Source organism: Manis javanica, chromosome 17 (genome assembly GCF_040802235.1).
Source record: "Manis javanica isolate MJ-LG chromosome 17, MJ_LKY, whole genome shotgun sequence".
NCBI classification, from domain to species: Eukaryota; Metazoa; Chordata; class Mammalia; order Pholidota; family Manidae; genus Manis; species Manis javanica.
Window position 1 is genome coordinate 41,719,924 of NC_133172.1, and position 144,179 is coordinate 41,864,102.

At 37.1% G+C, this 144,179-nt stretch overlaps 1 pseudogene; it reads right to left on the minus strand.

The window, feature by feature from the left end:
- Positions 1 to 22,581: 22,581 nt before the first annotated feature.
- Positions 22,582 to 72,872, minus strand: LOC108393864 (AP-3 complex subunit beta-2 pseudogene; annotated as a pseudogene).
- Positions 72,873 to 144,179: the final 71,307 nt, after the last annotated feature.

Below are 144,179 nucleotides of genomic sequence, written 5' to 3' on the forward strand. Positions count from 1 at the left end.
TTTGTAAGATGATAGTTTATAATGCATATTCAACATATGCATTAATCAACTGTTTACAGTAGACTATTAGTAGTTATTAGTAGTTATAGTTAAGGCTTATAGTCAACAGTAGACTATTAATAGTTAAGTTCTGGGGAGTCAAAATCTATACGCAGATTTTCAACTGTATGAGGGTTGGTAGCCCTACCTCTCCTGTGTTGTTCAAGGCTCAATTTGTATTTATTTATTCATATCTATGTCAGTGGGGCCTTATACAATGTCTAGCATATATAAGATGCTTAGTAAATGTTTATGGATAAACAAATCAAATAATGCATAAATGAATATGACAAAGTAGTAATAAGTAAAGAAGTTATTTTATACATGTGTTTTATTTGATCCTATCATTTGAGGCTTTAGCTCATAAGTGAGGAAAGCGGTAGAACTAAGATGGGAAACTCAAGTGATGTGCTGTTGCTGTTCAGAGAATATATATAGTGTTGGATCTTTGTTGCAATCTTGAATTAATTCTGCCAAGAATAAAAGGAAAGAGCATCCCACGCAGGAGGAAAAGCACATTTGAAGACAAGAAGGTGGTAAGGCAGGAAATGGCATAGTGTGTTCAACAAATGACCAAATATTTTTTGCAGTGTGGCAAATTGTGCAAAGGAGATGGGTGTTCGAGAGTAAGGATAAGTTGGTCGGCAGAAACAACAGAAACTGAATTGTCACACACAACCAAAGGACCTTGTATGCTGTCTCAAACACTTCTTCCTCCTCTTCAAGCATCTCTTACCTTTGATGCTCCTTTAAGTCTTCTAAATATGTTTTCACAGAGTTGTCAATAGCCGAAGTTACCCTATTCACACATTTTAAGTTTTTAGTCATAGCCTAATGGGATTCTGACTCCAACTTCATTTGGACCATGCAGGTTATGTTAGCGTGTGAGGCTGCTAGGAATAATTTTTGAACGGGGTGGCTGATGGTTTTAGTTCTCATACACCTGTTTAAAAGGACTTAACCCCATCTAATTGTTTCCATTCAGGAATATGGGCAGTGCTATCAGACATTTTCTATTTTCAAAAGAGACAGGTTATCTATGCCTGAACATAAAATAGACAGTGTGTAAATGTTGGCCAATTGGATTGGCCTTCTGTCATTGCTGTAATCAATCACCACAAACTTAAAACAAATTTATTTTCTCATAGTTCTGTAGGTTGGAAACCTGTCATGGGTCTCACTGGACTAAACTCCAGCTGTTCATAGGGGTGTATTCCCTTCTGGGAGTTCTGGATGAGAATCTGTTTCCTTACGGTTTTGTACCTCCAGAGGTAGCCCCACTCCCTGGCTCACCTTGCTTTCTCAGTCTTCAGAGCCAGCAACATTGCATCTTTCTGAACCTTCTGTAATCCTCTCATCCTCTGACCCCTGAGCTTAAGGATGAATGTCTTGAGGGGTAGAGTGGGGGAATTAATCTATCTACCACCAAACTTAGGAGTTTGTATGTATGTTTTTATCACTGTACAAATTAATACCAAGGGCCAAGGGAAACAAGTCCCAAAAAAATCACTGTCGGAAATCGGGTGTGTTTATAAAGCCATCTGTTATTCACCTCTGGTATCTCAGTCTTTCCAGCTTTTTTAAGCCCAACCCCTTAATTAAATTTGAAGAATCCTTAGATGGAGAAATGTCTGTTATCCTCAACAAGTTGATGGGAGATTTTATTACTTTGTATCTTTGCAACCATGTAGTTTATTGCTGTGTTCAGTGAAGATTTACTCAGTACCTATTGTTTATGCTACTTTTATATTACAGTAATTAATGAATTAAGGGAAAAAATATGGAGATGACTTTTTGTTTGGGGTTTAATAATTCATCTAATTGCCCTATTTCTGTTTTCCCAACTAAGTTTCAAATTGTCTCCCATTAAGGAATGCTTTACTCTAATGTACTTCACTGCCCCATGACATTATTCTCTGTCCTCTTCTGTCTACTCTTTCACCTCTAGTGGAACCTTGAGAAATTTCCCTTAGAGATCATGGTGGACATTCTAGAGAGAAAATAATTCACTCGTGAAGTAAATGTTCTCCATTCACCTCTCCCCAAGATTTGTCTGAGACATGTGCCAATATGTCAAATTTATCATTTAACTCTAATTCACTGTTTGCATTTTCTTTTTTTGCACATATTGACAATATCAAGTGTTGGTGCCAAATAATATATGCTGTTTAAAATTTTGTTTAGAAACTTACATGGCTCTCTCTGGATTACTTTAACTAAATCTGTGGTATCACTGCACTAAAAACAAAAGTCTTTGCATTTTTCTTACTTTTAAATTTTCTGCAAATTTTTTCTCCATGTATGGGAATTGGAGAATAAGAAATGTTCAAAAGCATCAAACCGTTAAACATAATCTACTCTGCAGAACTGTATGTTCTCATTCTCTCAGCAAACTCTGTACTAAGTATGCAAGAAATCTCTATATTATTTTCAAATGTTGTGTTAGTTTAAAATTATTCAAAAATAAATACTCAATATGTCTGTCTTCCTGAGTTTACTGAGGTTATTGCGTATAGGTGCCTTGTGTTATTTACCTCTTTATCCTTAGCATATAACGTCATGCTTGGCATTATAGGTTCTCAATAAATGTTGCTCATGTGAACATTGCCAAAAAATGGGAGGAAATTTGGATTAATCTGACACTTCTTCCCAACTCAACATTATAAAGAATTTTGTTTTCCATTCCCATGGCACTTTTTTGACACCTTCATGGGAGAGCAGGAACAAAGAAATATTTTTCACTGGTGGACGTGGTGGTGCCTAGTTCTTGGAGAAAGCCCGAATTCAAATGCAGATTCTTGTTAGAATTATGGGCACATATTCTACATTCTAGGAAACAATGACAGAATATTTCATTCTGTAATACCAGTACATCTTTTTTTAAAAGAAAGTTGCAGGGACTGTCTGTATGCAACTCTCAGATGCTTTCTAATCCTTCAGAGTATCCCAACCACATTGTAGCTGCCCATGTGTCTCAGCTGATGTTTTGGCAATTCTGGGGAATGCATAGTTATCCCAGCTGCCATACATTTTTGCAGTGATAGAAATGGTGTATATCTTTGCTCTCCAAAATAGTAGCCACTAACCCCATGCAGCTATTGAGTGCTTGAAATGTGTCTGGGTGTAGTGAAGAACTAAAGTTTAAATCTTATTTCATTTTAATTAATTACGTTTAAATTTAAGTAGTCACATATGGCAGAGGTCTACCATATTAATCAGTGCAGTGGAAGTTTCTTGATTAAATATTAAGTATGTGATCATTGTCAGGGCAGTTTACAATAATAATCCATTCATTGTAACATCCTGTCTTTGAAAGTAACATCATGAAGATGTCAGTGACAAACCATCTTGTTTTGTTTTTGTTTTTGCAAGCCTTAATATAGTAAGAGTTTTGAAAGATGAATTAGAATAACTAAATTCTATTTCTGTGTATTCTTTACTTTGAGTTTATTTCTCACTTGTATACAAGAGATGGTACTCTGAATCCCTCACAGGCCTTTAGGTTGATAACATTTACATTTTAAAAATTATTAAGCACCTCCTAATTGCTAGATATGAGGCAAGTTGTTGGTTTACAAAGATAAATAAAATGTAGCCTCTGGCCTCAAGTGTACAGTCCAGCTTTAGACTGCCTGTGAAAACTGATTTAATATTTATAAGGTGCTATGGGAAGTAAGGTATTTTTTTCCCACTATTTAACGACTGTAATGATTCCTGTATGTAAAGGTCAGATTTCCAATAATACAAGATATTGGAGAGGCCATAAAATCAGAGAATAAAAGACCACGTTTAGAAAAGCTGAATATTCTAAGACCATAGATACCTCTTAGGAATTGGAACCAGACAGGTGACATGAAGGCAGGGACTCCCTTGTTGACTGAAAGCCGTGATAAAAATGAATATGGACCAGCGCTTTAGGTTTATGAGGTATGAACACAGTATCTAGGCCCACATTTAAGGTAAGAATCTAAACACTGGCATTGTGGAAAACAAGAAAAGGTGGAGAAATAAGGAGAAAAGAAATATGTCTGAAGAAAACAGTGTGGAGAAGTCAGACCAGGAACAAGGAAGAAAGTAATGAACAGCAGAAGCTAGGTAATGGGATCTTTGTTCTTTTCATAAAACAAACAGGATATAGACAGACAATGAAATGGCTCCACAGCATGAGGCCAATGCCCTCCTCATTTTACAAGCCACCAATTTCATCCTTGAGATGTCTTAAGAATTAAGGATGTGAACATCGGTGAGACTGTGGTTACCACAACCGTTTTAATACATCTGAATGCATCCTTTAACAACAACAAAAGATTGATCATTTCTAAAAGTATATGTGATAAAAAAAATGTTTTAATTTTTAAAGATAATAACTACGTTAATACTTACAACCTTATGAATTAATAATCATTATTATCTCTGCCATATATGAAGATACTGGGTGAATAAGAGGTTAAGTAACCTACCCAAAGTTAAGTGACTATTAAGTGAATTCAAATCTACTTCATTTTAGATGATATGTGTACAATTAAATACATTTTTTTCATACAAAGCAAAATTAATGACTAAACAGTTATTTCCAAACTTAAGGTTTTAAGTTTCATTTATTGGACTATTCAGTGAACTGGTACAATTATTATTATTATTATTTTAACATTAGGTGCTCAGTAATTAATGAAAAGTAAATGTCTTTCTCAGGGAACATACTTGGTTTAAGTACTGAGATATCAGATAGGCATAAAATATGATACCTGCTTTTTCTCTCTCCTTGGGCAAAGATACCTTTATTATTATTTGTGTTGTTATTATTTTTCCCTTTTTAATTGGAAAATACTTGTTATACAATATTATATTCGTTTCAGATGTACAACATAGTGATCTGACAATTATATAAATTACTAAACGCTCACCGTAGTAAATATAGTTACCATTTGCCATCATACAAGGATACTACAATATTATGTATATTCTTTATGCTGTACTTTTATCCCTGTGGTTAATTTATTTTATAATCAGAAGCTTGTACCATTTTCCCCTTCACCTGTTTTACCCATCTCCCAACCAGTCTTTTCCATTTGGTTATGAGTCTATTTCAGTTCTGTTCATTTGTTGTTTGTTTGTTTTTGTTTTTTAGATTCTACATATAAGCAAAATCATACGATATTTGTTTATCTCCACCTGGCTTATTTCATTTGGGATAGCAACCTAAGTGTTCATTGATAGATAAATGAATAAAGACATATATATCAAAATATTACTCAGCCATAAAAAAGAATGAGACCTTGCCATTTGTGACATGGATACCTGTTTTTGATGAGTTTTTAAAAACCTCTTCTCTATCACCTTTCACTGCTGCCTCAAATTAAATATATCCAATCAGTCCAACTGAAACCCTCTTTCCTCAAATTGAGATACTTTATCTATTATTAACTTGAAAGAGAATGCCAAGATCCTCAAACCTTCTGACTCAAAATGCCATATTACTTTGGGATCTCATATCTGTTTATTACCACCTATCTTACAACTGTTTCTATAGTACTAATCTCAGGGAATAGACACCTTGCCATTAATCTCCCACCATTGAAACTGACTGGTGATATAATAGGACCTTATAAACTGTCAGAGATGAGCAAAACATTTCAGTCAAGAGCCAGTTTGTTTTAAGTTTTGTATTGTGGTATCTGTCTAATCATGCAACTTTGCTTTTGCAGTGAATGTAACCATGGACAGTACATAAATGAAGAGCAGTGACTGTGTTACAGTAAAACTTTATTTGCAAAGGCTGGCTGCCTGCAGATTTGGCTTGAATGCAGTTGAGCATAGAGAGAGCTCACCTTCACATATAATAAAAGTAACTAACTTGGGATTCTATGTCTCTGATCTGATTTTTGGCTAGGCATCTGAGGTATCTGAAAGTGCCTTCATGTCATAACCTGGACATCAGTGAGGTGTAGACACCCATGTCTATTTAAAATCTATAACAAATAGATACATTTCAGGAGCAGAACATGGGATGATGGCATTTACTTCCTCTCTACTGCTCAGTTTATTTCTCTAACATCTCTGAAGGATTGTATAATTTTATTTAAGTACTTGGAGGATTTTTTCATATGATTCATTTTATTGGCCTTTTGGCACTAGTTAAAATTTCTTAGAAAAAGGCAGAGCTAAGAGGCCTTGAGAAATGAGGATTCAGGAGCCAAAAAAAAGAAAAAAAAAGAGCCATGGAAAGATGCTGTTACCTAGTGGCAGGTGATGACATGTTACTGTATTCCAGATCAATTAATTTCTCTGAATCCTCATTCAACTATTTATATTCTCAGGCTCTACAGAAAATAGAGGTATAGATATGCAACCTACTGGGTTAAATGGTACTTACTTTTATTTCTTATAATCTGACCTTTATCAAGATTGACAAGGGGGTGTTCACGTTGCTTCAACAAATCTCGTAATGCCAAATCTGTGTTCACTTTCTTGAGTCCTCGTGATATGCTAGGCTATAATCATCCACCCTCTGAGCCATCATCGTTCTGGTTAAAGATCTAATCCTCTCGTGACTAATCCTAGAGTTCAGGGATTCTCAAGAAATTTTCCATCTAATTTGAATGCAGAGAGAAATTGTTCTGGAACGAATAGACCCAAGAACTTAAGGCATATCACCATTCCTTTAGGGTTTTTTGCGGTAGGAACTAGAATTAGTCAGTCACTCCATTATTAAGGGGGGACACACATTTATCAAATGCACTGGACATAATATTAAACTCTAGGATGAAATGTTGAATAAAATAGACATTATTACACTCTCTTAGAACTTGAGGTGAATGGGGAAGAAAAGAATAATCTAACATTCGTACTTTGCTGGGGACATGTCTTAGCCATGCCTGCTGCCTTGTTTGTTTGCTTATTGATTGATTGATTGCAGTGGGTGATGCAGCATGTCAGAAAGACTTCCGTGAGAAAAGGTGTTTAATCTGAGATGGGAAGGAGTGGGGATCGCCAGGCAAGAGCAATTTACTCAAATGCAATAGCAAAGGTCATGTTTTTGGAGATGTGAGAGACAGAGATAGAAACATAGAGAGAGAGAGAGAGGTATTATCAAAAATAGGAGGTATAGTAAGACTGATGAGAAGGAGTCATATAGACTTTCTTAAAGGTGAAAAGATGAGGCTGCAGAGGTGGAGAGGTGGAATTCTTCCAGGGTCTTCTAGCCAGTTGTTATACAGGCTAAAAGAATGTCATGGAGGAGTTGTGAGTAGAAGAATGACATAAACAGCATGGCCTATTTGAATGATTACTCTAACTGGTGTTTAGATAAAGGAGTGGGAGAAAAAAGACAGCCAGAAAAACAACTTGATAGCTACTACAGTATTGCTGTTTACACTAAGCCTAATCTACAGTAAGTTTTATGGAAATAGTAAGAGAAAGTATGTATATGTTTATCTATTTCAGGGTTTTAGCCATGGGTTATTGCTGGCAAAGCTCGACACTGATGCCTTTTTACTCCCCTACCAGAGTGATTCTCATCCATACAAGCATTCTCCTTTCCCACTCTCTCCTGGGGCTTTGAGGGCAGTGCCTAAACTTGGGGGATGAGAGATTTTGATGTTACTCTCCCACCATCTCCCAATTAAGAATTACTATATGTAATAGGATCCGTGAAGGATGAAAATGCACTCACTAGTAAATGGTACAGAAGTATAACTTGATTACAGATGGATCACTCAGGGACCTAAAAAAAACCTCCTATCTGGGACCCACCCTCAGAGGTTCTGATTTAATTGCTTGGGTAATAAAGCCTGGAGAACAGACTTTTTTCAGATGTCCTCGTGTTTCTTATGTCCATCCGAAGTTCAAGAATTCCTGGAGTAAAGGGCAGGTAAAGAGCCACTGCTCAGACATCACATTCCCTTCTGTCCTGTTTCCTATTTTTCATACTGAATTCTCCCAATCAACAAAGTTATAATGACTTCCTATTCTAAACCAACTTTCAAACAATCGTTTTTTTAGCTGTTTTTCTCCATCCTTAAAACTTGAGCTCAGCCTGCAGTATTAACATTTTTGTATTCTGGTATAAACATACAACTTACCACTGTCAGCATTTTTAAACTGTGCAGTACAGTGGCATTTACTACATTCACAGTGTTGAGCATACATCACCAGTATCATTTTTAAAGGGCCTTTTGAAGCAGGGCAGAATTGTAGACCCACCCAACATCAGTGAACATATGCAGGCCATTACTCTCTCTGGCCTTTTCCAACTTGAACAAAATGAGCTAACATGTGCATGTCTCCTCTGCCAGTTCTTTAGGGATAAAGAATTGGGATTTAGGGATACCACCATGAATATGCTTGTTATAAATATGAAATTTATTTGTAGTTCATGAAGAAATGGACTTGGAAAAGTTCATTTTGTAACAAACAAATGGCCATGCCTCCCCTTATTTAAATTCCACCATCACAGGTTGATTTCTCCAGAAGCTGATGCTGAGAAAGAGATTGGTGTAGATGATGTGTACCAGGAATCAAAACCTGTAAAAGAAAGGAGAAAGGGGCAGGATTGAACAAAAGGAGAAATTGAAATGTGATTCAGACTTGGCAATGGCTTGGCCTACTCTTGGGGGAGCTCTGGAACAAATAGGAAGTACTGCCCATCATAGTTGACTTTTGCCAAAATGACTGATCATTTTCGAGATGCTCCTCCAAGAAGCCTTGCCTTGTCCTGTAAAAGACGTATTCCTTCTTCTTACTGAGGCACTTGATGGTGAGTGACTGAGTTCTTTCAGCTTTCTCCACAGAATCAATCACAGGCAAGCTCATGAGGCAGTTCTCCTCCATCACCCTGTATCTCTGTGAAAGATCATTAATGTGATTCTTTTGAGCCATCTCACAATTCAGCACAGGTTTACATCAACTCCAGACCACCACAATGGCATGCAAATGAAGACACAGTCACTCTCCCTTGTGAACAGAAGTGCTCAAGTATTATTTATTTAAAGAATTAAAACATGGGCTTTTATTCTTCATTATCTGTCGACCTACTTGAACATCTCTCTTATCCTACATAATGTTCCTCTAAGCTCTTCCAACCCTAGGTACCGTCCTCTTTTAGGAAGATAGCATGAGTTTTCTGTCTTTGTATCCATATCAGTGGTAGAAACTAGTTGAGTTTTATAATGCATGTTGAATGAAAATAGCAATAATAGTAAGAAGTATATATTTCTAGGCACTGTTTGCATACATTATCTTCTGAATTCCTTGTAACAATTACAGATTAGACAATTACAGAGAAAAAAAGTACTTTTACTATAAGATCCACAAGTTCTAAGTAGAAGAACTACAGTCAGAACACAAGACTATTGGCTCCAAACTTCACATTTCCTATCACTCTTAAATAGTGCCCACTGTGTATGGGGGTGGTTAAAAGGGAGACAAAGGAAGGGAAAGCAGAAAGGAGAGACAGAGATCAACAGAATAGAGAAGGTGCACTCATCTGAGTATTTATTTAGCACAATGAAATGTAGGGGAAAAAAACAACTGGATGAATCATTTGGGCAGGATTTGAAAGGATGCAGAATGCATGTTAATGCAAAAAGAAAGTGAAAGGTGCTTTGTAATGCCAGAACGGAGGGCAGCCAATTGGAGTTTGGATTGAAGGCAAAAAATAAAAAGTAGATATGCAAGGCAAAGATCTGAGAATAGGAATGGAATGGTTCTGGGGTTTGAAATAAGGCACTGTTGTTTGAATTTGATCTATTCCAGGAAGGCAGTGAGGGCACCTCACAAGGAAGGCAGCCCTATGGTTCAGTGTTTGATAAAGCAAATTCTGAAATTGCTTCTACTCATGTTATCATCCGCTGCTGAGGACTTTGCTCTTATCTCTTCTAAAACATAAAAGAAGGCTAATTCTTTCTAAAAGCAGTGCTCTATTTGTCCCTCTGCAAGCCACTCATGAGCTAATGTATTTAGAGAGCTTTTATCATGGAGCCAGCTCAATTTCTCCCTTCCTCATACTAAGTAAATTTCAGTGAATTAAATGACAAAAAGCCATCTGCTTTCTATAAATAAGCTCTTCTAATACCTGGCAAATCTTAAAAGTCAAGCTGACAATGAATCTCTGTATGATCGATGATCCAAATTGTGTAATTCATCTTCTGCTGAGGAATACTGGTCTTGTTAAGGTCTACAGGAAGAGGATGTGTCCATGGTTCTGACTTGGAGGTCAGCGTCTTATAGGAAATTCAGTTTTGCTCTGATGGTCATTCTACATGTTGTTCCAACTGTCATGGATTAGGCATCTTCTGCTACAGTATTGGGATAGCACACCCTTAAAGTCATCTCAAATGTCATCTTCCTTTTGACGGTTGCTGTAATTCACTGGCAGGCAATTGATTATTTTCATGGAAAAATAATAAACTCGTAGGTCATAATAATTAATATTATCATTTAATTATTAAGAATTTATATGGGCTAGCCACTTAAATGCATCATTTACATTTATTTCTCATGACAACTCTTGGAGATAAATAAAAATATAACCTCATTAACTATATGAGTAAAATGAGGCATTGAGAGTTTAATAGTTTCCCAAGATTATACAGCTGTGTAATGAAGCAACAAAGCTTGGGGTCAGAGCGACCTGAAATAAAAAGTATTGTCTTAACAATTATGCTATGAATATACAAGTACAGTACTTTCCTACTTGTATATATTGATGTGTATCTGTGCATACCAGTAAAATAGGAAGGTCTCGAGAGGACAGAATGCACATCATTAATTTTTGTGTTAGCACCCCTAAAGATGATGATGGCTCATAGTAGATATTCAGTGAAACTTTTCTGAGCCTTCTTCCCATTTTACAGGTGAAAGACTGCTAATAATAGGCTAATAAAAATAAGTTGTTAAGAGGATTCTAGGAATTATCACATTAGGATTTTTAATGTTGTTTCTGGCACATAGGAAGTTTGTTAGCTACAAGAAAGAGGTTGGGACTATGTCTCAGTAGAAGTATGTGATAGCTTTCTGATAAACTGATGACTGTTGAATAACTGGAAGGGTAGTTTAAGTGGGTTACTTCTCCTAAGAATATTTGCCTGGCAATGGAAGTGAGAATTCACGGGATCTTCTGTTTAGACTTCTGTATATAGACCATGCTGGTTAGTAGTCCAGTAAAAGAAAATTCCTAGAAAGCAGATTCCTAGAAAATTCGTGTTCTCTCTGATAATGTGCATTGTAGATGTCATGGTGTAAGATAACAGGAGTCAGGAGCTTTTCTGCCTCTGTTTTCAGAAATCAAGTGTGTCTGTTCTTCTCCCCTCCACAGGATTCAGTACATTTGTAACTGTGTCTGTCGCTATGACCTGTCTCTTCGACAAATATTTACTGACTCTACTTTCTAGGAACTATACTAGGCTCTAGACAGACTGTGGTAGGAGCAGGCATAGCCCAGCTCTCATGAAGACTACAATCAGCTGTTACCGCTCATGGACTTTTTTTTGTTTTGTACTTATTTATTTGTTTTTGCCTTTAGTAAGGATGTGATATAAAAACTATACATTCCAGGTGAAATTGGAATATAGTAACTTATGACAAGCTCAACATTTTCTGGGAAATGTCTTGATTTCCTAACTTCAACCATCAAATCATATTAATCACAATGATTTTCTAAAAACCTCAATGCCCCTGTATCCTTTTACACATAGAAACAGAAGAAGTTGTTAGTCTCCTCCATTGAGATTTGGAAAATGTGGTCTTTTTTGGATGGGACAGTTGCAAGGTCTGTAAGGTAAATGAAACCTGGTAAGTGGATTAGGTGTAGTTATCAGATCAATATCTGCTTCAAAATAACTTCTGATGAGAGATACTAGGGGAGTGTGTTTTGACATAAAACACCAGGCAAGGAGCCCAACACCTGTATGTGCCCAAGGAAGACTCGATGCACTCACTGAAAAATGTGCCACTGTCAAATTGTTTCTGGTTTTCACATATAATTCACTTCCATACTGCATGATAAACTGTCATATATTAAGAATGACAATTAAAAAAATGAAGACCTACACTGAGAGTAGGAATAGAAAAGACCAATGAAATAGAAGCTGTGGCTCAAACACACAGGAAAAAAACCTGGTAATTTTAATTACTTTTTTTTTTCAAAAACATGAATGTAGATCAACAGAATTCATTGAGTTGGCTCCTTTTCTCCTACCACACTAAGAATGTGTGTGTACATATACCCTTTGAATGAACTGGTCCAGAACTTTGATTAATACATACGGAATGGATGAAAAAAATGAAGTTATTTTCCCAGGAAAAGAAAGAAACCTTACTGAACTCGCACATTTTATTTTCCCTTAGAATGTTTAAGAGATCTTTAGGAACCTGGAACTCTGTGACATCATGGCAGGGAGTCGGAAACGAAAATTCAATTTGAGTTTAAAAAATACTCTCAGTGGAACAATGTTAACAAAGGGATAAAAGAGGACTCAGGAGATAGTATAATGAGAAATCGTAATAACCCTTCCAGCTATCATGGCTCGATGGGTGAACATAATCTGAGATTAGAAGACCCACCAAGGAGCTGCAGAGTTACAGGACTGCTTGATGAAATAATTTAATACCTACTGGCTCCAGTAAACAGCATGTAAAAAAAAAAAATGCTTGGTGATCTGGCAGTGCCAGAGCATGAGGGAATCTCTTGAGGCGGTCATGGGTCTCATATTTTCCAAAGATTTTCTACAAACCCCTCTTCATTCCTCTTCCTATTTGCTTCAGCTTTGTTCTTCCCCTACAGTATTAATCAGTCTTGGGGGTCATTGTCTGAAATCTCAGGAACAAGATGTGTTTGATAAATAATGCATGATAATACACAAAAATAAAAATAACCCGGATGCTATTAGGATCATTCACACCTTGAATTTTTTTTTTATTGAAGAACATTTTGTTTACTAGGCTCCCCACTTCACCAAGTCTCCACATCATTCACACCTTGAATTTGCATGCACTTCAGAGATGCCACATATCTTTACCTCTGTGGATCTGGTAAAAGGAGGTAGTAGTCATTGAAAGACAGGTGTTGAAAATAACAATAACAGTAATAGTAACTGCTAATTTATTATAATAGAAATGTTATAACCAGGATTATCTATTTAGTCTGTGCTAGACTCATTAGATATGTTCATTGGCACTCTTAATCTCAGGAGGGTTGTATAAGGGTGAGGAACTGAGGCTTAGGGACGACAGGCAACACACCCAAGGTTGTATTGTTATTTAGTGGTGGAACCAGTATTTGAATCCAGTCCTATTGTTTTGGGGCCAATTATCTTAAATATCCACTGTCGTACCTCAAAGACAGTGTAATGGGTAGTGTTTGTGTCTAATTCACACATCTGTCTAACTCTAATTCCTCCTCCCAGTACACCAATCCGAAATGCTGGGAGTCAGCCGGTAACAGGAGAAGACAGCCCCATTAGTCTTCCCCGAATGCCTCTAGCCTAGAGCAAGTCCTCTACCCACAGAGCGCAGGGCCCTCTAACATCGCCACTTCACTCACACAGGCCTCCTTCCAGGCAAACGGGGGGCAAGACACATTACCCCCAACTTAATTAGCCAGATCACCAGGACCCTGCGGGGCGAAGGCATGAGCTACCAGAACTAATCTTTGATTTATTTACCTTACAGCCCCAGGTAAGCCTGGATCAACTTCACACCTGTCTTTCCCATCATAGCAAAGCTACCGAGTACAAAGAGAATGTAATTCCATTTTCAATTGTGGGATGCCTCCTTGAAATACCAGCAAATGGGCCAATTAGCTCCAGTTATTTGGATGGTATTAGATCCCTGTCTGGTAACCATCAGAGTGAACCCAGTAATTCATTTCACATAGGCACTGCGGTGCCATCAGATAGTAATGCCTTTTAGTTACTGCCAACTTGGGGCATTTTTAAAATAGTGACCTCAAGATTTAAGCTGCAAAATCCCATTATCTATCCTCAAGCCAGCCAGAGCTGAATTTTTGAAATAACGTATTAAGTTTTCTGCTCTGATAAAAATTCAGAGGCCCTTTTCATATTAATCTCCCCACGGCAAATGAAATTTGCTGAGTGGTAGATTTAATTTGCTTCTATTTATGTGTTACTGTTACCATATTTTGGAAAAGAAATAATAATTGTTCTCAGTATCACTTTTTTCAGCATTACTAGAAAAACATCATAAAAATGTAAGTCCTTCCCTCATTCATTGTATTATTTATATGTCACATAGTAAATAGCTTACTCTTCACCCTTCCATCACACTGGCATTTTAATTAAAATATAATTACCATTCACAGGGTATTAATGCATAAGTTTCTGTAATTGTCTATGTCAGGTCATTAGGTATATTTTTAAAAAGAAGCTAAAGTAATCTAAAATATTGAGCAAAAATGTACATGCTACATATTTACCTAAGTCAGGTATATCCTAGCATATTTTATGATTTCCCCAAGGCAAATTCCCCATTTTAATTATGTAATGAAATTGAGATGGAGTATAAAAGAGAGAGAGAGAGAGACCCCTGTGGAATTTGTAATAATGAAATGTAAATGTTTTCATTGTGGTGTATTTGTAGAAAATCTATAGGATCTTGAATAAAAGAAAATTGATGGCTTATATTTTTATCAAATAAACAAGTAAAAATAAATGCTTTTCAATAATAGAAGAGAGACCAGTGTCTCTAGTTCACATCCTCTGCTACCCATATGCCTCCCACACACAATATTTTTTTCTTGATTTGGGGCTTACATTCTTCCTCTTTTTGGGTGGATGGTTTTGGAACTTGTGAAGATTTTATTTTCCTATTCTGTTCTATTTTTCTGATTGTAGTCTGTTAAGATGCTTACAGAGGGGAAGGAAATGTCTATGTCATTCTCAAATGGCATACTGTGCAGCCTCCAACATTAACAGCTTCTAATATTAGTAATTTCTAACAACAAAAGTTTATTTTTTCTCATTCTGCAGTTCATTGTGGATTGGCCTGGTCTCAGCTTCTTATCTTCCTACTCTGAAAATGAGACTAAGAAGCTGTCTTTCAAGTATTACAGGTTGCCTTAGTGGGGGCTAATGCATCACAATTAAATCCTTCAATCCAGCAGGGAAATATGTCGCTTCTTTCCATAATGCACTTGTCAAAACAATTCACATGGTCCTATCCATTCCTTAGAGGAGCACGGAGTACCAGTCATCTGTGGGCCCAAAAGCAGAGAGCTGGACATATTTGGTGAACATCACTGATGACCACCCCACATAGTATTTGCTACATATTACTATAACAATGCAGCAATTAGCAGGATTATGATTATATTACGTAAGATGGGAGTTCAGGAACTTTATTTATCCAGTGACTAAGATGGTCTTGAATGTCTCTTAGCTTGACTAAAATTTAGAAAGGTTTCTTCCTGACTGTATGTCCCTGACCTCCCTTTTCTTAGAGCATTTACTTTATCCATTATTTGTAATTTCTACCGTATATTCTTTCTTGGCCCCTGTGAGATGTAAATCTCCCAGTCTCTTGCCACTTTCACACCCCAGAATGTCTTTCTCAAGGCTCTGGGAGGCAACCTTTGCAATGTGATCATCAGGGAAGATAGTGGCCCCATTTCCCAGTCTGTGGGAGGGTAGGTGCCTAACTCGCATATGCACCGACTGGCAAACACATGGCCCAAGCACATTGATCGGCCTTTCCCCTAATGACCCTTATACTTTTCTACTAGCTCTCCCACAGATTTAAAGTCTGTTTGCTTTTTGTTTCAGGAGAGTTAAGTTTAGTCTGTCCCCTCTTTTGCAATAGTCTTGAATAAACTCTTCTTTGTCTGCTTTTCTCTATCCGGTACAATTCTTTTTTTGATTTCAGCAAACATTTTTTGAATGTCAATCATATGCAAGGCTCCATACTAACTTTGAGAATATGCAATAAGTAATAATATCTAATATTTAGAGAATACTTAAGCCTTGTCTAGCATACCCAGTGGTTATTTTGAAGTATTGCTCAGTTAATTGTCAGAACCATCCTTTGAGGCATTTACAGTTAAATCTTTTGGGGGGCAAATGTGGAAACTGAGGCACACAGGGGTTTTAGTTAAATAATGACCTGGAGTCATCCAGTTAGGAGGTGAAGTTAGACCAGAAGTCCTGTTTGAGTACCAGAAAAAGGGGATTACTCCTGCTCCCCGTTATAGGCTCATAGTTTATTGGGAAACAAACTCATGCACACTTACACACACACACACACAGAAAACACTTTATTTAATATAATATAATCTAATGTAATATAATATAATGTAATATAATATAATATAATATAATATAATATATAATATGTAATGTAATGTAATATAATATAATATAACATATAATATATAATATATTAATATAATATAATATAATATAATATAATATAATATAATATAATATAATATAATATAATATAATATAATATAATATAATATAATATAATATAATATAATATAATATAAATACAACTTTAAAGAAGATATGTATGTTCAAGATGCTGTGGAAAGACTCAATCCAATGGAATCTAAAGATGTGGAGAAGGAAAAGAAAGTCCAGGGAAAGATACTGAAGGGAAGGGACACTTAATATTGAATCTTAAACACAGCCTCTAATGCTCTTCCATAGTTTGAGCTGATGGAACAGCGTCTTTAAAGACAAGGAAACAAGAAAAGTCATAGTGTATCTGGAAAACAAGAAATAGTTTAATACAGCCAGAGGAAAGGGGTTGGAGAAGAAGCTGGAAGTTTTATCTGTTGCTTTTTTTGGTTACGATGCTCTCTATTCAGTGCCTTTTTTGTACCTGACACTTTCATATCACACATGCAATATTGTTTAAAGTGCCTTTGTGTATGTGCTAGAGTATGTGCAGGTTCTAAAGATAGCACAGAAACCAGACAGACATTGTTTTTGTATTCTTGAGCTAAAAATGAGAAAAAAAAAAGGAAGATGCCTAAATTTAAATAATAGAAATTTAGATAATTGCAGTGATAAGTGTAATGAAAAGTTTAGTAGTGCAAAGGAATAGAATGTAAGGATGGGAGATGTTTTGTCTTCTACAGGGGGTCATTGGAAAGTCTCTCCATTAATGGGGCTTGTGAACAGATATAAATGATATGAAGGATCAAAGCAGAAACAGCAGCATATGGGAAAGTGGTCTGGTAGAAATAAGCACTTTTTGGCCTCTGGGGAATATAGCACAAAGCACTGAGTGCCCAGAAATATACACAGGTTGGTAAAGTCAGAGAAGTCGGAAGAGGGCAGGTCCTATTAGAAATGTAGGTTAGCACAAATAAAATGGACTTTATTTTAATTAGAATATGAAATTATTGGATGTTTTTGAGTAGGTGCTGACATGACTAAATTTAATGAAATAATAATTACCCTGGTTGTTACTTGAAGCAGAAAGCTGTACCTAGTGTCCAGAGCTGAAATAGGGACATCATCTGGGAAGCTGTGTGAGTGGATCAGGTGGGAGATGCTGGTGACATTGTTGGGCACAGAGCCAGGGAAACGTGGCCAGATTTGGAACACCTTTTAAACATGAAACTAACAGGATTTATAGAGGGACTGGATATACTGTGAGATTAAAGGAGAGGAATTGAGATTAAATTATGGTCCAATTTATTTAGATGCTAATAATTTAGGGATGTGCAAATATGAAGTGATAAAAGTAAAAATTCTGCGTTTGGCTGTATTAATTTGGGGAGGGTAAATTAAGTTTAGGATGACTGTTAAGTACCTATGATGAGATTGCAGATGGAAAGTTGAACATTTAGTATAAAGCTCAAGGGAATCACCAGGATAGTAATGCTATTTAAGACCAGGAGATTAAATGAGGCAATTTAAGATGTTAATCTAGATGGAAAAGAAAATAAGGCTTATTTATTTCCTACTTTATTTCAAAGTGTTCTTCTAAATATTTTGAAGTAATGATTAAATGAGATAGTAAGTGTATACTTAGTCAATCACTATAAAGCTCTAGGTGATAAATACTACTATTGTCCATAATATTAAAAAGAGAAGAAATTACAACTCAGAGAAATTAAATATATTGGACAAGGTTGCAAAAACCATTAAAGGCTGGGATGCAAAACCAGGTCTGATGTTTCTCAAAACCTGATTTATACTGTGCTACCCAAAGAATCTTTGTATTTCAACATAAAACATATCCTTTATTTCCTCTTTATTATTAATATTTTCATAGGACACTCAAGTGAACTACTGCATGCTTTTGGCCCTAGTCTCTCCTTGTTAGGAGTTTCCTCCAAATCTGTAGAATTGGGATATTTATATTATTGAATTAAGTAAGAAAAATATCTCATCTGATGAGTGAAAATTGCCTCCCCAGTGAGAATCAATGTTGCTTAAATTATCCAGTCAAGAGTCAAATTCATATAAAAGAAACACAGAGCTATGTTGACTTCTTTTCATTTAAGGATGTGTTTCATCTTGAAGAGTATCTGGTTGTTCTGGGGAAATTATTTCTGACAGTTTTTTTTTGTTTGTTTGTTTTTACTAAAAAGTTGCCTGTTGGACCAGGTGGGAGAAGCTATCACTTCTGTTGTAAAACTGGTAGCTTGCTTTTTGCTTTAATTGATTGGAAGTCAATTAAAAATGCTTTTTAAAACAGTTATTTGAGCTGCATATATTTTTCTGTATATTACGGTTTGCATTTCATTGGAGGTGGGTCTCCTGTTCTCATCCGTTGAGTCTTCCTCCATAAGGCTTTTGGATTTTTGTCCTTGATTTATCATTCTTCATATTTCAGGGATCTTAACTCTTTGTCTCTTATTCATTTATATATTCTGTATGTTCTACATTCAAATATAACACTTGTTCCTAATTTGATTAATCAAATCTCACATTCTAGAATGCTTTTTCCCTTTATGGTTCTGGGTTTCACTTTTCTATGTAAACTTGCAATACTCTTTTAAACAAAACCTGTAATTCTGTATGCATCCAACTTAAGGAATTGGGAAAAATTTAATAAAATGTAGGAAAGGCTTTAAAAGTGGAAAACTAAAGTTAACTAATTAGGAAACAGACCCTACAGTTAACAGATAAAACCAAAAGCTAGTTCTTGAAAAAGATGACAGATCAATAAGTCCCTGGAAAGCCGAACAAAACATTTACCATTTGCTAACCAAGGCAGCAGAGATAGTCAAGCAAAAAAAAAAAAAAAAAGAAAAGTGGGAGAAAGGAAATTGTGAAAGACCCTTTGAATGCAGGTTCTTGGGAATCTGCTTTAACAAAGCACCTACAGAAGTTGAGAACCTGAAAACAATCTCTTAAAACTCTCACACCTGTGTAATTCCTGGGATGTCTCTCTGTATCCCCAAAGGATTGTGGACCCCAGTTTGAAGACCGTTGTTCTAGGTAATGTATCAAAATGTGACCCAGAAAATAAATAGTTAGATATAAGGGAAGGTTACAAGCACTCAGTAGCTTTCCTTTATGGGAATAAAGGCCAACTAGAAATAGAACTGATAAAAATCCCATTCACAAGACCACTAAGATCTTTGAAATACATACAAATGAATTGAGCAAGAATAATAAGCCTTGGGTAGGAAAAAAACAGTATGACAACGTAATGAAGGACGTAGTCAACGCCAGGAAATGCAGAGACCTTCCCTCTACCCAAAGACTCTTTTATGACCAGTAACAGCGTCAGTATTCTAAGAGCGAGGCTTATATGAATGTTAATCGATGATCTGTCTTACCAGATGGTGCACCACAGCTTCTGGGGGAATTCCACAGTAGATAGATCTGTTACCTGAATAGGCGCTTGGTCTCCTTGCAAGAAAGAATTCAAGAGCAAATGCAAAAAGGCAGGGGAGCATTAAGAGTTTATTTGGAGATTTAAAGTTTAACGAAAGAAAAAAGTGCATGGCTTGAGATGTGGGTGCTGGCAGAAAACAGTATATGTTAAGAAAACAATAGGGAGGCCTTTTTATTTAAAGGGAGATGAATATTGACTAGGTGGAATTAGGTTTCAAAGGGAACAGGTGGCATCTTCTCAGAGTTCAGGCTTGCCTCACACTCACATTGGGTTTGGGGAGTTGAGGTTATATTTGGTTCTCATCTGAACTGTCATGGCGCAGCAAGGTGTGACTTTTACTGTGTGAATGAGTGTGTAAGGTATTTTGGTGTGACGTTTGGGTCAACTTCTCCTCCATGTTGGAACCAGCTGGTTTTGGCCAGTCTGTTATCTGTATTCTTACTCTGCACACCCCATGAGAAAGGCTTACATGCAATGTGTAGAACGTAAAGCAAGCATCTAGCTGAATGTAAACACAAGCCAAAATTCTCTTCCGCCTCTCTGCCCTTGTCTGGCTATTTACCTACTCTAACAGATCCAAGCTCGTATCTTGGTGTTCTGGCTGTTATCTTCCTATATTTTTCAGATCCAAGAGCCATTTCTATACCTTTTGTGAGAGCTCTCTTATCAGTTTACAGAAATGAGCTCTTCTGTTATTCCTTTGGTTGCAATTTCCATGAAATGCCTATTGTAAGTCAAACATCTAGTACAATCTCTGCCTGGAATCAGCACTTGCTGAATGAATGAATGAATGTTTGCTTTTAATATGCAATTTCTGTCCTGGTTTAATAAGTTAGAAACCCCTGCTTTCCTGTTTCTTTTTCCTATTTTAAGATCTTGTAGAAAACTAACCTGACTGCTCTTAGTAGGCAACTCACCATATGGAATCTGATTTTCACTGAGCACATTTGTCTCAAACAATGGGAGGAAACCATAACTCTCCCTCTAGGGCTGTGTCTCTCCATGAAAAGGCAACCAAATTACCTTGCTGGCTTGTTAAAATGCATATTCCTAGAGAAAGTCTTTGAGGAGCACTCCAGGCAATTGTTAGCACTTTCAGATTGAAAACCTGCACCCTGTCCTAGGGGATTTCCTTTAAGGTACCAGATATACCCTCTCCCCTTTTGTACTGATTGAGAAAGTTGTGCCCTTAGCCACTTCTCTAAAGCACAGACTAGGAGTTGACAGTGTTACATCTCCAATTCAATTGCTGTTCTTACTAGGGGTGCAACCTACTATGAAGTTCTTAACCTTTCTAAGCTTATTTTATTCCTTTGAAATGAATTACCCCTTATTCTCTCAACACTTAAAGATAGTTATATTTGTGTGCTTTATAAAGACTGAGCAATGTATTGACATGTAGGGCATTCAATAAATGGTGGAAAGAATCATAGATTTTTGTTTATTATTAGTAGTAATAGCTTATATGGTGTTTAAGGGCCTGACCAATTACATAGGAATGTGTAATTTGCAGAGGTGCCAGAACAATCTACCTTTTTGCATAAATCTCTCCTTTAGAACACTAGACTGCCCCCCGTAGGCTTTAAGTTCTAAGTGTGACATACAACATTGCTAAGAGATAAATAGAATATAAGTGCAAATTATATATTAAAGTGGAAGAAGGAGCTTGGCTTTAATGGCATTTACAGAATTTCTTGGCTGCTTTTGAATGGGGCAAATGTGTTCATTAAGCCCTATGCTGTTTCTATAACAACCATGACTGTGTCCAGGTAGACTATAAAATAGTGGTTCTTAAAGTTTTTTCTCTTACACAGCTTGAGTAACTGGAAATAGACTCTGGGTCAAATAGTTGTAATTATATATTTTGGAATCCTAGGTGAAGTTGAGGCCTCTGTGCAAAATGGTAAAGTAGGCCCAGTGATCATGGACTTATGAAATTGTGAATAAACACCTTCCTTTCTCTTTCCTGCGCAGAGTGGTGAATCCTGCCATTCTTACTGTCTCCTGGGATAATCCCCATGGCTTACTGTGCACTGGATTCCAGAGGTGGTGGAAGACAGCATTCAACTTTGTTTTCGGTTTGCTTGTAACAAAGTGTTTTCTTTTTATTTGAAAGTGAATTTGTTTGGATAAGACTCTGCTCAAAGTTTTGTCTTTGGAACTTGGAATTAAAACTTTAACAAGAAAAAAAAAACATGTTTACCCAAAGTATTCTGAGACAGTTTAGCCAGAAAAGGTTTAAATTATTTTATGGAAGTAAAAATGGTAGCCAAAAGTTAGGCCAAATATCAGATCCAAGGAAAAGGGTTAAGTGTTAGATGAGAATAAGAATGGGAGGCATGTTATGTTAAGGCATTGTAAGTTAGTCCAAGTCTAAGATTAAATATATTGGGCAGAATCATACAGAAACTCATGACACATACTTAGAAACAAAAAATAACATCTAGCAACTTTTAAGCACCAGTTGTCTACTAGGCACTCTTTTAAGTATTTCACATATGATATCCCACTTAATATCAATAGTATCTATTTGACATATTTAGTAAACAGAGGCAGAGAGGCAAAGTCAGTTTTTTGTTGTCCCAAGTCTGTCTTTAGAGCAGTGCTATTAAATAGCATTATCTGTGATGATGGAAATGTTTATGATCTATTCTGTCCAATACAGTACCCACAAGTCCCATGTGGCTTTTAAACATGTGAATGTGGCTGCTGAAACTGAGGAAACAGTCACATGTGACTAGGGGTTTCTGTATTGGACAGCACAACTCTAGAGCCTGGGCACTGAAGCACAATGTCATACACCTGCTCTTGACAGATAGGTCTGTGGTTGACCAGGTATTTGTGATCTCCACATTTTTGATGAAACCTGAAAGTTAAAAAAGAAGTTAGCCATTAAAAGATGCCAGCAAGGGGCGGAGCCAGGATGGCGGCATGAGTAGAGCAGTGGAAATCTCCTCCCAAAAACACATAGAGCTTTGAAAATATAACAAAGAAAACTCTTCCTAAAATAGAGACCAGAGGACACAGGACAACATCCAGACCACATCCACACCTGCAAGAACCCAGCGCCTTGCGAAGGGGGTAAGATACAAGCGCCGGCCTGGCGGGACCCGAGCACCCCTCCCCCCGGCTCCTGGTGGGTGGAAAGAAACCGGAGCGTTTTTTTTTTTTTTGGCGAGTGTTTTTTGGAAGCCTTAAAGGGACAGGGTCCCTGTTGCTAGGGAGGCAGGGTGGCGGGACCAGTGAGCGGGTGCCTGGGACCGGCGCCTGAGGACAAAGATTATCGCGCATTTTTCCCTACGGGACCGGCGGGTGGGTGCCTGAAACCGGCGCCTGAGGATGGAGGAAATTGCGCGTTTTTCCCCTTTTTTCTTTCTCTTTTTGGCGAGTGCTTTTTGGAAGCCTTAAAGGGACAGGGACCTCATTGCTAGGGAGGCAGAGCAGCAGGACCGGTGAGCGGGTGCCTGGGACCGCCTGAGGATAAAGAGTATCGCGCATTTTTCCCTGCGGGAATGGTGGACAGGTGCCTGAGACCGGCGCCTGAGGATGGAGGAAATCGCGTGTTTTTCCCCCTTTTTTTTTTTTCTTTCTCTTTTTGGCAAGTGCTTTTTGGAAGCCTTAAAGGGACAGGGACTCCGGTGCTAGGGAGGCAGGGCAGTGGGACCGGTGAGCAGGTGCCTGGGACCGGTGCCTGAGGTCAAAGATTTTCCCGTGTTTTTCCCTGCGGGACCAGAGGGCGAGTGCCTGAGACCGGCGCCAGAGGACGGAGGAAATTGTGCGTTTTTCCCATTTTTTTTTCTCTTTTTGGCAAGTGATTTTTGGAAGCCTTAAAGGGACAGGGACCCAGGTGCTAGGGAGGCAGAACACCAGGACTGGTGAGCGGGTGCCTGGGACCGGTGCTGAGGAAAAAAAAAAAAAATCGTGTGTTTTTTCCTTTTATTTTATTTTTTTTTTCTGTTCCCTCTCTCATTGTTGCTGTTGTTGTTTTGGTTTGGAGAGTGCTTTTTGGAAGTCTTAAAGGGGCAGGACAGGACACTTAGACCAGAGGCAGGGAATCTGGGGAACTCTGGGCACTCTAAGCCCCAGGGCAGCAGGAAGCACAGAGGCCCCTTACGGAGATAAATAGCCTCCCGGCCGCTCCCCCTCCAACGGGGCTCCACCATTTTGGAGGAACAGCCCCAGCCAGGCCACACTCACAGCAACAGTGGAGATAAACTCCATAGCAAACGGGCGGGTAGCAGAAGCCCTGTCTGTGCACAGCTGACAAGCATAAGCCACTAGAGGTAGCTATTCTCCCAGGAGAGGAAGGCCACAAACCAACAAGAAGGGGAGCTCTTCCAGCGGTCACTTGTACCAGCTCTGCAAACTATTTCTATCACCATGAAAAGGCAAAACTACAGTCAGACAAAGATCACAGAGACAACAATTAAGAAGGAGACAGACCTAACCAATCCTCCTGAAAAAGAATTCAAAATAAAAATCATGAACATGCTGACAGAGATGCAGAGAAAAATGCAAGAGCAATGGGATGAGATGCAGAGAAAAATGCAAGAGCAATGGGATGAAGTCCGGAGGGAGATCACAGATGTCAGAAAGGAGATCACAGAAGTGAAACAATCCTTGGAAGGATTTATAAGCAGAATGGATAAGATGCAAGAGGCCATTGAAGGAATAGAAGCCAGAGAACAGGAACGTATAGAAGCTGACATAGAGAGAGATAAAAGGATCTCCAGGAATGAAACAACACTAAGAGAAATATGTGACCAATACAAAAGGAATAATATTCGTATTATAGGGGTACCAGAAGAAGAAGAAAGAAGAAAAGGGATAGAAAGTCTCTTTGAAGAAATAATTACTGAAAACTTCCCCAAACTGGGGGAGGAAATAATCAAACAGACCATGGAATTACACAGAACCCCCAACAGAAAGGATCCAAGGAGGACAACACCAAGACACATAGTAATTAAAATGGCAAGGATCAAGGACAAGGAAAGAGTTTTAAAGGCAGCTAGAGAGAAAAAGGTCACCTATAAAGGAAAACCCATCAGGCTAACATCAGACTTCTCGACAGAAACCCTACAGGCCAGAAGAGAATGGCATGATATACTTAATGCAATGAAACAGAAGGGCCTTGAACCAAGGATACTGTATCCAGCACGACTATCATTTAAATATGATGGCAGGATTAAACAATTCCCAGACAAGCAAAAGCTGAGGGATTTTGCTTCCCACAAACCACCTCTACAGGGCATCCTACAGGGACTGCTCTAGATGGGAGCACTCCTAAAAAGAGCACAGAACAAAACACACAACATATGAAGAATGGAGGAGGAAAAAGAAGGGAGAGAACAAAAGAATCTCCAGACAGTGTATATAACAGATCAATAAGCGAGCTAAGTTAGGTAGTAAGATACTAAAGAAGCTAACCTTGAACTTTTGGTAACCACAAATCTAAAGCCTGCAATGGCAATAAGTACATATCTCTCAATAGTCACCCTAAATGTAAATGGACTTAATGCACTAATCAAAAGATACAGAGTAATAGAATGAATAAAAAAGCAAGACCCATCTATATGCTGCTTACAAGAAACTCACCTTAAACCCAAAGACAAGCATAGACTAAAAGTCAAGGGATGGAAAAACATATTTCAGGCAAACAACAGTGAGAAGAAATCAGGGTTGCAGAACTAATATCAGACAAAATAGACTTCAAAACAAAGAAAGTAACAAGAGATAAAGAAGGATACTACATAATGATAAAGGGCTCAGTCCAACAAGAGGATATAACCATTCTAAATATATATGCACCCAATACAGGAGCACCAGCATATGTGAAGCAAATACTAACAGAACTAAAGAGGGAAATAGACTGCAATGCATTCATTTTAGGAGACTTCAACACACCATTCACCCCAAAGGATAGATCCACCGGGCAGAAAATAAGTAAGGACACACAGGCACTGAACAACACACTAGAACAGATGGACCTAATAGACATCTATAGAACTCTACATCCAAAAGCAACAGGATTCTTCTCAAGTGCACATGGAACATTCTCCAGAATAGACCACATACTAGCCCACAAAAAGAGCCTCAGTAAATTCCAAAATATTGAAATTCTACCAACCAATTTTTCAGACCACAAAGGTATAAAAGTAGAAATGAATTCTACAAAGAAAACAAAAAGGCTCACAAACACATGGAGGCTTAACAACATGCTACTGAATAATCAATGGATCAATGAGCAAATCAAAATAGAGATCAAGGAATATATAGAAACAAATGACAACAACAACACAAAGCCCCAACTTCTGTGGGACGCAGCAAAAGCAGTCTTAAGAGGAAAGTATATAGCACTCCAGGCACACTTGAAGAAGGAAGAACAATCCCAAATGAATAGTCTAACATCACAATTATTGAAACTGGAAAAAGAAGAACAAATGAGGCCTAAAGTCAGCAGAAGGAGGGACATAATAAAGATCAGAGAAGAAATAAACAAAATTCAGAAGAATAAAACAATAGCAAAAATCAACGAAACCAAGAGCTGGTTCTTTGAGAAAATAAACAAAATAGATAAGCCTCTAGCCCAACTTATTAAGAGAAAAAGAGAATCAACACAAATCAACAGAATCAGAAATGAGAACGGAAAAATCGCGACAGACTCCACAGAAATACAAAGAATTATTAAAGACTACTATGAAAACCTATATGCCAACAAGCTGGAAAACCTAGAAGAAATGGACAACTTCCTAGAAAAATACAACCTCCCAAGACTCACCAAGGAAGAAACACAAAAGTTAAACAAACCAATTATGAGCAAAGAAATTGAAATGGTAATCAAAAAACTACCCAAGAACAAAACCCCGGGGCCGGATAGATTTACCACGGAATTTTATCAGACACACAGAGAAGACATAATACCCATTCTCCTTAAAGTGTTCCAAAAAAATAGAAGAAGAGGGAATACGCCTAAACTCATTCTATGAAGCCAACATCAGCCTAATACGAAAACCAGGCAAAGACCCCACCAAAAAAGAAAATTACAGACCAATATCCCTGATGAATGTAGATGCAAAAATACTCAATAAAATATTAGCAAACAGAATTCAACAGTATATCAAAAGGATCATACACCATGACCAAGTGGGATTCATCCCAGGGATGCAAGGATGGTACAACATTCGAAAATCCATCAACATCATCCACCACATCAACAAAAAGAAAGACAAAAACCACATGATCATCTCCATAGATGCTGAAAAAGCATTTGACAAAATTCAACATCCATTCATGATAAAAACTCTCAGCAAAATGGGAATACAGGGCAAGTACCTCAACATAATAAAGGCCATATATGATAAACCCACAGCCAGCATTATACTGAACAGTGAGAAGCTGCAAGCATTTCCTCTGAGATCAGGAACAAGACAGGGATGCCCACACTCGCCACTGTTATTTAACATAGTACTGGAGGTCCTAGCCACAGCAATCAGACAAAACAAAGAAATACAAGGAATCCAGATTGGTAAAGAAGAAGTTAAACTGTCACTATTGGCAGATGACATGATATTGTACATAAAAAACCCTAAAGACTCCACTCCAAAACTACTAGAACTGATATCAGAATACAGCAAAGTTGCAGGATACAAAATTAACACACAGAAATCTGTAGCTTTCCTATACACTAACAATGAATCAATAGAAAGAGAAATCAGGAAAACAATTCCATTCACCATTGCATCAAAAAGAATAAAATACCTAGGAATAAACCTAACCAAGGAAGTGAAAGACTTATACTCTGAAAACTACAAGTCACTCTTAAGAGAAATTAAAGGGGACACTAATAAATGGAAACTCATCCCATGCTCATGGCTAGGAAGAATTAATATCGTCAAAATGGCCATCCTGCCCAAAGCAATATACAGATTTGATGCAATCCCTCTCAAATTACCAGCAACATTCTTCAATGAATTGGAACAAATAATTCAAAAATTCATATGGAAACACCAAAGACCCCGAATAGCCAAAGCAATCCTGAAAAAGAAGAATAAAGTAGGGGGGATCTCAGCTCTACTACAAAGCCATAGTAATCAAGACAATTTGGTACTGGCACAAGAACAGAGCCACAGACCAGTGGAACAGATTAGAGACTCCAGAAATTAACCCAAACACATATGGTCAATTAATATTTGATAAAGGAGCCATGGACATACAATGGCTAAATGACAGTCTCTTCAACAGATGGTGTTGGGAAAACTGGACAGCTACATGTAGGAGAATGAAACTGGACCATTATCTAACCCCATATACAAAGGTAAACTCAAAATGGATCAAAGACCTGAATGTAAGTCATGAAACCATTAAACTCTTGGAAAAAAACAGGCAAAAACCTCTTAGACATAAACATGAGTGACCTCTTCTTGAACATATCTCCCCGGGCAAGGAAAACAACAGCAAAAATGAGCAAGTGGGACTACATTAAGCTGAAAAGCTTCTGTACAGCGAAAGACACCATCAATAGAACAAAAAGGAACCCTACAGTATGGGAGAATATATTTGAAAATGACAGATCCAACAAAGGCTTGACATCCAGAATATATAAAGAGCTCACATGCCTCAACAAAAAAAACACAAATAATCCAGTTAAAAAATGGGCAGAGGAACTGAGCAGACAGTTCTCTAAAAAAGAAATACAGATGGCCAAGAGACACATGAAAAGACACTCCACATCGCTCATTATCAGAGAAATGCAAATTAAAACTACAATGAGGTATCACCTCACACCAGTAAGGATAGCTGCCATCCAAAAGACAAACAACAACAAATGTTGGCGAGGCTGTGGAGAAAGGGGAACCCTCCTACACTGCTGGTGGGAATGTAAATTAGTTCAACCATTGTGGAAAGCAGTATGGAGGTTCATCAAAATGCTCAAAACAGACCTACCATTTGACCCAGGAATTCCACTCCTAGGAATTTACGCTAAGAGCACAGCAATCAAGTTTGAGAAAGACAGATGCACCCCTATGTTTATCGCAGCACTATTTACAATAGCCAAGAATTGGAAGCAACCTAAATGTCCATCGGTAGATGAATGGATAAAGAAGATGTGGTACATATACACAATGGAATACTACTCAGCCATAAGAAGTGGAAAAATCCAACCATTTGCAGCAACATGGATGGAGCTCGAGAGTATTATGCTCAGTGAAATAAGCCAAGCGGAGAAAGAGAAATACCAAATGATTTCACTCATCTGAGGAGTATAAGAACAAAGGAAAAACTGAAGGAACAAAACAGCAGTGGAATCACAGAACCCAAGAACAGACTAACAGCAGTCCCTGTGTGCTGACCTCCAATGAGTTCTGCACAGTGGTATAGAGGGCATGTCAAAGTGTGGGCAAAGGGTCTGTTTGTTTCTATGCAGAAGATCAAGGCCTAGTTTGGATACCCAGAAAATGAACTAAGATACGATATGAGGAGGAGCTTCCGGCATCAGCACTCTCTGGAGGACTCGTGCCAGGGGATGATCATCAAAAAGCCTCCACAGGGATCCGGGCGATGCTGCGGTTGTGGCTGCGTCCACCCCACTGTTTCCTGGACTTGCCATTGGAATGAGGAGGGAGATGTCTAGGCTGGCATGTGCATACAGTGAGACAACGAATTTGACCAGATCTGTACTGTTGGAACTCAACCAGGAGTTGGGAGGGGTGCAAGTTGTAGCACTCCAAAATCTCATGACTATAGACTATCTATGGTTAAAAGAACATATGGGATGTGAACAGATCCCAGAAATGGGCTGCTTTAATTTGTCTGATGGTTCAAGTACAGTTGGACAATATCCATCATATCATAGATAAATTTTCACAAATGCCTAGGGCGCCTAAATGGTTTTCTTGGCTTCACTGGAGATGGATGGTAATTATAGATTTGCTTTGTTTGTCACCGTATTCCTATTATGTTAATATGTGTGTGCAAATTAGTTAGTAGTTTAAAACCTATACATACTTAAGGTACTATACAAGAAGATATGTCAAAGAAATAATCAATCCTCCCATGTTTCCTTCCATATGCTACATCTGTAGCTTTTCTTCTTCCTTCCTAATTACAACCCTTAAATAGAATTCGTGCCTCATATCGAATTTACCGAGTATCATAATTCCTCCAGGTGGTAAAGATACCTCGAGACAAGTGCTGGGCCTAGAAGCCACAGGGCATAAATCTGCAAAGAAGTAAAAAGCTAACCTTTGCAAACAATATGGCTTCTCTCTCACTTACCAACTTTACATTTCCCTGTATGGCCCCGGAAGATGACTGGTTAGCCAGAGACGGGTAAGATTCCTCAAGGGAGGAACAACCTAAGACATGAATCAATAGACAGGCACAGTCACAGGGGGGCCATCAGGTGAGAAATTGGGGATCAACAGAGGTGAGGCTCAGAACCTCATCCCCCCTGCTTTGAGAGAAATCTTCTGCATCCGTGGATGTTTTGCTGCCCTTGTCAAGCTTGGATTAATACTTAGTCCATAGGCTCACACCTGATCATCTACATTTGCCCTCTTACAGCACTAAACTATGTTATCTACCTTTATCTTGCATCTACCTACCACTTCAGCATTTTATTAAAAATAAAAATAATAATAATAATAAAGGGAGAAATGTGGGATCAACATATAAATCAAGTATAAAAATCAAACGAATATTCATATTTGACCTGATTGTTTATAGTTCATAATGCGTGATCAAAACCGAAAGTTTCTGTGATGAATGCCCTTGTACTGTTCACCATGTAAGAATTTATTCACTATGTAAGAATTCGTTCACCATGTAAGAACTTGTTCATTATGCTTCAGAAGATTGGAGACTGACGAGAATTAGGCTTGAGATGGATTAATGATTGTACATTGAACATTGACCCCCCTATACTGAATTTTATTGTTGTTAACAACCATTTGATCAATAAATATGAGAGATGCCCTCTAAAAAAAAAAAAAAAAAAAAAAAAGATGCCAGCAGAGAACATTTTGGGCCTAGAAAACAAAAAAATGTAGATGGAAAAGTTAGAAACATCTCCTTGAGTTTAAGACCCAAGGTAAGATTGAAATGAAATGAAGCTGGAGAAATTAGCAGAAAAGTATACATGCAAAAGTTTATCTAGCTGGTATGTAGAGGGAACAACCGCTTCCTTGAGCATATTCAACATGGCAGCTTAGAACTACTTATTTATTTTAATTTATGTATATTTATTTTAATTTATGTGCTATTTAGGATGACAGTGGCTATTATAACAAATTCCTCAAAAAAAAAAACCTTTTCACACATGAGAGAAGTTTATTTCTACCCACTTATAATCAAAATGAGTGGGCAACTCTACTCCAAACTGAGGTACTGGTAAACTGAGGGAACTAGGCCCCCTTCTTTCTTGTGACTCTGACATTTTCAACAAGACCAATGTATTATAGTATATTATACTCAAGAAGGTGGTAGCAAACATTAAAGGTCCATGTAAGCTATTCCTGATAAAATAATATTACAAGAGGCAGTTTGAAATAGACACAAGAAATATCATTTTTGGACAAAAACACATAATGAAGTTCATCAATAAATTATGCCTATTTTATGTGGTCATTGCATCTTTCCAGAATTCCCAGACCCCAGTTTATTCCTTTTGATATGAGAATTTGGTTTTGTGGTACTTGTAGGCCAAGGAATGGGAGGAGCAAAGGTAGAACAAAAAGCGTGCATTTGTCATTCAGTAAACTGAGCCAGACTGGGGCCTGGAAGTCATGCAAGTACGATGACAGATTAAGAAATAGAAGAGGATGTCGCAGTGACCATGGAGCGTCTGGACTAGCTGTACTTCTGAATGTTCATTGCACTCACCAGCATGTATTGGGGGATATTATTAAAAAATAATTCCCAGTGCTTGGCTAATACTTTACATTTAGCAAAAGTTATTCCTTTGAACAAGATCTTGGAGGACAAATCACCTTAAACTGCTCTTGGGTCATTCAGCGAGAGTCAGAAAGAAATAATAGATGGCAAACTACAGTCACAGATGCCCAGAGCCTAGGGAGAGTGGGAATCTTCTATTATAATACATGTGTACATACAAATATACATACAGTAGTAGAATATAATTGTTAGGAGCAGAGAGGTTTTGCGACCAAAATGGTAACTGTTACTGTATAACCTTTGAGGCGTTACTTAGTATCACTGGGACTCAGTTTTCTCATCTGTAGAGGAGGAGTATGATCTCTCCCACATTTTATTATTTTGAAGATTAAGTGAGTTAATATTGTACAGCACTGAGAATTGGATAATTACATGTGTTATATACATGTCGGTCATTATCTTTAATATTTTCTCATTACATGTGAGGGACATCAAATCCCAAGAATTTGAATAATTAAGAAGCTACAACAGCAAGACCTTTCTAAATTTCTTTATCTTCAAGTCTAGCAACTCCTGGGATATAAAAGATTAAGAGTGTCATCTATGGACTTACATTTGTTGGGTTTACCTCCTGGCTCTTACTTATTAACTGTGTGCTAGAAAATTTTGAGTTTTTTTAAGGCAAAATTATAGGAAAGGGTTGCAGCCTGTGTGATCAGCTCTTGCACAGTCTTCTGATTGGCCAGGTGACGGGGGATTTTTTCAGGAACCTTACTCACCCTATTCTGGCTCGACCTAGTCTTGGGTCTCTGTGCTGCAGTTAGCAGGGAGCTCATCTGGTGAGAGTCTGAGTTCCTGCAAAACATTTCAAGGATACATGAGTCAAGGCATCCATCTGTGGCCTTCAGGTGAGAACTCAGAGTCCTGTGTGTGTTTACTTTGCTTTAACTTGGATTAAAAACTCCCATTTCCTCAAATCTCTAACCACCCAGTCTAATTGCTATACTCGCGGCCATGATTAAGGGACTTGTGCCTCTCTTTATTAATAGAAGTGAGGCTTTGACCTGCATAGTTACAATGATGACAAAAATAATGAAATGCTGATGATTCTGCTGCTTCATTTATTTAAGGTATCATTGATATACAATCTTATAAGGGTTTAACATGAGCAACATTGCGGTTACTACATACACCCATTATCACCTGCCTCCCCCCACTGTAGTCATTGTCAATCAGCATAGTAAGATGCTATAGAGTCATTACTAGTCTTTATGCTATATTGCCTTCCCCAGACCCCTCCTATATTATGTGTGCTAATCATAATGCCCCTTAATCCCCTTCTCCCTGCCTCCCCATCCACACTCCCCACTCCCCACCAGCTCCCCTTTAGTAACCACTAGTCCCTTCTTGGAGTCAGTGAGTCTGCTGCTGTTCTTTTCCTTCAGTTTTGCTTTGTTGTTACACCCCGCAAATGAGGGTAATCATTTGGTACTTGTCTTTCTCCGCCTGGCCTATTTCACTGAGCATAATACCCTCTAGCTCCATCTATGTTGTTGCAAATGGTAGGACTTGTTTTCTTCTTATGGCTGAATAATATTCCATTGTGTATATGTACCACCTCTTCTTTATCCATTCATCACCTGATGGACACCTAGGTTGCTTCCACATCTTGGCTATTGTAAATACTGCTGTGATAAACATAGGGGTGCATATGTCTTTTTGAATCTGGTAACTTGCTTTCTTTAGGTAAATTCCTAGGAGTTGAATTCCTGGGTCAAAGGTATTTCTATATTTATTTTATTAAGGAACCTCCATATTGCTTTCCACAGTGGTTGAACTAATTTACATTCCCACCAACAGTGTAGGAGGGTTCCCCTTTCTCCACATCCTCACTGTTATTTGTTGCTCCTTGTCTTTTGGATATTGGCCACCCTAGCTGGTGTGAGGTGATATTTTATTGTGGTTTTAATTTGCATTTCCCTGATGATCAGTGATGTGGAGCATCTTTTCATGTGCTTATTGGCCATCTGAGTTTTTTCTCTGCAGGAGTGTCAGTTCATATCATCTGCCCATTTTTTAATTGGGTGTGGAACAGATTTCTGTGCATTCATTTTGTACCCTGCAACTTTGCTGAATTCAATTATTAGTTCTAGTAGTTTTGGGTGGATTCTTTAGGGTTTTTTATGTACAATATCATGTCATCTGCAAATAGCGACAGTTTAACTTCTTCCTTACCAATCTGGATGCTTTTTATTTCTTTGTGTTGTATGATTGCTGTGGCTAGGACCTCCAGTACTATGTTGAATAAAAGTGGGGAGAGTGGACATCCTTGTCTTATTTCTGATCTTAGAGAAAAAGCTTTCAGTTTCTTGTTATTAAGTAAGATGTTGGCTGTGGGTTTGTCATATATGGCCTTTATTATGTTGAGGTACTTGCCCTCTATACCCATTTTGTTGAGAGTTCTCATCAAGAATGGAGGTTGAATTTTGTCAAATGCTTTTTCAGCATCTATTGAAATGGTCATGTGATTTTTGTTCTTTTTTGTTGATGTGGTGTATGATAGTGTTGGATTTTTAAATATTGTGCTATACTTGCATCCCTGGAATAAATCCCACATGGTCATGATGGATGAACTCTTTGATGTATTTTTGAATTCAGTTTGCTAATATTTTGTTGAACATTTTTATATCTATTTTCATCAGAGTTATTGGTCTGTAATTTTCTTTTTTTGTGATATCTTTGCCTGGTTTTGGTACTAGAATGATGCTGGCCTCATTGAATGAGTTTGGAAGTATTCCCTCTTCTTCTACTTTTGGAAAACTTTAAGGAGAATGGGTAGTAGGTCTTCACTAAATGTTTGATAAAATTCAGCAGTGAAGCTATCTAGTCCAGGAATTTGTTTTTAGGTAGTTTTTTGGTTACCATTTCAATTTCATTTCTGGTAATTGGTCTGTTCAGATTTTCTGTTTCTTCCTGGGTCAGTCTTGGAAGGTTGTATTTTTCTTATTTCTGCTCTCATCTTTATTATGTCTCTCCTTCTACTGATGTCAAGCCTCATTTGTTCTTCTTCTAGTTTCATTAATTGTGAGTTCAGTCTGTTCATTTGGGATTGTTCTTCTTTCTTGAGGTAAGCCTGTATAGCAATATGCTTTCCTCTTAGAACTCCCTTCGTTGCATCCCACAGATTTTGGGATGTTGAGTTGTTGTTTTCACCATATATTGCTTGATCTCTGTTTTTATTTGGTTATTGATCCATTGATTATTTAGGAGTGTGTTGTTAAGCCTCCATGTATTTGTGGGCTTTTTTGTTTTCTTTACACAATTTTTTCTAGTTTCACACTGTTGTGATCTGAGATGCTGGTTGGTACAATTTCAATTCTTCTGAATTTAATGAGGCTTTTTGTGGCCTAGTATGTAATGTATTCTGGAAAATGTTCCATGTGCAATTGGGAAGAATGTGTATCTCTGGTGACAGCTGTTTAGCCATAGGAGCACTTTCTTCTATAGCAGTCTCTCCAAAATACACTGTAGAGATTATTTGTGGGAGGTAAACTCCCTCAGCTTTTGCTTATCTGGGCATTTTTTAATCCCTGCTTCAAATTTAAATGATAATCTTGCTGGTTAAGTATTCTTGGTTGGGGGCCCTTATGTTTCATTGCATTAAATATATTATGCCACTCCCTTCTGGCCTGTAAAGTTTCTGTTGTGAAGTCTGATGATAGCCTGATGGGTTTTCCTTTGTATGTTATCTTTTTTCTCTCTCTGGCTGCTTTTAATATTCTGTCCTTGTCCTTGATCTTTGCCATTATAAATATTATATATATTGGTGTTGTCTTCCTTCTATCCCTTGTGTTGGGAGATCTGTACACTTCCATGGCCTGAGAGACTATTTCCTTCCCCAGATTGTAGAAGTTTTCAACAGTTACTTCCTCAAAGACACTTTCTATCCCTTTTTCTCTCTTTTTCTTTTTTTTGGTACCCCTATAATGCCAAACAGTTCTCTTATTATTCTTTTGTTCTTAGAGATCCTTTTTTCTCTCTCTGCCTCAGCTTCTTTGTATTCTTATTTTATAATTTCGATTTCATTTACTGTCTCCTCTACCTTATCTAATCTGCTTTTAAATCCCTCCACTATGTGTTTCATTTTAGATACTGTATTTTTCAAGGTTTCTATCTCTTTCTCAAAGTCGTCCCTGGCATCCTGAATATTTTTCTGTAGTCTGTGAGCATGTTTATAACTTTTATTTTGAAATTTTTATCAGGATTATTGGTGATTTTAGTTTCTCTTAGCCCTCTTTCTGGTGTTTGAAGGATTTTTGTTTATACAAGATTATTTTGCCCTTTCGTATTCCTAATGATTACTATGGAATCAACTTTGTGTAGGCAGTGCCGTCTAGTGTCCAGAAGCTCTACTCTTTGGAGCTGCTGAGCACCTGGAGTGATTGCAGGGGTCACAGGCAAGCAGTGCAGGCACCTGCTAGTAGGAAACAGTTCTTTCCTGCCTCCCAGCTGCAGTGCCTGCCTCCACTGCCAGGCTCAGTGGGCCAAGCATGCAGGGAGGGGCCTTTGTGCTATGCCCTTGAGGCTGCCATAGGCAGGACTGCCCTGCAGCTGACCTGGCACGATGGTGGGGGCAGCAGGTGAGTGGACCCATGCTTGCTGGAAGGAAGGAGCAGCAGGCTGCCTATCACAGTGGGGGTCCTTGGCATTGCACTGCTAGCCAGGGGGATGGAATGTTTGAAGCTCTTGAAAGTTCCCAATCTTAAACTGAGTGTGCCAGGACAAATTTGTCCACCTGTCCTTTCCCCTGAGTAGCAAGCTCTGTGCAATCCTTGCCCCATTAGCACCCCTCTTGCTGTTGGGAAGTCTTTCAAATTACCTGCCTTCCTTTTGTCCCAGAGTGGTGGGTTTGGGTAGCTCTTCTCCACAGGCAGCTGGAATCTCAGTCTCTCTGAATATTCTGCCTGTCTTTGCTTCCCAGCCTAATCTCTAGAGCACCATGTAATGTGGGTTTGTGCTCCTGGAGCAGATCTCCAAGGCTGAGTGTTTAGCACTCCTGGGCTTCTACTTGCTACCCGCTCCTTTTCTCTTCTTCCTGCCTGTGAGCTGGGTTGAGGGGAGGGCTTGGGTCTCACTGGATCACAGGTTTTCTACTTTATCCTTTTCTGTGAAGTCTTCTCTTTTCCCAGAGGTAGGCAGTTTGTTGCAGAAAGGTTGCTTTTTCAGGATTAGTTGTATTTGCTGTATTTTTATGTTGTATGTGGTTTTTGGAGGAGGTTCTGCCTCACTTCTCACACTGCCGGCTTTTTCCACCCCTTTCTGCTGCTTTATTTTTACTATGTAAAAATTATTTCCCTTCAGTGAATGATCTAAAATCATTTGAATAAGCAATTCCATTTCTTAATAAGTAGAAAAAAGTGTAGTGTAATAACTGTTTTGCTCTATTGCTAATGTTTTAGACTATCTTTTATTTTCACTGATATTTTAAATAATTCACTGGTATACTACTGAAAGGAAGAAAAATTAAATCAGTATCAATATATCCTTTAAACAGTAAAATGTTGAGAAAGTTATTTCAGAACATGCTGAATTTCTATAATTATCAATCATTGATAGAATAGGAGTTAATATATTATGATTGAATTCACCCATATTTCACACACATAACTAATATTTAAATATAATGTATTATACTCCTGACATTTGTGCAGACAACTCATGAACTAGAGCCTATGATTTATTCACATCTGTTATAACACATTCTTATAATTTATTTGGAAGAAAGCAATCTGCATTAATCATTTATTAATAATTAATAAAATATAAGCACTGCATTAAAGAACTGCTGTTCAAAAATAACCTTTCCTTCTTGAAGCCAAGGACCTAGTTATTTTCACCATGCATTTTGTGAAGACTAATCACCTTTTCATGTGTCCTCTGATTTGACCCTTTTGGAGAACATTCATATAGGAATGTGTCTGTTAAGTATTGAATTGTGTCTCTTAAGAAATATATGTTGACACCCTACTTCCCAGTAGCTCAGAATGTTAAGTTCTTACTAAATAGGGTTAATGCAGATATAATTATTTAGGTCAAGATGAGGTTCAGGAGTAGTGTAGGCCCCTATTCCTATATGATTGGTGCCCTTACAAGAACCCAGCTCATGTGAAGACACAGAAACCCAGGAGAACACCATGCAAAGACAGAGACAGAGATGGGAGTGATGCATTATAGCCTAAGGATTATTGGCTCACACCAAAGCTGGAAGACATGGAATAGCCCCAGAGCCCTCAGAGAAATCAACCCTTGCCAACAACTTGATTTTAGACTTCCAGCCTTCAGAAATATGACAGAATACATTTCTGTTGTTTTAAGCCACACAGTTTGTGGTGCTTTATTACAACAGTGTGGTTTTTCTCTGTCTTGAAAAAAACCTGGTGGTTAGAGAGTCCGAAGTAAAAACCCCAATCCTGATATTTACTAGCGATGTGTTGTGGTTTGTTTTGTAAATTTATCTGAACCTCTTCATCTTCATCTGTGGAACAGGGATTAACCTATTACCCTTGCAGAATTATTATATGGCCTTGCTAGTTTATGCATATTGCTTTATTCTATGTCTGCTTTCTATAAATATTTTCTGGTGCTAAGGGTAGTAGCATAGTAGTACTACATACATACATAGTACTAAGTAGTACTTGGTGGAAAAGTACTGAGGCACAAATATTCTTTATATTATGCCATTCACAAAGACATAGCAATGATGGTTATGCAAAATGTCTTTGTACCAAAAGGTAGGGTTTACTCAGGAATTTACTCTATGGTGTTAATCGGCTTGAAGACTTTAGTTCAACATTCCTAGTTTGTTTTTACTTTGGCCATCCAATCAAGCCATTTCCAAAGTTTAAGCAGTTAGAGTAACTGTTCAAACACCTTGAAGCAAACATCTGAGTCAGAAACAAGCTTTAGGGGGAATGGTGCTGTCGGCTTGTATGATACACAAGAGATGCCACTCTGGGGGCTTCAGGTATAAATTTGATGAATGTCAGTTTACAGTGGTGAAGTTAGAACCTATCTACATCTAACTTATTTGTTTCAGTTTATATCTGAAAAAAGAGAGGGTAAGATGGAAGTAAGAAGAAATGCAAGTAAAGAAAGAGGAATGGACAAAGAAAGTAAGGCAAAGAACAATTAGAATGGAGCAGGTACTGTGCACTCACCATCTTAGTACTTAAGCTAATGTGCCAGAGAGAACTTGAGATAAAAGGTTCTGGATCTGGTTTTCTTTCAGGATTCCCGAGCCCTAATAATATTTATACCTTACTCTGATGACAAGGGTTCAAGTGTTTAAAAATCCAGTATATGTTTTTCATGAAAACAAGAACCTAAATTCATCTTTTAAAAAAGGAATTATTTTCAGAGTTGGAGGGAAAAGTAGCTTTGTGGGTTTTGTTGAGTAAAGCATATCCAATTCTAATTATGGGGAAATTTAAGGAATTATCACAGGTATGTGGAGTAGGCAGAATAATAGCTCTCAAAGATGTCCAGTCTTAAACCCTTAAGCCTATGTATGTGTTATGTTGGTGAAAGCAACTCTGAAGATGTGATTAAGGTTATGGACCTTGAGATGGGGAGATTATCTTTCATTATCATGATGGGCTAGATTAGTCAAATGAATGATTTAAAGTTAGAAATTTCTCTGGCTATGGTCAAATAGACATTTAATGACAGAAGAAGGGTCAGAGGGAAATGTGACCTGAAAGTATTTGACTGTCTATTGCTGGCTCTGAAGATGGAGGAAAGGACTTATGAGTCAAGGGATGTCTTTATTTCTAGAAGTTGAGAACAGTCCTCAGCTGACAGCCAAGAAGAAAACATAGGTCTCAGCCACACAATTGCAAGAAATTTAAATCTGCCAACAGCCTAGGGGAGCAGGAAACACATTCTCTCCTAGAACCTCCAGAAAGTACAACCTTGATTTTAGTCAGTGAGACACATTCTGGAATTCTGACTTAACAGAACTATAAGATAACACATTTATTTTGTTTTCAGTCACTAATGTATAGTGGTTTGCTACACCTGCAATAGAAAACAAATACAGTATGATTGACTATAAATGGTTATCATGTTATGTAGTAACACTACATCTTTACCACTCTTCTTGATTTAATCTATTATGTATTGATAAGTTAATTAATTCAATAAATTTTTATTGAACACATCTTATGTTCAAGGAAGTGTACCAGCCATGGGGATATAATAGGCAGAGAGATGTCCCTATAAATTAAGTAAATTTTTGAAGAGTTTACTGAACTAGATTTTTTGAAATTTTTTTATCCCTATAAATCTGGATAAAAAATAAAATTTTTATCCCTGCTAAATCTGGAGGTAGAATTGCTTATTGGCTTAAGTTTCTCATATTACTTTTGGAATCTATTAGATTCATTGAAAAGGGTATGTAGAAATAATATTCTTTGAATGCTTCTATGCTTATGACAGTATTCCTGTGGTCTTTATTCCTGGAGATCAGTTTGGCTGGATATAAAATCCTTGTTTTACACTTTCATTGCTTCCGTACCTTAAAATACATTACACTGATTTCTCTTGAGATGAAGTGTTTAAAAAAATCTGATATCAGTCTTACTCTCTCTCTACTTGAAATGATTTGAGCTTTTTGCTTGAATGAACAGAGGATCTACCATTTCTTTAATGTTTAGTAATTCTGCTATACATCGAACAGTCTTACAATCGAACAGTTTCCTTTCGATATGTGAGTTTGCATCTTATTGGGAACATTATCTGGAATGCATGTAATAGCATATTGCGTGTGTGTGTGTGTTTCATTGTTTTAGTTTTCTGCCTTTGCTTGACTTCTGTCTCTGCTCTTTGGTTAAAACTACTTTTATCATTTTCTTCACATATCGATAATTTTCATTTTTCTCCTTTCCATTCTCTGTTTTATTTCTGAGAGTCTTTGTGCTATCTATATATTCATGGTCCTTCTAGGTTAGCCCTTTTAAATCCAGTTTTTTTCTTTTCTTTTTAATTTTTCCTGAGCTTTGCCAGTTCTCTTGACATGGCCTATTATTACCTATCATATTGTTTAATACTTTTTCAAATTTGAATTTATTTTTATTTAGCTCATTGTGTAATATAAGACCTTGCATGAAGCCATTTTTTTCTGGTATTTTTTAATTTGTACAAGTCTTTATTTAATTGTTATATATATGTTTTCAGGCAATATCTTAGTGTTGGGTTGAATCACAATACTTTATTTTTTGTTTCTGTGAAAAACTGTGTATACTTTCCTTGAGAGTAAGGTAAAGGGAATCCAATTTGACTCCCCACCTTAAAAATAGTAAATTATATGAGTTGATATAAAACTAAAAAATTTGCACATCAGAAGATTGATGACAGATATGTTAATTAGCTTGATTGTGTTGATTGTTTCACAATATATACCTAGATTGAAATGTCACATTGTATACCTTACATATATATAATTTTTATATGTCAATTACAGCTCAGTACAGTAACAAATTAATTTCTAATGTCATAATAAGTATAATAATGTTAAACATCATATGGATATGTAAGAGAAGCATGTGGTTTTAAATGATTAATAAGATGTTCAGAAATAATATTTTTAAATTAAATATTTTCTTTTGAAACTAGTTTAATATTATCTTTTTATATTTGAAGCAGAAGAATCCCTGAATATTGTTCAAAGTATCTGGAAGCTAGACTTTTACTTAATTTTAAACATAAACCAGTAACAAAAACATAATCCTTAATAAAAAGGATATTGGACATTAGGCGATGAAGGACAGTGTAGTGTTCTTTGAGAATTAGGAAACAAATTGAGCCTTGTAATGGCCTCAGTTCATTGACTAAAGTGAATATCCAGGACTCAGATAAGAGAAAGGGAAACCAGAGAAATTCCTGACATGAAGAGATGGATCAGAAAAGCTAGGGAGGCCAAGGTGACTAGAATTTGTGGAAAATAATACTGGAGAAGAAAAAACTGCATTTATAGAAAGTAATGAATATTTGCAGAGGCCCTCAAGTCTTCCTGGACATTGATAAATGAATGCATGTGTAGAAATTACCCAGGGCAAAGGAAAGAAAAATTTGAAAGTATTACTGGAAAAGATTCCTGAAGCTCACACAAGTCTGGAAATATTACTTGTTCCAGAGTGGAATCCCTCAAAAATTTTATGCATCAGGAAACATATTCGGAAGGATTTTGGCTCAGTAATGAGGCAAAATTAATCCTCGATTAATGCTATTCTCGTCCCAAGGAAGTTTAAAAGTGCTACTGGATAGGACAAAACTTTCTGCATGTATCTAAACTGCATCCCAGACAAAAAAGAAAATAATAACTTTAGAAATTCAGAAATAGGCAGCATGCCAAAAAATTTAAATTTATAGTGTCTGAAATCCAATGAAAATTTGCAGGCATGCAAAATATCCAGAAATTATGACCCATGATGAGGACAAAATTAATTGATTAAAACTGACTCAGAAATGACAAATTATACATTAATATAATAAATGACAAATTGTAGTTAATATAACTATATTCCATATATATTCCATATGTTTAATAATATAGAGTAAGTATTAAACATGGTATATCGAGACACAAAAGATGTTGGATGACCCAAATCAAACCTCTGAAGATGAAAATTAAAGTATCTGAGATGAAAATAGAGGGATTGGTTTAAGTGTGTATTAGGCATTACAGAGGACCGAAATTGAAGACGTATCAATAGACATGACCTAACATGATACCCAAAGAAAAACAATAATGGAAAAAGTGAACAGATCATGAGTGAACTGCAAGACAACCTCAGAGGTCCTACTGTGTATACAATTGGCATTCTTGGAAAGGGAAGGAAAACGAAATATCAAAAGAAAAAAATTGCAGAGATAATGGCTGAAACATTTTCACTTTGGATGAAAACTGTAAGTCCAAGGATTAAAGATGCTCAGAGAACTAAGAAAGAAAATGACATGAATGAAAATTATAATATTGTTTAAAACCATTATAAAGAGAAGCCTTATGAAAACAGAGATGAGACAAAATGCATGGAAAGAAACAAATATAAGAGTAATACATATGACTTGCCATAAACAATGCATAAAAGGAAAAAATGTACTTAAAGTATTGAAGAAAAACACACACACATACATATACACACACACACACCCTGCCTACCTAAAATTCTATGATAGAGAAAAAAATCTTTAAGAAATTAATATAACATATTTCAGACCTAGAAAAATTTAAAGTCTTAATTAGAAGCAGAACTGCACTGCAAGTAAAGGTGAGGTATATTTTCCAGGTAGAAGAACATGGCATCAGATGGAAATCTGTATATAGAGAATTATATGAAGAACGTAGAGATAAATATATGAATAAATGCTAAGACTTTTCCTATTATTTAGATTTATTTAAAAGATAATTGACTCTTTAAAGCAAAGGTAGTAACAATATACTGTGGTATTTATAATGTAGTGACCAACACGTATAGGAGTACTTTGATACTCCGACATAGGAGCATCAAACTTGGGAAGGGCTGCAGAGAAATGGATGTATTCTTGTAAAGTCCTTATACCAGATGTGAAATGGTATACTTTTTCTAAAAAGTAGACTCTCATCATTTAAATGTATATATTATAAACCTAAATCAAACATTAAAACAAAATAGAAATGTATCTAATAAGCCAACAAAGGAGAGAAAAATAGAATCATCATCTCAGTTGATGCAGAAAGAGCATTTGACAAAATCTAACACCAATTCCTGATAAAGTACCCCAATAAACTAGGAATAATAAGGAGTCTCCTGAACCAGATAAAATACATCCTGACCACTACCTATAGGTCACATCATACTTTAATAGTGAAGGACTGAATGTTTTGCTCCTAGGATCAGCAACTAAGCAAGATTGAATGCTCTTACTACTTACATTCAATATTGGGCTCAGATCCTGGTCAGTGTAATAAGATATGAAAAATAAATAAAAATTGTCAGGACTGGAAAGTAAGAAATAAAACTTCTTATTAGCAGACAGCATAATCTTACAAGAAGAAATCCTTACGAATCTTAAAAATTCTTGGACTAGTACGTGAATTCAGCTACACTATAGTATGTAAGATAAATACAGAAAAATGAATCGTATTTCTTTATACTGGTAAAGAATTACAAGAAATTTAAATAAAATGAACTTTGCAATCACATCAAATATATGAAATAATTCAGCAATAACACTGAAAACCCCATGGAATTTCAGTACATTGAAAGCTACAAAAGATATGAGAGGGACAAGAAAAGCAAAACTCAAGTAATGCAGAGGTATACCATGTTCATAGATTAGAATATTCAATATCAATGATATTTCAATTGTCCTTAAATTTGTTATAGTCAACATAACCTCAATCAAAATCCCCAACAGCATTTTTAAAGAAAATGAGAACCTGATTTTAAAATCCATATGGAAATGCAAAGAACCTAGGATATACAACCCAACTCTGAGTAACAACAGCAAATTTGGGGGACTTACACTCTATCAATTGAAGACATGATATAAAGTGACAGTAGTCAATAAAATGTGGTACTGGTGTCAGGACAGAGATCAGTGGCACATAGTAGGGTGCAGACACAAAGCCATACGTATTTGTTCAATTAATTTTGGACAAAGGTACAAAGGTAATTTAGTGGAGAAAAAAATCTATATTTTCCTTCCACCATTATCCCATACCTTAAATTTCCATTCCTGCACATGTTCCTCCAATTTGTTTGTATAGATTAGAAAACTCATGTAGTTTTTTAGTGTAGTGTATATATATCTGGTGTGTCTGTCTATAGTCCTGTATTTATTATCTATCTATATATATTTGTCTATAATCTATCATCTATCTATCTATCTATCTATCTATCTATCTATCTATCTATCTATCATCTATCTATCTCTATCTATCTATCTATCATCTATCTATCTATCTATCTATCTATCTATCTATCTATCTATCTATCTATCTATCTATCTGTCTGTCTATCTATCTATCTATCTATCTATCATCTATCTACCTGTCAGCTATGTATCTATCATCTATCATCTATATCATCTATTCATTTTCCTTATTTCACATGTTTAACCTTAGCAGTACTTTCACAAAAGTGGCTCAGAATATATGCTTATCCTTCACTTCCAAAAATTCCATTATTGCCTTTTTGATGTGTAGTTTTATGTCCAGGTGGAGCAGCTTGTAGTTTGAAAAAGACCATCTGTGAAAACCTACACATTTTTCAACAATTTCTGGGGAGCAAGTGAATAAGCTGTCTGTGGTGTATTGATATAAAACTGCTTTCTTTCCCCCACAGGAACAGTGGGAATCCTGTAGATAACAAATTATTGCAGTCAGGCACAACAAGTAGCTCAAGAATGTGGTAGACAAGATGACTTCAATAAACCCTGCAATGCCTATTCTCTGTGAAAGTTTAGAAACATCAAACTTGTTACCAAAGCAATTCCCTTTATCTCTTTTACTGAGGGGAAAGAACAGTTAAATACTTGTTCTAAAATAATATCATTTTGTGTCATGTAAAATATGTAGAAAGTTGTCCTTTGTGTCTATGGTTAAACTCTCATAAAAGTGCACAGGGAACACTAGTTCAAACTTAACACATTAAACTTTAAGAGGGATAGAGGCCAACAAGACAAAACTAGAAATGATTTGTAAATAGGAGAGAACTAAAATTTCACTACCTTCTACATACCACTGTGATGGTATATTTATTATTCTTTATTAACAAAATGTGAAGTAGTTATTATTATTAGAATACCTATTTTCTAGAAGACAGAACTGGGTTTAAATTTCCAAAGAGCTGCTTGTAAGCAGAAGGAACAGCTGGATTTTCAATCCACATCTGCCTGATTAAAAGCTAGCATGCACTAAACTAGAATCTAGCATAAAACTAGAGAAAGGCTTGATAAGAAGGAGGCTACTGGGAACTGGAGAATAACACACTAGATTAAGAAATTAATTTGGAGAGCAGTAACATCAAAGAAGGATTTGACTTTTTGTGGTTCCAGAGGACTGTGCTAAAGTAATCTGAGGAAACTATAAGAAGACACATTTTGGCTTTTAAAACAAGGAGGACTCAATGACACAGGTGCCTTGAGGGGTGACCTCCCCGGCCCCGAAGGAGTTTAAACTGAGGCTGGAGTCTAAGCCAGCACTTCCCAATGTGGTGGCTCTGGTCATTTGTGGATATTTGAAGTTAAATTAAAATAAAATGAAATAAAAGTTTAGTCCCTCCATTGAACTAACGAAATTTCCAGGACTGAATAGGCATGTACCTCTGCATAGAGAACATTTACTTGAAAAACATTAACATTAACTTGTGAGATCCACAATTTAGTTTCACGATTCCTTTGCAGTTTTTTAAATCTTAGGAATATTTTTACGTTTTCAGAATATTGACATCTTCACAGTGACTGGTGAATGGAAATCTCTGAATGCATTGTTATAAGCACTGCCTAGCTATCTCCTTAATAGCTTTCCCACCTGATAGAAATTTTAAGGCCAAGTCGTCATTGACATATGAGGGCTTCTTAGTCTTTTTCCTGAATCATCAAGGATAAAATATCTGAGAAAGGGAGGTTTGGTTAGTGACATACACTTATCATTCTCCAAATACAGCTACAAAGAATCAGTACTAATAAACATTTTGGTCAAGGAAATGATAGAGAATACTGCTTATTTGGCTTCAATTTTAAGTCTCATAAAACCATAAACACAGAGGAAGAAACTTAGATGTAGAAAGAAAATAACCAGCACATGTCTGTTAGATTTCAAACTAGAAGTTTGTTTCCCAATTAAACTGCATACAACACTTTCTTTTCAAAATGTACTCCTACTTGCTCCAGCCTCTTTAATATACACAGTTATTTCTATATAAAGTCATTGCTTTTACCCCCTATCCTGACAATTATTCTGAAACAATGGGGACTATGTTATAATTTCTAGGGCTTAATATCCAATGAGATATTTTTTAAAGGGACTGATATCATTTAAAAAACCATCAAATATTTATTAAGCACTATTATGTTTAAGAGATAGAGTTCATTATTACTTCAAGTAAATTTATGGATTTTTATAAAATGTTCATTGTACTCAGACTACATTTAATTAAAATTCCAAGAGAATGCCAAGCTGTACATTTCCTTGCACCGATTATATATCTATACTTTTATCTATTTATTTATTACCATCTATCACCTATCATCTATCGATCAATCGATCTATCTATCATCTATCTATCTTTCTGTCTCCCTGCCTTCAAAGAACTTACCTTCTAGAAGCAGATCCAGTATTTCACTTTTCCCTTCCAGTACAGATTACTATTTCTGTAAGAGCTGTAAGAAAGATATGCACAGAACATGTTGAATAGCAAAGATTATGTCAAATAGGAAGGCTTCACAGTATAGCTGCCAAGTCTTTTGGCACAAGCAGAGTAGATTTCAAAAGGTGAATATATATTTTTTAATAAGCTGAGTACATGCATTTTTTTTAAGATAACTCTCTGTCACTGTGTAAAGTACCCTGGAATACTGGTTTTCAACCTAGACTTCCCACTGAAATCACCTGAACAACTTTCAAAACAGACATGCCAGTATCCCTGCGCTTGTGATCCTCATGGGCAGCTGAGGTTGAGAACCATTGCCTTAGATGATAGTCAAGAGATTGTAAGTAAGGAAAAAATGGTTGTTTTTCAAGGCTGTTGTAAAAAATCTCCTATGTATAAAGTAATGTTACTTGTGAGACTTGACAACAATTTGATATGATCCATTCTTATGTGCAGAAAGGAGAATCATAATGAATTTACTGTCTTATGTTAGATACAAATAAAGTGTCTAATCCAATGCCTGGCATGCACAAATGAAGGAAATAAACTAATATTTACTGAATAGGTCATATTTTGGCCAAAGGTGCAAAAGCCAGAACTGGAGCAGGTAATTACACATATAATTTTAATTTACCTTCACATCAACCCATTTATTCTAACATTCCTTTCCTTACATAATAATTGTATGTATGTATATGCTTGCATGTATACATACCAAAGTGAGGGATTCTTAAATGTAAACCTTACATAAATAGAAACTTTTTTTCCCTAAGAAAATACTGTGAAAACACTTTGCTTTTCAGGTGGAAAGAGCACTGTTGATGCCACAGTGTTCTGATGTATCCTGGCTCAACACGAAAGACAGGTCTTCAAGCAGGACACATGAGTACTACCCGTAGTAACAACATTCCCAGCACCAAATCACAGTGCTGACATTGGCAGGATGCTGGTCAGAATCCATTCATGACACTACTTAATATGGGAGTACCGATGGTTCAGCAGCAAAGGACAAAACATAACTTAAAGGGGAAAACTAAGTCTCCTTGGTAATTCTTTTACATTTTATCTTAAGAAACAATGCCAGACATCTACAAGACCCTTTGTGATCTGGTCCTGACAAACTCTTCTCCTCAATTTCCTGCCACTATCCTCACCTATTGCTCTCACGACCTGTGGGGCTCCATCACACACTTAGAAGACACCACAATCTTTTTGACCCTGGGCTTTTAGTCTATGTTCTCTCTTCAGTGTTACCAGCTTGGATAAGTTGTAGCCAACTGCTTTAATCTAAATGGGCCACTCCTGCTTGCTTTTTATGCTTCTATTTTTTTTTGTTTTCCTGTGAATTTACTCCAAGTTGCAATTCTATTTTTGTGTCCCCCAAATATAACCCTCATGAGGGTAGGAATATAATGTGTTTTGTTCATTGTAGTGTATATCAAATACCTAACACTAACTGATTTAGAGGTGTCACACATAGTTGTTAAATGAATAAAATAAATGAGTGAAGAAACACAACTCTGACATATGTATAATACAGAAAACCAATCTGGCAATTTAAATAGAGCCTTAATGAATAGAGCTTTGACCAACTGTTTATAGATTATTAGGAATTTGTAGAACAAGGCATTGTTTAGTTTCTCTTTCAGCTATGACCAAAGGATTCAAATTAAAAAATAATTATTAAAAGAACAGAAGGCAACTAAAAGATCCTTGGACAAAAAGAGTTAATATTGAATGATTTTATCAAACATGGAAAATTACAGGTTCTGATATTAGAGCAGAATAGAATTCTTGTGAATTATTCAAAAGGAACAAGACAGCAACATGTGAAATTGGATATGAAATTGGGAAATGACTAGTTTTTCTCTAATGGTGATATTGTTTATTTTAGAGTAAATATCAAAATTGAGGGGTAAATTAATATGATTCTTGGCCACAATAACATTCCTGAGTCTTAAATATGATGCAATTGATTTACAACCTCCATGGTACTGTGTCATAAATAGCTGCTTCTATAATCCTGTCTCATGCCTCTGCATTTGCGATATGAATAATTTGAACTGTAAAAGTGTGATAACAGAAGACAGTTGTGAGGCAATGGTACATTTGTTATAAAATAAGGATGTCACACATCATGAGGGCAGATCAAGAGGCGTGATCCTCATGATATGTGAAAAGATATTAACTGTGGAAATGATGTTAATTACTTTCTAAATGTCATTTATTCAGTGTGTTCATGCTATATTAGCAAAAGAAATATCTATTATCTCTGAATGGTTACTGGGACAAATAAATACCATATTGCTGAATTAATTAAATCCCTTTAATAGGAATGTGTTTGATTCTGTTAAATTTATTTTTACATATTAAAGTTTTAAGTGAGTTAAAGGTACAGCGATCTGGGTAATAGGGGCAATGTTAATCTGCGCTCATTAGTGGGCGTCTCAGTTCAGTTATGTAAACAGTGTACGCGATAGATGTATAAAGGAAGCCAGATTGAATAGGCATTAAAAATCTATGTGGAAGCTGCATTTATAAAATAGCAGTTAAGCATACCCTTATTTTCCACTGATTATCTTCACAATTCTGACTTTGATAGTAAAATTTTCATTCTATGTCACCAGGAGTATTATCTGATATACATATTTAAATTATGGGACTTATTTGACTCACATACATCTTAGATGATGTACATACTTTAATCTTTGTGAGATTATTGTGCAGTGTGAGCAATGCCAGGAGAAGACTCTCATCTCACTGCAATTTAGCTGTTTCCACTCAGATGAATCATCAGGTATGTAAGAAACTACATTAAAAATTGTAAGGCATTACAGTGCTGTGTCTCCTACATCATTTTACTATTTTTAAATACTGATATTACAACAATAGATCTCATGTGATTAGGAATTAGAATTCAGTCAACCCATGGAAGGAAGTATTTACTGAATTCTTACTACATGCAAGGGTGTTTGTTGGATCCTGGAAATGGGGAAAATGTTATGAGGATAAGGATGTAGCTGTTAAGTTGATGTATAAGTTTATATTTGTACATGAAAAAGTAAATGTTATTACCGTAAGTATAGCATACTTACAAGACAGAAAGAATGTTGGCATTTGTAAAGTGTTACACTAAAATCGTTTTCTAAAGTGTGTTTCATGGAATACTAACATTAGGAAATTTCTTGGCACAAATAAAATAATACATGTTTTGATAAAATTTGGGGCTGAATATTTTAAGAGAATATTTCTTCATTCATATATAGCAAGTCCCTCTTTTAGTTATTCAAATTTCACATTATTTTAGGACTCTCAACAACCTTTCCCAGGCTAACTAAACTTTTCTATTCAAGGTTGTTTATCACTTTCCTCAACTTTTTAGGTGTGATGTATATTTCCAATTGTTTTAGAGCAAATGACCAGCAATAAATATGTATTCCCTAGAACTTATTTTTAGAAATACTATTATAATTATTTAACTTGTATTACAGGTGTTAGCACGTTGCAGTGAAATGAAAATACATATTTTTTAAAAAAAGATCTTAATTAAAAAGGTAATACATGTTATCAGTGAGCTGGAGAAAGACAGAGTGGAGCACCAAGATTGTGTCCACCGACCTCGGTTCCTCAGAACAGCTCTATGGACCCCTGAAGTGTGCCAGATGAGAAGTCTGCCCTTCGCTCAAAGCTCCTGGACAAACAAATAGGCCTCTTTCTCAGAAAGACTGGAACTGTGTGTCTCTGTCAACTATCTGGGAAGTGCGCTGTGAGTGGGAGCCTGCAGAGAATTGTCTCTGCTATTGTTACAGTCCTGTGGGACTCAGGAATGCAAGTCCCCCTCACCAACTGAGCCAGGCACTCAAGGGGTATCACCTGGGGGAGCAGCTGCAAAAAACTGGGTCACCAGACATGGGTAGGAGCTCCCCTCAAGGACATACTGTGGTGTTGAAGCAAGGCAGAGAGGGGGTGAAGATGGTGCCTGCTGGCTGGAGCGAGGCAGAAGTGACACCTACTGAGAAAAGAAAGAAAAAAAAGAGAGACGAGAAAAAAAAGTAAGAAAGAAAGGAAAAGAAAAAAAAAATATGGCACCTGCCACCTTAGCGAGGCAGAGGGAGAGCACGGAGGTGAGTCCCACCAGCCTCCGTCTCTGGCGTGTATCCCAGCAGGCCCTGCCCCTCAGTCGGAAGCTTTAAAATTAGTGCATGAGCCCCTTTCGCATCAAGTCTGGGCACTTATCAGAGGCACCTCTGCACTGGGCCCTGGGGTGAGTCTGGGTCCAGCCCGGTAAGTGCCACGTCTCAGCTCATCGCTGCCCCCCAGTTCCTGTGGATGTGAGCCTCAGTAGCTTTTAAAATTAAATATTTTGGGGGCTTGTCTCTCAGGTGCAGGTCTTAAAAGCTGGGGTGCCTGAAATGAAGCACAAACCCTTCAGCTCCTCAGGGAAACGCTCTGGGTTTTGAGTTCCTTCCCAATTGTGGGTTTGCTGTTCGCAGGGGAGGGGGGATGGTCATGGGGCGATTGTGTCTCAGCCACTCCTGTCTGCTGCAACATTTTTTTTTTCTTTCTTGCCCTCATTTGCCTGATGAGAAGAGGTCATTCCTCTAGTTTTCAGCGGTTTTTTTTTTCAGATAAATTGTTCCATAAGCAGCTGTAGATTTGGTGTTTCCACAGGAGCAGGTAAGTTCAGGATCTTCCTATATTGCCATCTTGAATCAGCTCTTGAATATTCTTAAACATACTAGTTTGGCTTTCCAAGAAACAGACAAGACAAGATTTGACCTGCATGGGATTCACTGGGGGTGGGAGTCCGAGCAAGTGGGGAGAATCTGCAGAATAAATGCAGACCTGGCTCCTGTGAAAGGAGAGACACAGGGAGAACAACTGTGGCAGGAAAAGTCTCTACTGCAGCACAGTTCCAGGAAAGTTTCAGCCAGGTCCTGGGAGACTCCTCAAGCTAAACTCAGTCAGTGAAGGACTTCATCTCCAGATTAATTCCTTAGTAACCCACCATAATCTATCATTGGTTTAGAACAGCCCACATGAAACTTAACCTTGGTGCAGATACACAAGCAGCACATTTTTACAACTGTCATATTACACACAGATCTGTTTCTTTAATTTTTGTTCATATAAATCCAGATCCATAATGTCATCTTTTAATTACCATACAAAGTATGCAGGTATTTTTAAGGCCTTTCATGAATATTTCCAAATGATACAACATCCAGGGGGCTGAATTGGATTTGCAGATTAAATGCACCATGTTATGCACTTGTCATCCTCGAGTGGTATCATGATTATTAGTTGCAATCTTTATGAGTTTGAGAATCATGCAGTGATTTCCGATTGAATTGCAAAACTGTGTTTCTGACTGCTTTTGGCATTGCTTGAGGCATAGAAACTCAGTCCTTAGGATAGTAGCGTTTGGACCCAGGGTTGCCATTCCTTTAAGATACAGTATTTGCCTTTCCCTGTTGCCTGAGTAGGCTCAATGCTGCCCCTGATCTTTAATTCCACTGGCTGCTGCTCCTCTTATTCACTTGTTTATTCATTTGCACTGTGCTGGGACGGCGGTAGGTGAGCATATGGAGGCCCTGGCCTTTGGAGGATTACAAACAGCAGGCCTGCTGGTGGGGAAGCAGCTTCTTGTTTGTTAAAGCCAACCGTCTTCCCACTGAATCAGCCCCAGGCAGAGGGGCCACACAGCCAAGACTGTCAGGAAACATGGGGCCTCTAAGACCTTCACCAAGACTGGCATTTCAGGCAGAAAGGCAGTCTTCACCTAGGGGCTATCTCTGCAGAGTTTGATGGCTCTTAGTAATTAATCAACTGCTTCAGTGAAGGCATCAGGCTGTATCAGCACGAGTGAATAAGGACAGAACTACACATAAGTAGAGAGGAAAGTAGAATTACTTTCTGCACATACAGAGAACATCAAAATGCCTTCCAGGGCTTTAGGTATGACCTTGGGCAAAGCTGGGTCTCAGTTTCCTTCACTGTAAAAGAAACAGGTTAAAAGGAGATCTCTAAGAACCCTTCCGGATGTAATATTCTGTGGACTCTAACCCATCCCCCATCTGCTTCAGCTGGATGCCCCTTCCCATCTGACCCACCCAAACTTGGGGTCGTTTGGAGTCTTACCCTGTGTCTCTTCTCCTTGTGCAGTGTTGATAGGCATATCAATTGGCTCTGGTGGCTGTAACAAAATATCAGAGAATTTGTGGCTTAAATAACAGAAAGTTATTTCTCATGGTTCTAGAAGCCCAGAAGTCCAAGACCAAGGTTACGGCTATGTCAGCGTCAGTCTGAGGCATCCTCTCTTGGCTTGTAGACGGAAGCCTGCTTGGGGCGTCCTCACGTTGTGGAGAGACCAAGAACCTTGGTCTCTCTTTCTCTAACGAAAATAAAAATCCTGCCAGAATAGGGCCCTGCTGCTATGGATGCCATTTAACCTTAATTACCTCCTGAAGACCGTATCTCCAAATATAGTCACACTGTGGGTCAGCTTTTCAGCACATAAATATTTTGGGGGGAGCACCATGCAGTCTATAGCAATAGGGTCATGATAATTAAGGTGCTAAATGAAGCAACAATTACGGTGTGTTTTACTCACTAGTCAGACACCATGCTTTCTCATGCCTCTCATCTCCAGGACGTTCTATTTCTCTAACTAAAATTTCCCAAAGCTTTTTTTTTTTTTTAATTCTTCTTCCTTATCTTTTAAAAGCCAATCAAACAAAACTCCTCTCTGGAATTTTCACTTAAATCCGTTTCCATTTCGTGTCTCTCACATTCTTCCTGCATTTTCCTACATTACTTTGTATATATGATAACACTTATTCCTTCTCTTAGGAAAAATGCCATTCCCTTCCTTTCTCTTCTCTTAAATTATTTATTTAAAAGTAATTACTATGACAGTTGAGCTAATGCTTCACTCAACTTTTTTGGGAATAGAGGAAGTTACGATTTTTTGTTGTTATAAGCCTGCTTCCCATGACAGGAGACAGTGTCGATCAGTTTATGTAAATGAAATAAGCTGAATACTTTTTGTGTATGTGGATCATCCCCCACAAAATAATCTACTATGACTAATGCCTGCATTTCTGTGCCTGAGTTTTCAGTCATAGCTGATAATAGTAATCTGGAGAAAATAGAGCAGTAGGCTTTTAGATTGTTTTGCTAGGGTTTATTGTCTATTAACAATTGGCTTTAGTGTTATTTGTTATTCGGCTTTTTTTTGAGAGAGAATTATTTTTGTCTATAACTTTAATAATATATACAGATTTAAAAAATTTTTTGAATCAGGAATTATGAAAGAAAATGAACATTTCTAGAAAAAATATATGTTTCTAAAATAATTATTAAAAGGTTGTGTTCAGATCTATGGGTAACAAAGATCCTCCGTATATTTAAGGTTCCCGTTTATTTGCAACAATCAGTTGTGCGCTTGCTATCTTGTCCTTGATAAATTTAGCAGAAGCTTTTCTATTATTTTAGCCTTTTTAAAGATCACTTTGGTTTAGTCCTTCATCTCCATTATTTATTTTTTATTTAATTCAGTTTTATTATTTCCTTTCTTTCTACATTCTCTGGATTCACTCTGTGGTTCTTTATTTTTTTAATGGGATTCTGAGTCTCTGCCATCGCTCTTCTCTTACTTTCCCTCCCTCCTCCATCCCCACCACACCTCACAAGAGGCTTAAGGGGATCTAGGATGGAGGGGACATCAACTAAGAGGAAATGAGGATTTTTTAAGGGAGAACTATTACAGCATTCCATGAAGCCAGTAGAAAAGGAGAGCAAATTATTCAAATTTGCCCTTCATTCATTCATTCATTCACCACTGTTGCTTTCCTAGGTGTTTATATTGGATTTTTTTGGGGGGGGGGGAGTGGTCAGGGACCATAACTTCTACAATACCAATTTCACAGATGGAAAAAATGAGGGCTTATGGATATTTGTAAAGTCTGTCAGGAGTTCATAAAAACCAGAGGGACAAGCAGCAATTCCCTTTAACTAGTAATTAGGAAAGGTTTATTGTGTGTACACCAAAAAAGATAATCAGCAAACTGGGAGCCTTGAAGCCAAAATATGGAATGAGACCCAGAGGTTTTCTAAGGCAGCTTATAGTGTGTGCAGGCAGCAAATGTTTATTCTTTGCAGTAACTGGTTACAACATTAGAATTTTCTTAAATGAAAGGTAATTGGTTAGTGGTTAACCCATACCAATTCTGTGGAACTGTTTAAAGTTTAAGTCTTGCTTATGATTTTCAGAGGCATAAGCAAGAAGCCACCCATGTAAAGTCTTACAAAATAGGTTAAATTAAATTTTGCTGTTAGGACTAGCTCATTTTGTCTGCTCAGGGAATTTTCTGATTAAGTCTCCATTTTGGGTTTGATTTTAAGAGTTCATGTAACTAGGAAATGATGGTGCTGTTGTTCAAACAATATAAGAAAGAATGTGTTGAAGATACAAAATAAAAATTGGAACCTAGATGTGACATAATATTTTGGGGTAAACTGTGATAAAAATAGGAGACAAGGAGTAAGTCCAGAGATGGAGAAATTAGGACAAAGTCTCAGAAAATAGGTGGAGCTAGAAGGTCTAGGATAATTTTCTTAAACAAGGTTATGTGCAAAACCCCATGGGGTAAGTACATGCATCAGTATGAGCTTGGAGACCTAGAGTATTGCCTAGTTTCTGTGACACTGAATGTTTGTGTTTACCAAAATCCAGAGTTTACTGAATTGTCTAACTTTGACTTCATTTTGAAATGCCCTGGGAGTAGTAATTGGAAAATAAACATAGATAAATATATATCCGTCACATTGTATTGCTCAATGGTGTTTGCCTAAATGTGCAGTTAGACATGAGTTCTCACTTTGTGATTCTAAAATTTGTTCTCTGGTGATATCATCCCTAAAACACCGGGAACACCTTCTTGAGAACATTTTGTGGTTCTAAACACGTCTAGCATCCACAGAGCAGAGTACAATAGGTTTCTAGGTTCCACACATTGCGTGCACACAGATACACATACAAAACACAAACACAACACACACACACACACACACACACATACACGCATCTGTTTCTTGACCTGGTTCAGGAATTGTTTTCCCATGTTCTCCACTCTCTGCCTTTATAATGGTTCATTTTATGATATGATATTGTTTCACACATGAATGAATTGAAAGACATAAGGAGCAATCTGCCTGCTGTGAATTTATTCCTAAATCCCCTTTCCTTTCTTAACATCCATGCGTTTGAGCCTCCATAACCAAGTGCCAAGAAAGATTTGTTCACTGCTTGGTATTTATACTCTGTCTGCATTTCCACTATGCCACAGCATCAGTGAAAACATTTGGACTTAGTTCAGAGTTCTGAAAGAATATTTGCATTGTAGATTACCTTTTAACATTTTCAGTGGAAATAATGAGAGACAACTCATTCCCTAATGCTCCCATTACAGAGTATTTACGCAAAATTAATTAGAAAAGAATTAATATTGTATATGCTCCACTTACAGACCCAAATATTTTCTTGGAATTGATGTGATGTCATGTAAATGTGCAAGGTGTCATGCTTTTTTTCAGAATATAGTCAGCATGATACACATATTGATTTCATTTTCATTTATTTGTATTAACAAGATGGGCTTTTTTCCTTTTGTGTTTATAGATCTCTATGCTTACCCCTATCAAAAAATCTAACCATGATATTTCCTTATAAATAAATATAAAGTATAAATATGCTTCATACAAAGGAATCCTCTGATAGACAAATCAGACATGGTCCCTGACTTCACAGAGTTTACAGTCTAAGATAGAAGGAGGTTATTGTATAGGCTGTACAGTTTTAACCTAGTCTGTGGCAGCATTGAGGACTTTTAGAGAAAATGGCCTTCAAATAAAGACCTGACAGATGAATAAGGCCTCCCTAGTTTCCCTAAAAGAAAGGACTGGCTCTGCAGATCGGGCAAATGGAATTGTCAGCCCTACAGGCAAGTACACTGCCTACATGTCACCTCCACTAAAGAGTGTGACTTGTAAGAGAAGGGACTGTGTGTTTCATGGTTTCCCTAACCCAGTGCGATGAGACAGCTGAACCGTGCTGAAGTTGAGATGGCAAGTGTACAGTGCAGATTTTTCTTTTTCCATTTGATATAACAGTAAGAGCAAATGGCAATATTTCATCATTCATGAGAATGATGAAATAAACTTGCTGTGAGAATGTCAGTAGGAACCGTATTGCTTCCCTTGTTACATATACTAGTCAGGGGTTTCAGTTAAAGAATTAAACAGTTAACAAATGTTTCATTCAATTAAAAAAAATTGCATTGAAACAGCACATCCCAGCATTTGGGGGAGGTCAGAAACATCATGGAAGTGTAAGAAAAGGTCATGGCAGGAGTGAGAGAGAGGACCAGCCAGGAGAAGAGCATGGCAGGTATCGCCTTACAGGTGCTTGAGAAATTTCAATTACTGACCTGTTTAACTTCCTTAACTGCTCTTCCCCAAATTCCATTACCATCACTCTGCTTTGGGAAAAGTATTTGTTTATACATCTAGATAATGCTCGTACGAAAGCTTGAAGTGGCCTTGGAGAATGGACAAGATGTAATAAACTTGGAGATGAAGGATTTTTCCAATATTCAAAAATGAGGGAAGGGTCCATTTCACAAAGGATAAACCTATGAGATTATTGTGAATTTGTATCATTTGTATCAATATCCATTCACAGGGCATTTAAAGGATGGATGGAAAAACTTAGGACCTTTGATTCCAAGTAACAAATATCCATCTTGACCAAGTTTGAGCCATAAGAGAATGTATAGACTACTGTATCTGAGAAGGAACTGGGGAAATTCATAGAAACAAAGCATGAGCTGAAGAACTGGAGCCCCAGGAGCTGAAGTGAAGTGAGTATCTCAAAGATTTTTGTCTCCATCTCCCTCATCATTATCTCTTCCTAGCATCATTCTGCAGACAAGGTCTTTATGCCAGGAAAGATAGTTACTGTCAGCTCTAGAGCCCCATTCTCCTGGTTAAATAATCCCAGTGAAAAGGGTAAAATATATTGTTTATTCAGTCATAGAAATACCAGGGAAGAACTCAGATTCTATACTTATCTGGGTCATATACCCACTTGGTTCAATCACAGGTTCCAAGGAAATAGGTCAGGTGGGTTTCAAAGGTGGGGTCACAAACATTCAAAGGTAAGGGTTTTCAAAACAAAACACAGCAAAACTAAGTGCAAGGCATTGCAACAGGCAGTATGAGTTACTTGCAATTACGATTTTTTTTTTCCCCTTTAAGATAACCATGTCACAGTGCTCTTTAAAGGTGGAGGATTCAATTCATCCTGTAGGGAGAGCTCAAGTTATCTCAAGGAACCTTTGAAACTATTATCTAACTGGTAATTCAATATCTCTCTATATGAGGCAGACATCACAGGATGTACCCAAAATGCATAAAATATAAGATTAACCTGATCACAAAGATAGTGAGTGATGGGCCTTCTATCTGTATGTAATTATCGGTTTCTCCTTTTAGAGTCTGAACCTTCTAGATGCATTGCCTACTATAAATAGGAACATTTGAGCTCTGTGGAATTAAAGGACTCTCTTTGTGTTTTCATTCCTTCTATTTTAATTTATTTTATTTTATGTTTACCATCTTCCCCATGTGCTGCATTAAATTAAAAGATGTGTTTTTGGAGTAAACTACAAATACATTCAAATTTCAGGCCCATTATTACTCAAGGTATAATTGCTATTTAACTAATTTGGCTTCTACGAAAAATGTCTCCTCTTTGTAAAGAAAATATTGTTACCAACTTCAAAAATAATTTTTGAAGGTTACATAAGAAAATGTGCAAAGGACACATATCATATCTGCCCCATGATACTAATAAAATGTTAATTTGAGGCTCAACACATTCCTCTAGCAGACTTACCCCTTTTCCAAAGTATGGGTTTATTCTTCCATTTGAGAGAGACCAATAACATTTTCTGGTTGTCATAACACTAGAGATTTAATACAAAAAGGTTTTGTGCATGAAGTATTTTAGCTTACATGGAGAATGTTTGCAAACTGGTGTGTGTTACATATACTTGTGTAAGTCTGGATGGTGAGAGGTCTGGTTGGTATTGAAGCAAGAAAATAAGGCAGATGTATAGAGAGCTTTAACCATGCTTAATAAAGTTAAGTGCATAGAACAAAAAAGATTGACTACTAAGTGAATGAAGTTCTGACCTTTCACCACCAAGACTGCAATTCAAGTTCAAAGTGATACTTGATTGTCACAGCTGGACCTCTGGTTGAGGCAATATCTCAGACCTCCATGACGGATGCTTTAGTTGACTGCCTAAGGACACACAAGGCACATGTATTTTCTTCATCGAGAAGCTAAAATTTGAAACTTTGTAGAACAAAGCAACAATAACAGCAAAGTTCTCATGGATTTAGTTTCTGAACTAGAATTCTGACAGAGACCATCATCACCAACCAGTGCATGGTTGACTTTACATCTGCCTTGACAATTTTTCCATCAATTAAATTAGAGAAATTTAGGGTACATGAAAATATAGTTGCTTTCAATTCATTAGAAGCACTCTTGTGTGCCTAGAGGGACCTTCCAAAATGTCTGTTTGTGATATACTACTCCAAGCATAAAAAGTTTTTGAATGTTGAGTTGTGATCAGCTATAAATGTCATGAATTGTTAATAACTCAAAAGATCTCTCTATAAAAAACTATGAGGCATTCTTTCCCTCCCACACCATTAGCATGTTACCAGATTATCATAATGCAACATAATATCATATGATGATAATTATCTGTTGAATTTTCTATGTGTAAAAAAGAAGCAGAGGTAAATTCCATTGACTTAAGAGCATGTCTCTGCATGTGGGGCTGGAGATATTAAATGATAGGCCCCTTTTGAATATAACAGAAAAACAATAAATAATAGTTACCACTGAATAATAGTAATTTCCACTGCTCATCATATCCATATGTCCTGCAGGGACACTTGAACTTCTTTTATTCTTCATTTTTTCTAATACAAAATAAGGGACAACAGTTTCTGTTCCACACTGATACTGAAGAATTTGAAAAGACGTCAAGTAACTAGTATAGTGTCTTGCCTGTAGTGGTAGTCAATAGGTTTTTTTTTTAATCCCCAATTTGACAGAAAGCTGACTTTTTAAATAACATATGAGTAAGTTAATGAGCTATGGGTATAAATATATACAGACATCTCTCCAAGTTACAAACACTGATCTAAGAATACTCGATTCTGAAAGTGTTGCTTGTCAACAACCTGTTTATTTAAGGAGCCATTAATTCTTATTAAAATTAATCTAAAACTGACAATGTTTCCAGTTTCTATTCCTGGAAAAATAAGTCCAGCATCATCGTGGTGGTACTTATGGTGTGCATTCATATTTACCTATGACAGATAATTGGAAACTTTGTCATTACATTAGCATTTTAAAAAATTCCTGAAGCAGCCAGGCCCTTTGTAGCAACTGCAGTTATCAGCCACTTCCACTTCCAAGGGTTCAGAAAGCAGCACTAATTGAAACTGTTCAAATCATCCGTGGGTTGTGTCAAACACCTACACACCTGCACCTGGAGAAGCTCTGATTTTGTGTAAAATAATAATGTCAACATAAAAAACATACTTAATACAAAATATCGGTCACAACATCATACAAGTCAGTGTTCCCACTAAAAACAGAATAATGAAAGCTTATCTTCCAATAGACTGTAGCAGGTTCTGCCATTGTATTAAGTACCCCCTTGAAATAAGTTGCCATGCATATCAAAACTGAGCATATAAGAAACATCTTATTTTAAAAAGAGAGAGGATTATAAAATAAATAACTTCTGGGGATGTAATGCATAGCATGGTGACTATAGTCAATGATACTGTTGCTAAGAGAGTAGCTCTTAAAAGTTCTCGTCACAAGGAAAAAAAATTTGTGTGACTATATAAGGTGATGGATGTTAACTCGATTTATTGTGGTGATCATTTTGCAATGTGTACAAATATTGAAGTATGTTGTACACCTGAAACATATATTAATTATACCTCAAGAAATTAACAAAAAAAGAAAGGATAGAGAGGAGTGTGGTTCTGTGCCTGAAAATCATCTGGATCCAAATATAATATAATATAGTATAGTATAGTGTAGTATAGTATAGTATAGTATAGTATAGTATAATATAATATATAATACAATAAATATAATATGACAGTGATATGATATGATATGATATAAATGCAATGTAATATAACTTGTTTTCATCCCCTTGATATCTGAAATGGATCAGTATAATTAATTAGTGGTTTCTAAACAGCATTTTTCCTTTTAAGAAGAAAAACAAACTATAAATATGAGACTGTACATGAAATATCACTTTTCTATCTTCCAGTTCTCCACTCCACTTGAGGGAGTTTCACAGTGTAATTAGACCTTGGTGGAGAAGCAAGGTTTAAATCAAAACTAAACCACACTAAACTAAACCAATGCAAAGCATTAGATCAAGGGATAAAAGTTATCTAAATGTAACCTGTTAAATAACACTTGCTAATAAAATATTAGCTCTGTTTCTTTGATAATATTGTCACAGACTTACCAGATCAGAACTTCTTGGAATCCTTCTGAACTGGAGAAATATCTGGTAGATTTTTTGCCTGTGAAATGGTTAGGGACAAAGTTACACAGAGGGGTGTTTCTTTCACCTTAAACCTCAGGCCTTCCACCTTGAAGGCCCAGAAACACCATTGTTAATTTGTTTGTGCTATAATATAGGCCATTCTCAGGAGTGCTGATTTCAGTGGTCTCTAGAAAACATGTGCAAACGAAAAGGGAAAAGCAAACGACTCTGAGTATCAAGAGACATGACTTTTCACATTTACCCTAAGAGCAATATAATTGAATTAAGCAGAAGCCAGATTCTCAGAACTTGGCCTGAAAAGGTTTGCAACAGGAGCTGAACGTGCGACAATGTCAGGGACCTTTCATAGGATGCCTCTATCCCCAAATGGAGATTCAACTCTTAGGCTGGGAAAATGTGTCCATCACTTCTCAGGACACGTTTGATTGGACAGCACCCCCCTGCTCCTTTACACTGATTATTTTCTTCAAGGCTATTAAGAATCCTTCCTGATGGGCGCATTTGCTGAGGGGGCAGTGAAGACCTATTTGGGAGTGTTCTTTTATTTAGGTATTTAGGAAATGCTGTTCTGTTTGGTATATCCTCTTAGGTCTTTGGGAAAGAAGGGAAGGTGGTGAATGAACAGCGAATCATACCACATGCCTTCTTTTGTGGCAAAGCAGGGTGTGGAAAACCATGGACTTAGGAGTCAGAATTACCTGGGTGATAACCCTCAGTATGCATGTTTCACCTCTGGCACCTTAGATGATTTGTCAAATATCTCTGAGTCTCAATCCTCTCAAGTATCTAGAACCAAGTAAGTGCTCCATCTACATTTATGTTTCTTCTGCTCTTTTCTGCTTGCCTTTATGACACTTTAAAACAGAACTGGGAAGATAAACTCACCTAAGTGTTTTGAGCATTAAATGATCCTCTTGCAAAGAAGTCCATCAAAGAACATCATTCTCTCTCAAAAGTCTAAGGACACCTAAGTGATTATTTTCTCTCTCCTTATACCTTTGCCAAATCATAACACTAATGGATTTCCAGGTCACGAGTATATTTGGTACAGGTATCTTCCTTTTACCATATGCCCTTCTGTTTCTATATGTAATTTTTGTCTCTTCTCTAAATTGTTTTATTTTTCATTCCCTGAGATAAATATGTCCAAAACTCACTGTTCTCCAATGAAGTTTTAAAAACCACTGTCCTTACATTCTTCTTGCTAGAAAGTTAAATATTAGCAGAGTGCCTCATTTATTCATTAAACTTAAAAATCAGTGCCTTCATGGCTCTGCTCATCTTTAATTACAATGGTAACTTCCATTATTTACAAATCATTGCTGATGTGTATTTTGTTTAGTCCGTAACTAGTGTTTCTTATTGTTCTCAGCAGACACAGTGAGGAGAGAAAGCAGAAATTTCTTTCCACCTGAGCATAATGCTAATGAAAGGAGGGAGGGGAAAAACAGAGGGAGGGCTTCAACCTTTGCTTGGAAGTCAAAGGTGTGACACCTGAAGTAGTACAAGCCAAGTTAGAGCAAGATATGCTCTATAAATTATCTATTAACTATTATCGGTTAATTTGGGTGAGACTTAGGAAGGCTATTAAGTTTAAAATTATTTTTTTAATTTAAAATTTTTTATATTGAGGTACATAAAAAATGCAAAAATCTTAGTGGATAGCTTGACAAATTTTGACAGTGCATAGACCCATGTAACCATCCCCCAGATCAAGATATCAAACATGCTCACTAATTTTTTCTCCCTTCACCTATTTCACCCCATTGCCTGTCTATATGGCAACCACCAGTCTGTTCTCTGTGTTTATGAATCTGTTTCAGTGTTGCTTGTTTGTTCATTTGGTTTTTTTTTTTTAGATTCCACATATAAGTGAAATCATATGGTTTTTATCTTTCTCTGTCTGACCTTTTTTACTTATCGCATAATGCCTTGTAGGTCTATCCATGTTGTTGCAATTGGCAGGATTTCATTCTTTTTTTTGTCAGTAATATTCCATTGTATATATGTACTACATCTTTTATCCATTCATCTATCAATGGACACTTAGGTTGTTTCCATGTTTTGGCTATTGTAAATAATGCTGCAGTAAACATAGGAGTGCGTATGTCTTTTTGAATTAGTGATTTTGTTTTCTCCAGGTTAATTCTCAGAAGTGGAATTTTTGGGTCATATGGTATTTCTATTCTTAGTTCTTTGAGAACTCACCATACTGTTTTCCATAGTGGCTGCAACAATTTGCAATCTCACCAGCAATGTATTGAGGGCTCCTTTTTCTCCACATCCTCACCAAACTTGTTATTTCTTGTCTTGTTGATATTAGCCATTCTGACAGGTGTGAGATGATATCTCATTGTGATTTTTTTATTTGAATTTCCCTGATGACTAGTGATGTGGAGCATCTTTTCATGTGTCTGTTGGCCATCTGTACACCTTCTTTGTAAAAATGTCTATTCAGATACTCTGCCCAGTTTTTAATCAGATTCCTTTTTAATGAGTTCTTTATATATTTTTTGATATTAGCCCCTTATCAGATATATCATTTATAAATATATTCTCCCATACTATAGATTATCTTTTCATTTCGTTGATGGTTTACTGTTCAGAAACTTCTTAGTTTGATGCAGTCCCATTTGTTTCTATTTGCCTTTATTTCCATTACTTGGGGGGACATACCCAGAAAAATGATATTCAAGTATTTACTGCTTATGTTTTCTTCTAGGAGTTTTATGGCTTCAGGTCTTATATTTAGATTTTTAATTCATTTCAAATTTATTTTTTTGTGTGGTATGGGGATATATATTTTGAATACCCATTATTTACTAGTCATAACAGCAGGCATTTTACTTAAGGGAATGGAACTAATATTAAGTGTCTGCTAGAGAGTAGAAACCATACCACTTTACATATATGTATATATGTTTATATATATATTTAATCCACTCATACCTAGAATGCCATACCTTCTTTTTGCAAATGAGGGAATAGTTTTCAAAGGTTTATTGACAAAGCAAATAAAAGAGGCAGTAATTAAACAGCTCTTAATAATGTCCCAAATGTTATCCTTTCAGAAATAACAAGTTAGTACAATTAGGAAAGTAAAAATCCTATTAACAATTAGAGGATAATTGAAACTGCACATCTTAGAGTTATTACATAATTAACATTTTTTTAAGTGCAGTTTTTTTATGGAAAGGAATGTGATATACAAATTATTTTAAAGTTTCTTCAGATAGTTAAAAATATCACACACATTATAGTGACCATTATTAATATATACATTAGAGTCTAGACATATTTTAAGTATCAAATTATTTCCCTCATAGGCTCTAAGCATATTGTGGGGACGGACCACATTTTCTTAATTTTTTACACCACTGACAATACCCATTAACAGACAAGTACCAAAAGAGATACATTATAGAGTAAAGAAATATGGAATAGATTTAAGATCAAATGTATGTATTTGTAATTAAATCCATTTATGTCACTTACTTGGCTACATGAACTTAGGCAAGTTAATTGACTTCCCTGAGTTTTGGGGCCCTCAGCTCTAAAATAGAAACCCAAGAACCTTACTGGTTATTTCCTGAAACTAATAAGGCTGTATCACAGCCATTATTTTCAAAGAACAGCTACGGTTTATGGGAAGTATGCCAGTTGTATCCGTTGTATAAGTTACTTAACCCTCTTAAGTCTCTGTTTCCTCATCTGAAAAATGGATATGAAAATAATTGCTGTCTTGCAGGACTACAATGGATACAGAATAAGGTAATATAACTGTAGTAAAATTTCTTAGCCAAGTGTTTCCATAAATGTTCAACTATTTCAAATATCCCCTCAAATGACAAATGACATTTCCTCTTCTTTGCCTTCAGTCCGCTTCCTTAATATCTGAGTGTTTACTTATCCTGGAAGAAGTCTAGAACTCCACAGAAAAAGAAAGATGACAGTTGTAGTCTAGTCTGCTAGGATGAGAACACACAACTAAAGTAGAGTTGGAGGATCAGAGAGCTGAATAAATGCCCTTATATTGTTAAAAGATAAAAAAAAATATTCTCATGGAGTCATCTTTTCAAACAGGAAACAAACAATAAAAGGAACATTATGAATTCTTTGAAATGCAGCAAAAGAAGCCATGGTTAAAATTTTAACAAGTTAGAATCATTAGCTAAACAAATCCTGACAGCTTCACAGTCACATAGACACCATAAAGGCTTGATTTGTGAGATGCCCTTAATAGGTCCCTCTGCATTTTTCTCAAACATTCCATTTTGTTCCTTGACTGTGGATCCTAAAATGTCATTCTCTATTCTCTCTGTCAGCCACATGGTTTTAAAATGTATAGTTAACATTTCTCTTCACCAATGATCAGAAGAGAGATTCTCTTCTGCATCTCACTGTATTGATCCTCTCTAAAAAGAGGGACATTGTTGAGGAAAATGAATCAATTGATCCCTTTAAGCTTTAAAATGGAGACTGTCTTTCTTAGGTTTTGCCATTTTCTTTCAAGTGCTGTAATAGCAGATGGTTCTCATTGCCCCACTCCAAATAAGACTGAAATAATATGGATTATGCTATGTATAATGAATAGTACTTAAAAGAAAGGCATCCTGATAGAAATACATTTTAATGAGCACCTACCTAAATACATTTTAATGAGCTAGGCAATATGGTATTTAATTTACATATAATTCTCTTATAATTCTCACAAAGATCTAACAGGGTAGGAAGTACTAACTTTATTTTTCAGTTAAGGAAACTAAGGTTAGAAGGTTGAAAATAAAAATCCCTCTGGGAACAATACATGGAGTGGAGCTTGAGAGAAAAGTGAAATGAGAAATGCATGTCATTCATTTACTTTCTAGCAGGGAAACATACTATTTTTGCTAATAGTTCATGTTACATTCATACTTCAAATCTATTTTGAGTTTTATTTTCATTTTAATATAAACTGGAAAGTAGAACTTTTAAGTATCATTTTCTTATTGAATTACTTCAATCCAACTTGCCCCCCTCATGAAGCAAATCTTAAATTTTATGGAGCAACTGGCTAAAAAAAACATTAATTTTTTTTTGATGGAGAAATGAACTTTATGGAGAAATGAACTAGCCAAGAGTAAATCCCCATTTACATTAGCGAGGTATGAAGATGTGCATTGACTCATAAAGGAATATCTGTTATTTTAGATATTTTTATTAAAGGACAGTCATCTTGAGCAGTAGCAGAAATAATATAGCTAATACTTTTGAAATCACTGTAGAAAATCATCACAATAGAGAGTTGTTGCAGAGAGAGGCAATTTACTTTCCCTTATAAAGAAAGTAAATATATTTTATTTATTCATTTGTATATTGATTTATCTCAAGATGAGCTCCCTGTGGAGCACAAATATTTCCCTAAGCAGAGGTTTCATACGTGAGCTGTTTTTACCACCTTCAAACCTTTCTTCTCCTCCCAGAGAATCAAAGTAACTTCCTGAAGCTCTGCACCTTTTGAAAGGACATCAGAATGTCTGGATGGAGTCATCAAATTGTTCCCTTGCCACTGGTGTGTATTTAGTGATGCAGGAAACAGAAGAAGGATGTGAAGCCTACAAGATATTTCTTCTCTGTTCAGTGCCTTAAACTGCACCTCATGAAAGGGGATCAGGATCCAGTTCTCCTGAATGCTATGTGACACATTCTGTGAGGGTTACTTAAGACTGGAGAAAGTTCAGGGAATAGGGGCAGGAGGGTGAATGTGTGTATGTGGGTGTTCGAGGGAGTTGTTGATTAATTTGAGATAATTTTACTGAACTTTTGGAAGTGGCATAGCTACAGAAGATTGAGATTTCCTGTACCCTTTCGCTGAAAAATTTATCCAAACCAATCATATCCTTTAAAAATAAGGAATTGACAACAGTGCTTTCATATGTTAAAAAGAAAAATACAAGATACGAATAGACAATTTATAAGAAATACTGACTGAGAAGAATATATGGCAATATTCTACCTCTCAGCAATAAGAGAAATACAAATCCAGTTTCAGTGTTAGAGACATATAGGGAAATGTAAAAATTAGAATATTTAGTATGAGGAACATTTACAGTAAATGGACAGTGTTACCCCAAGGCAAAAATTATGGTTGCCTTATCAGAAAACATCACAAAATATACCAAACTCTTAAATATTTCCATAACCCCAAACACTGAATCTTACATCTGGGAATAAATCCTGAGAGGTCAGCGAAGAAAGATATCAAAAACAATAAAAAGCCAAAACACCCATATTAATATCCATATTGTGTAGCATTATTCAAAATACTGAACACTTGGAAATGGCACTTAAGGTTGAAAGGAGAGGAATGGACAAATAAATGAAGACATGCTTTACATGATGAAATTGCTAGGATTAAATTCATATTTGCAAAATACTGTAATATCATGGAAACGTGTTTTATATTACATGTAGAGATACATGCTTTACAATACAATATTTAATATGATCTTAAAATTATGTACAGGTTCATCTATGAAGCATGAAAGAAGAACAGGTTTCTGCTGCTATCCCATAGCAGAGCATTCCTATGAAACCTTTTGTAAACTGCAATGGCATAAAGCAAAGAAGAAATTACTACTGGATAAAAGCAAAATTGCTCTTCAAATTTCTTTCAGGTAGCAAAAACAGGTATTAAATGAAGTCTTTTGTAAAAGCAAAGTAGCATAAAGTGAACTTTCTGATAGGGGAATCCTGTATACCAAATATGTTAATTTTTATCAGTGACTATATCTGGTATTATGGATACTCTTTTTTCCCCTATTTTTCTATTCTCTATATCCCAACTATTTCTCACAAGCATATATCAATTTTTAAAATGAGTAAAAATAAGTCTTGTTAAAATTATTTTTAAGATGGGCCTTAGCATTTGGAAGGCTTTTTTGGGATTTATCACTTTATGTAAATCTCAAATAAACTAATCACCACCCCCCCTTTCCCAAAAATATTGAAAGATGTCATCTGAATAGCAGGGATTACTCCTCCACAAAACTATATCACATGCCTGTTCTATTATTATCTTAGAAAACTCACCTTTCAACCATCTACAGTATGGGCCATCATTCATATCGAACTTAATTAGAACACAGTTTGGATGCTGGAAGAATTCCTAATTTAAATCAATTAAAGGGGAAGTTGTCAGGTCCCCTTTTGGTTTGCTTATTTCTGCTCTCACAGCAGGGCTGAAGAGACCTGTCTTCCCCAGTCTCCTTGTCTTCCTCCAGGATTATGTCATCATGTTCAGTGTGTAAATCTAGGAACTCATGGTGGCAATTAGCGTCTGAGACTCCCACCGTGGTAGAAGGAGCCCAGGTGACAAATGAAGGCATCCAAGATTCCATGCTGAAAATTCTTTGATGGGGGCTTTCATTCACAAATGACATGATCTCCAGTGTGTGGAGCCAGTCATTCTTGCACTCTAAGCCTTATTTCTGTACTGTGTTGAGAGCTCTTCTTCCTCCCCTCCCCCATGCCCTAATCCTATTGTGTCACAGTTAATCTAGTTATCAAATGGAAAAAGCATGTCAAGAGAGTGACTATTTAAGGAGCACATTCCTTTCACTGAGTAGATCATTACAGGTCCTTTACCTCTCCATTGCTAAAATGAGATTCCTTGCCTGGCACCTACCCATATCCCTGCTGGTTTAAAATGTGTGCTCCTCTCTACCCAACTTATATAGAACTACTTTCTGGGTAGTAATTCCATCTTTCCATGCATTCTAAAAATCATCATTATCTGCCAAGCAAAGGGGCAGGATATATTCCACATAGTAATTATATATATACATATGTATATACATATGATATATATATATAAAATTGTATTTTTTTCCCTAAAATTGGGGCACATAATCATTTATATACCTGTCTTATCTGTTAGGCTGTGGCCTATGAGAAGAGGGACCAAGCTTTGACCATCTTTAGAATCTACAGATTATGCTCAATTTATAACTCTGAATGCATATAAAAACTAACAGCTGTCTTATAGTACTTTTGAGTACAAAAGTAGTAGAAGATTTCAAAGTGATGGAATTTTTGAACTCTTTTAATCACTTCAGAAAACAATTTAGGATATTTGAAACTAGACATACTGTGAAACTCCAGAATATGTTTATACCCTGAGTAATTCAAAAGAAATTTCTAGATGAGAGGCTAGAAACTCTAGAATATATTACAGTTATGCATTTAGGATAGTAGAAAATCCTAGATAGAGGTCAGAAGGCTGTATTCAGAATTTCTATCTGTATAGTCAAAGTAGATGTAAAAGTCAAGACAATTGCCCACATAATTAGGGTGATCAGACTTTCTTTTATCCTCACACAACCTTTATGTGTAGCTTTGTCTCCTACCAGTTTATAAACCCCTTGAGGTCAGAAAGTCCACTCTTCTTTGTTTCCAGATTTGCCTCTCTTCTGGACTGTGTTTTAGCAGGCAGACACTTGGTTGATTGTTGTCAACAAGCTCCAATAGAGTGAGTAGGCTACAGGGATCTCAGTTCTTTTGCTTTTTCCTAATTTCCTCTGGCACCTCTGGCACCTCAGTTCAAGGTCCCTTCTGAAGGGCTGGTCCAATGCAGAAGAGTCCAGGATACAGAGGGGAGATTGTTGAAACAAGAGGTTTCTAAGGTATACCAATAACTGTTTTTATCTTTATTCTGCTGTAAAATCATCTTGGACATTTTTAAATGAAGATTTCTAAGCTTAGCCCCAGAAAGATTCTGATTCAGTGTTCCTGGACTATAGCCCAGAAATACATTTTATTTTTTTATTGAGGTATAATTGATATATAACATTATATTAGTTTCAGGTATACAGTGTAACAATTTTGTTTGTATATATTGCAAAATGATCACCATAGTAAGTCTAGTTACCAAGTGTCATGTATATAATACATGTAATGCAGAAGATATTTTATATAGATTTTGCTACATAAATAGCTACAGAAAGTTAGGAGGACTGGAGGGAAAAGTTGCCATTTCCCTCTCCATGGATTGCTAAGAAAACCTTATGGGGAGGGGATCTGGGGGGGAAACTTGTAATGACCAGAGGGGAAGAGGACCCCCAGAATGCCAGATAGCATTGGACATGAGTCTGATATGACAGAGAGAGAGAGAGAGAGACAGAGAGAGAGACAGAGAAAATCAAAGGGAGAGAGAAGGGCTAACAGGCCAGATGTCATGACAGAGGGACAGGTGGGGGCCAAAGAGGTCCCAGTGTTTGGGAGCCACTGGGTTAGAGCCTGTACCAGTTCTTCACCAGCATGGTGCCCAGAACACCATCTTTCATTGCTGGCTGTCAGTTGGGCAGCTCCAGCAGGCAGGGCATCCAGTGTCAGGCTGTCATTGGTCTGCATCCTTTTTGCAACCTGAAGTCATCAGATGTCCCACAAGGGACACAACCCAGGTGGGCAGTGGCAGTAACTTTCTGTACCACCACGTGGTTACTCCGATAGGTGTCCGGCAGCTTGAGCTTCTCTGTGATCTCATTCCTGCCCAGCAGTCTTGCCTGTTCCTTCTTGTTGTCATTCTCATTCATGGACATGGGGGCTGTCAGCTCCCCTACAGGTGACTGAATGGAGATGTAGAGCTGTCCAGCTTGGGTTCACAGCTGGAAGTTGGCCACTTAGGTTGGGTCACAGAAATGAATGACCTTTACATCAGTGGCAGCTTCTCCAGGTGCCAGGGACTCGATTTTTGGATGCTGAGGCCAGTAGGCAGTACAGGGGTGTGCACATTCAGGCCCTTGATGGAGCTGTGGGAGCTGTGGTGCCTGGATGTGCACAGACACCACGTGGGGGCCTGGGCAGGTCAGCAGCTAAAGGTGTAGTCCAAAGCCAGCCCCTCACCAGCACCTCTGTGCAGCAGCTGGTTTTAGCAGTGAGGGCACCAGGGCACACTCTGTGTCAGTCCCTCCAGGTTAGCAGCCAGACTGATGGACACAACTGTGGTGGGGGGTACACAGGCTGGGAACTGGGACGTGTAGAGTCCTGAAGCTCAAGCAGGCAGATCTCTTCTGCTGCTGGGAGGGTTTTAATGTCTGATTCACTCCCAGACTTGCGGGCACCGTCTGCAGACTCAGTATAGTAGCCCCTCAGAGTCAGAGTATAAGGGTTTCTTCTTCTTCTCCCCATTTGTGTACTTGGTCCATTCAGGTAACTCCATGTTGCACACAGATGGGTCTGGGGCTTCCTCTGGCTGGTGTGGGATCTTCTGGTAGCCTATGGCGTTGGCATTGAGCAGGTAGGACGGTGACCCCAGCTGGAAGTGGTCCTGGTCTTTGAAGGCTAACTTCAAGACTGGGGCTGGTCTGAATGCCAGCAAGAGCTTGGAGCATGGTGGCCGAGGGCTCCACTTGCTCTGAAGGGACAATAAGCATCCAGATAAAGTGTTAGGTCATGGACAGCGTACTTTTGGCAGTACTTGGCCCTACTCAGCACATACGGGGTTGACAGCTTGGTCTGCTTAAGTGTTGGTCAGGTAGAGCTAGGCCTCCAGGTTGATGACCTGTGGCTTAATGATGCCTGCCTTTGATGTGAAGGACTTGGCCAGTTTTCTGAGGATGTCAGGTGCAATATTAGAGACATCCAGAATACTTGCCCAAGAGCCAGAGGATGCTGACTCGGTCCATGGGCACCTGGATGTTGTCTAAGAGCTTTGCCAAGTGATGCCCCCCCATGCTATGCCTGCTGCATCTGCAGAAGCTTCTTTATAAAGACCATGAGCTCATCATGGTGGCAGAATCTGCACCAGGACACTGAGGCAGGTGTTACACAGTCATCCTTTATTAGTTGCACAGCATCCAGTGGCCTGGTTTGTGACTGCCATAAAGTCCTTGTCTGGACTGTAAATGCAGGTCTGAAATTTGTGTTGGATAGTAGCGGTGTTAGTTTCATTCACCAGGGTGTTTAGCACTTCTAGCCTTAGGATCTTGATCTGGGTGGGGTCGGCGGACCTCATGTAGAAGCTGTTCAGCTAGGGCTCAGGCATACCCAGGTGCCATGTTCTGGAGCACCGTGTGATTCACTGCACTGCAGAGAGGATGGGTGACAGGTATCTGGGCCCTTTGGCAGGGGGAAGAGCCAGCAGGTAGTGGGAAAGGGAGGTGGGCCAAATAGGAGGGAAGAGAGGATGAATGGGAAGAGGGCAGGACTGGAGTGAGTTCAGGGGCAGGTGGGCTAGGGTGAGGAGGTTAGAGGGGATGTTGATGTCCCTCCAGGAGAAAAAGGTCCTGGAGAAGCCTTTTTTTTTGAAAGCACAGAATAATTTTTTTAACAATTCACGGTGTAACAATTTGCATTTAGGAAAAATAGCAGCTCCCACCTCAGAGGAAGCTTCTTGAATCAACAGCTGCTGACAGTCTTTACAGAGAACAACCGGTGGGGCTGGACTGGAGGAAGCCGAGGGAGCCCAGAGGGTCTCCGGACCCAGGAACCGCTGATCCCTGGCCAAAGAACACAAGAGATTACCCCGTCAACGGGACCTGGCCTTTCTCCATGTGACAAGAACAAGCAGATCCAGTTGGACACGTCTGTGAAACATTTTCAGAAGTATCTGTGGCTCTTCCCTAGATGAGGGAGAGAACCGGAGAAATGGGAAGGACCTGAGCCAATTTCACATTTACACAGTTTCTACAATTAGCTTTAAAATGCCAAGCAAACTATGTTCCCTCAGCAGAACCTATGGAAATGATTTCCTGATGATTTTGATAAATATTCAAATCTTTGAGAAAGTCTCTTTGCACTTGAGTATGTGAATCATTTTAGGAATGGTTGATAAAGCCTCAAAGCTTTGAGGCCAAAAGAGAAGGCCTTCCTTTGCAGCTTAATGGGGCTGATGGTCGGCTCCTGAAGAGTCTAGGGTGGAAGCTGGTCCATTTGTAACCGTGTGATGGGTGGAGCCGGGACGGAGGGGAGGAGCCAGGCTTTAAAATAGATGATGCCCACTGCCCGGAAGGCAACCCAGACTGCACGTCCCTGCCAGCCCACCAGCAGGCCCCTAACTGCGGGCCTGCCCCTCAGGCCGTCGCTTTAAGATTAGCAGGAGTTTCATTCCCAGTCACATCCCGACACCCCCGGATTTCTGCCTCTGCAGGAGCCCTGGGCGGGTGAGTCGCTGCACCAGACCTTATGGGGTCAGTTCTCAGCTGGTGATGCAGCCCCGAGGGCTGCCGGAGCTCTGCTGGTTTTCAAAGCTGCATGCTTTGGGGGCTCGTCTCTCAGGCCAGGGCTCAGAGGCTGGTGCCTGAGGTGGGTCAGACCCCCCTGACCCTGGGGGAGAAGCTGGGGTTGGAGCCCCTCGGGGCTGCGGCGGGAGGCGCCTGCGAGGCATTCAAGGCGAGATGGCGTCCCAGACTCGCCTCCTTGCCTCCCTGCGGCCTTTCTGCCCTGCGCCGCAGGTGTAGGAGTCGCTCAGACAGTTACCAGGATTTGCTCAGAGGAAGTTGTTCCACAGGTAGAGATCCGGGGTGTGTGCGTGACGGGGGGTGAGTTCAGGATCCTCCCGGGGAGGTTCTGGAGGCGGTAAGTCCACCCTCAGGAGGCAGCGTGGTCGGGGAGGGCCCTGCGCGCTTTGAACCAGCACCAGCTGTGCTCTACGCGCAGGCGGTTCGCGGCCCCACACTGCACACACGGCCGCCTGCCGTCCGGCCGCGGTGAGGTGCGGAGCGCCCTCCGTCCACCCCGGGGCCCCACGTCCTCCCCGGTCTCTGCCCTTCCCTCCAGCGTGGCGCAGAGAAGGCGGTGTGAGCTCGCCCAGGCGCTCTCGGAAGGCCACCAAAGGGACTCTCCGTGTGACGGTTGATTTCTAGCTCCAAAATACTTTGATTGAAGTTGTATTCCCAATTCCTCACGATTGACACCTGCCTGTTATTACCAGAACAATTCACGTCCTGTTAAAAACATTCGGGCATTTAATTAAAGAAGTAAAGTGGAGACAGATTTTACTGATTCTCTTTGGTGTCCCATCTCAAGTTACGCTCTTCCTTTGGGCTTTCGGCATGTTTAATAATGCGCCAGCGTGAGCTCTGTAAGGGTCCCGCAGCAGTGAGTCTCTCAACATATTGGCACTGGAGTGATAGAAATGTGGGTAGCCAATGAGGAAGAGTTAAACAACCAAACAAAAAAATATATATGTTAAAAATACAGCACCTAAGTTTGTTGTCATGAACTTATAAATGCACAGGGAAATTTGGAGAAACAGACCTGCAACTTCCCTAGGCTATCAGCAGGGAAGGGAACTGGGATTGGGGGGTAGTTACGTGGCCTATAGTATTATAATAATTTTCTGTTGTGTGCCGTTATCTCAAAATTTAAGCTGCTTTTGTTTTAAAATTGCCACATTTTCAAGTACATCTTGAATCTGTATTTTTAAATCTGACAATAACATCAATATGTTTTTATTATAATATGTTCATATTGTATTATGTCTGAGTAATAACAGCAGAATATAACAGGACAATGTCCCTATCATAAAAACTTTTTTTTAATAGTAAAGCTGGAAAGATGCAGGAAGAGTACTGATTACAGTGAACGATTATATACCCATTAAGGTGTGTATCAGGCAGAATTCCCTCCAGTTATAATGAAGCATCCCTGTTTAAGCCTCTTTCAAGAATTTATCTATATAAATTTATTGGGAACATTTTTGGAAGATGGTTTTTTTTTTTTAATGTCCCACTTCAAAAGCGGGGGGATAGCTCTTGTCTGAAGCACAGCATCTCTGAATGACCCGGTTATGTACAAATATATGGATAGATGGATGCATCAGTAAATTATTAGAGAACACCTTGACAGAGGTAGCGTTACATACATACATATGTACAAGGCATATCACAGTGTCTGTTTCTTCACAGTGAGTCACCCTTTATTGGATGGAATTTACCTAGGAAATGGCAGTTGGCGCCAGAGGAGAATAATATAAATGTTATGACCACTGTAGCATGTCAGACGGAGAGAAAGGAGATGCTGACTGTGGCATTCAGGTTAAAGCAGTAGGTCTAAACCTTGGCTGCACATTGTAATTGCTGAGGGAGCTTTTAAAGAGACATAGTGGAGCCCCACCCTCACAGATTCTGGTTTAATGGTCTAGAATGGGCCTTGGGCAATATTATTGTTAAAAGCTACCCAGTTGATTCTAGTTTGCAGGTAGGGCTGGAAACCACTAGAGAGAATGAATCTGTAGTAGTGGGTGGCAAAGTAGCTTAACAGACCACATGTGAGTAACAGTCAATTGATAAACATTTCAAACTTGAAGAGTATTTTGGTCTTATAAGATCTTATTGTATTATAGTATTTTGGTCTTACATTATCTTCTTATAAAAAGAGTTATAAGATCAGGCATCAGTAATGCTAGCAATAATTCTGAGACATGAAAAAAAATCAATTATGGCATACACCAGGACAGCAGCAATACCTCGGGACACATTAAAAAGAAGCCCAGAACAGAGACTATTCATCCTAGAGTCTGGACTCTGCTTTCACAACTGCACTGGCTAATACTCTTCTCAAGTTCTTATTGAGAAAGAACTAGACACTCATTTTGGAACCTGCTATACAATTCATGTAGGCGATTATATTTATAGTTATGTTAACATAGAGTAACACGTGTGGTTCTTACTATACATTTGGTCATATTTGATCTCAGTAAGTGTTTTCCAGTACATTTGGGAAAAGTTACTTTGTAATAAAATCTGTCCTAAATTCTGGATGATATCATTCAATAAACACTTACCGGTCACCTAATAGGAGTTGAGTACAGAGCATCTATTCAGTAAAATTACAAAAATTCCTGCACTCAAAAAGGTTGCATTCTAGGTGAGAGCAGGTAAGTTCAGCAGAGAAGATGGGTTTTTTCTTCTCTTTCCTTTTCTGCTTGAGGTTGTTGTACCTAATGGTGAGTATTATGAACTAATGAAGCAGTCATGTGGGAGAATACTTGAAGTAGGTGTGATGCTGAATGGTAGTTCAGTGGCCAAATAAATGCTTCCCCCAATAATATTTTGATACACTAGTAGGCTTTGGACTGTTTCTGAGAACTTTCTATTTTGTTTAATCAGAAACTACCCAAATTTAAATCCTAACTCCTCACCTCAGGCTGAGTACATACATACATAAAATTCCCGTGCTTAAATTTTTATTTCCCATCACCTAACAATGCTTAGGGGGATGCTAAGTTGATAACCACACCTGCAAATAGTTTATCTGGATAATTCCATCTTCATTATTGAGAGCATAGTCTCAGGACTGTATTAAGCAAGTATTACCTTTCTGTTCTACAAGTCTCTGTTTCAGTTACATTTCCCACCTCTTCTGCCCTGGCCTTCCTGGGTCAGCCTGTCTCTTCCTTACCCCTTGCAGTGTTTTGGTAGTGGGGCTTCCCTCTCTGCATATGTCAAATCTTATGCATGCATATCATAATCATTGTGGCCTTCTTGTAGATCCAGGTCTTTGAATGCATGAGGCTTTTAGAGATTATGCTACTGTTAACAAAATAAGTAAATAGATAAATTATGGATTTGCTGGGTCCCAGAAGCTAGCGTACTATTCACAGTTTGGATAATTTTTTATGCACTATTAATTAAATAAAAGGCAAGTACATTTAAAAATTTTTCTTTTTCTTCCTTTTTTTAAAAAAATACCTTCATTTATCCTATAGAGTTTGGTACTTAACTCCTCCTGTTGTTTGGTTGGTGGTTTTTAGCTTTAATCCTCTTGGAGACCAGCATGAGGCTTTTGGATTAGTTGCTTTTTTGTTGTTATCTTTAATTGTTTTGTTAAAAATTTGATAGCATTGACTAGAAAATGACCAAGTGAATCATATGTTTGGCTTGGAAGGCTTATTTTTTCAAAGGAGCAAGGTGACGTTTATCAAGGCTGTTGCTGAATTTTTCTGGAAAAGTTCAATACTTTTATTCTAGGATCGTATTGACTATTGTGATTAAGTTACCTGCCTTGTCCTATTGCTGTTAAAAAAAAAAAAGCCTAAAAACTTGAGTGTTGATATGTGTTTTGTTTTTTGGAGGAGCAGAGATGAAATCATCTAGTTAAAAACCGAACTACAGAAAATATAAATGTCCTTCTTTCCTGTATCTATCATGTAGTTACTGAGTTGTTTTGTGGCTGCCAGCTGAAATAAATTTTTAACTTGAAAATGCTCAGCCTCTTGGTTCAGACAACAGTAGTCTTTGTCCTCTGCAATTCCATCTTAAAATATATGTATGGAGAAAACCAGAAAACCTTTCCTAAGGGTAAAAAATTACTACAAATCCTTTCTAAGGATCTCATTGAGTTTTCTATTATCTGAAGATAATTTTCAAAGTTACGCCCCACAGCTGTCAGTAAATAAATCCCAAGACCTGTATTTTTAAAACCTCTATCAACAGTCTGGAATTATTTTAATAATACAGTTATTAAAGTATTAGTCTCAATATCTAGATTGTAACATAGCAATTTTTATAGATTTATTTTTAGGAAAATAATCCATTTTAATTCATGCAAATAAAATGTCATTAAGAATAATTTTTTCAGGTGGGACAGTGATGGTCACCATATGAAACTTGACAATAATGAGTTTGGATTTTTTTTATTGAGGTATAGTTGATATACAATTTTATAAAGACTTCACATGAGCAACACTGATTATTACATTCACCCATATTATCAAGTCCCACCCACATACCCCATTGCAGTCACTGTCCATCAGTACAGTAAGATGTTATGAAACCACTATTTGTCTTCTCTGTGCTATACTGCCTTCCCCGTGACCCCCATACATTCTGTGTGCTAATCATAATGCCCCTTAGTCCCCTTCTCCATTCCCTCCCCACCCCTTAAGCCCTCTCCTTAGGTAACTACTAGTACCTTCTTGGAGTCTGTGAGTCTGCTGCTGTTTTGTTCCTTCAGTTTTGCTTTGTTGTTATACTCCACAAATGAGGGAAATAATTTGGTACTTGTTTTCTTGTGCCTGGCTTATTTCACTGAACATAATACCCTGTAGCTCCATCCATGTTGTTGCAAATGATGGGATTTTTTAAAATTCTTAGGCTGAATAATATTCCATTGTGTATATGTACCACATCTTTATCTATTCATCTACTGATGGACACTTAGGTTGCTTCCATATCTTGGCTATTGTAAATAGTGTTTCAGTAAACAAAAGGCTTATTTATTTCATATGTCAATAAATTCAAAGGTTTAGATGAACTAGACAAATAGCCAGAAAAAAAACTTAGTCTTTTTCATGATGAAGTAGAAAACTTTTAATAGCTCTTTAGTCATTTGAGAAATTAAATCAGTGGTAAAAATCTTCCCAGCCAGAAAATTCTAGGTCTACAAGTCTATGTTAGCTAGTTCTTAATTTAGACATAAATAATTTCTTTTTATAAAAACTCTTCCAGAACATGAAAAAGGAACACTCATAATTCATATGTCTTTTTGAATCAAGGATCTTGTTTTATTTGGGCAAATTCCTGGGAGTGGAATTCCTGGGTCAAATGGTATTTCTATTTTATTTTTTTGAGGAAGCTCCATATTGCTTTTCACAATGGTTGAACTAATTTACATTCCCACCAGCAGTGTAGGAGGGTTGTTGGCCATCCTAACTGGTGTCAGGTGATATCTCAATGTGGTTTTAATTTACGTTTCCCTGATGATTAGGGATGTGGAGCATCTTTTCATGTGCCTGTTGGCCATCTGAATCTTCTTTGGAGAAGTGTCTGTTCATATCCTCTGCCCATTTTTTAATCGGGTTATTTGCTTTTTTGGGTGTTGAGGCATGTGAGTTCTTTATATATTTTGTATGTTAACCCCTTGTTGGATATGTCATTTACAAATATATTTTCCCATACTGTAGGATGCCTTTTTGTTCTACAGATGTTGTCCTTTGCTGTACAGAAACTTTTTAGTTTGATGTAGTCCCATTTATTCATTTTTTCTTTTATTTCCGAAGTTTGTATTTTGAATGTAGGATGGATACACGTATTTGACATTCAGTAAATAGGATGGAAGGAAGGATGGATACTGAGTTCTTTTGTCATTTTCAACCTGAGATAACTTTTTTTTCCCTAAAACATGCATACCTGAAATTATTTTGTGTTCCTATATGTTAAGGATTTCTTATTCAAAGTTTCTGTATATTTTACAGGAATGGCCGTTTTTGCAGTGTATGTGATATCCGACAAAGAAAAAAGACTAACAAAGATTTTCTATTTTATTTCTGTAGTCTTAAGAGAGTAGTAGTTAATTTTATGTTATTTTTCAGATGTAACATACATACACGATCTCTGTTAATTATGAAAAAGGGCATATCAGGTATTTTCACACATAAGCAGTTATTTCTGGATCCAAAAAACTCAGATTGATCAACCTCAGTATTAACATTGAGCACAGAGCTGCATTTTCAAAGTTCAATGAGTCCAATTAACTGAGTTGTCAGTTTATCATAATCATATACTTTTTTTCTTGGGTTTCAAAACTGGACTCGGCATATCACAGTAACAGAATTTTCATGAAGATTCCAGTAAGATTTAGGCAAGAAATGTATAAGCAAATGGAAATCAAATTATGTTTCTTAATCAATAAAAGTAATCACACACAAACAATTCCAAATAGAAATAAATGAAGTTTCATTCCTTCAATCATGTATACTGTCTGTACAGTTTAATGAGCATTTCATTTTATTGGAACTTTTATGAATTAATAACAAGTGGAATTTAGACTGGGTCTCCAAAACACCATGCATGTATATGACTGATAAAAAGGCTACCACAGGAAAGGATGAAATGTAAGGGAATGATAAAGAAAAGGCTTTCTCTCCTCCCCTCATTTACTTTTTTGTCTATTTATTATGTCAGTATGGATTCATGGACTCTTAATTTATCCAGTGGATTATATATAATGTGAATATAATCATCATTTATTTGGATGCTCAAGTAGTTTCCCAAATTTGAATCTCCACCAGCTTGATTCTGTGTCCTTTTGGCAAGTCTCCTTTTTATTATACATTTTTTTACTTAAAACTTACTTAATATTATATGACTTCATGTATAGCATGAGACCCTTACTATAGTTTATTTCTGTTGAGCCTCCAACATGGCCTTCATAATATTGTTATCAAACATATAACTTTTAGATGCATTGTAAGTCTAACAATACATTGTCATTATTTCTTACTGTGCACCTTCAATTTGTTTTATAGAGATTAAAAACCATAGGAAAAATATGTTACAATTTTCCACATATTTATAATTTTTGGTGCTCTGAGTTGCTTAGTACAGATAAATATTTCCACCTGGTATCATTTTCCTTCTACATAGATTTCTTTAACATTTCTTATAGCAGAGGTCTGTTGGTGATGAATTCTTTTAGCTTTAAAAATCTCAGATATTTCATCTTCATTTTGGAAGTTTATTTTACTATTAGTTCTAAGTTGACAGGGTTTTCTTCTAGAGGAATTATTGCTCCATGCTCTTTTGACTTGCATTATTTCTTCTGAGAAATCTGTCATTCTTACTTTTTTTCTTTTGCTCAAAACATGTAATTTCTCCAGCTGCTTTGAAGACTCTCATGGTTGTTAAGCACTTTGTTTAGGATGTGCTTTTGTGTTGTTTTCTTCCTATTTCTTGTACTTGGGATTTGTTGAGCTTCTTGGATCTGTGGGGTTATAGTTTTCATTAAATTTGGAATCATTTCAGCCATTATTTCATCAATTATTTTTTCTTTTACCTCCTGTCCAGACTATTTTTGTTTGACTCCAGTTACACATGAGGTTGTCCACTTGTCCCACAGCTTACTGACAATACATTCATTCCCCCAGTCTTGTTCTCTCTCTCTTTCATTTTTGGTAGGTTCTTTTGCCATATCTTTAGGTTCAATAATCTTTTCTTCTGAAGCATCCATTCTGCTGTCAATGTAAACCAGTGTGTTTTTCATAGCAGACTTGTAGTTTTCATATCTGGAAGTTCAATTTTTTAATTATTATTTATGTCTCTACTTAACATGTTGACTCATTTCCCTTCCTTCTTATACATATAGAAATACAATGTCTTTGTTTAATAATTCTATTATCTAGGTTTTTTCCTTGATCGGCTTCTATGGATTGAAATTTTTCTTTTCCTGTGGGTCATATTTTCCTGATTCTTTGCTTACCTGGTAGTTTGTAATGGAATGGCATATACTGTGACTTTTAATTTTGTTGTTCTTAGATGTTTTCTATGTATCTGTAAATTCTTGAGCTTTGTTATGTTACTTGGGAAGAGAGAGAGCTTTCTGAGTTTGCTTTAAAAAAGCTGTGTGATTGGTAACATTAGATCAGACTAATCTGTATCCCTTTTTGGCCCACTATTGAGATACTACTCAGTTTTCTAAGTACTCTATCTGATTTCCTGTGAATTATGAAGTTTTATTTTTTGGGGGTGCATGTTTCTTTCCCTGCCTTCCATAGTGTCTCTCACATATGTGTTTCTCAGTGATGAGATGAAGAGTTGATGAAATGCTCTGAGATCTCCATTGATTTCTTTCTGTGCAGATCTCTTCTCTTTAGTACTTTGACCTGCAAACTTTTCCCATCTTCGCCTCCTTCTCTTGATTACTTCCCCTTCACCCCACTGATAAGGAGGAGATTTCAACTGTAGGCTCATGAGGATAACCAAACGTGTCACTCAATACAGGGCAAATGAGACTGAGTATAGTCACATGTATTATTATATACTCACAGACTGGAGGAGGAGGACAAGAGCACACCACACGGGGCCTTGTGTAGCTGGCACTTGGAAACAGAGTAAATAACTAGAGGCTACGGAAGGCAGGCTTTATAGTACTAAGAGGGTATGGTGATCTCAGTTCCTGTGGGAAGATGTGATTGGCTTGTTTGATAATTCCATGCACTGTTGGGGAACTGAAGCCCACTATTCAGGGATAGCCTGGACTGTGCCTGGTCCTTTTATAAGGAGGGTTGTTGGCTAGGACCTTATCTCTCTGGGAGCAGAACTGGGGAGGTGGAACTTGTGGTTATACCATTTGAGACCCTCTTGGGATCATCAGATATAAAGGCAGCATATAATGTTGTATGTTAACTTTAGGCCTTACACCCCTCACTCTAGACCCTCACCTGCATCCCCTGTGCTGAGTGAGATTGCTGGCCTCTGATGGAGTCCTCCCTCTCAGTGCTGCAGTCTGGAAACTCTCTCTAAGCTGTAGCCTGGGAGCAATCATGGTGTTCATCTCTCTCAGGTATCATTCTCCTCTGCACCTAATGTGCAAAGGTTAGAAAAATACTATTTCATTAATTTTGACTGCTAGTTGTTCTTGTTTTTAGTGAAATGGTGTATCTGGCACCTGTTACTTTATCTTGGCCTTAGCTTACATTTTAGAGAATTTTGGCAGGATACATTGAGGTTTAATGGAAAGTTTTTTTATTAAGCAAATGATGAGTATTTGATCAGAAAGAGTAGAATTTCACCAGCATTTCTTCTATTTTTTTAATTAAGCTATCATTGATATATACTATTATGAAGGTTTCACATGAAAAACATTGTGGTTACTCCATTCACCCATATTATCAAGTTCCCCCCCCCATACCCCATTGCAGTCACTGTCCATCAGTGTAGTAAGATGCCACAGAGTCACTACCTATCTTCTTTGTGCTACATTGTCTTCCCCGTGACGCCCCCCCCACACCCACCAGTATTTCTATTAAAAGTCTTCCTATTCATTTAGAATCTTATAAATAGTAGGACTATAGTATGGCTGGGAGAGGGAGGGCATAAAGGTATAGAAAAATCTACTTTTGTTTATCTGAAAAAAAAAAAAGAGAAAGAGTAAGTTACATTGTTGGTAAATAATATACTTACTATTAGCATTCTCCTGACTATTTTTCCTGTACTTTGATCTGGAGATCCATGATTCATCAAAAGGGAGAGACATTTAGGCAGTTCATTTTGAGTGAGTAAACTTTCAATACAATGTCCTTATCTAAAAAACAGTAATGTAGGAATAATATGTACACCAATGATCTGTTACAAAGACATGGTATGAAACTTACATAGGTACTTTATACAAGGTTTAGCACAAAAGTAGATGGTCAATAAATATCACTTCCACTTCGATTACTTCTCAAGGAGTTTCCTTTCTCAAAGTTTCTCTATCTTCTTTTATACAAACTCAAATTATGTTACCTACTACTAGCTGGTTTCAATTTTGTTTTTGCCATTTTCCTGTTCCATTTCTTCACTCTGGGAGGTTATAAGCCATGCTGTGTCCCTAAGTAAATAACAACAACAACAAAAAAGCCCTCAGTCTCCCCAACAGAGAATATTTTTTGGCAAACACTGCACTTACAAGAAGTGTCAGAATTTCAAAGCCTCCCCAAGGAGTCCAGCAAACATATCTAAAGAAAGGTAGCAGAGTGATTATGCGTCCTTTTCAAGGCAACAAGACCGTTCTTCCGAAAGAAAGTCAGGCTGTGTAAAGAGTCACTTGCTTATCCTACAAGACCTCTAGCACCAGCAAAAAATGAATACATGCAGACAAAGAATAAGGTATTGTTAGCTCAAAATAGAGGCGTTCACTTGATAGCTGGGAAATATTTTTCAAACTTTGCTATAGTAAGTATATAGGAAAACTGTAATCCTTCTGATGATGTTCAATGCACATGATAGTCAATTGTGTTAACAAGTATGTATTCAGCAAATTATCTTCAATATATTGTTCCTTAAGGTTTGGAGGTAAAGAAGCTATGATCTATCTGTGGTTAAGGACTTGTTAGCATTAACATTCTAACTTTTCAATTATTACTGCTGTAACCTTGAGCCAATTAACTAATAGCTCTGAACCTCAGTTCTCATCACTGTTAATTATAGACTTTTCATAGGTTTTTCCGAGGGTCAAATAAACCAACACCAATAAGAGATCAGTCATGGTCCAAAATTCATAAAAAGCTCTCAATGGATGATTGCTCTGTCGCTGCTTCTACCACTACCAGTAAAAGTTATCTAGTACTACATTTATTGTTAAATGCTTGTTTTCAAGCAGTGAACATTTTTAGATTCTTCCAGTGCTTGCCAAAAACAGACCTCCTAAAACCAAAACAAGGGCACAGAATTGAAATATTATAGGCATGATGATGGAAACTCAAAAATAAAATCTATCATGTAAGAAACTCTGGCATTTAGAATATAAACAATTGCTCATATAAAAAGAGGATAAAAATAGGGAAAATGAAAATAGCATTCCATCATTGTAACAGCTTTTTCCCTTGTGTGTCCATTGATTCATTCAATAAGTACTTATTGGGACACGTACAATGTTTAAGTCATTATACTAGGCATTTGAATAAAGAATAAACAAAACATACAAATCTCAGCCCCTGTGAAGACTGCATTTTAGCATAGCAAGATAGACAATAAATATCATATTATGTTCTATCCTATTCCCAGAGGTTGAAATGTATGCATGTGTGTGTGTGTGTGTATATATAATATATGTATGTATGTATAAATAGATAATATGGAGAAAAAATGAGGACGAGAAGAGAATGAGCTGTGTGTGTACAGGTAGAAGGGATCAGTTTTGAGTAAGGTGACAAGGGAAAGGCCCAGTGAAAAAGTGTGAACAAAGGCTTGAAGAAGCTTTAATTTTGACCTTACTGAATAGCTGAGGAGAGGTTGTTCAAGGCAGAAGAAACAACCAGTGCATAACCCTACCATGGGCACATGTCTGCACTGTTGATGGAGCATGGAGGAGACCAGTGTAGCGTGGAGTGAGCAAGGGGTCAGTCCTATGATTTGAGGCTAGAAAGCTAATGAAGGGAGAGTGTTCTGGTAATGGAAGGCCTTATAGATTATTCTGAGGGCTTTGGCTTTTTCTCTTAAAGAGGAGAAACATTCTGGCTTCTCTGCTGAGAACAGGTTAAAGAGAAGAAGTAGGGAGATGAATTAGGAAGCGGGGAATGATTGGATTCTTGATATATTTTGATGGTGACCAAATTTCTGAAGGATTGGATATGGGATGTAAGGGAAAGGAACTCCAAGGTGTTCGTGTGAGCAACTGATGGGATGGTACTTCCAGATAGAGAGGTAGAAAGACATGCAAAAACAGATGGTGGAGGTTGGAAGATGGTGTGATTAAGAGTTCATTTTTAGAAATATTAATTTGGAGGTTACTGTTAGATATTCATGCCATGCCATGGAAACATTTGGATACAAGTCTGGAGTTTGGGACAGAGACCCAGACATTGATAGAAATTCGGAGTCATCAGCATACAGCATTTGTTTTCCATATTTCTTTCACTCTGTATCTATAGACATGTAGAATTTATCATTTTTTTCAGCATTGCATTAAAATGTATTATTGCCTCACAGTAACATCTAGCAGTATTTTAAGGGCAATGGAAGGTATGTGGCAGATTTGATATAAATGGCCAGTTTTAGTAGGTATCATTTTGACAGCTTCGAGCTTAAACATGCTATTTTAGATTTGTGATTCTCAGGTTCCTCACCTGCAGATGAGAGATGCTCATACCTTTAAGATTTTTGTAAGGGTCACATATCATACCATCTTTCAGACTTTTAGTTTCTAATTATTAAGTGATATAGGATGTTCAATGGCTTAAATGCTTCACATCCATCACCTGGTTTAATCCTCACTAGAAAAATACAGGTAGGTGAAATTATCCCAATAGGAATACTAAGCCTCAGTAAGATTAAAAAATATGCTCATGTTAGCATAGCTAGCGACTAGCAGAATCAAACACATCTATTAACGCATTGCTTTGTTTTGCTTTGCTTTGCTTTGCTTTTTTTTTTTTTTGTTCTATGCAATTCATATAATACGAGTCTGAAGTCTCAGGAATAGAAGAGGCACAGAATAATTCCTCACTATTTTCATTGCACATGTGGAAAGGTTGAGCTTTAGCATTAAAATAGTATCTAAATGCTTTTTTGCGAGGATCAAACAAAATGATCATTTGCATGAATAATACATGTATAGTAGTTCTGGTAGTGAAATACTTTCAAATGAAGTATGTTACTTAAGAAATAACATGTACAAATATATATATCCATAGGTGAATTTTAGTGAAACTAGCTCATTAACTGGCGATGCAGTTGAAAAGACATGGATGGTGAAGCACTTTCTCAATTATGTCTGTTGTAGCCAAGCCAAATACAAATAACTCATTTCTGTTAAGAACCTGAATAAAGTCCATTTCTGGCTTGCTTTCCTTCTCTTATTATTTTCATCATATTTGCTGTGCTTACATAAGTAATAATTTTTCTTATTATATAAATTATATCAGAACATATATTATTATGTTTAATGTACAGGGTGCCAAACGATCTGTGCCAGAGTAGTCAAACATGACAGGATCCCAAACATTGGTCATGAATTGTGCGTTTGATGTCCCACTCATGTGAATCTAATTTATATGGGTAATTTTTAATAGAGTTAAGTGTTCTCATCTGTAAATTGGAAAGGGGCTCCTGTTCTTTCAAGCTTTATACCATAACCAAATCATGTACTTTTCAAGACATGCATAACTTACTATCAGTGATATCTGTGACAATAACTTTGAAACTCAATATTTGTTGAGCACATATAGACTATCAGTTGCTCAAAAGATTTACATGAACCAGTAAAAACAGTCTTTTCAAGACCCTCAAAGGCAAGTATTGTATTTATTTTACAGATAGAGGAATTTGAAACTGAGGTATAGAGTGGTTAAGCATCTTGCCCAAAGATGCATAGTTGACAGGTGCCTCTCTGATTTAAGAGCTCTTGCTCTTAAATGTATTTCTTTAGAGCAACAGTGTCCAATAAAACTTTCTGCGGTGCAAAAAATATTCTATATCTGGCCTGTCTTCCATGGACAGCTAGCCACATGTGGCTACTGAGCATTTGAAATGTGGTGTGAGAGACAGGAACAGAATTTTTAGTTCCATTTCATTTTAATTGCAGTTTCAATTAAGGAGCCATATGTAGCTAGTATATTGTACAGTGCAGGTGTAAAGTAAAAATCTATTAAACTGTGAGACGCTCCAGGGCTTGTGCTATGTCTCATTTGGCTTTGTGCTAAGGGCTAGTACAGAACTTGGAGCATAAAGGTACATAATGAATGTTTGCAGCAGTCAGTTAAGAAAAGATTTATTGATGGGTCTAACCTCAGTCTCTGGGTTTAGTTTCTTGTTTGTGGATGTCTCATTCCTGCTGTCCTTTTTCATGTGTGTATTGTCTTTTAAGTTCTTGCTTAGTGACTGTTCCTTGGCTTCATTTCAAGCTCCTCTGCTGGGTTTAGACACCTAAAGTGTCCCCATTTCCCAGGAAGTGAGTATAAATAATGGTTGAGAGTTTGGGCTTGAAAGTAAGGCTGTTTTGCTTGGCATTCAGTCCCAGCATTTCTGAGCTGACTGTCCTCTCTCAGGCAAGTCCTTTAACCTCTGTGCATCTCAGATTCCTGTTCTAGAATGAAAGTTCCCAAAACAAAGGTTGTTGGGAGGCTAGATGGAGGTAGTCTTTGAAAAGAGTACTTTGCAGAATATATGGCAGACAGATTACAGTCAACACATATTATGTATTTGTGTTATTTTTTCCTCAATACTTCTTACTACTCTTTCAAATCTCCAGTGGATCACAAATGTAAAATTTCAGGAGAATGTTATACAGAGAACAATTGAAGACATTTGTGAAGACTGCATGTACAGGATGCTGATTTCTGTCCTTTATTTTAAACAGTCATTTTTTGAGCTGCAATAACTTGCTAGGCTCTTAAGGTGGAATAAAAGAATAAATCAGACGCGTCACCTGCCTCCAAGAAGTTTATAGTCTGGTGGGAAAGACAGCTAACAAACAGCTTGCAGACTGCTGTGACCATTGCAGAGGAAGTAAGTGTGAAGCAGTGATCACTACTGCACAGGTAGGCACTGTCAGGGAGGCCTTCAGGGAAGAGGTTTTATCTGACTGGCTTCTAAAGAGTGCTTCGCCTTCTCTGGGTGCATACAAGATGGGACTCTTATTGATTAGTCCATCCTTTACTACTGGGAACTTAATGCATAAATCATGGAAAGTAGTCCCTACTCCCACTTTGTGCAGGTTAAATTAAAGAAAAAATCTGGAAAGTAAAAGTCAGTCTTGCATCCAGATCATATTTTTTCTATAAAAAAATATACTTTCTCTTCAAAGTGTAAAAATGGGTACTAGAAAGAAAGAAACAAGAATAATTTGTATGTGATAACGCTTGAGGTCTCAAGCTAGAGCCGGTGCCATATTAAACATTTTTTTTTCTAAATAATCCAGATAACAGGAGTGTTGCAAAATATGCAATTCTTGTAGATATTAAGAAAGTGTGTCAAATAATCACCACAACTGGTAAGTTGATTACCAGCCTGTGTGGGGGAGAACATGGGATGCACTGAGGAGCATCTCGAGCCTTATATCACTGTAAGTATTGCAGCATCCCAGACAATCTACACAACCTTGTCCTGCCAAGACCCCTCAAATAACTATGCAAAACCCCTGTCACCAACAAGACACTCTACACAAAAAATTACACATTTTCATTTAGATGCCTGAACGAGGCTTTCTAGATGCAAAGTGGAAGCAGCTGCACTGTGATACTTGGCCATCCGTATTTTCTGTGGTTTAGCTCAATGTATTAAAGCAAGTGGCATGGTTCAGGTCTCTGTCACCATGGCACTAAGGCTTGGCATTTGAGAGGGCTGGAGACAGTTTTATTCAAATCCTGTCTCTGATCATTCTCCCTTGTGTGACCTTGGGTAAGCTATTTAGCCTATATGCACCTCAGTTTTCTCAGCTGTAAATTAGGGCTAATGACAGTATCTCCTTATAGCACTGTTCTAGTAAATAAATCATGCAAATTATGGAGTGTTTAGCCAGTGGCTGCCATTATTAGTGACCAGTAATAGTGAGGTATTGCCTCTTCTATTATTCTGTCAGTTTAGACTCTTTCTCCCATGTTCTGTGTTCTTCCAACTCATTGGTCTTCAATGACTGGTTGTTCAGTGAAGGAGTAAGTAAATGAGAGACTTATGTTTATGTAGGTTTTTGGAATCATTCCAATTGAATCATTATTTTCTGATTCCAGAATGGCAATATAAACATATTTTATTCCATAATTTGAATAAGTAATGCCTTTAATAGTAAAATATTATTAGACATCTGTAGTACTCCCTATTGGTGACAAAGGATGCTGTGTGTATTATTTTAAGGAATTAATCCAATGTTCCCATTGGTTTTCATTCATTGCTTATTTATTCATTTTGTCATTAGTTATCATTTGTAGGTAAATGTTACCAACTCTATTATATATATATAACAAAAATACATGATATATATTATAACATATTTTGATAATGTATATGTATTTTATATATTTTATAATGTATATATGTTTTACAATATATAATATATTTTTCTACAATATAATTATACAATTATGTACAAATACATTTGAATATAATTGTAAAATTGTACAAAAATATACAATATATTTTACAATATGTATTTTATTTATATTATTTTATATATTATGTATTTACAAATATATACAATATAATGTATCTTACGATATATATTTCACAACATATGTATATATGATAAACTTTATAGATTATCATTGTGCAGTGTTAAAAATGGAAGACTGAAGCAAACCATGGAAAACCACTTTTTCACAGAAACGGTCATTGAGAACCACTTTTGAGTTGCCCTGACAGCAAGGACATAGAGTTTCCCCTGCATTGTTTTCCTCACGAGGGACAATAGAGTCTCAGGGTGGAGTTAGGAATTGGAAATCACTAGGATGTGGCTCTCAGATTGTGTAAAGCACACTTTCCCTACTGACTATAACGAAGCACGTATTGTAAAGATCTAAGCTTCGGAGAAGTTTTAGAAAATAGAAAGAAACATAGCATTTCCTTAGTGTATGTGCTGGGTAGCATAAGAAAGAAAATGCACCATTTCAGATGCCCTAATAAAAGTGTTAATTCACTCAATCATTGCATTATAATTAGTTCAGAATGTTTCATAATGTAATACTTTTTAGCCCAACACGTGTTCCAGAAGTATGTGCAAATGATGAGTGTTACCTAAATTCCTGGGGGCAGGGTGCATATTTCCCTTCTCTGCTCCCTAGGACAAGGCAATTCCCCCTCTGCTCACCTGTACTCTGGCTCCATGCTTACTCCTCACCCCTCAGTGAAGCACAATTCCCCCCCGTTAGGTTTATCATTTGAATGGGGATGATCTACACTTTTTCACAGAGTACTTTCTACCTTGGATAAGTTGGAGGCTGTACCCTGTGGATTTTGTCTTCTTTGCACATTTCTCTTGGGTGAGGGAGAAAATAAGCAAGCCTGTTAGTATCTTTTACTGCAGCGAATTAGATAGCACATCCTTATTTCCTCAGGTTACCTCTCATTCTTTCTTAATTGGGAGGGTTGGTTTTGGCTGACCCTCTTGCAGTCCCAGCGAAGCAGCTCCTACCGTTCTCGCCACGAACAGTCGTGTTGTGGAGCTTCTTTTCTCACTCCGATTAACAACTGCATCCTTTAGTAATATTCCTGGGTAGAGAGAGTGGTAGGACAAGGATGCTTGTGAAAGTCTTCACGTGTAAAATGTAGAAGGAAGACCAAAAAGGAGAGTTGTCAGTAATAATGTTTTATCTTAATATTGTCAAGTGGCTTCTTGAGTTAACGCTGGCACATTTGTGAGTATTTGCCTCAGTGACAGAGTCTGCTCTACAAAATCATTTTGTTCCAGAGAGACTATTTAAAATTGTGCTCACAGTGCTGTCTCCAGGAGGGAATCTGGTGTTAGCAGTGGTGATAAGGAAGTCTGCAGACGTGCCACGACATTGGTCACCCTCAGGATAAGAGGAGAACAAGGCTTTCAGAGGAAAGGGCAGAGGGGGAGAATGACTGCTCGTCACCACCAGACTTTGTGGCTACCAGCAAAGGATCATTTTAAGCTGCTTCCAACGCAGGAAATTGGGAAAATTGCAACTCCTGCACCGATGACTGCTCTTCTCAGTATGCTCTCCTCAGAGCTGTCATTTGCAGGGACCTCACTCAGGTCCATGGCCATGGCAGAGTTTTCCTTGCAGATAAGTGAAGCATCATTTCATCTGTGTGTACAGAGGCCTCTGGCTCAGGTGTAGTGAGTGGAAGTATTAGTAACACTGTTTCTATGCATTCCTGCACAGGCACACCCATACCCACAAAAGCAAACATATTGTTTTGACAGTATTGGCTATGAAATGAGTGTTTAAGGGACTAATATACATAGTGGCAGGGGGTATGTGTGTTTTATTTTCTGTTAATCTAAAGAGCTTTAGAAAACCCAGCGAATAGAATTGATTTGAAATAAAAAGATGTATGTACTCACAAATTTGAAACGAATGCCTATTAATATCTCTCATCCTTGAAATAAAGCACATGAAATGTCTGAAAGATTTTGTGTCACATAAGCACAGTTATGTCATTCCTTCATGTTCTGGGTGACTGTTAAATAAAACAAAACATAGCAGTTAACAAAGTAAAAAGAAAGCATAACATAAAATATGCTTATTTTAGACTAAAGATTAAACATTATTGGATAGAAAACTTGCACATCTCTGATCGTATTCCCTTTTATTCAAAGATCAAAATGGCCCTTATACACTAGAGAAGAAAATACTGGGTGCATTTGGATTCAGTAGATATCACCAACTCTTTCTTTCAAGAGCTTTGACTTTGGCAGAAGCCAAGAAGCAGTTTGCAAAGCACTTTTCCTTAATATTTAAATTCCCTTTGAGGTTTAAGAGAAATTTAATCCACATGTGTCTAATTCATTTGCACTCAACTCATAAAAAATGTTCTTCAATTTGATCTCATTGTGGTCCAGGGGCATTAAAAAGCTTTCAAATGAGCCTTCCTCCTTGAATTGAAATCCAGATGTTGTGTTTTGTCAGCTCTAAGCAAATTTGAAACTCAACTAAGTCTTGGTCATAAAGGAGAAGGCACAGATGGTTTTGGAATTTATGGAGAAAAAAATCCAGAAATGATATAAATTCCCTTAAAATACAAGGAGCTATCATTTTTAAGGATTTCATTCAACTGGTGAGTAGCATTATGTTCACTTAAAGATGGCAGTCTCTGCAGCTAAGGAAAGTGAATGATCTGAGGCCAAACTGTGAGTGAGAATATAGCTAGGAATAGACTCTCAGAGCCCTTCTTTCTACTAATCACGAGTAGTGATTAAAATAAATAAATAGTAGGAGGGTGAAAAGGATGAAGCCAAATGCTAAAGCCATATGGTAACACCATCAGGGATAGAAAAAAGGGTTATTTTTCACATTCAAATATTAGCCACAAAAAAAGATGGAGAGAGGGAAATGCTGTGCAATAGGAGGCAAAAACAGTCACTTTCTAAATAACTATATTCCTGGCATTTTCCAGAGAGTTCAGCTGTTAAGCATTCAAATCCTCAATCTCGATTTACTGCATTTTGAGGCAAAGCATGAGTCCTTCCTTCTTAAATATGAATTCTGTTTGACAAATACTTAAAAGTTTTCTGCATCTTTAAATCAATATGTCCATTTGCACAAACATAAAAATACCACTAACTGTTAACCAGTGATCTTTTTCACCTTACAACATAGATCATTTTTCTGCCTTAGTTATAAGTTTCTTTGTAAACAGGATGAATTTATCAAATATTAGGCTTTTTTTGTGATGACTTCACCTGAGAGCTTTTGAATAGTGTTGAAAATCTTATATCTCAAAAGATACTTTAAGTTCTTTAGTTAAACAGTATTTCTATACTTAATTTAGTAGGACATGGATATTGGTGGGGTTTTCCCTTAGAAATTTCTTTAGAGTCAACTAAATCTAGGTTCAAATTTCAGCTCCACTCTTACTGGCTGGGTTATTTAGAGACTTGTCATTGCTTCTCTTATCTTCTATTTTCTCAATTCTGAAATGATAATTAAAGAGATATATCTGACAGGTTTCCTGTGAGGACTGAGAGTGTGATGTGGAATATCCATTCATTCATTTTCCATCCACCTTTCCCTCCCCAGTATAATACCTAGAGTTACACTGTCTAGGTGTAGCTCAGTCCTTGGTAACCTGATGAAAGCAGGAAGAACTTCACAGGACACTGTTCTTTAATTCTCTAAGCCCTCTTTACTCTTGTTTTAATTCTGTACTTCATTAGAGAGTGGTGTGCAGTTCCTCTTGTGTGGTGGTGTTTCATAAACCTTGACTCTTGGTCTGTGTTTAGCATGCTTCAAATCTAAGTCCCAGTGTCTCTGGAGAATATAGAGGATCTCTGTGTTGACCCTGTAATCAATCATTCACTCAGGCTCTCAGAGCAGCATCCCAGTTTCCATGTGGAACCCCCTTTCCTCCTCGTTCCTCACGGATCAAATGGGGCTGATACCAAGCCAGGCCCACTGAGGCACTGGCTTAGTGTCAGATAAAGAAGGGACCCAACAGAGGGCAATCAGAGCTTTTGGAACTCCGTTGTAGCGATTTTGATGAAAAGAATTGGAAAGCTTTCTTTGGGACCCCATGAGAAGATAGGCTTGATGTATCTGGAGCTGCTTGGAGCTTCTGCCAGTATGATGGGGAAAACTCTGTGGGTGGAGCCCCCATGAAACAGATGAGGTGCAAAAACATCTGAGTTCTGATGGCATTGGCTCTGTGCCTGGACTCAGCCATCCCTGAAGCCTTTGTATAACATAAGAAAGCACATTCTTCCTTTAGCATAAGCCACTTTGAATGCAAGTGTTTTATTTAATACTAATATGAAAAGAACACATACCTAAGTACATTTTCCATGCATAATAAGATGGCTTTCATAAAAATAGTGACTAATGGCAATTATTTTCTTTTTCTCTTACTGCTATTATTACTATGATTGTTTCTTGTGGCTAAAAATAGCAATAAAACACAGTTTTCTTTTATCATATTGAACAGGCTTTGGTTTATTTTCAGTCCCAGGCCCAGCCCCCATGGTGCTTGCAGACATAGGCAACTACATTGTTCAAAGGAAGAAAATAATCATTCCTCTCCTTAGACTTGCCCAGCAGGTCTATTAAACTACTGTGATTTCTCAGACATTCACAGTTACTGCATGTTGCTTACAACTGTGTTTCAACAAATCCTTCACACTTTTTATTTCTTTTTTTATTTCCTCTCTGCAGACTGGCTCACTATTTAATACCTGCTCGGGTAGCCAGATACTATTGATTCTAAATGAGTTCCACTGCCTCTGGTGGTTGACAACCTGATATTGGCTTCTTCTTTTGAGAATGGATCCTAATTTATATTAATAATGTTGATCAAGGAGCCAGAGAAAGATGTATGGACGATAATTCTGCTTACATATAGGATAAAGAAGGAAATGGTTGTTTTGGAAAAATAGAAAATAAATGGTAGGGATAATTGTAAAGGAGATACCTTTCTCCCAGTGTGAATGAAGGGACCGTGAGCAGTCTGGGAGAAGGAGCCACATTTGAATTGCTTTCCTTTGTACCCTACCTGCTACCATGGTGAAAGGTAGTGTCATGAATTTTCATCTCCATTGTTAAAGGGCAGATACGACTGATGGTGGGACCACAGCAAAACAGATGGTACTAATAGGTTTGGACGTTTAGCCTTGTTCTGATGGTGTCCATTTGCAATTATTAGGGATTGCACAGTGCTGCTAATCTTGTTTTAGGGAGGCTTTTGGAAGATTCTATTTGGGCAAAGGCAGAATTTTCCTTCAGCTATGTTGTCCTAAATAGATGCATCAGGTTGCCTCTTTCCCATCACGAATATATAAACATCCTTCTTGGGAAACTCAGAGATCAGGAAGGAAAACACAATTACTGTACCTTAGGACTTGGTTCAGTGGCTGGGGAGAAAGTCAGCAGTTTTGCCGATTGTCGATTAGATGTGGAGAACAGTAGTGAATAAACACATTCTTGGAGTTGAATATCCTTTTGTGAGAGTCAGTGCATCTCTGAAACATTCTGTTGGTGGGAATAGCATTCACAGTCAGCACACAGGTCTACATTTTTGACAGCTTCCTCTTACATGCCCATTAATGCTCTGGTGTAAACTTTATTGCTACACATTGCCATATGATACTTAATGTTTCTCAGAAAGATTATTAGTTCTCAGCTCAATATAAAATTGACCTCATGTTTTTTACCTCAGAAATTATGATGAATGACCTCTAGCTGGCCTTTCCTGCCTGCCCATCCTACCCATGTTTTTCAAGGGCAGAGATGTCAGCTGCATGTTGTGTTGTAAAGGGAATTTGTCTTAGAGTCAGTATGTATGCTATATAGTGTAAAAATTACCCAAATAGTTGTATAGTAATGGTTTTTCTTTTTAAAAAAATGCTTACTTATGGTATTAGGTCAAATCACTTAACTTCCCAGACATATTCAGCCACCCTTGATATTGGTAAAACCAGAAGATTTAATTGGATAATAAGGGGTTCTCTAAAGAGATGAGATCTAGTGGCTCAAACAGAGAATAAAGGATCTTTTCAACAGTTGTGCTGGAAGGGGTATGTCACACTCAGCGTCTGCAAAGTTCAGATATTCAATTTTTAGTTGAATTGTTCGTTTCAGACTACCTGCTCTTTTCCATTGATGACACTGAACAACAGTTTCTAAACAAAGTATGGCTATTTGCACATCATCTACTTCAGGTTGAATTCTTTAATGTTTCCAATTTTTGTCTGAAAAATAAGATCTTGTGAAATTATCTAAGTATAGTGATTTTCCTTTTGTTTCACTTTCTAATATAAAGGAAAAATATTAAAATTAAAAAAATTGCAACAGTGAAGGAAACTGTTTTACATGCTGAAAGCAGAGACCGCCTCAGGTGTTGCCCAACTTTGTGTTTACCCTGTAAAGCCAAGTTAACAAAATTGAATAAGACTTACATGCTATAAAAAAACTTTTGAGATGATAGTTACATTTTCAGTTTTAAGTAAGAAATTTAAAATCACATTGTAGCTGTCTGGAGATGGCATTGCTTGTAAAACAGAAGACTTTTACCACGGAGCTATGATGACACTATGTTTTCAAATAAGGGACTATATAGTTTGCTTCTTTAGAATTAAATTTTAGTAACAAACTTTCATCTGAACTTCACTGCTATTATCTCTATATTTTGAGTATGTTCTGAGTCTTAATAATCTTTATAACTTTAGTAGGGAGTTGATAGTGATCTTTAGATGTATCATTCAAATCACAAAGAACCTTTTACCAGTTGCTAAATAAAAAAGAAAATAATTTTGTTTCTACAGAGTATCAAATTTAACTGTGTAACTTTTCCATTTTCTGATTTTTTTCTGCCATAAACTTCTAAACACTCACTTTGATTTTTTTTTTCTTTAAATGATGATGGTCTATTTTGAGCATTGCAAACATCTCATAGTCCTCTTCTGTCAAGTTCCCAGGTAGTCACCATAGCCATTTCTGTTTTGTAGCTGTGCTTTGTTATTTTTGTGAAATAACATGTTTGCCCTGATTTAGGATGCTTGCAGAGGGGAGTAAGTTCCTATCTCATATGACTTGCTTTGCTAACAACTGTGTTACCAGTTGTTTAACATAGAAGCTTTCATTCATTTCTTACCCCTGCTCACACATGTGGACAATCTGCTGGGTAAAAGGCACCTAAGTAAGGAGCTGGATAAGCCAGGCAGGAGGAGGGTAGACCTGAATGTGAGGCTTTTGTAGGGGTGGCAAACATGACTCTACTTTGTGGTTATAGTGTGGTGTGCAGAAGTTTGTGCTAAGGAGAAGGAAGAGCTCATTCTGTCTACGTGAGATGATGATGCCTTTGCAGAGGATATAACATTAATTTCATCTCATCATGCGGCTTGGAAGGTTTCTTTCATGGTTGGGTTGTCAGTATGCTTTTAAGCTTCTCTGAGGTTACTCAAAGCACATTTCTGCAGCTTATCATTTAGAAAATGAATGCAGGTGTGTTCCAAACAATCCATTCCTCTCCATCTTTGCTGCCACCATATTGTTCGAATATGCCTCTGTGTTGATTCTCCTGCTCCCATCCTTGACAGTTTTTGTGCATTCTCTATCCACAGCAGAAATCAATCTGTCATTCTCTGCTATTGACTTTCCAGAGGTTCAACTTAATGGCCTACAAGATTCAGCAAGATCTGGCCTCATGTTGATGAGCGCCGCACCCTCTTGCCCAATACCTTCAAGTCTTCACAGTCTTAGGACAAGATCAGCCTCCTTTCTACTCTTTGCTTGACTGACTCCTCATTCTTTAGAGTCTTAAGTTAAATATTGCTTCTGCAGAGAAGTCTTTCCTAATGTTCAGTTATATTATTTCATAGCATCCTGAACTTATCCATTGTATCCTTCTTCATTATTTATGATTTGTATGGTTATTATCTATTTTCCACATGAGATTATAAACCTGATAAGGGCTGAAACAGTTGTAGACTGTCACTACAACAGTGTCTGCCAGGTATGGAACATTTAAAAAATCTATTTTCTGGATGAATTAATGTCATAACTTTTGCATTTAGGCTAAACTTTCCATCAGTATGTTTATAGTGTATATTGACCATTGTGTACTGTGAATTTAACTTCCTAAGAATTGAGGGGGGAAAACAAAACAACAAAGGCTTTAGGTGTAGAATTAATTGGAAAAATATTGCATCTTAGAATACTACTGTTTTTCTATTCTGTCGAACTTGAGCCTAAATTCAATATGTTCAGACCGTGGGCTATGTTTACTAAAATCAAACTTTGTTCGGCTATGGATAACCTGTCTTTGAACATTGCTGTCGGCTGTATTCTTTCAGAGGGGTGGCAACAAGCCATGAGACTCAATTTTTTTCATCACATCTATAAATGGAGATGAAAGCTATAGACTTGCTCCTGTGGATTTCATACTGCCTTTAGAAAAATATAAAGGTGAAATATTTAGATAGGACAAGTAAAAGGAAATATGACAATTCTTTGGTATTAATAGAATACCACTGATTATCCCATTTTCTTAAAAAATCTGAATGTCAGAGAATTCCCCATTGTGGATTGCTACGAAGCATAACTGCAGATAACTTAATGAGCATGACCAATATTTTAATATCCTAGTTTAATGATGTCAGCTCCAGTACAAGATGAGTTCTTTCCACATATATTTTTTAATTAAGGTATGATTGATATATAACATATTTTTCTTCAGGTGTACAACATAGTGGTTCAGTATTTGTATTTTTCTGAAATCACCACAACTAGTCTAGTTAACATCCATCCCCAAATGTAACAACAATTTTTTTTTTCTTGTGAGAAGGACTTTTAAAATCTCTTTTAGCAATTTTCAAATATGCAGAAAATGCAGTGTGGTATTAGCAACTATGGATGAAAACTTTTCTACATTTTTAGATATATTCACTTTTTCTGAACATAAGTACAGACTAATTCTAAAATCCATTTAAAAAGCTGTGGCTTCCACCTTACTCATCCCCCCTTTTTTAAATATAAACGAAATCTCTGCAAGAATAAAATATTCTTTGTTTTGTCTTGGGACAATGAAAAGAAATTAAGTGGAATACAAACTGGGACAAGTGTCAAGCCTGATATTAGACACAGAACATACAAACCCTGCCAGCTAAGGGCCATTAACAAATTAAGATATTCTTTTACAACATCAGGACATTAAACAAATAGTTCAATATTAACTTACCTATAGGTGGTCAAAAAATCAAATGTACACATATTGTATTTGTTACGTTTAATAGGTTAACATTAAAAATAAAGATATATTTTTCTAATTCTTTTTAAGAATAAATAATTTTTAGTACCAGAATGTTTTTTAATGGAATTGAATAGCACATTGATAGAAGGCTGGACTTAATTCAACTGTAAAATGAAAATTAGAGCTGCATTTCATAGTAGCAACCTTTGTGCACATTAATCATTTAAATGCTGTTTAAGTGCAGCTCACTTGCTCTTCATTTTTTTATTAGAATGATGGAAAATAGACTTAATTGTGACAAATATATTTAGCTTCTACATAATAATGTTTTCAGTTTTATTGCCTTTTTTCTGAAGGCTTCCATATATTCTGTCTTGTTTCCTTGTCTCTTCATCCTATGAAGTCAAATTAAAAAAAGTTTGGTTAGAATCCAGGGAATTAACTTTTAATTTTATTTTCTTCCTACCTTCTGATTGGAATTTTGTGAGTACATCATTCACTAAATCAATTAGTGCCTTAATTTCTACAGCTATGAAATGGAGAGTTATCCTATGCTATTCCTACCTTCTTGCATGGTCAAATTAAATTCAAAATTAAATATCTATGTCTCTACAGAAAATGGTGTGATATAAACTCAAGTGTACTGAGCTGCATTTTCTAGTTGACAAACTAATTTATTTTCTAAATCAGTTATGGAAAGAAATTGAACCTTTATACCATGAACCTTCCTGGAATCTCTAATGGCAGGAGGTAGGAATTCCTTAGTTAGCCCTCGCCAAAGAGAACATTTGACGCTTTGCTAATATGTGGCTTCAAAGAAAACAAAATTAAATCGTGATGCATTTTGATGGTTAAAAATTGAGTCCTTGTGTGTAGAGTAGAGCATGACACTAAAATGTAGGAGGTAGAGAGGGGTATAAATTCCATTGAACTACAAAGGGGTGCTTTATTTCTCTAGTAAGTTTGCCAGAAAGATAAAGAACACTCAGTGAAATTGGAGCTTCAGATAAACATTAATTTATTTTTTAGTAGAAGTACATCCCACGCACTATTTGGGATCTACTTACAGTAAAAAAAGTTTTGTTTTGTTTGATTTTCCTGGTGGTTTATCTGAAATTCACATTTGATCAGGAGCTTTGTGTTTTTATTTGCTCCATCTGGCAACCCTATTTTCATGGCAACTCTGCAAGGTAGGCTAAAACTGCCACGTTTATAACTGGGAAAACCAAGGTTCGGAGCCCTTTCCTTCCATGTCTTTGGTCACACAACCATCCATCGGCAGAGGTGGAGATGAAACCCGGTCCTGTCCCGCCAGTTCCAGGGCCTGTTCCAGTGCGCTCTCCTGCCTATCTTAACACACCAACACGTTTGGCTGCAGAATCAACAATAATTCTTTGCATCCGCACATGAAACACATTTCTGCCTTGCTAAACCGATCAAGAGAATGGGAAATATTTTATTTCATTCCGACTCCTCTCCGGGCAAAATACTCCTGGTCTACAAGTTCCGTCAGAGGAGAAAAGAGCCTTCTCATTTACTCCTAGCTCATAATACAACTGCAACCACGTTCCCTCAAGGTGAGAACCTTCAGAGAACTGAGGGATGTATTTACAGTCTCCTAGGATCCTACCCTTGCTCTTTTAACAGTATTTATCATTTTTGTGGTGAGACATATTTTGAGAAGTACTGTGGTAATTCCCTCAAAGCAACAGTTCCAGAACTCTATACAGCCATAGATGGCCATCCGTGGTCTGTAGATTCTGAAGGATGAAAGAAAAACTGAGTTTGTTGGCAGTTAAAGTGATGAAAGTGACAGCTATTAAAGCTATTAGTTACTGTTTTCTGTTCTGAAAGAAAAGGAGAGAGGATATTAACACTGGGGGCAAAGGAAGATGTATTACTGAGCTCTGAGCTTGGGAAGCCTTGCCCTGCAATCTATGTTGCTGCTCCCACACAGTTTGGCAGGGGACAAATAGTGAATAGTGTTCTATTTTTAATTTTAAACTTTTAAGCAGAAGGCCATCAAGAATAATCTGCTCAGTAAACATTTAGTCTCAAGTCTTAGCATTTCTCTTCGCTCGGCAAACAGTATCACAAATGTTAAATGTTAGAGAAGAACCCGTGGCGTGTGTTTTATCAAATGAATCCTTAACCAAGAATACCTCTGGATTTTTTTTTCTTCAGGTGCTGTTAAGGAAAAAAATGATAAACATAGCTGGAAGGCAGTGAATAAAGTAGGTGTCAGGCATGGACTTTCTAGCCAGATAGATACAGGTTCAAGTGTCAGCTCCACAACTTACCTGCTGTGTGACCTTGAACATGTCACTTAAATCTTCTACACCTGTTTCCTCTGAGGATGGAATTAAAGCAATGTCTACCTGATGGTAATATTGCAAACATGAACAGAGATATTGTACATGAAATGCAGAGCAATACCATGGACATGTTATACACTCCAAAATGCTTATCCATCACCTCTACTTCTATCTGTTTTTAAAATTTTGAATATACTATTTCTTGAGAGAGAACTGTATTAAGCAAAATAAAAGTGTAGATTTAAATGCATCACATTATTTTATTTGAAATTGTATCGTATGTTATTAGTACTTTGGTCAGAGAGAGACATGCTTTAGATCCAAAGGCAATGGTATTGGCTTATGTAGTCTTTTAAATATTTCCCTAATTCCTACAGTCCATCTTGGATGGCTTCAGTGGTGGAAGCCACAATGATCATTATCATTTTTTAATATAAGAAACTCTTAGGTATGTGGCACTGTGTGTCACTGGAATTTAGTGATCCATGTGGTAATGAGTTTTCTTCCCTTAGACACTCAAACTAGAGCACAGTAACTATACATCGGGAACTCAGTGGAAAGGATTCATTTTTGGGGAAAACAGGTGGGTCAGATAGTTTTTCAGTGAAGATTATCTTCCAACTTGAGATTATACTTTTCTAAGCACTAATTCTGTAACTGACTTATTGAATGTGATTCAATTAATCCATTCACTTATTAAAAGTATATTGTGCTCTGAATACATGTTCGATACTGTTATAAGCATTTAATTAACTAACACTAGGTAGAAATTGTATAGGAACTATGTTGAAACGTAGCGAGGAGAGAAAAAAAATTTGTCAGAAGCAGTTCCTTGTTACTGTACACTGAGCAATATTTTATCCCATTACATTTTATTTGTGTCACTTCCATTCTGCTCTCAGTATGAACAGACAAGGCTAATATTGTTTTCGGTGAAGGCCTGACAGCTATTTTGTTGATTTGTTTGGCATTACATTTGAGCTGCACTCATGCAGCCCAGATGGCTGAAGGATGGCATGGGTGAAAGGAACAGGCAATATACCCTAGGGAGAAAGGGCACGGTTTTGGAAAAGAGAGAAATTTGGAACCAATATTTGTACATGTATGTACTTCTAAAGGCTCTGAAAATTCCTGCATAGTGGCTTACGTAGCTAAAAGAGAAATGCTCTTCACCCTCTGTAACAGAGCCTGGAGCCACAAAATTTTAAAGAATATGAGCTTTGCTTCTCACATTATCCACTTTCTGCTTCTCTATAATGGACCCTATATGTTGTCAGCAACCTTCTCCACAAAATGTACTCTGATTTTCACTTGAGGAAACTTATTCTCCCTCAATTTATGTTAGTCAAATGATTTGGGTAAGATTGGGGTCATCCTCTGACAGAGTTGTAGGCCATCTTGGACATTTACAAATAACAGAAACTATCCTGATATGGGTAAGCAGAGATGTTTTCTGGGGACTTCTAGACAAGTTTCTTCTTTGTTGTTCCATTAATAATAATAATAATAATCTTTCCTAACAGTCAATCTGTTCAGCTCTGATGGTGTGGGATGCAGATGTGAGGTCTGAACATCTGCAACTATTTGGTATCATGAGGCAGCCATCCTGATGAAGCTGTCACAGAGAATGGCATAGGCAAGATTTTTTTCCAAGAAGTGAGTCAGAGCCCACATCATGAAACTTCGTATCAAATTGTCCCCAAACACTGATCTGCAAGCTTTTTAGTCATATGAGCCAATAAATGCCTTTTAAGGAGATGATTTACAATTGGATTATCTGATAACCTCAGAGAAAAATAGTCAAAAAGTATGCAAGATTTATGTCCTAGCTGTCCGACTGTGGGCAAACTGCTTATCCTGACTGAGTTTTTTTGAATGTCTAGTCTAGATTTCTTGCTAGTAAGTTAGGTGGCTCTATATTCTCTCCTGTAAAATGAAAATAATAATGGTATTGCACCATTTTTATTGTGACTAATACATTAATTGAGTAATACTTTGCACATGGTATTTACACACCTAGCAGAGTGCCTTGAACTTCTTACTTCATCAGTACAATATAGTTATTAAAATCAAGTTAGGTTATGCATATACATTCATGTTTTCAACCATTTATGTTGACTTCCCAGTAGTTCACTGTTCAGGGTGTATAAGGTAGAGCTCAAAAGTGATAGTGAAGATACTACTCTGATTTTCTCTTTCAGGGAAAGAAAAACATGTCAAAATAATTGTAACACAAAGTAGTTATTATTTATAGTACAGAAACTGCATTTTTTAAAAAAGGGATATTAGTAAAGTGCAGGGAGTGTCAGACTGGAGAAGTGCTGCTTCTGAGTACAAGGATGAGGAAAAACTTTACAGTGGCAGAGACAGAATAATTTGCACTTAAGTAAGTAGAATTTTATAAGTGAAGGAGCTATATCATCTTTTTACCCAGCTCTTTGCTCACAGTAGAGGTGATAGTAGAAGGAAAGGGTGTATGGTGAACAAAGCAAAGAGGAGAGAATTCACAAAAGGGACTGAGATTTTTTTTCCTGGAGTTTGAAACTCTGTGCTGCTTGTGTTCAGGGTTGTGGTTTGTTTTGTTTTAAGTCTTATGTGTATGATGTCTGCTGTATGAAGGTACCAGTATGTGCCTGGATTGGAGGAATTCCAAAAAAATTACTAAACTTGTCCAATACAATGCATATTTGTATTACTTGCTTCCTGTGTTCTCCAGCCCCTCACCTAGCTGAAAGGAATCAAAAGTGAAAAGTATATGCATGGGTTTACAACAAATGGAATAATGAAAGTAAGAATACTGTCGAGTGTCTACAATGTGCCAGTCAATCTAAACACTACTGTCTCTCTAATTTCCTTTATCCTTTGATTAACGCATTGATAAAAAGCATTGTCCATATTTTACAAAGGGAAAGAGAGATTCAGAGAGTTTAAATTGTCTGGGTCTATTGCAACTAACTAGAGGAGTCAAAGCAAGTGTAGAGAATTGCTATACTTGTATTCCCTGTTTCAGGGTAATGGCATGGGAGAAGCATTGAGCTGTTTAATAGTCCTCTTTCAAAAAGCATGTAGCTTAGAACCTCTATTTTTGTTGTGTGACTGTTTTGTTTTTGTTTTTGTTCTGCCCTTATCCTCTCTGTACCACAGTCACCCATTGCTGGTGGTGCCCACAGTTGTCTCGGTCCACTACAATGAGCTAACTTTTCTATAATCTCCTGTTCCCTGATCACTGGATAAGGATAATTCTTCTGTATGAAGATGATATTTTGTACCAAAAATTATGAAAATGATACATTTAATTTTTTTCTTGATCTGAATTATAAATAGCATGAGGTAGTAACTGTCATCCTATTTATATTTAAGAAAACCAGTATTAGGTACTTTATTTAGGCTTCTAGCCTCAAACATCTAGTAATGAGGAAATTTATTTGAAATATGGGCCAATTAACTAAAAAAAAAAATGAAGTGGAGAGAACTAAAAGCCAGTAAGATACTCCAACTACAAGTAAAAGAATAACAATAACTTAAGGAAAAAAGACAATGGGTGATTGCACTGAATAAGCCTGGACCAAGGTAATCAAGCCTGCAGAGGCTGAACACAGACCAGCAGACCATGTCATTGAGCTCACATTCCATGTGTGAGCTGGTCATGGCATGGCCACAAAATGTCTCTGCTATCTAACAAGTACTATGTATCCCATATTGCTAATTTATATAAATTATGTCATTGCGAACATTTCATTTTGCAACCGGAATTTTTATCTAACATCGTTTTTGAGATCTATTCGCTTTGATGTGTATAGCCTTTTTCTCTCTCGCTTTCTTTTTTCCTTTCATCTGGTGTATAGCATTCCATTAAATGGATGTATTGGTGGTCATTTGTATTATTTCCTGTGTTTTGCAATTACGTAATATATATTTGGTTCCTTGTGGGCTTGTATGAGAGTCCACAAAGAGTGAATGACATGAAGTGAATTCAGGGTCAGGAGAGAAGTATACGCATTCTCAGTTGTACCAGGTATTGCTGACTTCATCTTCATTTTCCCGCTCTCCAAAATTGTATCTATCTATCTGAATGAAACTAGTAATAATGATGGTGCTTTGTGTATTGAACTGGATCCATTTAGGAAGGTCGAAATGATTCCACCACTGTCTTCATTTCGCCCACTAGAATTAAATACTGACTAGCTGGAACTGATCAATAAGTACTTAAACCTTCTTTTATCCTATCCTTGGTAAAGGCTCAGGTTAAAGGGAATGGATGTGTGTGTGTGTGTGTGTGTGTGTGTGTGTGTGTGTGTGTGTGTGTGTGTGTGTGTGTGTGTGTGTGTGTGTGTGTGTGTGTGTGTGTGTGTGTGTGTGTGTGTGTGTGTGTGTGTGTGTGTGTGTGTGTGTGTGTGATATAGCCAAAGTCTAACTCCCAGGTAATCCAATTGTTAAGAAACCAGAGGATGAAGTAGGAACAAAGAATCATATACTTTTTAAAATGTCTGATGGGTGGGTCAAATGTTTTCCTTTTTTTTGAAAAACCATCAGTTACTCTTCTTTTGTTTTTGAAAATGGCATTTTTGTCATGTGTTTTGACAGTGTCTTAGACAACTAGCTATACAGACGGCTTTAGCCGTCATTCAGTAATGACATTCACTCACAATCACTTATTGAATGCCCCTTCTGTACCTAGAAACACACATAGCTAGGAATACAGATAGGCTTCTCTTTTGGAAGACTTTACAGTCATCTGAAAGGTAGGAAAAAGTGTAAGCAAATAATTGCAATCAGTTATTATATACATTTTCATGTATAGATGTGAAAGAACATTTCAAGAAAGGACAAACCAGTGCTGCTGATTGGACTGTGTTTTAGAAAGGATTTGCCTTAAATTTGTATTTTAAAAATATTTGTAAGTGTACAATAAGAAAACAAATTGCCCAGTTTTAAAAGGGGCAAAGATCTGAATAGGCTCTTGACTAGAGAAGATATTCAGATGGCAAATAAGCACAAGAAAAGATGTTCAACACCAGATGTCATTAGGGAATTGCAAATTACAACAGCAAGAGGTACCACTGTACACTTACAGAATGGCTAAAATCCAAGAGTCTGCTAATACCAAATGCTGGTGGGATGTGGAGAACAGGAATTCTTACTCATTGTTAGTGGGCTATAAAAATAAAAATGATAAGCTAGTTTGGAAGACAATTTGGCGATTTCTTACAAAGTTAAACACAGTCCTTAATGTAGGATCTAGCAACTAGATATTTAGCCAAATAAATTGGAAATTATAGCCACACAAAAACCTGCGCACGAATCTTTATTCATAATTGCCAAAACTTGGAAGTGATGGAGGTATTCAGTAAGTTAATATGTAAACCAGGTATGTCATATTATTCAGTGATATAAAGAAATGGGCTACCAAGCCATAAAAAGATGTAGGGGAACCTTAACACATACTGCTAAGAAGTCAATCTGAAGAGATTACTTACTATATGATTCCAACTACATGACAATCTGAAGAGGCAAAACTTTAGAAATAGTAAAAAGCTTAGCAGTTGCCAAGAGAGAAGAATGAATAGGTGGAGACTAGGTAATTTTTAGAACACTGAAACTGTTCTGTATTATACTGTAATGGTGAAAATATGATGCTATGCATTTATTGAAGTCCATAGAATGTGTAACACAAAGTGGAAATCCTAATATAAACTATGGTCTTTAATAATATATCAATATTTGTCTATCAATTGTAAACAATATACTGGTGTTGATAATAGAGGAAACTCTGCCAGGTTTGGGGGAGAGTATGTGGAGATTCTCCATACTTTCTGCTCAATTTTTCTAGAAATGTTAATGTGCTCTAAAAAACAAGCTTCCTTAGTTAAAAACAAAACAAACAAAAAGATTGTGTGTCTACTAGGAAAACGAGGGGCTGTGGACTGGAAGCAATGATAGCATTTCACATCAAAATGGGAAAAAAGGAGTGGGTGCTTAATGAAAAATTCTGCAGGAGAGTTTCAGAAGACACTGGTTAGGAAGAGATTGACCCTCTGCAGGAGATCTGTGATGTGGGTTTTCCCTCAAGTTAATTTGTGGAAATGACTAAGATACAGCAAATTGTAGAGAAAGTGGAAAGATGCAGAGTGCAAAACTGATTCTGAAGCAAATCAATGCAAATGCAAAAGCAAAGAGATTTACACTTCTGCTTTTTTCTCCCCTACTCTGTGGATTAAAACAACAATTCTCTGAGTTTCTGTTATTTTTAAACTATCTCAGGAATTTGCTACTAACTGAAATGTAAGCATTTATAAATTATCGAGACTATAGTAATTACACAAAACGCAATTAGTCAACAATTGAAATTATTAAAGCATTCTATTGGAATAATTAAAACTTAATTTCAGAAAGAAAAAGAGCAACAATTAGTGTGTTCTTCTAAAGTACACGTCTTTCTGACATATTCATGGAGAAAAGTAAAAAAAACTTGATAATTTACGTATTCTCAGTGATACATGAAGATTGTGGCATAAATGGGATAGAAAAGAACACTAAAAACTTCAGATTGTATACATATATTTTAGCATCAGACATTTACTTTAATATCTTGAAGTTTGGAAATCACAGGGTGTATTTTTGGATGAAAAGGGAGAGATGTTTCAGCAGAAGTGTTGTGGTTTTAGAAATGCCATAAAGGTTGATGAGCTTGGCTACAAGGAAGTTGGAATGAGAAGTAATTCTAGAGGTGGATAATAAGTGTTTGGGAGATTAGAAAGGAAAATTATTTTATTTCAGATTCTGATAAAATCAGTTCCAAAAATACCTTGGCAGTGTGCTAAAAGAATGAGTGGAAAATTTGCAATAAAATTTAATAGGGCAAAACATACGTCAGCTAAAACAATCTGGTAGTTTCCAGGTGAGAGAGAGATGAATGAGAATCAGAAGCAAATAATAAGATAAGTTTCCAGTTGATGGCAATTTCATCAAAACCCAACACTGGCGGACTACTGGATTGGCCTAAACTAGATCCAGAACTTTGGTGCCTAGAGATATTTGGCACCAGTTTTCTGTGTTGGATAGACTGCACTACTATCAGGTTTGGGTATGGGTCATTAACAAGAATACTGAATTTGTGCAAAGATTATCATTTAGAGAAGCCAAGATTAAAGATCGTAAAACATAGTTGAAAGAATTTTTTTTTCCTGTGATACCATATCAGGGAGTGCTTCTTAAAATTGTTCTAATGCCACTTTTAGAAAAAAAAGCAGGCTTCTAAACAAAATGGAAATAAGGGAGTTTTATATAGGAAACAGGACAAGAATTAATGAATTGATTTACATACTAGCTTGAAGGTGGAAAAATCATGAAGAAACTAAGCAAAGTTTTACAGTTACCTTTTTACATGTAAAAATAATTTCATATTTTTGCATGAAATGAGCCCATTTGATCATGTGGTATAGATCAAAAGGTGAAAAGGAGACTAATTAAAAACAAAAGTTGCTCAATGTTGAGGTTTAATTTTTAAACCAACCCTAAAGTCAAATTAGACTTCAGTGAAATCCTATCTAACTTTTAGTGCTTAATGTTATTAAGAGAAATAGTCTTTATAATTTTGAAATTATGAGTCCATATAATACACCTTGATGTAAAAAATAATAGTGCATAGATGTTTAAAAATCAGTCCATTATGTTATAGCATAAAAGAGGGGTTACCTTGATTAGTTTAGGTAAAAAATAATCTCAGTAACCATAATGATGGATCATTTTTCTCTGAGAAATAGAAAAAAAAATTAAACTAGCTGCTGTAAGTTTACAGGAAAATCAAGAGGTCTTTTAAAATGATAATTCCAGTTTATTACCATTTGAACAGCCTTTCTATGAGACAAAGGGAAATGTATCTTATCTTTTATTTCATTAATCTGCAGTTGCCAACACTCAGCCCATACATTTGGATGAATGCAATTTTATAAATCTTAATTTGCTTCGAATAGTGAAAGCGTCTGACCTCAGCACAAAATCGCTCCAGAAACTAACAATGAATTGTTGCTCGTCTTTTTATCCGTCCCTCAAATTGTCATCTTCATGTCTTGGTTACTGACATAGAAAACCAATTTGAGAATAAATGTTAGAGAATACTGTGGGATGTGAATGAGAGATAAAAGGCTTCTTGAGTCCTGGATTCACCCAGGGGTAGAAATCTATAAAATGGCACCATTCCAGCAAAGGAAATTAAAGGCCAAGTAGTTGGGTACCATAAAAAACCCATAAAATCTGTGCTGCAAGAAAAAAGTAGAGAGAAATTCAAGAGTGGAAATTTACATGTTGGTGATAAATTAAGATGAAAAACAGCCAAAGAAGTTGGTAAAAGAGGCTAACTTGACATCATCAAATATTGTTGAAGCTACAATGAATACAGACTGTTAACGATACATAACAAAGAAAATCATTGAGGGAAAGAACGTGCGGGTCTTGTTTACATATCAGTTGGCAAGTTCAGCATTTAATGTTTTTAATTAAGCTCTGCCTTCATGAGACCTGTGAAGGAAGATGTGACCTTTCTAAACTCTTCTGGTGAATACCCATTGTCCTTAGAACAAAATACAAACACATTTCTATGAACAACGAGGATGCTACGAACTAGTGAAAAACCTTGAAATTTTACTTAATTGAATATAAATCGAAACTGCTGTGTAGATTCCTAATAAAAAGATAATCTTGGGTTTAAATTTATTTCATGTGGGGTCAGAGAGCTAGAGGGCAGCTCACTGTACAATTCCGTAATTCTCTTACCCCATTAAGAGATGTGGATATTCTCTGGGAAAAAATAACTGTTCAGCTTACATGGTCATACAAGGCCTTAGTGATGCAAGCCATTCTCTCTTCTTTTCTTGTTCTAGAAATGTTTGGGACATTTTATCTTCAGGTATCCTCCATGCTTTATCTAATCCAGGATGATTATTAACGCACACCAGTGTCCGTGAGTTTGAATTTGTTCTACCTGGTTTTGGATGCTTGACCACTAAAACTGCTACCTGATCTCTGCCTAATCCTTTAATAAAACCTTGCTTTAGTTTTTCTGTTTTCTTTTTTAAGTGTTAGTAATTCACCCTCTATTCAGGAAGTGTATTTGACAAACTCAGAGGAAATATTTAAAGATAATGGAATAGAAAATGAAAAAAATATATACCCATGAGACAGCCTAAAATTAAAATGACTGACAATAACAAGAGGTAGTAAAGATGTGGACCAGTGAGGACTCTCATGCAGTGGGAGTGTAGGTGGTATAACCATGATGGGTGACTGCCCAGCAACATTCAGCAAGCTGTGCTTGGAACCAACATTTTGATGCACTCTGACCAGTATTTCTATTACCATATAAATCCAAGACAATTATACTAATGAGCACCAAGAAATATCTTCAGAAAACTGTTGTGGTAGAACTGATTTAAGAGCCAAAAACATGAAGCAGTCCACAGGTGGATCCAAATCCAATGGAGAAATAAAAACTGGTTAATTTTATAATAAAAGACTAGCAAGAGTGACCGTGAATGAATTGCTACATGCCACAACTTTTAAAAATATTACAAAGAAAATATCAAGCAAAAAAATCCCGATTTAAAATAATGAAGACTACTTAAGTCATGGTTCCATTTATGTGAACTTCAAAAACAGACAAAACTTATCTATGATGATAGAGTGAGATTAGGGATTGCTTTTGAAGAAGACGGCTACCAGTGGGCAAGGGGCATGAGGGAGGCTTATTGAATTCCACTTTACGATATGGCATGTGGCCACCTGGGTATTTACTACTGTGTGGACATTTCCCAAGTTATATGTGCACTTTTGATCTATCTACCTTCCTTTCTATAATTTATATACTATTTATTACACATATATAACATCTATTAAGTGCATACATAAATATGTATTAATTAAAAATTTGACACATTTTAAAAAGAGGCAATTAGATATGTAGGATACCAAAAGATGAGGATGACAGTTGTACTAGTGTACATGATGGTGTTGATAATGTGAAAATTCTGTTCTGAAAGAATATATAATACATAATGAGTAGTTTGAATATAAGAGGCAATCTATACATAGTAGGTAAGAGCTTGAAACTCTGGTTTTAGGGAGACCTGAATTTAAGTATAACTTCTACCCCTTGACAATTATATGATGTTAAATTCTAGAAATACAGTATAATGTCAGCTTTCCCCATTTGCTAAATTGACTATGGCCAAAACTTATCTAATAGTATTAAGGTGAGGATTAAATTGAATAATCCACCTAAATCTCTTAGCAGAGGTTTTATTGATATTAGTATTTGCTGTTGTTATTACTATCATGGTTGTCATCTTGATTATCAGTATTATTATCAATACATTATTATTCCTGTAGCAGAAGTCTACATGTTAGGTGGATGCCAACTTTGGTAAATCTCACCCATAAACATAAGATTTGACTCCATAAGTAAATTGGGTTTCAAGTATCCATATACCAAGATAAACAAAATTTAAAATTAATTTTTATCTTTTTATTGTCAGAATATTTAAAAAATGTATGTCTGAAAGACTTCCATGAGAGCTGAAATTATAAAAGTTGGGAATAAACATGTTATACATCCCGGAGAGTTAAAATAATTATACAGGCCCTACATCAGTCTTTTCGTTCCAACACTTTCTTCATCTTTTTAAGCTAAATGAATATATGCTGGGGACTGAATTCATCCTCATAGGCATACTTTAAGTTTTTCTCATTTATACATCAACTGCTTTGATGTCCATAAGACCTAACCAGTTTTTAATATTAGTATCATAATCGGTCTTATTTCTCATCTCATTTTATGTAATAAAGTTAATGTGTAATAAACTGTTTATTAATTGCAAAATGAAATTCTGCTGAACTGGTAAAAAAATAGCATAGGCTAAACCAAGTTGTTGGATGGTGGGCAGCACCCTCCTGTGGTAAAATAAAATGATCTTTCACCTGTTGCTCTTTGAAAGTTCTGATGTGGTGAATTCAGAACAGTTTACTGTCTCAAATACAATGTGTAAAATACATTTAAAGAGGATCAATATAATAAGCAGGATACAGTATGCAAACTGAAACAATTAAGGGCCACCTAAGAATTCTTGAGTCTGCCATTTCTCCATTTGTCTTTTGGTTACTTCCTGTCTCTCTAGAATGAGTTATGTTAAAACCTGGGTCAGAGTCAATACATGCATGGTAGGCTGCTTACTGGCATATTGAGTAGCAGAGTTTGTATAGGAAGGGAAGGAAGTTTTGCCCCACGTCTCAACTGACTTTATGTAAAGAAAGTAAGGATAAAGCTATCAAGCATAAAAAATAAAAAATATTGTGAAGATTCCTTGCAAAGAAAGAAGAGATAAAGACTCAGGCCCTACAAGTAGGCCTGTTCTAATTATAAAGGCTGAAAGAAATTTTCTGATAATTTTACTAGGTAATTAGTGTATTTCTGACTTAATGTGTTCTCTGTATTAATAATGTAGACTACTATAGTGGTATTTTCCCGTACTTTGTATATAGTATATAAATAAGGAAGTCCACCTGAAATTTAAAACTGCAGATTGAAAGTGACACTTGTATGTGCTTTAAAATGCACTTAATTTTTTCATTTGTCTGTTTTGATGTGCATTAAGAGTGGACAGCATGTGCTTAATATCATTAACAACCTTTAAAATGCAATTTTCAGGTGCAGTTTTCTTAACAAATACTTGGGAAATTTCAAACGTGTCTCAAAGTAAAAATTGAAATTTCATTTTCAGCACATGCAATTGTTTAATGCTAAACAATTATCTACTTTCCTGATGCACAGTTTTTATTATTTGTATAACACTAGCAAGTCTCTTACCTCTCCTGAGCCTCACTGTATTTATCTCAAAAATATGTGCATATATAAGTACAAAGGCACATTATAACTTCCTAAGAGAGGACATTTCGCCAAAGAAAATATACAGATGGTCAACAGGCAAATGAAAAGATGCTCAGTATTACTGATCATTAGAAAAATGCAAATCAAAACCACAGTCAGATATCACGATACCCCCCTCACATCTGTTAGGATGGCTATTTCATATATACATATAGAGAGAGATAACAAGTAGTTGGTGAAGTTGTAAAGAAACTGGGGCCCTCGTGTGCTGTTGGTGGGACTGTAAAAGGGTATAGCTGCTGTGGGAAATAGTATGGAAGGTCCTCCACAGATTAAAAATAAAACTACACACATGATCCCACAATCCTATTTCTGGGAATCTATCAACAGTAATTGAATTCAGGATCCCCAAGAGGTGTCTACACCCATATGTTCATTGTGGCGTTCCTCACAGTAGCCATGATGTGGAAACAGTCCAGATGTCATCAGCAGATGAATTGATTAAAAGAAGTGTGGTATACACATAAAATGGAATATTATTCAGCCTTACAAAATAAGGAAATCCTACCATTTTGACAATATGGATGAACCCAGAAGACATTATGTGAAGTGAAATGAGTCAGTCACAGAGGTATTCTGCATGATTTCTCTTGTGTGACAATCTTTGATCTAAGGGAGTCAAGCGCAGAAGCAGACGGTAGACTGGTGGCTACCAGGGAATAAAGGAGAGAGAGGTATATGGGGATACATTTACCAGTATACAAGATGAATAAATTCCAGAGATCTGCTGTACAACGTAGTACCTATATTGAACAAGAAGTACTGTGAGCTTAAAAATTTGTTAAGAGGGTAGATTTCATGTTATGTGTCCTTATCATCCATCCACCCACCAAAAAAGGGACACAAGGAAACTTTTGGAGGTGATGACTATGTTTATTACCTTGTTTATGACTTTGTGATGAATATGTTTGTTATGTGTTTATGGTATCATGAGTGTATATTTTGTCCAAATTTACCAGATTGCATATATTAGTTAGGTGCAGTTTTCTCTTTTTTTATACCTCAAAAAAAAGCAGGGAAAAGGAACAGAACAACAACCAAAAAAGGTTGTCAGGAAGATAAAAAAAAAAAAAAGGGAAAACATGGTTTAAATCATTGAGCATAGTACATATCAAATATATAATAGAATTCACTTATATTCTGTGTATTTTATTTCTTTCCTTTTTCTTCTTTCTTTCCTTTCCTTCTCCATGCCCTGTAGTGGGAAAAAGAGTGGGGTGAGGGGGGAACATGGTAATATTTCAGCATCAACTTGCTTACAACACATAATAATTTAAAAAGAAAATCCAAAAAGAGATCTTCTGGGAAGTTTGCAGATAATTGAAAGCTAGTTTTTAAGTGACAGAGTTCACCTATGATCTGTCACATAGGATCCTTGCAACATATTCAGTGCAAGAAAATACATGGTAAGTGACATAATGAATAGAAGCACCCATCCTTAGAAAACACCGGCAGGAAGTACACTTGTGAGGAGGCTGTTAATGACTGGCAGTCAGTTGCCTGCAAATCATAATGGCCAAGGTCAGCAGTGAAATAACGGTCAAAGCACTAACCTGGAGAGCCTCTAAGTATGAAAGTGCAAGGTTGAAGTGCACTTATCATCATGGTGGTGCCCGTCAAAGGGGCTCTTCTCAGAATGTGGTCTGAGCCCACCCACTGGCCAAAACCAGAGTTTTACTGGTATGAAACAATAGTAATCAAAGAACATTTTGTAGTTCACCCCAATGCTCCCTCATTTTCCAAAGTATATTGGTTACTCATTGCATTATAATTAGAGAAACTTTTTGTTAAATTTCCTTCTATCCCCCAAACACCCTCCTGCTAAGGCAGTGAGCACATGATGTATTTAAATTAGCCTTTATTAAACAATATTATGTCTATCCTCTGGGGGCTTATATTTTGCATAAAAGGCCAAAATTGACATGTATTCCTTCCTAAAAGAATGAGATCTAAATTCTGTTAACTTTAACTTAGTGCAATATTTTACAACATAAAACAAGACTATGAAAATGTCATGCTGCTCTGAAATATGTACCCTGAAAATAAAATGACCCTTCCAGACTTTGGATGGCATTTTTAGGAAATGTTTAATTTGGTTTATGAGTCAGCTTTCTGAGTTGAAGTGAAACTTCAAGGTTTTCAGAGTTGCTTCTCAAGTTTTGACAATGGTATATTTTTAATAATTATGTATGTGAAGCTAAACTTAATACTGACCCAAATAAAAATTTCATTTATCTTAGTAGGAATATTCTAAATTAATGTTAACATGTATGCCAATGTGGCAGACTCTTAATATCCAAAGAGTATATAATGAAAGGCATGCGGTTTCAGAATGAAGAGTTCTAATCATTCAGCCTTGATGTTTGAGTATTCTTGTTTATACCTGTAGGTTGTGGTTGCCCACACTATGTTTAAATATCCCCAATGTCAGGAGAGGCTAAGACACCTTCTATTTTGGTAGTATAAATTTATCTGAAAAAAAGTTATTTCTTATCTTGGGATCCCTGCAATTTCATGTAAGATAATGGTTAAGAGAACAATTTTTTTTTAATTGAAGTATTATTGATACACAATCTTACTTTGGTTTCAATGTACAACACAGTGGTTCAACAGTTACCCAAGAGCACAGCCTCTGGGGCAGCTTATGTAGGTTATATCGATGGTGGGATGGTAACTGATTTATAACTGATGGTAACTGATCAAAAAGCTCTTGGGAGAGGGTCTGATTTGTGGCATTTGCCAACCTTTGTGGTGTAAATATTTCCCTCATGGATAATGTCAGGCTATCAACCTGAAGTTGAGCAGAGGATTGGCAAAAGGGAACCACAGTGAGTTCTTGGGAACAATTAGGGGGTGTCTCCAGCACACCACTGGTTAAATCTTAACCGAGTTATCCAGAAACTGTGTTACCTGGGGTAACTTATTTTACGTATTTTTGTGTTTCACTTTTCTCAAATGTACAGTGATAGAAAAGAACACCTGTGTCCCATGGTAAGAATTAAATGCTAAATTATCCAGCATAATGTTATATAAATGCTGATGATCATTATTAATATTCTACTCATCTGCTGATGCCTAAATGAGAATACTTTAGATCCTTCTACTTTCTGGTCACACAAATATTTGAATCCAGATATTATAGTCCCCTTGAGATCATCCCTTCTGAAATATAAATCACGGCCTTCCCCCTTCCCCTTAGATGCCAAAATTTTCAGGAAAATCCAGTTTCTTGCTTCTTTGATGAAATTGGCAATAGTCTGCTAGACTGCCCTTTTAACATAAGGTATGTACACAGTGTCTCTAATACTATTTCATCCAGACTGCTGGCCATATCACTGCCTGACTTTTTCTGCTTTGCTCTGATAAATAGATTTGAATTTGCATGCTCTGAATTTAGTAGATGTTTGCTTTAATATGAGACACCCAGACACAAATACAGCATACTCGAGGTGTGATATAAGGAGGTTGAAATAAAACAAAATCATCATTGTCTTTTCATTAGACACTGAATTTGTGGTGGCACAACCTAAATTTACTCATGTTTTACTTTTGAATCAACTGGAAAAGGAAATTTTTCTCCCAGAAACAATTCTTCTTTTTTTCCTAGACAGTTCTTTTTCATAAAGATTTTTTCAATAACCCATGTTTAATATACCATGCTTAAAAAGAGAGAAGTTCTCTTTTTAATCCAAATTCCTTAAAAAAACACAAATACCACAACTAACACAAGAAGAAATATGAGAAGTTGTGTATCTTTTGAAGAAATTATGTTTGTAACCAAAAACCTTCTCAGGAAGAAAGAATGAAAGCTGGAGTGGATTCATATGTGAATTCTATCAGATATTTAAGGGATAAATAATAACAGTCCTGCCCAATTCTCCCTTAGAAAGTAGAGGAGGAGGGGGCACTTCCTAATTATATTTTATAAGAACAGAATAACAGCCCAGATACTAAAATTTGAAGAGGATATTACAAGAAAAAAATAACAGTTTCAAGAACATAGATGCAATAATCCTCAACAAATTATCAGTATATAAATCTAGGAATATATTAAAAAATGGGTTAATTCTGGGAATGCAAGACTGGTTTCACATTAGAAAAATTAAAAAAGTCACAAAATCAACAGAATGAAGGGGAAAATCATATATCTCAATAGATACAGAAAAAAATAAAAACATTTAGCAAAATGCAATATCCATTCATGATAACAACTGTCAGCAACTTGGTACAGAAGGAGAATTTTCATTTTGATAAACAGCATTAGGAAAAACTTAAAAATTAACATACTTAATGATGAAACAAAACCCCTGAACTGTTGGGAAAAAAATAATGGCACAAATAATTCCAAGTATCTTTCCAAAGCTGGACAAAAAATAGATACATGGATTTAAATAAATTAGGTAATTATTTAAAAGAGTTAATCTAGGCAAATCCTCTCAATACTTATTATAAGGAAGACAATATCCTACGTGTACTTAAATAACATAAATAAGAAAATTACAGCTGACCTCAGACTTCTCCTCTGAAACACTTAAATTCAGAAGATAGTGAGGCAACTGCTGAGAACTTTATCAGAAGAGTTGCATCAGCCGTAAAGGCTTCTTTCTATTCAAAGTTAAGAGAAAAGAGAAGGTTCTTGGAAATATACAGAATTGCTTTAGAAAAAGAACAATAGAGCAATTTAATAGAGAAAGGATATCTTGGTTTGATTTTGGGCTTGAGTTTACATTTAGAAAATATTTACTTATAACTAAATCTGGATAAGAGTGTCATTTATATAGAATTACCATATTTGCAAGAATAAAGGTCATTTTTGCATAATAACTGTTTTTAAGCTTTAGAATCAGAAACTTGTCATTTAGCTATGGCTCCTGTGTGGATTTACTGAATTGCTTCCATCTTTTGGCTTAGGCATCAGAAGTAAGCCTATCAGCTAGGGTTAGTTTTGACGAGGATTGTATTCTCAGAAAGCATATGTATGCATTTCTTCCCCAAAATGATTCATCATTTGTATAAAAAATAATGTGTTTACTTGAGACCCAAATATTTTATTTTTATTATCTGAACTCACAAACTGTTTTTTCCTTCCTAGTCTCCTTTACTCTCATGCCCCTCACATACATTACCTTAAGTAGCCTTCAGTGCCACCTCATCTATCATTTGTGTAATGTGCATTTTTTTTATATTATAGGCTAAATACAAGTTTTTAAGAAAATCTATAAAATAGCAAAAATGTAGGAGAAAAGAACACAATTTAAAATATATAGTCTAGCTTCCAGAAAAAAGTAAAGCAAAATTAACCTGGAAATTTATGGCCTATTAATGCCATATATTCTTTCTTATTGATTATTAAATGAAACAACTATTCTCAACACATAAAGTAATATTTGCAAATATTTCTCCAGTTTAATGCCCTTTACTTCACCTAACTCTTGCCTGTCCTTCACCTACAACATTTTCCCAAATATGCAAGTTGCTTATCACCAAGTCTTTGCTTATGATGTATCCCTGAGTAAACTATCCCTCTTTTACCCTCTGAGCACATAGAAATTTCTTTGTTACCATCCTGCCTTGTCTTATTAGACGTTTGGGTAATAGTTTTTGGGTAAGTTCCCTTATTTCTAACTCAAGCGTCTGAAGAATAGAGGTATCAACCTTCCTAAACAATACTGAGGACAGAGGCTTGGCCCATAGTGGACATGCTCATCAGCTTGTATTAAAAGACAAGTGGGAAGGATTAGAGCCAAATAAAAGCATCAGAACATATCAGACTAAGTCTGACAAACAAGTAAAATGCACACACGTGTTTAAATCTGTCCACCAAAGCCCTATCCCATTACATTTTACATCCTAGCTTATGAGAAGCTTTTGCCTATTTCTGTGAGAGCTGACATCACATCGTAGAATCTGATCCCCATCAAATGGAAGGTTGAGAATTTTTTTTTCAAGTGAGATGCTGTCAGAAAATGCCCACCTGAGCATCAGACTGTTGGGATGGATTTCTTAACTCAGCATTTGTTTTACATCTCTCTTCCCCGCTGTCACCTATACTGGATATCCAATTTTAAAGAAAATCTAGAGTCCCACAGTTCCTTCTACCGAAAAAGGTATCATAAATTCCATAAAGAACTTGGCATCTAGAGAACAGTGCTCAAGGAAAACGGAGTGGTGGCGGGGGATTCTATTAGAATCCATTCTGTGGACACGTTTGCTCTTGTCTTTGGGCTTTGCTGTGGGTGACTCTGTTATCTTGTTTACTGGGCACACAGTTCTGCATTCAGCCTTTCCTAATTGCTCTATCACCTGACTCTTCAACTCACATGAATAGGTGAATCCCTTGCCCTCTGTTTCAGAAGCATCCCTAGTGAGCTTTTGCCAAACCAAGTGTCCCCTGGCACTGTGGTTTTCATTTCTGTTTGCTTGGCGGTCTGCCCTGGGACACCATGAGTTCTAAAGGTATGCAGGGTGGGTGTACCTTACCTGCACTCTGTCCCTAGCATCTCAGACTTTTCTGGAGCATGGTGGTCACTCCAGTGCCCGTGTCTCTTTTCCCACTCATTCTCTCAGCGAACATTTCCTGTCTGGACTTCTCAGGAGGAGCAGTGTAATCACAGTTAACTTAAGGCAAAGTTACCAGACCTGCCACTGTGAAAGGAAGGCCCCAGCATGGCTGAGTGTGTGACTGAGGGACTTGGTGACTTTGTCAGTTCACCCTTCTGCAAGCCTTTTCCCGTCCCCAGAGGAGTCAGGTGCTTGATATTCTAGCTTGATGCTAGAAGGAAAATAAGTGTTTACAAAAACCTTCATTAAATTAAGCCAGCCAATACTGTTACTAACGAACTGTATGTGTTGAGCTAAGCCATCTCCCATTGCTCCATCTGAGTTTTCTCATTTGTGAAAGAAAAAGGGTGACACTAAATATCTTCTAATCCCCTTGCAGCACTAACTTCCTATGATATAAGGCAAATAAATTGCCTATACAATATATACGGTGATTACCTCTTTTAAAGTTGGAGGTATATATTATAATAGGGAATGACTTGCCTCTGTGCTCTAGTTTCTCCCATCGTTCTTTTTACATTCTTTTGAGTTTTCAAATATAACCAGAGCTCCATTTGCTCTTTACTATCACAAAATTACTGTAAAGTAGGAAAGAGTTTTCATTCATGCATTGTTTTTATTCACTGCAAGGTACCAGGCATGGTGTTAGACACTGAAAACAGAAAGGGAATAGAAAATCATGTGATGAGCTCCATGAATAAATGCTGAAATCAGATGATCAGCTAGGACTGGACACTGTGTGCTCCAAGCTTGAGTTCTTCCTTTAAGTCAACCAATAAGTTCAGCTGTTACTGCATAAAACTTCTGAAGTTCCTCTCATTTCTGGGTTCTACTTTGGAAGTCAAGATTAAATATATATATATGTATTTTTAAAGATCATTCCAGCCAGAAATACATGTACTCATCTGAAAAACTGGCCTAGAAACAGATGCCACTCAGAAACTGGTTCCACTCTCCAGTTGCCAGAAGAGCCTCACAGCAGGAATGTGACCCTAGCAAGAGAGAGATTGAGTATGTGTGAGTAAAATCACTGGGGCGTTGGTGAGAAACAGCTGTGTGAATAAGGAGCCAAACTTTCAGGTAAAAAATAGAATTAATCGGATAGTTAGCCTAGTTAAAAAAAACTGAAAATGAAAAATGGAACAGGTTTGATTTTTTGTTTTTTTTTTGGTAAATGCTGGGAAGTGAGTGTGTTACATGTGGTGCAAGGGGAACATTAATACTGTCAGCAACAGAAGGGATTTTCTGCCTGTGTTCTGCTCCAAGAGGAAATAGGAGATGAAATTTTGTCCCATTCTTTTTTTTGTCCCATTCCTGTCTATCCATGTCATGTAACATTTCACCACAAAGAGGTTCCCATTTTCCACCTCTGCTTACTCCTTCTTGCCTTTTAATCTCATTCCATCCTGTCGTTTTTCTTCTGTTGACATTTCATTTCATAAAATGAGCATTGAGAACCTATTGTTTTCAGACCTTGTGTTAGGTTTGTAAAACTGATATTTAAATCAAGTCAGAAGAAGACCCTTTCTTCCAGAATGTCATGATCTATTGGGGAGATAAGACATACAAATATGTGTGACCTGGGTATAACTATGGTTCCTCATGGCCCAGTTTTTTTGGCTGTGTATACAAAAAAACTGATATCTAAATACTGTAAGTCAGTACAGGTATCTTAAATAAACTTAACATTTAAAAGTTATTAAAATTAATAAAATTTACTATGATCATGCCCAAAAACTGGTGAGAGTATATGTACTGGGGATGGGGGAGATTTATGCTCAGTACCCAGAAAAGACTTTTTCTGTAATTTTCTGGTTGATCTCTTTCTCTCTCTCGCTCTCACTCTCTATCTCATTCTCCAATCTTTTATGCTTCCTTCCTTCCCGTCTGCTCATCAATGTCTTCTATTTTCCCTTCCAGTCTGGTTTCAGCCACTAGGAATTTTCTTTTTCTAATTGACCAGCCATCAGCAAGTTGCTCTAGGATCAGCAAACACCTTAAAACCCTAACTACTCTATTCTTCCTTGCTTCTTCAGGAAGAAACGATCTAGAGCACAACAATATTTTCTCTCTCATTGCTTCTTCTGTGAAAGTTTGCATGTAATTTCCAATGAGTAAAACTCTCCACTTTCTTATTTTTCTTACCTCTTATTGAATTTACATTTCAGTGTTTCAGAGATGGAAGAAATCATGAATGGCAGTGGTCTCTGATAGTTTCCTAGTGAAGATGACCTTAGGGATTGCAGCAGACCCTGAAAAGGGCAAGAAGATGATAGGAAAGAAGAATTTGTCAGTGCTTACTTTTTATTTTATGGAAACCTTATTAAATTCTATAGTGAACTGCTTTTGGATAATATGACCTTGCATGCTATTTTCTGGGAATAGCCTTCACTACTTCAGAGAGTGAGATATTTGAAGTATATGTAGAAAGAGAAAAAAAATAAAATCTTGACAACCTAGAAGGCTTTGTTAGACATACTGCTAAGGCCCAGTCATTCCTGCCTATCCATGTCGTGCAACAAATCCATTTCACCACAAAAAGGTTCCCATTTTTGCTAAGGAGAGTTCAATATGAATTTCTGTCACTTTCAATTCAAAAGGTTTTAACTATTTCAGCATCTTACCACAGTCCTGGTAGGATGGCATTTTCATCCTAATTCTACAGATGATGAAATTGAGGCTAAGAGAAATGGAACCTTACAAGTAAGTTAGAAAGATGCATTCTGAGGATGTTGTGTAGACACATGTATGATATGTGCAGAGTTTCAGAAAAATATACCTTCCTGCAGTCCTAGGGTGTGTCTCCATTTCTGTGTGTGAATGTGCATGTGTGAAAAAAGGGTGACCAAAAAAAATGAAAAGGGAGGGAATGAGGGGAGTCGAAGAAATAAAGTTTATGTGCAAAATAATGTAAATCCCATGCTTGATAAACAAACACACACAACACCTGTAAGTCATTGTAAAAGTGTTAACGATGTACTTACTTTCCAAACCACTTGATCTCTGTGTTACTTCTTTTTATCCATCCTTCAAGTACCCAGTAATCTGAAAAATTAGATGATAGACTCACTTCTCTCTGTCCCTTCTGACAAATGAAGACATCTCTTGGCAAGATGATAAAGAAAGCTCCTCCAAATTCTAAAAATACTACTAGGGTATCAGCCTTTCCCTGAACTGCCTTGTTATCCTAATACAATTATGTAACTTTATAATCTTTCTGTCACTGCAGTAGTCAGGAGGCAGCAGGAAAAAAAAATAGCATGAACATCTAGTGGAGGTGACTGATTAAACACCGCTTTTGCTTTAATGTCAAATCTCTTAGCTACTGACATCTGGACCAGTAACATCTCACGGTGCCCGAGCTGGCCAATCATTTTATATTCAAAAAATTCACTTTAATGCCTGCAAATGTTATAGCTTTCCTAAGCCAGCTTTCTCACCCCTAATTCCCTCCTCTCATCATCCTAAATGTAGCCAGGGGGCAGGTGATAGAGCAGCCTGTTCAGGGGGGCACTAAAATGAAGTCTGTCCAGGAAATGAGGAATGGACAGGATGTCATGGAACTGACAAAGGGACGCTTTCCCTGGTTTAATGTCATCCCCGTGCAGGAGGACTTGAACTGCTCATGTAAACCTGCCTATATCTTTCTGCTGTGTGAATACCTTTTTTTTTTCTTTTTACATTAAGGAAACTAAAAATTGAAAGCAAAATCAGTTGAGGTATAAAAATCATAGGATTTTAAAGCTGTAAGGGACTGAAGAAACACTATTGCTTTCGCTTCACTTTTGCAGATGAGAGAAATGAGGATCTCAGTAGTTAAGTGAGCTGGGGGTATATTGAAAATAGCCTGGAGGATGTTCACCCAGAAGGCTATCTCTAAGAGGTAGATTCCAAATCATCTGACTTTGCTTTAAGTTTTCTAAAATGAGCACATAATCATTCTGTAAATAAAAAGTGTTCTTTAAATAACATAAGGTCTGGCAACAGCCAGATTTGAGTGTGAGTCCTAATTCTGCCATTAAATGCTGGGTGGCTTCAGCAAGTTATTTAACCTCTCTGGTGCTTGTATTATCTCCATTTTATAAATAAAAGCACTTATATCAGTTTTGCAAGAGTGGTGTGAGGATTGGACAGCGTAAAATATGGAGATAAATAGCATATGAATTAGCCACCCTGTTTCCTCACTAACTTCAGTAAGACACACACACGTTAAATATCCCTGATGCTTGCTCTCTGCCTCTAAAGACAAAGTATCTGTTTTGGTTAAATGACACACTGTGCAGTTTCCATTTCTGGTGTCAGCTTCCAGTCCCGTCTTACAACCATTGTTCCAAACCCCAGGGACCACACAACTACAGGCAGTACCTGTGAGTGATGCTGTTTCTATCACTGAGACAGAAGTCCCACTTAAATCAGGTGTGGTGATGGCCTCTTGAAGGCCAACAGACTCCTTTTGCTATTAAATACTGTATCTTCCTCTGTACAGATGTGGCTGGGGCCCAATACTCAAGTGTGATATGACTAATAATAAGGATGATAATAAAAATAGCTAAGGTGTTCTCACATGCGCTTGGCCCTGTGCTAAGTAGTTGAATAATATCAGTGTATTTAATCTTCCCAAGAAACTTCTGAAGCAGTTAGTATACTCTTTGATAAACGAAGGGGTTGGGGAGCTAAAATGCATAATTCAAGGTCACACAGCTGCCAAGTAGTGGATCTGGGAATGGGCCCTGAGCTACTAGACTCCAGATATTGTGCTCTTAATCGCCATGTGTAATTGTAACATTGTTCACTGTGACTGGGGATGGGAATGGGGCCTTGATTCTGTTCATGAGTTATAATGTGACAACAGAGAGATAAGAATATGGCTAATTAGAGTGTAGTGGTCATATTGAATAAAATATCAGTACAAGGGCTCTGTTCTCATCATAAATTCATTCACTTATTCATCTTTTTCACTTTGTAACTACTTGTTGAATGCCTACTAATCACCAGGCCTATGTCTGAGAATTGAAATTATAGAAACTAGACATGGTCTGTAATAAGATCTTACTCAGTGTTAAACCCTTAATATTTACTTGCTGGTGTCGGAAGAGAAATACCTAAAATATTTTAACTAAATTTCAAAAAGTATTTTCATTCTCACAATGACCAAATGCAGTACATAGTGCTGTACTCATGTTATAGATGAAATTCTATGGTGTTAAAAGATTAGCCAGTTGATTAGGCTGCAACTTGAAGAGTTGTGTTCTCAGCCACTTTTCTGGGCTGCCTCCTGGGGAACACTGGGGTACAAACGCCCAGGTCCCCGCACCTGTTCTGTTTCCGTCTGGGTTTGACGCTGATCCTATCCTCTCACTCTCTCACTTTTTCTATCCTGTTCTGTGAAATGGAGAAATAACAACCGACACCACCCACTTATGCCCACAACAGCCCTCCTAAAGGAACACTTGAACATTTCACCCTCATGAGGGCACTTGAGGTGTGTGTTACCAGTGTCACATCATAGATGAGGAAACTGAAGCTCAGAAATCCCAGCGGTCTGCCAAGTGTCACACAATCAGTGAGCGGCAGAGCCCAAACTAAAAGCTCTACCGGTCTGTCCCCAAGTCCACCCTCCTCTTCGTAGCTGCTGTCTCCGTCATTTTTTAACCCTTTTGATCAACTCAGGAGCCCTGACATTTTTAACTACAAAGACGCAAACTTAATTACTGGGCCGGTGTTCCTATAGCAAAGCCATGTTTAATTAAGGAAAATGTAGCGCTTGTGTGCTCTACAAAATGTAGAGGCAGACTTGGATGGAAATGCACTTTAGAATCAAGAATTAATTAGACCTTGTCATGGTCTGTGTTATAGTTTAGTGATTAAGCATGCTCTGGGCTCCCTGCTTAAATACTGTATATCTTTTCGGTTAAATCAACCTTCTTGGCCTAATGTCCCCATTTCCTTGGTAACTCTTCGATAATTCACAGTGATGTGTTTGAAAACTTCTCCTTGGCAACTCATTTTTTATCAATATAGACCCATTGAAATATACTCACTGTAAACAATACAAACAAAAAATTTGCAAAGGGCAAAGAAGTAAATAAAAAACTTATCCAAAACTCCAGCCCCAGAGCAACCACCCACGAATGTGTTAGTGGCCATCCTGGGGCAGTTTCCCTGCCAGTATGCATGCACAGATGGGACAGGTGACTTTAAAGAAACACGGTGCATACACATCAATGACATTCTGGGGATTGACTTAAGCATTGGTAGATCTTGATTACAGTCCTAAATCTGGTTCTGATATTAACTGGCTATTAATTATAGGCAAATAAATTAGTATTTCTGGTCATGAGTTCCATGATTTATTAAAAGAAAATCTTATTCTTATGCCCAGAAACTATAATTTCTCATGCAATCTGGAGGAGGGGGTGGGGTGGGAGGGCCGGGTTTATATATCAGAACCTGAGCAGAGGAACCAGAATTTTCTGACAATCACTGACTCTAACATCCTGTGAATATGTGTCTTCATATTTATTCATTTATTGCCAAGTAATTTTTTAAATTATGTGTCCTTTGAATTTCACTGTGTTGATACCCCAAGCGAAGTAAGTAAATTGCAGATGTAATAGTAAAAATAATAAGTTAAGGACAACAAAGAAGGTAGATTGCAACATAATTAATATATAATTAAAATAAATAATAAAGGGCCAGAGAGCAAATAGGAGGATGCTACATAGGCATTTATATAACCTTTTACACCCTAAACATTTACGAATGTAAACCATTCTTAACTCTCTAGCTGTTCACAAACAGGCTGTGGAAGGATTGGGCCGTAGATAGTAGTTGGCCCAGCCTTGATCTAAGATTAAGATCTATTCCAGAGACCTTTGCATAAAGGTTTTTGGTAGAAGATGTAAATAATATGTAGGGAGCATTAGAAAGTAGTTCAAACAAGAATAAAATTATGTTTAAAATTCATAACTAAAGGATTTGGAAAGTATAAAAACATTTCGAAATGGATGTTATTTTCAGTTTTCTTTTTGTCAGTTCACATGGTCAAAGGAGGCTGTTCAGTCTTCCATTTGTAGAGGTGGTCCAGCCTTCACTTTGTAGAGGTTCTTCCTGCTGAGACTGGAGAAATATGCGTGCAGGACTCTACCCCAAGTGAAGACAGATGGCTGAAGCTCAAGCCTGAGAAATGATACAGCTCTTTCTTGGCATGGCATTTTACAGGGCACCCACCTTCCACAATCCATGCCATGTGCATCTTTCCACATGCAGTTTCCTCTTTAACTGTCAAGTTTTATTATTAGAAATCTCATGAATATATTATTTAAAAGTCTTGGGATTTTTAACAGCCTCCTGATAATCTATCACCTGGGGAAAAAGAAAAAAAAGAATAGATGACAGTTTATGCTATGAAAACTCCAAGGGCAGATAAGAGATTTGGCTTTTATTTTTCCCTATCTACAAATAGAATTGCTGCATTTAAGATGTGGCAATTTCTTCCTTCAATACCTTTTGGGGAAGTCAATGTGATTTAAAAGTTCTATGAATGAGAAAACCGAAGTTTTACCTAATTATTGCATTTTTTCCCCTTATCGGATGCAGAATTGATAGATTAAAATCAATGTTGATAAATATGTAGATTCTGTTGCTCAGGATTCTATGGTCAGCTGTTGTTGAATTCTCTGTGTTGACTCATGAGACTTATCTATTTCACCCAAACTGAATCACTTTAAAAACAACCTAATGGCTGAAAATAATACAAGTGCCATCTTTTGCCTGGATTCTATTCATTTATACTTGTTCCCATCTTCGAAGATCTGCGGAGCCTCAGTTGACTCTCACATTGCTCCTTCCAAACCATCATCAGTCTCCCAAGCCCAGCGAACCACTTAGTCAATCACACTATGTTAGAGCTGTCCTTCCAACAGGCCACTGGAATTCCCTTCCCCAGCTTAGCAGAGGTGGCCACTGCATCCCAGTGCTGTGAAATGCGGACTGGAACAACCACGCTGGTATCTCCTCTTGGGCAAGGGATTTGATATGGCAAAGTTACAAGCAAGCAGGGCCTGAGTTGCTTATTGTGTTCATAATCTCCTGTTTGTGTTTAAGACTACAAACTAAAAGTACACACTAAAAGGTGAAATTTCAATAATCGCTGGGCTGAAGACCCAAAATCTTGACATAGATAATACTGTTACGATGGTGAAGAATTCAAGTTTCGGTGTCTTCCATGATGGCCCTACACCTAGCTCCCAGGTGGGGAATCTCTGTACTGTGTACATTCTGTGGTATGAGGTGCCTGGGGTAACTGATACATGTATTAGTATTATTTCCTCTTATAAAACACAGAAACTACCAAATATCTGCCTACTTACTGCACACACACACACACACACACACACACACACACACAGTAGGAAAACCATTCTGCTTTGGACTCTAGAACATTTGCCTCTTTTCCCTCTCTCTTTCACTCTCCTATTCCACTAAAAAAAATAAATAAGATTTATTCAATGCCTTTCCTGTGCTGGGAAAACCAGGATGAAAAAAAGATTCAGAAACCCACCTCGTGGAATGTGAAGATCATCTTGGGTAGTCCTTTTGCTATCACTAGATATCCCTCTTTTCTTGGCTTCCCTAATAATGCTTCTCTCCATCTTTTCCCCTTGAAATTCCTGCCTTGAGAAGGGCTACAGTGCTTTAGTGAAATAATATCTTTGGGCATTTCTGTTGATAAGTGATTTCACCTGCTGTGGTTATACTGTGTGAAATGCACATACGTTTTTGAAGGAATGGAGATAATTGAAAGAGAAAGTGAAGAGCAGTTGAAGGCTCTGCCATTCAAAACTGTGAGCATTTTGTTCAAAACTGTGATTGTTTAAAAACACCAGGTCAAACCTCTGACCCATTCCCCAGCTCCCACCTCTAGTGCTGAGTGGTGACAATGATAAATATTGTGTGTTCTTAGACTTCTAACAAAATGTACTCCAAATGGATTAAAATGTGCAAATTAAAAGTAAGTAATATCAAGAATGTTGTATCTTCAGTGGTAAATGAAGTCAGGGTGAGAACCAAAGGCTTCCTGGGAGTTCATTTTGAGGATCATCTTGTAGTTAGATTGTAATTTAACAAAAAGCAGCTGGTCAGTATATGAAAGACGGTAATAAAAGCTATGAGACTGGAAATGAAATTGACAAAAGAGTGTAGCGGACCAAAAATATAAGAATTTCCTAAACCTCTCTGTCCCTGAGGTCTTGTTCTTTGATGTGTATCTAAGTTATTTTTTTTCTCAACAACTAAATCTCTGTTTGGTCACAGACCAGAAAACCAGCACTGGGGAGTATTCATCAGGGAGACACAAAATAATGCAGTTTAGAAATGGCATTTTTTTTCTCTTATTTTTGAAAGAAGAAACTATCCATCTGGGGCACAAAAAAAATCTGTCAGCCATTATCAAAATGATTTACTTAAGAGCCATTTAACGAGATTCGTTAATTTAAGGAGATTAAAAACAGTCTGTATTAAAGGACATTTTGACAGAAAAAATAGGTTATAATAAAAGCTGAAAATCAGCAGTCTCTTTTTATCAAAGACGATGCAGAGCTCTCAGCAAAGTCTTCTTCATTCAAAGTGAAATTCAAGATCTGATTCAATTAATAGAAGCCTTTAAACAGAAAATAAAGAAAGTTTGCAAGAGGTCAAAGTACTGAAAGGACTCCTGACAAGAGCAAGAATGTGCAGTATTTTCCTAGGGAAACATCTAAAATGAGACGGAAAGGACAAAACAGGGATAAAACCATGCACATTAACACTGGAAGAACCATTGGTCTAGAAACAAAGCTAACTTTTAACAAACTGAAAATGAATTTTCCTATTCCAACTTTAAGGCAGAACTTGTTTATAAAATTAGAGAGCATCATTTCCTCTCTGAGCCATGTATCTCAAGAATGTATTAATGCATTCACCTTAAAAACAGTAATATTTACTCTTTTTTTAATATACTGCCTTACAAGGATATGCATTAATATACCAGATTGACTGCCTCCGTGGAGGAGAGTGAATCTGGAAAGGTATGTATAGGATTAAATACATGAAATAAAAAAGCAAATAGAAATATATTCATGTGTTCTCATCCAAAATACATAAATGCATATGTACTTATAAGCATATGCATGTACATACAGTTAAAGAATTGTGGTGCGTGGATCCTTAGGAATCTGAGGAATAACTCTGCACAAAAAGCAAAGTGGGAAGGCACTGTGTCAGCTGGTCCTCTGGGAAACAGGTGCTGAGATGAAGGTAGGAATCCAAAAGAGTTTGGTGGAGGGGGGGATAATATTTTCAAAAGATGAGGGAGGAAATGGAATTGGTCTGGGAAATACCTCAACCATGATGTGGATCCTTTCTTGTGAGAAGAAAGGAATGAAAGCTGTATTGGACAAGGAGAACCTCAGGCTGCAATGTAGATTTGGAAATTTCTTGGCGAACTCAAGGGGAGAGCCAAAGCAAAGTCTTCCCACTAGAGGTGCCCAAGGTTGGGTAGAAGGAGTCACGTCCAGTACCTCTGCCAGGTTCAGTCATTGGTGAGGGCTGCCCAGGCCTAGCATGGCCTTTGCAGGAAAGCTGAGGGGGATCCTGAAGGCATTAGCCAAGTGGAGGCTGTTAGTTGGCTGCACTCCGTGCCCTTGAACAGGGACGTTCTTTATTGAAGGAGATCTGAGCACCTCATTTCCACAGATACAATGGCAAACTTTCCTCCCTTTCAGGTCCATGGTACCTTAGTCCTTTGACTTGGAAAAGCATTTTAGAGGGGGTATATACCCTTATTCTATGCTCTTTTTTCTTATTAAAAACTGAAACCCAGACAGATTCAATGACTTGGACAGGGTCTCACATCATTTGTTAGAATACTCAGGATTAGAATCCTTGGCCATTTTAAGTCATTTTCCGCATAATCATTCTTGTTTCTTTCTCAGAAAAACAATGTATATCATGTTCACAGGCTATTCCTTTCTGTTCCAAGCTTTATCTATGTCTCTTGCCCTAATTCCCCTATGTTTTATTTATTATATCTTTACACCAGACATCTTGATAGAAACTTTACCTGTATTCACATTTTTTCTGTGTTAAAATAGCTGCTATAATATTAAATGTCTGCTAAGAGAAATTAATATTCAAACAGTGAAGAAAGAATTTAAATGAGAATGTTCCTTGACTGACACCAACTCCTTTCTTTTCCCCAGAGATTACTAATGTTGACCATTTCTGCTTTTAATTCCTCTTGTGGTTTCAACACAATTCTAAAATAGTAGTAGTCTTTTCCTCTAATTCTTGTTACAGTATACTTGAATATAAATGATAAAAATGGTGGGTTTCTCTCTTTAGGATTTTGCATCTCCCCATTCCTAGTTCTTGAAATTTACCAGTAATATTTAAGTGATAAAATGTTACTTTTCCGTATCTCTCAACTATAGACAATAAATCTTGTCTCCCTACTATGTACTCTTTAAACCTCTTCTTCATTTCTGCCATTTTTGTCTCCCTAACTCTGTCAGTTATACCATCACTTTTTAATAGTATGGTTTATATGACATTTATATTCTCTGCTGCAATCTAGAACAATTGTTACCTTTTCTCTGAATTTTGAAAACCAACATACCACCCAAGAAGCTAATGTATGTTTGTGCTTCTAACTCTGTTTGCTCAAATGAGGTTTGGAATGTCAAGGTCAAATGATTCTCTTCTTTTAGTATTCATTAGGTGAATGATTATACATTTAGTTTGATATATATATATAAGTACTACAGATTTTTTATATAGGTTTGTCTTTTCCCCAATTCTATGTTCCCCCTATGAACAGCAGTACACACACACACACACACATATATACACAAATACATTCAGTTATTTACATATAAAATACATCACCATCTTGAAGATCACTCAATTTGTATATCTTTTATAAAATAATGTGTTTTATTCATTTTTACTCTTTTAAAAATACTTTTAAATATAGTCTGATTTATTTGAAGGGCTGTTTTAAGTCTAGTGTCTTAATTGTCTCCATTTTTTGAAGATATTTTTCTCTTTTTTTTCAGGAGTACTTACCAAGATAATAGTTTTAAAAATTCTGAATAGAAGGTAAACTTCCTGTGATGATTCCTAATTTCTATCTGAAAATGTATAATTTGACTGTGGATGGCATTCTAATTTCACAACTATTTTACTTACTGTTTTTCTATTTAATACTCAGTAATCACTTTTTTTCTGAAATTAAACTTTTTCAAAATTTTGAAATAATTATAGATTCATATGCATAGCCGTAAGAAGTAACTCAGAGAACTCTTGTGTACCCTTTACCAAGTTTCCCTCAGTAGTGGCAGAACTATGCCAAAATATCTTAACTAGGCTATTGACATCGATAGCTACATTCAAGATGCACCACTGCCCATCACAGCCAGGATCCCTCCTCTTATCTTTTTATAATCATGCTTACCTTTCTTCTATGTCCACTGTTGCTAAATCATGGCAACATTTAATCTCTTCTCCATTTGTACAATTTGCCACTTTAAGAATATTGTATAAATGGAATGATTCAACATGTAACATTTTGAAGTTGCTGTTTTCACTCAGTATAATTCCTTTGAGATTCATTCAAATTGTTGCATTTATCAGTTGTTTTATTCTGAGCAGTATTCCATGGTGTGCCATAGTTTGCTTAACCATTCACCCATTGAAGAACATCTGGGTTGTTTCTGGTTGTTTACTACAAATAAATCTTCAATGAGCACTATTACACATCAGTATAAGTTGCCATTTCTCTGGGATAATTGTGCAAAGAATGTATTTGCTACTTTGTATGATAATTGTATGTTTATATATATATATATATATATATATATATATATATATATATATATATATATATATATATATATATATATATATATAAGAAACTGCCAAAATATTTTACAGAGTAGCAATGTATAAGTGATCTATTGTCTCCGTATCCTTGCTGGCATTTGGTTTTGTCATTTTTTTTATTTGGTCATTCTGATAGATCTATAGTGGTATCTCATTGTGGTTTTAATCTACATTTTCCTAGTGGATAATGATGTTGAATATCACTTTTGTGTGTTTATTTGCCAACTGTATACCCTCAGTGAAATGGTTGTCCATGTATTTTTCCAAGTTCCAATTGGATTGAGTATGTGTATTTTACTGTTGAGTGCTTAGAGTTATTCTAGAACTAATCTATTGTTGGTTATATGGTTTGTAGATATCCTTTCTCTGTAGCTTGACTTTCAACATCTTAACAAGGTCTTTTGCAAAGCAAACTTTTGAATGCTGATGAGGTCCAACTTTACATCTGGAGTTATAATTTTACATTTACAATTTTGCATTTAAGCCCATGACCAATTTGGACTTAATTTTTTTATAAGATGTGCAGTTATTTTATTTGCTTTTGGATGTCCAATTGCCCCAGGACTCTCTCTTAAAAAAGCTCTCCTTCCTCCATTGAATTGTTTACACCTTTATCAAAATCAGTTGAGCATATTTGTGTGCATAAAGCCACTTTTAAAGAAGGAATGGGTATCTACATTTTACATGCTAGAAAAAAGAATGGGAGATGGTTCGTGTTCATGTAGCTAATTGGTGCAACATTATTTTCAAACCCAGCTTATCTAAGCCAAAGGGTTTTCCTTTCTCAGCTCTTATGGGCTGTATCTAATGATTTTCTCAAGTTCCAACAGTGATTTGCACACAGTAGATACTCAAATACGGGGAAAAATATGCCTCAATTTATGATTGATTAAAAGACCAGTTAGAGTACATTGGATGTTTTAATTGGCAGGAGGTTGTAAAGGAGATTTGACTTCTATCTCTAGGTCTATTCATTACAACTTAAAAATCTTCAAGGGGTATCTAGTTTCAGAAATTTTCCTTTCCTTGTATCATTTCTCTTTGAGGGTTGCTTTAAACGTGACTGTTTTTTTAGAAACCTGACAGCACTTCTCCATCTTGAAGACAGACTATTAGAATAAAGATGAAACCTGCCAATTCCACAAAAGTGAGATTTCTACAATGACTAATTTAATGAATAAATTGTCTCATACATTGGGACCAAACTTGAATCACATATTCCTTTCATCATCAATTCATACAGTTGTCTGTTCTCTGATTAATGTTGAGAATGGAGGAATAATCATTCCCTATAAATTTCACTAGACCATCTACTCAGAATTCCTGGATTGTTGTTACAAATGAAAATTCAGGGGTTCTACCCAAGACTGCTTAATCTAAATGTATTGGTGACAGGCCCTGAAATCTTCATAAGTATATTATGTAGATGATTTTTTGCTTCTAAAAGATGAAGATAGGTGTTCAATCCAACTGACTTTGAATTTCATATTTCTTTCTGCTCTGTAATCCTGCTCTTCTCAGTCATCCTATGAAGTTGTTTTCTAAGCAAATCACCTTTGGCAAAATTGCCCCCTTTTTTCATTTAGAGCGGTTTCCTGTGAGTTATAGTTTAATAGGGAAAATCCATGCTGCTGCCACTTTGGCCTAATCAAGTTTATTGACACCCTTGCACTGGAGTCAGGTGGATGCCCTACTACTTTGTTCTTTCAGAGGGGCAGGAGCATTAGACACAGAGTAAATACAGGTTATGCACAAAATTAATCACTTAATATTTCTAAGCAGATATCTTTATTTCTAAGGAGAAAAAAGATGTATGTCTGATCCATGAAATCTATGAAGTGACTCAACTTGTCTCCAGGTTAAATACCTGCATTTCATAATTTCATAGCTCCTTTATTTTCCTTTGTTATTTTTGACAAAAATACTCCCACCATCTGCTTTTTAATGAAAATCTGTGGATAAAAATAAGTAAGCCTTTAAAAGTGGTTGACAGTTTAGTTATATTGTTACCCCAGCAACATTTATAGAGGAGTGTCAAATTTTTAAGTAATAATAACAATAATAATAAATGATAAATAGTGATCATGAGGGAGAAACAAAAATAAAAACTTCAAAAAACTCTTTAATGACTCTGTGGGAGAAATAAATCTACGAACTGCTATATCTGACAAGTTGACGTTATACAGTGAAGATTAGTAACTTTAAGTACTAGAGTCACTACGTGGTCGTAACCACATTAGTGATAATTCTGAATTCTCTAGGCCCAGGTCAAGAAACAAATGCACATGTTTTACATAGCAGAAAGAGGAGTTATAGTCAAGATAGTTGGCAATCAGTAAATGTGCACACTGACCACTCAGAGATGTTACTAACCATAAACATCAAGATTCTGGTTGAATATCAGAGGCATTTTCATGCATGAGTTCAGGCATTTGCTAAACATTTAAATTACCTACTATGTATCAGACCTAATTTGAGGAGTAGAGTAATGCATGAGTCTTTCCCTAAAATTGATATGGACACAAGTCTGTGGAAGGAGATATGAATTGTAGCACTTACACAGTTAAAATGACAATTAGACCTACTTTCGGAAAACTTAGTTTACCAAGCAGGCCATGACAGAGGAAGGACAGTCCTGTGTAAAGGAGTATAGTGGTGGCACCCCCAGTGACAGAGCGCTGCCGTCCCAGGATGATCCTGGGTGGAAGTTAGGGCCACTCATCACTGTGGCACCAGAAATTAACTCTGAGTATTTCTTCATACTGCCTTGGTTGAGCCTTTATTCTTACAAGTTCTTGGAAACATAGACGGCAGGGTACCATCTGTCTAAAACTCAGGGTGGATGCACACAGTTGAGGAGTGCTTGGCCCTGCCCTCAGGGATTCTGATCATGTGTGCCTGGACTGGGTGCACGCCTCATTTCTTAACAAGTTCTTAACGTCATAATGATGGATTTTATCAAGAGACCATATTTTGAAAAACTGCAATGAACACTGTGGGATAAAAGCTCATAAATGATTTTGAAGAGCTTCTTTTTTTAAAGCATTCCGTACACACCTTATGTAATCAGCCACACTAAATAAGAACACAGTATTTTCACTAGAGTATTTCTATACCACTTACCCTGATTTTTATTTTTATTTATTTATTTTTACTCTCTATCTATATCCCTTGGAGCAAAGGATATGTTTTATTCATCTCTTTTTTTCTCCACAGCCCCTAAGGCTAACAAATCAGCAGTGAGTAATAAATATGTAATGAAGGGAAGTTATGTTTTACATCTAGCCTGTTGATTCAATGAAAGAAGCAGAGAGGTGAACTGGTAGCCAGAACTAATCTGCAGGGACTGTGGTGGGTGTTGTCATCCACTGGCTGTGGTGCAGGCCAGGCAAGTATTCTCAGCTGATGTGTTGAGATATAAAAAGAAGCCCAAGAACGGGGTGGGTTGGAGCACAGGGAACAGGATATTGAAAGGAACTTTCAGCGTTTGCTTCTGGTTTGTCAGGACCAAAGAGTGCAGATCATCAGAAGGTATCTAGGATCATGGGAGCTGAAATAAAAAACACTAGAAATAATAGGTTTAAATGGTAGCTTGGGGCAGAAGGGCATCAGATTTGCCATGGGCAAATGCTTGGGAGGGAAGATAGTCACCAGAAAGAGGTGGAAGAGAACCGTGTGCCAAGAAAGGATATTCTTATACAGAGAGAAAGGGCCTTTCTCTGGGGCCCAGAGATTGGGATGGTATCCAAGGAGAAACATCGAATTATGTTGAGTACAACAGTGAAGTGAGAAGCCTAGAGTAAGAGCCTGAGTCCTAGTTGGGTCAGGGGTGACCTAACACTACAGTGAGGGCTGGAATAGAATTGACAAGGTCTGGCAGTAGAATTCAAGTTCTACTCTTTAGTCTTCCCCTGCCCTGTCTCCTCCCTGAGTGTAGTGACCTTGCATACATCAAACTTATTTTCCCCTCCTTCTTCTTAATATTTTTTCATCAAGGCATTTCTTCTTGATTGTAAGTATTTCCTCCCTCTGGAGAGACTGGAAGAAAAAGGGAGAGGATTCACAGATTTTAACTCAAAATCCTGTGTAAATGAAGTAGATGAGAAGCCTCTGTGGCTCCTAAAGATTTCTACAAATTTACTATTTTGTTTACTATATATCTCTTATCATTACTGTGTAAATACATATCCCCCGCCCCACAAAATGAATCATTATGAAGAATTGCTAATTAGTTGATGGAGGATATTCATCCTTAAATTTTTAAACTTGAAAGATCAGAAGGTGGTCAAACATTGGAAAATACGTGCCTGAAATTTGAGGACATAGACAATGTGGTGTGAGGAGAAGCAGGGAAACACTGTGGTTAAATTTGCAGGATTAGGTTTGAATCAAGGCTTCAACTCCTTACTACTTGTGTGACTGAGCTAGTTACTCAGCCTTTCTATGCATGTATTTTTAGGTATATATGTAGGTATTTGTAAAATAGGGTATTAGTAACACATAGCTTGTGAAGCTTAAAGGAGTCAATCTCCATAAAGCATTTTGATTGGTGCCTGGCACATAGTGTATGTAGTGAGTGCCCAGTAAGGACAGCTATAATTATTACTTTGAGAAACTAATGTCTTACATGTATTGAGGCACTGGTCTTTTTCAAGCATGGCTATGACTACATCTATGTCTACCTAGTCACCAGTCGGTACAGTCAAAAATGGTGCTTGGAGTTCTAAGCACCAGTGACACAGCAAACAGAGGCAATATGATTTTGCTAAGTAAAGTAGCATTTCTGGCCCACTAAAGGGCAAATCCCTCCTCCATCATTTACCTTATTCTCTGCATCTGTAAAATGAGGATTATAATATCCCTATCCCATTATGGATTTGTAGGGAGGATTAAAGGAGATAATGAATATTAGTATTTAGTGCTGGATTAAGTGCCTTGCATTTATTTAATCAGCAACCATCTGAGGCAGCGACTGCTGGTGTCCCCATTTTAAAGATGTGAAAGCTGAGGCTCAAAATGGTTTTGCAAGGTTCTCAGTGCCACACATCTAATAAACACCAGGATCCAAACCAAAGACCATCTTCATCCAGGTAAATTCTTTGCTCATAACAATGTCCTTGAATTGCGTCCAAATGTTAAGACACTCAAGGGGAGAATCAGCTAGTCTAGTCGTCCTCTTGATACAGACAGAGAAACATGATCAGGTTGACACAAGGTCATGCAATAAAATGAGTAGCTATTTCATCACAGCAGATCATGTGTTTGCTTAGGGCTATGTCTTAGCCTTTGATCTGATGATAACCTTATTGAAAGGGTGAATCCATCTTTCTTTTAATGCCATTCCAAGTGAGGTTCAGGATCCTCTGTCCTTAAAACCTTTTCCCATCATGGAGTTCTGAGACAATCACTCACAAGGCAGATAGTCCAGGCCACTCGGCCCATGAATGCTTATTAGAATTGTGCATTTCTAAACACTTGATGTAAGTATTAACATATTAAAATAGGTGCTTTAAAAAGATAGGTCTTTATTTTTGCAATGGTCAACACCTAAACACTATAGCTAGGTATAACTACAAGTACACAGCCTTTTTAAAAAATGAGGAGGAATTCTTTTATGTGGACAGGGTTGTGTAATTCTGTTTGGTATTCCTAACATTGTAGATACCTGCAGACCTGGAAGCTCTCCTTTGCTGTCATATTTCAGTCTTGGTTATTCAGTAACATTTAATGACTGATAGTGTAGGATGTAGAGCATATTTATAGGCTGAAATTTCAGATTCTGCATTTAAGAACTGTGTTTACTTGGGCAAGATATTGAAACTTTTGGTACCTCAATGTTCTCATCTATAAAATAGGCCAGTTAGTGGTGCTGACATTACAGGTCTACGTGAGAATCACATGAGTTATTATCCACAAAATGCTCACAGCAATGCCTAGCATGTAGCAAGTGCTCAATAAATGATCATTACTATTAAGTCTCAGCAATCCCAGACTGTCTTAACATATTTGCTGATTTGCGAACATTAAAATATAAATATATATGCACACATATCTATAAAAATATGCAAATACTTTTGCATTTAGGTGCCAGGTTATTGAAAAATAGAGCTGGCCTTCCAACAGTTTATATTTGAGCAGGAAAGACAGATAAGTGAAAAGATAATTATATCACAACATACATCCCTGGGAATAAAGGAAAAAGAGCAAACTCTTTGAGGGAGTTCAGAAAGAATTCCTGGAGGATGTAACATATGAGTGATATGTGCCAGATGCATGAACCAAATAGACATTTTAAGGAAATCAAATGAAAAAAGACATAAAAAAAATCTGGCATGTGTGATGAATCCACATTTGGTATAACTGCAGGAGTGGGAGGGTGTTTGGGGAGCCGTGAATGTGGGCTGCAGAAGTAGCTTGGGCCAGAGCTCGGAGACCTGTGCCTCACTGTAAGTATACACTGTCTACCATGTGTTTTTTTTTTTGAGGTACATAGTAGGAGTTCTTAGTGAAAGCAGTATATTATCTCTCCAGAAAACTAGAGTTGGCCCCAAATCCTTGCTCTGCCCCATTTCCAACTGTGGGCAAATTGCACACTCTTTCTGCCTTAACACTCTGATCTATAAAACGGGGATGATGAAAATAGTACCTATCTCAAAAGGTTTTATGAGGATCTAATGAGACACACATTCATGGAAATATTGGGGGCAAAGTGTTTTTATGTGTTAGTGATTTTGAATATAACTCTAGTCTTACTAGTGACAAAACTAAGAACATGTAGCATTAAAGTCAAAACTGGAGCCAGTGCCCAATCCATAAAGTCAAGATTGGAATCAGGGCCCAAATCCATAGTATTTTTGGCCACAAACTGCCCTTTTAAAAAAAGTCTGTGTGTGTTTCTGTTGTGCTTTTTGTTGTTGGGTTTTTTTTTTTGTTGTTTTTTTTCTTGTTCAAATGAAGAGACATTAACCTTTCCCCAGAGCCTGGTGAGAAATCTGATTATCTTTCCTCTGGAGCAATTTCTAGTGTTATTGTGATCCATTCAGTAGATAGCATTTGGCCACTTCAGAAGCATTTTCCCACTCCCATGTAAATGGTATGATTAGATGTGAAAGGTAATCTTGAGTGCTGCCATGTTATGACATTAAAATAGTAATTCAATTGTTAGCAACCCCTCACAAATAACTATTCAATCCACTTGTGTTTAATACCTCAGCGTCCTTGCATGCCTGTCCTTTTTGAAACACAAAGCAGTATTGATTTCTCTTCATAACCAACTAAAAAGTGCTTTGAGCAGTTTTATCATTTCATTATCCAGCAGTAAATAGGGGAAATAACCTGCAAAAATGAAAACAAGTCGATGGGTTACTTTTATCTTTTTTCCTACGAAACTCAAATGCAGACAATAATGACTTTTTGATGGATTCAAAAGTCCTTATATTTCAAGATATCTTGGCAATCATCATGAAAGGCAGCTTGGTGTAGTAAAAAGCTGTGAGCATACGGATGGAAGCCTGAATGTGTAGTCGGCCTGGACTGCCATAACAGATCACCACGGACTGGGTAGCTTTCACAGTAGAAATTTATTTCCTCATAGTTCGAGGCTTGATGTCCAAGATCAAGGTACTGGCAAGGTTGGTTTCTGGTGTGTTTTGTCCTGGCTTGCAGATGGCTGCTTTTTCATGTGTCTTCACATGTCTTTCCTGTAGGCACACACACTCACGGTATAACTTCCTCTTCTTATGAGGATACCAGTCCTACTGGATTAGAGCTGCACTCTGTGACATCATTTAACTTTATCTCCTTAAAAGCTCTATCTTAAATGCAGTCTCACTGGGAATTAAGGTTTCAAAATACGAATTTTTAGGGGGGTGCAATTCAGTCCATTGCGCCCTGTTTGAGAACAGCTCTTGCACTAGCCTTCAGAAAGGTTTCTTTATACTTTTTATTTCTCCAGTTTAAATAAAGGAGCCAGGCTACAGCTATGAACAAGAGAGAATTTCCTGAAGAAATGAGTTTGGAAGGAAAATTAGCCTCTTACCCTCTTTCACCTCCAGAGAATCAGGAGTCTGTGAGACAGAATTTATACCCTTTGGATATGTTCTGAGAAGCTTCTGCCATTCTTGCCTTCAAGGATTCTGTGAAGAACTTCTCCATTTGTCAATAATGATGTGGATGAGAAAAGTCAGCTTTTTGGTTTCATCTTAGCTTCTTGGGCTTATCTTAAGCTGCTTTCTTTGACTGGAATTCCATTGTACACCTGAGTCTCAAAGACCTACTTCATTTTCTGATGCTCAGAAGAGTCTCCCCTCTAATACACTTTACAGAGACCTCCACAAAGAATTCTCTCTTCTCTCTGTGCCCCTGCTGTAGCTCTCTTCATCACTGCTTTGTGATGAAGATGTGCAAATGAAATGTTCTTTTGCACTAGATTTGAAGCCAGTAGAGGGCAAAAAGAGTCCATATTCAGCTTTGAATCCCAAATGCATACCTCAGCCTGTTACAAACAGCCTGAGAGTGTGAGTTGGGGTGGAGTGTGGAGCAGGTATTAAAGGGGATTCGAGCCACCCAGAGAGAGCCCTTTCTTGTGTTGTAAGACAGCAAAGTTGTAGCAAATGTTACAAGATCTTTCTCAAAGAATATCCCCTTCATGTTGGGCACTATCTTGGACTATGCTTTTAAGACAACAGAAAGTATTCTTGCATGTTGCTTCTGCAGTTTTCACCTATTTGCAGACTAAGAAGTGAGTCTGCCACAGTTTCGTAGATGCTGGTAGACACACGAGACTCTTGGATCAGAGGCTAATATCTTTGTTATTCACATCAGGCCGCAGGAGCATCATGTTTGTGTCAGTGCCCCTTGTCAACAAGTCTGGTTGCGGTGATGCAGAGTGCCATCGCTTGATGTTACTTGTGTCACAAGGAAATCCAGGCTTCTAAGAAACCCTGGATTTTGTAAAGGGGCTTCTGGTAAACCTGTTTGACTTTTGCTCTAGAAGGAGGCATTATCTTTATTATTCTGGTCAGGAAACAAATCTTCCCTCTGCTCTTCTAGCACCTTTATCTTCCAAGTTGTTTACTGTACACATATCAAGAAAAGATAGTTGACCACAAAAACCATTACAGGATGTATAGAAGCATCATGTTGGATCATTCCCTTGTCTCCCAACTCTTTCCCTAGATTTACCTCTTGCTCAGCTCCTCAGAGAAGCCACATCTGTTCCCTTCTGATGTCTTACTGGTCTCCCTTTGTGTCTGTAGAGCAGTGGTCAATTGGAATGGACTGACGCTGTTTCTTTTCTTTTATTCTTTTTTTTTTTTTAAATGTTTTCATTTTCCCTGAGATAATCTCAGATGGCACATTGTCCTTCCATTCACCAGTACCATTCTGACCTAGTTCCTGAGACATTTCCCTAGGGGGGAGTTGTTCTAAGAATCTGCTTTTCTAAAAGAGTAGAAATCAAATCGGTTAATATTTTCCTGAAACAACTGTGAAGGGAAGAAAGGTCTTTGGCCAAACCCAGCGAAGCAGATTACATTACTGAAATGAACATGCATGGTAACCAGGGAAAATGCGTAGGAGCAGCACCCATGAAATGTAGAGAAATTAATGAGACATATTCTACCCCTTATATAGAATAAGGTTTATGAGACTCATTATCCTTGCAACTTCTATAAGCCTCGGCTTCCTAAACATGGAAAATATAGCTATTTGCTAACTATCTGCTCACTACTAGATGTTCTGGCTATAAAACTGAACAGACTGAAACAAAAAACACTCTTTAAATGACAATTTCAGTATTAGCTAAGCACCTCAGGTAGGCTAAGCATTTACTTATGCTATTATTCAGTACCTGCATTGATATCCTAGGGTCGTTGCCTGTGTTGTTGCCTGTGTTGTTCCCAATAGTGTGAAGGAGGACCACACTCCCTGTGTCAGGGCTCCAGACTTGAATGTCAAAAGTGACTAGGCAGAAAATGCAGAAAAGTAAGTCAGTTGGCAGGGGTGGGGAGGGTGGAAAACTTGAAAATGTGGGCCTCATTGAAACTGGCTGAACCTACTTATCTCCAGCTGAGAATTGCTGGGTAGGAATGTTGGCTCAGTGTTGACAGATCTTCTGACCTTTCAAATAACTGAATAATGGGATTTTTAAGGGAAATTAAAATCTGTTTGGCAGCTAATTAAATTTCTGAAAACATTGCGAAAACCAAAGAATTTGTCTATCTTAGTTATGCCTTCATAATAAACCAATGCCGAGTTTAAAACATTTTCAACAGTGCTTACTTTGCTAATGAAACAGTGATTCAGGTAAGGCTCACTGGAGTCAGTTCCTCTCTATTCAACTTAGCTTTAACTGGAGTAAAGTATCTGGGAGCTAGAATTCATCTTGAGATGTTTCTACTCACATCTAGTGCATGTGCTGGGAAGACTCAAACATCTGGAGATTATCACAGCTCGAACTCCTTGAGTCATCTCTGTATTTGTGGGATGTCTCCACAAGGTCTCACAGGCCAAGTGGCTCCAGAGCAGCCAGCCCTCTCACGTATGTGCTGGGGATGACTCAAGGCAAATGTCCCCACAGAGCTAACAGAAACTACATCATCGTTTATGAACCAGCGTTGTGAGTCACTCAGCATCCCTTCTGCCACATTCTGTTGAGTGAGACAGTTACAAAGCCTATTCAGTTCAAGGAGAACTGATTTAGATGGGGGTGTCATGGAGAAGTCTCAATATTACACTCTTAGAAGAGCATGTGGGCTGTGATAATACATTGATATGGATGTTTTGGAAAATACAATTTGCCACAGGATATACACACTGCTTGGCCTGTTGGTCACCAG